Source organism: Phaseolus vulgaris, chromosome 9 (assembly GCF_000499845.2).
Source record: "Phaseolus vulgaris cultivar G19833 chromosome 9, P. vulgaris v2.0, whole genome shotgun sequence".
Lineage (NCBI taxonomy): Eukaryota > Viridiplantae > Streptophyta > Magnoliopsida > Fabales > Fabaceae > Phaseolus > Phaseolus vulgaris.
Genome location: NC_023751.2, coordinates 10777062 through 10898448, shown reverse-complemented (window position 1 = coordinate 10898448; position 121387 = coordinate 10777062). Strand labels below are relative to the sequence as shown.

Here is a 121387-nt window from a genome sequence, read left to right as displayed (position 1 = left end):
CAAATCACAAGTTTAGTTGTTAAAACTTGACTTAGTTTACGCTAATAATAAAAATTCAATCACATTGTTGAGTTTGTATCATTCATTTATTCTATTATTTGTTTAGCTATTTGATTTAAACATGGCCAGCTAATTTGATGAAGGCACCACCATTGTATTCAACGCCTATCATCTTCTACCCAAAAGTTATTGTCATACCTAAGAGGTGCATGAAATTGGTCTAGTTTTCACAACAAATGGATGAAAGAACTCTAGTTCCAATATTCATCTTCTGGTCTTTCCTTACAATAATCACTCCTACACTCATTCTTTTGTCAGAGAATTCAAAGGCAGACTTCGATTCAAATGGTAAAGACCCTTTTAAGTAACTGCTACTTCTCCTCATTTCTCAGAAGTGATAGTAAAAATTGAGTAGTTTTCTTGCAATTTTGTTGTTCTCACTCTCTTCAATGTGTATATCAAATTTACAGGAAATATAACTGAGGGAATGAAACTAGGAAGAATGATTGGGCAGACAGAGAACTATATCATAAAAACAGCACCAAAGTTGGCCAAGTTTGAAGAGGAATCAGCACCAGCCCCAGAACCATTACCAACTCTGTCACTCTCACATCATAATCATACTCTTATACACAATACAACCCATCATGGGCTTACTCTCTCTTCTCGCAGAATACACTTCAAAGTCAAACAAACAAATATCAGATAAACAACTACTCGGTGACAGTCTGGCTTCCAGGATTTGGATCTCAGATTGTTGTGTCCTCACTCCTTGTGGAAGAAGAACAATTTAAGTTGGTGAGAAACATGATTAATTCATTACATTGTAAATATCTACATATGTTCATACCATGATTCGGAATTGATATAATTTGGTTGGGGTTGGTTGTTCGCAATGAGTATATTTCTTCTATTGTTGAGGTCAAATCAAAACGCTGGTCCCAAGACTAAGTAACCCATTGGAAGATTTTATATGTTTGGAAATTCTATGTATGTAGTAATGAAATGATATTAAGTGTCAATCATATCATCACGAGCAATAGCATTTTGTACAAATACAGAGTTTAATCAACAATTCTGCACTTGCACCGATAAATTCTGATAATTTAATTAAAAAAAATTGATTATCCAGTTTTAATTCAAATGTTTGTGCTTTGATCACAATTGAGCACACCATGATACGTTTTGCTTGCCGAATTAACTGTTCCTTCCTTCCCTCGTCGAAAAAGAAATTCGGTTTTCAATACATAATTGTAAAAGTTTGTTGAACTGCAGCGTAATACTTAAGCTTGCGTGACCATCGATGACACTTTCACTTTCTGATCAAGCATCCATGCCATGATTCTTGATAATTTGAAAGAGAAAATGAGTTGTGATAAAATAATAGTCACCATAATTCATGCTTGATAGCATTTGCCTTAAAGGGACTAGAACAAGGCCCTGTCTGGTACTCTAATGACAGGTATGGTGATGTACCACATATTTCTTAAAGAAGAAATTGAGAGGCAAATAAGGGCTCTGTTAACCACATATTTTACCCATGAAAGTGGTAGCTATTATTCTTTTACCTTGTTCTTGATGAAGAAAAAGGATGGCTCTTAGAGATGTTGCACTAATTTCAGGAAATTTAATGCCTTGACTATCAAAAACAGATTCCCTGTACCCTTCATTGAAGATTTATAGGATGAATTAAATGGTGCAAGTTATTCTCTAAACTGGACTTGAGGAGCAAGTATAATCAGGTTAGAATGGCAAAGATTCATATTCATAAAACAACTTTCAGACTCATAGTGGACATTATGAATAGATAGTTTTACCATTTAGATTTATTAGGTTATTTACTTTCCAAAATGGGTTGATGAATGATATATTTATAAGGCTATTTACTTGTTACCTGGGACTTACCAAACAAATGGATTGATCATTTGTCTTCAGCTGTGTGTTATGGGACGCCGAATAGTCGATAAAACCGAATGAACTTGAACGCAAATGATAGACCACGATTAACTATAATTAAGTCAGTTTAATCATAAACCATAATTAAAGGACAAATGAACCTTCGTCTGAGCCTAAAAGAAGGTCATGACAGCTGAAGTCCAGTATAAGGCTATTAATATCAAAGAGGATCCTGTTTCAGAGGTAATTTTTCTGATATCTAACACACCTACATATTATACTCGGACTGACTTGAGCGTCGGAGCGCCTCCGCAAGTACCACACAACGCCGTTCTTGGAGAAAGACTTGCAGAACGAACAAACGTCGAACACAGGAACCGCAAGAACGAGAATACAAAATCTAGAGGAGTCATTCTTAGAGAAACTCGACCTTGTAAGAACATTGAATTATGGTACAATACCAAATTTCACACAACAACTAGAATGACGCCATTCAAGGCATTGTATATGGTTATCCTCCTTCAATGCCCAATATCACTTTGCAGGGAGATTCTGTAGTGGAAGCGGTTGATTACACCATAAAAACTAGAGAATAGATCGCTAAAATTTTGCACCGCAATTTAAAAAGCTCAAAACAAAATGAAACTATATGCGAATCGGAAACATGTATATAAGGAATTTTATGTGAGAGATTTGATCTACTAAAATATACAACCCTATAAGAAAATGACCACACCATTCCATCCATAACTTGGCTGCAAGATATTATTGACCTTTTTTAGAAAGAATTGGTACAGTAGCCTTTGAGCTCGAACTTTTTACTGGGAAAAGCATGCATGAAACCAAAACTCAATCATTCACAAGAAAATAAGTAGTTACCGTGAAGACAACATTCATGTACCAAAAACAATTTGTTTATTTTTTAAATTTTTAATATCTTTAAAAAATAAAAAATTAATTTAAAAATAACATGATTTATGTAAGTAAATATTTGTGCATGGAACTGAAAATACTTCACCAAAAGAAAAAAAAAATAGCAAGATAATCATACTAAAGAAAAAGAAGTTTATTTACATAACGGGTATAAAATATGAATTACCAGACATTGTTTGTAATATGTATAAAGCCTCCCAAAGAGTTAAAACACACATTAAAGCTGAGTAATTAAATAACAAAAAAGAATTGAATCTAGAGAACTTTTACAAGTTCTAAAGACATTAAATATTAAATAAAATCATACCTAGCTTTTTTTTATGGATATACAGTAGTGAGACTGACAAAATTTAACTATTATGAAAAGTCATTTAAGAGGGAAACATTTTTTAACAAATTAATTTAGTAAAAGATCTAAACTTATATTTGTTATTGTTCCTCTACTCAATTAGATTTCACCTTGATAATCTATGTTAATTTGTATTGCATAGATTCTTCAAATAAAGTTTCAATTCTAATAAAAAATAACACTTAAAGTACCTCTAAAAAACTGCATTAAATTATCTTAGAAGAGAAAATGTGATTATTTGTTACCGCAGAGACGAGGAGATCAATGGTTTGAGGATGGGTTCTATCTAGTGACAATATCTACGTTGCACGAAAAGTTGTCTCAGCTTATTCAAACTCTCATTTTTTATAGACCAAAGTGGGTTCTCTCAGTCACGCACTAAATTCACATGCAAGGTTCACAGGTTGGCAGGTTTCCTTTGTTAGAATTGTAAGCCTTAAACAAGAGGGAGTGAATAGTTTTCAAACGTTTTTTCAAAGTTTTGAAGATATGAAGAAAGTCAAAGAAGAATCACAAGGAATCAAAGAAAAGAAGATAGAAATCATTTTTAGTTGAATTTCATAAATTCAACCGGTTGTTTTTATCATCAGAGTATAAAAACAACTAAAAACAGATATACTAGAGTTACGCATGAACCAACAAAGTCCTTCCAATGGACCGTGGGAGAATTTTTCCACAACCATGTATGTGATTAGCGAATTAATTAATGAATGAACTAACAAAAACTATCTACAATTTGCAATTCATTGAATGCGCTTATTCACATTAGCAAGGCAATAAAAAGATTTTCATTTAGATTCCGCGAGTGAATTAAATTCAACAATATTAGTTTTTGGAAGGCAACTAACTATTTCAGTAGAGTAATACCAGTATCCTTTTGTATATCTTTCTAATTTTAATACCTATCATAAAAAAAGTGGATTATTAACAAAGTATTATAAAAGGATTTATAATTATTAAAATCCATAAAAAACATGAAATATTGCTGTTCTTTATAGGTTTATTGGAAAAGCGAAAAATAAATCATGTTTTAAAAAATACAGTTTTTGCTTTACAAGAATACATTAAAATTTATGTTTAACAGACACCACTTTCGCTTTTTATATGTTATCATGTTCCTTGTAACGCGCAAGAAATGCAATCAACTTGAAATCAACTAAGTGATATATGAAAGTTCACAAAAAATAGCTTTAAAATAAGAGATTGTGGTTAACAAAATTACTTTTGTTACAAAAAAAAGTAAAAAATTATCATAAATAAGACATTTGATTAGTTTAAACATTCCATCCTTGAGAGAATATCTGAAAATTCTCAAAAAGTTTATTCTATTTTACAGGAAAAATGATACATTTACAATCTTGCTCTAGTATATACCTTTTTTTTTTCTTTCTAAAATTTCAATTTTTTATGAAATGAGAAAAATACTTTTTTTTTTATATCCTGAATTAGAAATTGTATAGTAAAACATATTGTTATATCATCCTCATTTTGCAGGGCATATTTTATTACAAGAGAGTAATTGTTTTTCGTTATATTCAGAGAGAAATTGAAAATTTTCTTTCTCTTAATAACTATATTTTGATAATCTTACACGAGAAATTTCAGTTATCTATATTAGTTTTGTACTATTACTCTGTTACTGTTACCCAACAGAAAGAACAAAAGCAGAGGCAGAAACACAGTAGTTAGCGCATGCATATGGTAAGTATATATATTATTTTTGAGCTACTCGAGTAGTTATTAAAAAGTATGAAGATAAGACTGATGGAACATTTGACATAAAACACAATCTTCCACTCTCCTCCCTCTTTTTAGATCTGGGGATGATACATGGTAAAACATTAATCAACAGTTTTACAAAGCAAAATAGCAGCAACAAGTAGCAGAAGGCAGAGATAAAACTCCAAGCGACTTTCTTGTTTTAATTCTCAAGCGAACTGACCAAGGATTTCTTCCACGGTGGTGTACTTGACATCGGGGTACAACTCAGAAGCCTCAACCCCAAAAGAAGGCTCAATCTCAAAGTTGGTGTGGTCACCCTTCACAAACACAGAGTGGTTGATGGATAGTATCACATTGATTGGAATAGGCGCCTCTGCAACAAAAGAGAATATCAACATCAATACGATACATCAAGGATCAAATATTTTGCGCATTTATATTTTGAACACACCTTCAATGTCCTTGAGAAGCTTCTCCTCTGGCACGTAAATCTTTTCGAGGGTCTTGCCAATCTTCTTCTCCCACAAGGCCACAAGCTCGTTGAATGAGTAGGTGTTCTGAGGGGGCCTGAGGTAGAGAATCTTGTTCAACGTCCTAGGGTCATCCACGGCTCTGATAGTGTAGGTTCCAATGTCCTCTTCCTTGTTGAAAATTGCTACGAGTATTCAAGAAAATTATACACGTTAACTAACAACTAATGATATTTTTTATGTATGTGGTGGTAATAGAATGTACGTAAGTTAATTACCTTTAGGGTTTCCATCACCGAAGATAACGACTTTGTCTTTAGGTGGAGGTGGAGCGAAGACTCCTGGTTGAGCTAACGTGGGCAGAAAATAGCCTGCGAAGTAGTTGCTGGAAACGTACGTGTAGGGGATTCCTTCTTCCTCAATGCTACGCCGAATTTGGACTTTGATTGCGAACGCAGATTTTGCAGGCTCCACTGCATGCACACGATCCACATCGTTCCCGAATTCAGAAGGGAAAAACCTCTGCCAATTCAAAAATCATACACACTTGATCAAAAAAGTTAATCTATTCACCAATAATTATATCTTTGCATTAATAACGTTCTTGTACAATTTCATCCTTAGCATCTGAATCTTTGATGTTATAGTTAATAATATTAATAAGCGTACTAGAAAAATAAAAGCAGAGTGGGAAAGTTCATGCTTCTAAAAATGAAAATATTTCACTCACCAAAGGTTTTTTTGTTTGTTTAACAAAAAACATAAAGAATAAAAAGAAAGAAAGAGAAAAAGCATATAAAGAAACAGGATGTAGAGGATTGGAGTGGGGAGAGAACCTTAACGTTGCCAGCCTCCTTAATGGCAGCGATGATCTTGACCTGATCGGCAAGTTGCAAGTGACCCACAGTGGATATGACCACATCTACCTGCTTTATGGCTTTCACCAAGGTTTCATGATCGTACAGATCCCCCTGCCATTGTCATATCAAACGGTGGTTAATTAATCAAATAACATTGTCAGTGAAGTGAACAGGAGAATGAAGGATGATATCTTACATGGACCAGATTAACGCCCAGAGCCTTAAAATGGTCGATGAGTTGAGCCTTGGCGGGGTCAGAGACGGTTGATTCTCTCACCAAAGCAAAAGTTGGGTGCCCAGACTTTGCGCTTGCTTCCACAATATGTTTACCGATGTAGCCGGTGCCTCCGATGATCAAAATCTTGCTTTTCTCGGCCATTCTTCCACTTCTAACTCTCACTCTACACCTTTACTTCACTTTGCTTTGCAACATGCTTTGTGCTCAGCCTTTCTTTAATAATACCAAACCAACACCGCAAATTACGTTACTACCCTTTTCTTTGCAACTACCACTAATAATCCCAAAATCCACGTCTTTCCACTGCTTAGCTATCTGTGATAAAACTCAAGTATTTTCATAATTAAATATACACTATGATTTTTTAATTCACAAAATAACTATTTTTTCAAAAAACAAAAAACCTGGTGCCTGTAAAAATAAATTATTTTGATTTCAATCATTTAATTTCTTTTTCTCTTTCTAAAATTAAATATAATATTTTTATGACACTGGTTAAAAAACTGAAATTAGGGACAAAAAAAACTTTTCCAAACACCCCGCACATGGAGCGAACAGTAGGATGTGAATTTCGTTTTAGATTATACTGGTCTTTTATAATTTTTTTATTAAATAACAAACAAGTCAATGGAAGTTAAAATTATGCATCCTCCTCTAACTTTTAAAAAATAAATAAAGATAACAAATTAATTTAATAGAAATGTATTTAATATACTAACTTTATTTTATAAAAAAAATTAAGGTTTACATTATAATCTTCTGTCCATACGTGATCCTATAATTAAAAAAACTTAATTTTTTTTTATAATATACTCAAAATGGTTATGATACTATATTAAAAAAAATAATATAAAAAACAAAAAAGTAAAATAAAAATGAAGAGAACTAAGCATATGGTAAATATATACCAACATCCCAACTAAAAAAAAATGTAAAATAAAAAGTTAATAAAGTTATAATAAAAAAAATTGATATTAATTTTCCTGTAAAAGTTTTATATTTATATCATTTCATAGATGAAAAAATTATTATTTAATTCTGCCAAAACTAAGAAAACGATGAATTTTTTTTTTTAAAAAAAATCCTTTCAGGAGAAGAAATTACTAAAGTGAATAATTTAATATAAAAACTAAATTTCTGGATATCTAGAAGTATTGGTATATTTTTCTCCGAAAAGCTATCTTATTTTCTTTCTTTCATATTTATTTTCCTCCTCGTGGAAAGAAAGCGTTAAACTATCTGTTTCATTGAGCTAAAGGATGACTAAAGTAGTCTTCATTCTGCAGTGGGTGTCATCCACAGAATCTTCATTTCAAAGCAAAAGGAGTTGGTGGGTTTTAGTCCTCACTCGAGGTTGGTGGAATACCACTTTTCATTTCAATATTTCATAACCACACCTTTCGGCACTATATATTAATCATTTTTTCTCTGTATATACCCAACAAATACATCAACAGCATCTTCGAATCAATAATCAAACTAAAGTATAAATGTATACAAAAGAACAAAAACAATGTTAAGTTAATTGAAAATAGACGGGGTTTTTTTTTTTTTTCATAAGTGGTGTAATTTTGATACTACATCATATAAATGAATAAATTTTATAAGAATTATATAATTGGGAAAGTTGTCCTTGCAAAAATTACTTTAAAATGAAAAGTCGTACTTACTACAAGTTCAATTCAAATTATAAAAAAAAATGGTCTCATTTTTTTTTTCAATTTTTGTTATGGAGTTATACTACCAAACATGTTTTTATTAATTGTGTAATTCTTTTATGATTTATTTGAAGTAGTGTTTGGTAGTAAGTGTAATAATTTTTTGGTGTGAATTTAATTTTAAAAATTTAAAACAATATCATTAAAATATATGTTACTGAAATTATATTTAATTCACATAAATAATTTCATTAATTAATAAAGCTAACTAAATATTTAATTATTTTTTAGAAAAAAATACTTTAAATATATTTAACTACATTAATATTTTAAGTTATCCAAAATATATTCAATTAACATAAAAATAAGTAAATAATTACATCATTTAAATTTATAAAAATTGAAAAACATAAAAAAAATAAAGAATAAGAAAATTAAAAAAAAAACAAAACATTAGAAATCATGCTAAGAAGCACAACTTAAAAAAAACGTACTATCAAACATGACTTCACATAAATTTGAAAAAAAAAAAAAAAAAAACATGTTTGATACTACGACTTTAGCGAAAATCAGATTTTTTTTTTACAAAATTGCACTAGAGCTTAAGTAGGACTTGTTCATTTAAAAATATACCTATCCAATTATATAATTCTTTTAAAATTCATCCATTTATGTAATTTAGCATCAAAATTACATCATATAAAAAAGGTCAAAAATAACATGTAAATGCTACACAACAATAAAAAAGACAAGAGCTGGCGATATTTGACTATTTGCAAGAGACACAAAGATGGTTATGCCAATTCTTCATTGACTCTAAATTTTAATCTGTTATTCAAAGAAATCTAACAGAGGTAAGTAAGAGAACTCGAGAGGTTAAAAAATACAGGATAATTTGGAAACAATTCTAACTATGTTTATGTTAAACCAAAAGTTAATATATTTAATTTAAATTTTACACATTTCCTAATTCTCAACCTTCCAAATTCTTTATAAAAAAAGGTTTACTATTAGAGATATAGAAAAACCAAAAGGTTTTCATAAATAATTTAGTTTTTTAAAATGAATTATACATGTGTTCCGACCTCAAGTCATTGGGCAGCATCACTAGGATCAATCACCGCATCTGAGATATTGTCCGCTTTGGAGGTCGGTGCTTCGTCACGGTTTTGCCCTTAAAAGGCGCCTCTAAAAATGAAGGGAGGAGGAAATATATAAACTGTTATTGGCCTCAATTCCTGAGCGATGTGAGACTGTATTGGCATACGGGAACAACATGAATATAGAATTTTATAAAGATTTTAAATTGTTTGGACCAAACCGTTTTACCAAATGATTAATGTTATAAAGTTATTTGATTGAATTTATGCATGATTCTCTTGGTAATAGTTTAAAAAACTACTTCACCGTTTTTATTTTTGTGTGAATAAACCACCAATTTCATCCTAATATAATATTCTCTATCTTAAATAGAAATTAAAATAAATAAATCACATAAATAATCTATAGAACAAATTAATGAAGAACAAATTAATGGTCTATTCTCCTTACATATTGGATGATAAAGAATTAGGAATCTAAAAAATATAACAAAAATAACATTGAATTGGAATTTTAAAAGTTTAAACAGCCATATTTTGAACATATTTCATTTATAGTGGTTAACCTTCAATTCAACTTTCAATTGGTGTTTGTTTGATGGAGGGTCCCGTAACTTCTAGAAGGAAAACAGGGTTTCTTAGGTTCAATGTATGTGGACAGTTTTAGGATCAAAGGAAAATGTGTTTTTTTCTAAGGATCAGAATGTGACACAACATTGAACTGGTCATGATATATCAAATATTTTATCATCATTGTCCCTAATAAACAAATACAGAGGAAGTAAAGGATAAATCAAGGAAGAAAAACATTTAAAAGAAAGGTAAAAATGAAAAATATTTAGCTTAAGAAAAAAGGGAAGAAAATAGAGACTTATAATATTTTTTATTGTATATTTACTATTATTATTATTATTATAATATTTAAATGTAAAACAAAAAAAATTGTCATTTAATATATTATAGAAATATGTATTTTTTTTTATGTAATTAGAAAACATTATCTGTTGGATTGTAAGGAGGGTGGAAAATGAAAGAAAAAAAAGAGAAAAGGAAAATAAAAAAGGTTATTTGAATTAAAAAAAAATAGTGAAAAAAAGGGGAGAGACAACTGGAAATTGATGTAATAAAAATATATATAAATTTATATAGAAATAAATAAATATATATAATATCAAATTTTGAATTAAAAATATATATTATTTATTATTTAAATTATGTATTTTATTATAATCAAATTCTAAATAAGATTATATTAAAATATAATCGTAATCGATTATACACTTTCCTCTCCTATCTTTCTTCATTTAAGAAGAAAGTTCCTCATCAATAACGATTTTTGTTTTTCATGATTGTAATACTTTATTGTCTCATTTTTTTTAATTTTATCTCAGCACAGTATTTCTAAGTGTTTCTTGGTCTAAAAGCAAATTATTCATAAATTTATAACTACCCAGGTTGTATTTTTATATATTTTATATTTATAAATTTATCATATAACTCATACTTGTTTCTCAAAAATATTTTTGATTAAACAAATTTGTTATTAATTATTTGAATTCAGATGTTTAACTGCAGCTGTAAAGTTTTATATTATATATATATATATATAAACTTATATTATTGTTAATTATATAATAGTACATCATTCAAATATTTTCTTATATGTTTTATATACTTTCTTATTTATTTATTGTTTTTTTGAAAAATAAAGATTAACACTTTCCATGTTGACAGGAAGTTTAAATGCGATGATAAAATTGATATAATCTTTACTATTTGTAACATCCAAAATATATCTAACTATATATCTAAAGTGTTATCTATTTTTATATAAATTTAGAATTTTTTTTTCAAAACATTCATAATATATTATTAGAATTAGAAATATAAATATTTATAATTCATAGCTCAAAATAAAATTATAAAGTCTTATCGATTCTAATGGATCTTTATGATCATTTGTTTGTGTATATAATACAATCATCATACTTTAAACACAACAAGAAAAAGTAAGGGTAAGTTAGTTTATTTTATCGACAATAAAAAATGAATTAAATATGAACCACTTGAGGAGTGGTCCAATCCTTATACATAAACACAACTTTTAACTTTCCTCAATAAACATATTTCCAAATATGTCTATACAGAATACTCCTAACTGAACCCAAAGAGAATCACTTAAGACACTCAAGCCTACATCTACAAAGAATACATCATGTGACCATTCCCATACAAACCAAATGATCAATACACCAATCAGAAAATAAGCTAGTGAAAATAAATCTTATAATATACACAATTCAATCAAAAGAGCAAACCAAATTACATTGATCAATTTTTCAATTATTAAATATTCTTCAAATTCAAACATAAAACAATCACATAGATCCCACATGGATCTACATATCCAGGATATTCAACAAATAAAACAACGTCTTCCAGAAGACTCGTATTAAGTCCTACCAGATACTAACATCTGATTCAACACCTAAGACGAATTTACTCTATTTGAAAATCTGATCGGTTAAAAATGTAGTTTGACTCCTCAACTAATACAGAGACATTAATAAAATGTTTTTAGCTTGATTTGAGGTTAATAAAATTTATGATGAAATAAGAAATTTGACTTGTTCTAATTTTTCAAACAAGTTTCTCTCAATGTTTCAATGAAGAGATTGAGAAATTAAGGAAGCAAGATTACAACATTGATAAACTTACTTTATGTTCCTCGTGGATATATGAAGCCGCATTATATAAAAATATTATTGATAATTTAAAAGTGTTGTATTTATCATGATAACATCAAAATGGTTAATGGATAAATTTTTGAAACATACAAATAGGCTTCTTATGCTTATGCTTTGGAACTATTGATGAATGGTAAGAAATTCATTCATGCGATAAAATAAGCAAGTCAATTTGCTTATGAAAAACAACTCTTAAGGTTATTTGTTATGTTATTGGTGATGGATACAATGTCCAAATCAAATGTAGTTTTGAATTATACTTTGAAGTTATTGTTAGATGGAGTTTTATAAAAAAATGGAGTTCAATATGTCAAGTATTAAATTTATTAATGTGGCAAAGTCTTAAAACTTTCATAAAATATGAAATTAAATACATCCAAATGTAGTGAAAGTGAATTAGATATAAAAAAAATTTCCTTATTGGAATCTAAAAATTGAAGGTGGATGAAAATGGTGAGGACATTGTCGATATACCACAAAATCTTTTACTTGAAAATAGTGAATCACCTTTATTATCACTGGTTGAGTTTGTCTATCCTTGACTTTTGTATAATATGGTGTCTTCTAAAAAAATTGATTATGAAACAATGTTTTGTCCCACAATTAAATTTGTGGAACAAGTTAATGATGTCATTTTATCTTTAATAAGTGGTCAATTATTTTGTTGTTTAAGTTCAAATACGCTTTGCCAATCGGATGAAGATTGGAAAATTTAAGGTCCATCGAAATTCTTAAATGAAATTAAATGTTTAAGGATACCAAATCATCATCTAAAGTTGAAAGTTTGTGTACCTATCATGTTTTTAAAAAATATTAATCAAGCAAATGATATTTGTAATGAGACAAGGTTGCAAGTTAATGATTTGGACGAAAATATTATTTATGGTTACTGATATTACATAGGAAAAAAAATTATGAAAATATATTTATCCCAATAATGAATTTAGTTCTTTCTTTCAAATTTCAAATAAGACAATTTTCAATATGTACCTGTATGGATGTCAGGGGCTGAGTAATATTGATCCACGTCGATACACAATGGTTGCCGTGTCTTTAGCTTTCCAATTCTTCAACTCTCTCTTCCTTTTCGCGTGCTTCGATCGGTCGGCGAGGGTACCTGCGATTGCACTCTGACGCTCAAGTCAGCGCTAGTGCTCAATGAGATTCTTTGATAGTATGAAAACGTACCTTTCCCCCCTCTCAAAAGTTCTTTTAGTAAGTTGACTTGGGCCTTAGCTCTGTGGGCCAAGTAACCAATTGCTAAAGACATGCTTAGTGGTCTCTGGGTCGTGCCTGGTGGCTTCCTGATATCTAGGGAGTGCTCTACAAAATGTGTTTGACTTATTCAACGAAAGTTGTAACCGTTTATTTTCCACCACGTGTAACCATGTTCATTATTTAATTAAGTCATTTAATGTGCAGCCTTTGATTGTTCGGTGCAGACCGGTACACAATATCTTTGTGTTTTTCAAGAATCAAGAATTAAGGTCCATTGCTTTCCAAAGTTTGAATTTATCTTTTGCAACTAATTTTCACATGATCAACTAAATGCTATTATTTGTAGAAAATGATAACAAATACTTATTTTAATTTAAAATAAAGATAACTAACATATCTAAAAACGCGATGTATAACAAATATTTCAAATTCTTTAAAATCAAAGACATATAACATTCAATCACATATATTAGGTATATTGTAATTATAATATATTTATTTTTTATTTATTATACTTAACTTCGTAATTACTTATTCAATGAAATACAATTTGATGAATTTCACAATGATTTTGAAGTTATTCATAATTTCTTGGATACAAATAATCAAAATTTACATTTACTTTTGATCAAAGTAAATATTTGTTAACTAGACATTGTTAAGATAAAACATTTTCAATCACTACCGGCGACATTATTCTTTCTATATTATTTGTTATTATTCACATTATTAGGGAAGTTAAATTATTTATTACAACTAATGCACAATAATATTGTTAGACAGTTAATTTATTTGTTCAGTCTATTCAAAGCTCAATATATTGCATTAAGTTAAATGATTTTGGAAATAAAATTTGAATAGTAATAAATACTATTATAGATCATTTTACAGTGTATTACTTTTTTTTAATTGCTGTTGTTATCATTATTATTATGATTGAAATAAAAAATAATACACGTTATTAATTTTTTTAAGTGATATAAAAACTATTTTTATTAGTAATCATTATTTTTCATTCTAAAAAATATTGTGCGTCGCACAAATAAAAATACTTGTTTACATTTGTAAATTTGTCATATAACCTATACTTATTTATCAAAAATACTTTTATTAACAAATTTTTTACTAATTATTTATTTTGAATTAATATGGTTAAGTGCAATTATAAAGTTGTATGATCTATATTCATATATTTAAGCTTGCATTATTTTACTTATATAATAAAATATAATTGAAATATTTTCTTTTATTTATTATTGTTATTTATTGTTTTCTCAAAAACTAAAACTAAGATAAAATTTGAAAAACCAATTCAACTTAAGACAGGTAACTTAAAATTTGGGCAAAAGAAATTAAATGGGAAATTAAAAAAAAAAGATTATATTAAAATTTTATTTTTTAATGAACTTATTATTGGTTGTGCCTACTATCTTGTCAACCAGATCCAACTTGGACTAAGGTGACCCATTGTATCGGCTACATTATATTGGGCCTGTATCAAGTCCAAATCTGAAGGTTTACTGGCCCATTTATTTGATGGTTAGGGTTTGTATGAATAAAATAAGTTTTTTTTCTTCTATAAATCTATAATTTCAATTTTACTTTCATTAAAATATTTTTCTCTCTAATTTTAAAATATAATGCTTTTAAATTCTCTAATTTTTTTTATAAAAGAAACAAAATTTATTTAATTAGTATTTAAAGGACAACCTTAAAATTAAAGAAACTAAACTTTACATATTTTAAAGAGACAAAACCCATTTCATCTTATTCCATATTCGTGAGTTCTGCATGTAAAAAAAATGTTTAGTTTTAATATACTGATTTAAATTTATTTTAAGTATAAATTTTAAAGTACTTCTAAAAGTTAATGATTTTATTTAATATCATCATATTTTCCACGTATTTTGATTAAATTTGTTTATATGATTATTTTTTATTATTATAGTGAGTTATAATAATAATAGTTATTATAAAAATAATCAGTATCATTATTAAGTATAATTTATTATTATAGGAATAATATTATCAATATTATATTTTTTATGATAATTATTATAATATATTTGAAAATTTAGTATTTTAACTTATAAAAAAATACTAACAAATCAGCAAATAAATAAAATGACATTCTTTTTATAACAAGTCATTTAGGTTTATATATATCCGATAAAACAAAGAAACACAGCAATGTTTCCTTAATCACAAAGTAAACCAATATTGTTTTTTCAGACAAACCATATATATACAGTTGTTATGACAAAACAGAAAGCATTACACAAAACATTAGGAAATATTGATATCACGCCCTAATTCCACTTCTTGTATTAATTTTGGATGATCCCAAGTTAGCCACCTCAAACTGTGAAAGATACTTGTTTGAAGAAGCTTCCATCACTGGTGCTTCATTCAGAAATGCCCAGCTGCTCTTTGTCCACCTGCACTCAAACCAATCATTTTCTAACATTAAAAATAGTACTCCAATTCTGCAATTACAATGCAGTTCTTATTATTATCTATTTTATTAAACTAGTTAATGTAGCAATTTAATTTACCAGCAACTTTTGTTCATAAGCTGCTCCAAACTGCTTGTGTCAACATTCATGCCTAAGGACTCCTTAATGCTGCTGCCCAAGGACTTCTGAGAATTCTCTGAATCTTTGAATGCGTGGCTCTGTCAATTATCCATAATAAACATAAATCTCTGACACTTATTGCAGAGGTGAAAATTAATTGATGTTGTAAATTTAGAAGTAAAACCTGAGTAGTCTGGGAAAATTTGGAAATAGCTCTCAGGTGTTCTAACTCTGTCTCCTTCTTTGCTGTCCAGTAAGCATTAATTTCTTCATTTGTGAGTGATCGATTCCTCTTTATTGTTGCCGAAACAGTAAAAAATAAGAACCCTAGTTAGAAAAATCACGTGTGTAAGTGTAACATAGTATTATGATAACACTTAGTATGCGTACCCGATTCAGGATCCAAGGTTGGAGAATCCCATCCTGCCATAAGAGAACCCATTGTTGCTGAAATTCTTTCTTTGTCTGTCTTTTCCAAACGACCTAATTTCTTGATATGAAGAAAGTTGTATAAGGTATATTATATATATATATATATATAAGTGGTGGTTTAGTGTGATGACAAAGCTCCGACCTGTTTATCTTATCTCTTGGCAGGTTTTTTATTTGTGATGACAATTGCCAATGTGTCATCCAAAAGTTATAGTTGTTCAGTGATAACGATCATGAAAATCAGCTTCTACACACGCTTATAATTTCAGTGTAAATAAATAAATTCACACAGTTTCAGACAGCACACAGACTTTAGAAAACAAAGCCGCCATCATCGCCGCAGTTTTTTTCTTTTTGAAAATATACTAATTTCTGTAGTTTTAGTTCTTCCAATGTTTTTTGTCTACTCTTTCAACATGTAAAATCTCCCTACTTCACAAATCAATGAAATAATATTTTAATTAATTTACTTTTTAATTTTAAATATTATATTATTATTATAATGTGATGTCAAGAGTATTTTTTATTGTGTGGGAATGTAAAAGAATCTTTTCCCTTCCAAAACAAGTATTGAGAAAATTAAAGACAAAAAAATATTTATCATTTTAAAAAAAATATAAACTATTGCTTTTAGAGGATTTAAATAAGTTCAAGTACTACATCAATTTTTAAAAATTATTACTTTAATAACTACACAGACATAAGTGTATTTAAGTGTATATATGACTCAGACATATACATGACTAAGTGTAATTTCAATATTGTTTGATTTCAATTAAAAAATATTTTTTTCTTTAATTATAATCTAATATAAGATTCTCAATATATCAACACATTGTAAGAAAATCATGGAATATAAACCAATTTTTAGAAACAAAAAATAATTAGTTGTTATAGTGACTAAATTAGAGACTATTTTATAAACTAAAAAAAAATTGGTTTCTAAATTAGTTTCTATTATTGTTAAATAGTTTTTAAATTGATATCTAATTAGCTATACCAATTATTTAGATTTCAAATTTGGTAGCAAAAACCTTGGTTGTTAAGTAGATATCAATTTAAAAATCATCTAACAATAATAGAAACTAATTTAGAAATAATTTTTTTAGTCTATAATTTAGTCACTAGCAACTAATTATTTTTTGTTTCTAAAAATTGGGTTCTATTTTATGGTTTTCCTAATATTTTTTTTACAATTGTATTTACTTTATGTAAAAAATATTAATAGGTGATAAATGTTTATATTCAATACAAGAAAATCATTAAATAAAAATTAATTTTAGAGATAGAAAATAATTAATTGCTATAGTAATTAAATTAAAGATCATTTTAGAAACTAAAAAAATTATTGGTTTCTAAATTAGTTTCTCTTGGACCATGGAAAGCAATTCCTCTTGGAAAGGGTTTCTATGAGTTTGAGTTCTACTTCTATAGAAGACATGCGATGGGCCCTCGGGATGGGTTCCCTGAAGTTATCTCCTGGTTTATTGAGACTGTTTGCCTGGACAAAAGACTTTGTCTCAGCTACCATGAGGAGTACCAAAGCTCAGACCTGGGTTAGAATTTACCATTTGCCTTTGGAGTATTGGAAACCAAGGACAATATTTTCCATCGTCAGAGGCCTTGATACTCCTTTGTCTTTGGATGAGCATACTATGAGAAAGAATAGGGGTATGTTTGCTAGAGTGCTGGTGGATATTGATATGTTGTCCCCTCTTCCTGATCACCTCTTGGTTGAACGTCCAAACTTTGCTTTTGTAGCTGGTGTGGAATATAAATGGCTCCCTCCATTTTCCTCTTATTGTAAGATGATTGGGCACGAGCTTGCTCAGTGTCGGGTGATCCATGACCAGGGTCGTGTTCTTGGGCCTCAACATAAACCTTCTCAGAAGACACCTTCTAATGAACAGGAACAAGGGAGGACCACTATTTCGCCTACCATTGCTGGAATTAATTCTGATCATATTGAAAATCAGGTTGTTTCAAAATTTTGGGCTGACTCTAATGACATGAAGGAGGATGACAGTGATAATGGGGAGGAAACAATTCACACTAAAAGAAAACCAGGGAGACCACCTAAGGGGACTGGTAAATCCAGGAAAACTGCTAAGGCAGTTCTCTCTACAACGTCGCAATGAAGGTCTCTTCATTTTTTTGGAATGTCAAAGGATTGGGAAACCACAAAACTGTGGAGATGTTGCTTAGTTTACTTAACCTACATAAACCTCTCCTGGTTTTTCTTGTTGAACCCATGATGTCGTACACTAATGCTTTCGACGTCCTTTTCAAATCTATTAATATGCATTTGGTGGCTACGTCTCCTATTGTTAATAAAGTTGCTAAGCTTTGGTGTTTGTCGGTTCCTAATCTTGTCCAAAATTTCTTGGTTAATGATCAATTTATCTCTGTAACTTGTCTTTTGCAGGATAAAAGTTTTAGCTTTGCAGGTGTTTATGGTGCTAACACATACTTGTCTAGACGATTTTTGTGGAGGGATCTTAGTTTCTTCACAGGGCCTTGGTGTATTCTGGGAAAGAAAGTGCTAAGATGTTATGGTTCAAGGATGGAGATCGAAATACCGCTTTTTTCCATGCTGTGGTCAAAAGGAGAAATAATTCTAGTGGGATTCATCGTCTACGGATTGATAATGAGGTTACGGAGGATCCTAAAATCATTGAGGATCATATTTTGGACTTTTATAAAAATCTTTATGCTGAGTCTATTTCTAATGTTCTGGATACTGATAATATGGAAGATTTTATTGGTATTTATATTCCTACGATGGTTTCCTCTTAGGAGAATATGATGTTGATTAAATGTCCTGATTTTTCTGAAATAAAAAATGTTGTTTTTAATCTTAACGGTAATAGTGCTCCTGGTCCTGATGGTTTTGGTGGTGTTTTCTATCATTCTTGCTGGGAAATTATTGGGATAGATGTTTGTAATGTTGTTCAACAGTTCTTTAAACAAAATTGGGTTCTCCCTGGAATAAACAGTAATGTGGTATCTCTTATTCCTAAGATTCAGGGTGCTGATTCCATTAAAGATTACAGGCCAATTGCTGTTGCTAATTTCAAATTTAAAATTATTTCCAAGATACTGGCGGATAGGCTTGCTCTTGTGGTTGCTAGAATCATTTTTCCTAATCAATATGGGTTTGTGCAGGGTAGACAAATTCAGGATTGCATTGGTATTGCTTTTGAAGCTATTGACATGCTTTCTAAAAAGGTTAGAGGAGGTAATGTGGCTTACTAAGTTGATATTCATAAAACTTTTGACACTATGAGTTGGAAGTTCTTATTATTAGTTTTTAAACGCTTTGGTTGTCACCCCTCGTTTGTCAGTTGGATTAGTACAATTCTCCGTTCAGCTATGCTTTCTATCATAATAAGTGGTAGTTTGGTGGGTTTTTTTCCTTGCAGTCGAGGTGTAAGACAAGGTGATCCATTGTCTCATTTACTTTTCTATCTTGCAGAGGAAGTTCTTAGTAGAGGTATCTCTAAGCTTGTGAATGATAAGAAGATTTTAAATATGGCTAGTCCAAAAGGTTATCTCACTCCCTCTCATATTTTGTATGTTGATGACATTTTTATTTTTGTAGGGGGGATATTAAGTCTCTTCGAAATTTGAGTACTTTTCTTAAAACATATGGTGATTTTTCTGGTCAATATATTAATAACTCTAAAAGTAGTTTCTTCACCATGGATAATTCTCCAAGATTTGTTACAAAAATTCAAAATATTCTTTCTTGTAGTCATGGTTGTTTGCCTTTCAATTATTTAGGAGTGCCTATCTTTGTTGGTGCTCCAAAATGTCGATTTCTTCAACCTTTGGCTGATAAAGTCAAATTGAAGCTAGCATCTTGGAAAGGTAAATCTCTTAGCATGATGGGTCAGATCCAGCTGGTCAATACAGTGATTACTGGATTTCTAACTTATAGTTTTAATATGTATAAATGGCCTGTTTCACTTATTAAGCAAGTTAAGCAGTGGTGTCAGAATTTTATTTGGACTGGTGATATTATGAAAAAAGGTATCGCTACCGTTAATTGGGCGAAAATTTGTTCACCTCTTGAGGATGGAGGCTTGAATATTATTAATCTTCATCATGAAAATAATGCATATCTTCTTAAGCTTGCTTGGAACTTTGCTTATAGCAAAAAACCTTGGTCTTTACTCTTGAAAGCCAGAGTTCTTAAATCAAAATACGAGTTTAGAATGGTTTATAGATCCTCCTCTCTTTGGCTTGGAATTAAGCAATTTTATTCTATCATACTTGATTATACTTTTTGGATTGTTGGTACAGGTTCTTTTATTAATTTCTGGAATGATAAATGGTGTTCTACTACTTCTTTAGCAAATATTGCAGGGTTATCCGATGGGGCTAGCATTCCGGATACAGTCTCTCAATTTTGGTCAGGTTATGATTGGAATATTCCCTTATCTTTACAGCAGATGCCGCAGTTTTTTTAATCATATCATGGTTAGAGAGGAACAAGATATTCCTAATTGGACTCTAGATGAGTCTGGTCGTTTCACTCTTAAATCGGCTAGGACTTTTTTCTTGGAACCAGGAGTTCCATGTGGTTGGGGTAAGTTCATTTGGTCTTCATCTATTCCGCCTTCCAAAACTCTAGTACTTTGGAAAAATTTTCATGGGCGACTTCCTACAGATTAGCATATTTAGAATAAGGGTTTGCATATATGTTCTATGTGTACGCTTTGTGAAAAGTATGAAGAATCTATTCAACATCTATTTTTTGAATGTTCTAATGCATTACATATTTGGAGTTGGGTTCGACAAATTTTTCTTACTTCTCATTTCTTTAATAAGGATGATCTTCTTTCTTTTATTAAGAGTGATGGTAGTCCTTTGGTTAAATTGATTAAGCTTGTTGTGACAACCTTTTCTATATGGATGATATGGCGTATGAGAAATTATGCTAGATTTCAGGATAAAATTGAGGTTTCTAAGGCTATTTCGGTAATTAAACATTTAACTTGTCTAGTGGGAAATTCGTCTAAAGCTTCAATGAAGAATGATATGTTGGATTTCAACGTTATTAAGTTTTTTGGTATTAAGACTCGTAGTGGGAAAGTTCTTCGTCCTCTTCCTGTTAGATGAGAATTTCCTTCACCAGGTTGTGACAACCTTTTCTATATGGATGATATGGCGTATGAGAAATTATGCTAGATTTCAGGATAAGATTGAGGTTTCTAAGGCTATTTCGGTAATTAAACATTAACTTGTCTAGTGGGAAATTCGTCTAAAGCTTCAATGAAGAATGATATGTTGGATTTCAACGTTATTAAGTTTTTTGGTATTAAGACTCGTAGTGGGAAAGTTCTTCGTCCTCTTCCTGTTAGATGAGAATTTCCTTCACCAGGCTGGGTTAAAATTAACACGGATGGGGCTGCTAGGGGTATCCTGGTCTTGCTACTTGTGGAGGTATTTTTCGTGGGAGTATGGGAGAATTTATTGGTGCTTTTTCAGGGTTTCTTGAAGTTCAGACTGCTTTGGTTGCTGAGTTTTATGGAGTTATACATGCTATGAAGGAACATCAAAAGATGGAACTTACTAATGTTTGGCTTGAATGTGATTCTATCTTGGTTTGTGCTGCGTTTACTGCTAGGACTAATATTTCGTGGATGCTTCGTAATCAATGAAATACTTGTCTTAATTACTGTGGGACAATCAGGTTTAGGGTTACTCGTATTTTTCGTGAGGGGAATGCATGTGCTGATAAATTGGCTAATTTAGGGTTCATTCATAGAGAATCATTTCATTGGTATAATAGACTTTCATCTAGTCTGTTCTTAGAATTCTTTATGAATATATATAGTCTACCTATGTATCGTTTTTGTTAACATGTGGGTTTTGGTCTAGTCTCCCTATATTTTTGTATTTTCTTTCCTTTTCTTTTTTAATAATACATTTTTCATGTGATGACAGATGATTGTTGTTACTTGAGGTGTCAGTCTAGCTGAGATGTCAAGTTGCATAGTGATGCCTAACATGAAAGCTTTTATAAAAAAAAATTAGTTTCTATTATTGATAAATAGTTTTTAAATTAATATCTAATTAGCTACCAAGATTATTTTTGTATCAAATTTATAATTTAAATAAATAGTCTCTAATTTAGTCACTATTTAATGATTTTCTTGTATTGATTTATTGGTGTAAGTCACCTATATTTACTATTTGATCAGTCCAATTTTTTTATTAATGTATGATTATTACTTCCTTAATAGTTTGATTACTGATTAAAGTCTTTAATTAATTGCTTAGTGGTTTAATTACTGATTAAATTCCTTAATTAAAACTTACGTTGACACATAAACAATGAATATATGTATCCGAGATGATTAGCAAAGTGTTTGTATTGTCCGTAACCAGGTTCTTTGGTTTAAACAGATTAGTTATGACTATCCGAAGCATAAAGTGTTTGTAGAACTTTGACTTCGATAATCCAATTCACTTATCATTTGATTATTGCAATACGTTATTATGTAAGAATAATTATACTCGATAAAATAATTAGAAAACATAATAATTTTTCTCTCTTGCAGTGAAAACCTCATCAATTTTATTGTGAAAAGTGAATGCTTTGCATGACAAAAGAGCACTTGTTAAAGGAAACATCATTCTCTTCATTATTTATTATCAGATAAAACGTAGGCTTGTAATATTTTTGTTCGTATTTTTCAATAATTTTAAAAAATAATCTGAGTTATTATTAAATATTGTAATTAAAATTTTATAGAAATTACAAATTTAAAAATATTTTTTAATTCTTTTCTTTATTTATTCAATATAAGAGCTATTATAAAATAAATTCTATAATGTTTTAATTTAATTTTAGTGAGTTTGGAATGTGTCACATAACTTTTTTTTTTTCAAATTTTACTCTAACGCAAGAATTTCACAAGTCTACTTTCATTAATATTTTATTTGAATATTGACAAAAATATATATTTTCAAAACAGAAAACAAATTATTCTTGTAATCAAATGATATAAAAAGATATTTTCAATGCAACAATATTCAATGATTTTGGATATTTAAATCACAGTAAAATATTAATTAACTTTATTGAAATTGGAAAAAAAATCATTGAGACTTTTAATTGATATGAAATTTCAGGATAATTTTACTTTAATATAGTTTGAAAAAAATATCAAACATGTTAACATAATATTTAATAAAATTGAGAGTTGGTTTCCATATTTCAGCTAAAATTGAACACATCTTATTTGTTATTAGTTGATAATGGCGCTGAATAATTTGTACAAACAAACCTTCTAACTAAAATTTGAAATATTGAAGACTTTCATATTTTAAAAGTTTAAATTTATATTAGTCTTTTATTTATATTATTATAAATATAAATAAATAAATTTAACCTTTTTATGTTTTATTTCGCAAACATATAATAAAAGGAAATAGGGAGTGAATATATACTACAATCGATAGACATTGAAAACATTCTTAATATGGAAGAAGAAGAAGATTAAAACAAAGCAGTATTCAAGTCCAGCTAATTGAACTGAAAACTGGAAAAAAAATTGTCAGTTCAATTTGTATTAGTTTTTATGGGGAATATTAAATCAGGCTACACATATTGTTATATTGATTTTATTTAATGATATTTTGACAATAAGTAGTGCTATTATTCTAACAAACATTGTTAAATATCATGTGGTGAACAAATTGTATAGGTTACTGAAAAGACTTGTTAATGTTTAGAATAATTTTAACTAAAACATTTTGAACAAAAATGTTTTAAAATAATATACCACAATAATTATATAAATTTAGTAAATAGATTTTACATCTGTGAAACCCAAATTACAGTTCTTATGGAGAATTGTAAGTGTGACAAAATAGAAACCGTTACACATGTGTAGACACCAACTATATATACAAGATAACTGAAGCACTAATTTAATTTGCGGTTTTAAATTTGGTTGATCTGAAGTTGGCTACGTGAAACTGTGAACCATAGTTGTTGGAAGAAGCTTCAATCACTGGCGGTTCATTCAGAAATGCCCAGCTGCTCTTGGTCCACCTGCACTCACTCCACTTATTATTTTCCATATAATTAACCTAACTTATAATTCACCAATTGAGCAATTACAACATGTAACATAATGTACCAGCAATTTTTCTTCACAAACTTCTTCAAACTGTTTTCGTCAACATCCATGTCCAAGGGCTCCTTTTTGCGGTTCAAGCCCACGGTAATTGACACACCACAATTCTCTGAATCCTCCAATTTGGGGGTCTGTTCAGTATCCATAAATATATTGGTAGTTCTTCTATATTCAAATTTCTGGAGTGGTGAAATTTGTAGAGATGTTAATTTAAAAGTGAAACCTGAATAGTTTCAGATAATTTAGGAATAGCTTGGATGTGTTCTGACTCTGTCTTCTCTTTTGTTCTCCAGTAAGCATTAATTTGTTCTTTGGTAAGCGATCGATTCCTCTTAATTGAAGCTGCAATGGTAAAAAGTAAGGCTCTTTAAAAATCACAAGGGTTTTATTATTTCAACACAAAAGGTAAAGTGCATAATATTAGTATAGTAGTTATTATTGGTACCTGATTCAGGATCCAAGGTTGGAGAGTCCCATCCTGCCATAAGAGAACCCATTGTTGCTTAGTTTCTTTCTTTATCGTTATAAACACAAGCTCTATAAGCTATATATATAAGTGCTGATAATGCCTAAGCTCCAGCTTGTTTCTCTGTTTTGTTCTTATCTCTGGGCAAGTTTTTTATTTGTGATAATGGTTACAAATGCTAACGATGAGAATGATCCTACAAAGGACAAACATTACCGCTTGAAGTTCGGGTAGGGCACACACTTCAAGTTTTTAGATACCTCATTAACTGATAGGATAATGAAGACATTCAAATTTTGCCACAATTACTTTTTTTTGATAATTTCAATCTTAATTTAATCACAACAGTCTCATCAATCTGGCGAAGGAAACAAATGTAACTAAATTTTGTGTTCTAAGATTCTTCATATGGGATGTGAAATGCTCGTGCTACCACTTTTTTTATTTGTTGAAGATCCTTCTCAGCGTGGTTTCGTGATTATCAAATTCTTTGGGCATTTTTTCTCTTTTTAGTTTTTAGCGATTAGACAATATACTTTCTGCGATTTGGCTGAAAGATTTTTCAATCAAAGGATAGTCACATTCCTTATGTTTTCTTATTGGAAAGCATTTCACATCAACCCACTGAATATTTTTATCCCTTTGCTGAAGCAGTGCTTTGAAAATTAACACTAAAACAGCTTGTTAACGACTCTATGAGTGGTCATTGCAAGTTACCCCAATAAACAAATATACAATTAAAAATTAACAGCACAAATGCATGGTGTAGACACGAAATTCCAACACAAAAATCCTGGAATGGTACCACCTTTGATGTAAACAAGACTCTGTTTTTTGCTTATTCCATTGCAGTGTCCTTATCATTTGAATTGTCTCCACATCTAACCTTACAACCATGACGACGGGGTTTGTCAGGGTTATCGTGTTCAGAGTCACTCGGTTCAAGAAAAAGTCCCCTAAGACATCTTCTTCGAACCACGGGCCTGTAAGGCACCCTCTCTACCCGGTTTATGCTTACTTCAGCTTTGGGTTTTTCCAAGCACGGTTCTTTCACATCAGGTTGAGGTTGTTGAGGGAGAATAACACGAACACCAGGGTCTCTTCCATTGATAGTACCATGCGACATGATCGAATTGTTGATGCTCTGAATGTTACTGTTCACGTATGTCTTACCCGCTTCATCTTTCTCCGTGGATGTGCTCCTCTTCCCTTCGGGATTGGGCCTCGTTGAGTGAGAACCCGCCACATGCATTGTCACTCCTCTGTTGTCACCGGCCAGAGTTACCACACTCACTGTTTTGTCGTCCACCTTCAGTGTTGGGTTCAGAGCTGAAATGTCATCATCCTTGGTGGGATTTTCCTCGTTGGATAATGATATGGTTGAAACGTTCTCGTTCGTTGGATGTGCTGATGTTGAAGTTGGTGGCACGACCTTTGTGTCTTTCGCGCTGGGAGTCGACGTGGCAAACATCATCTTGCTCTCTGTTGGGTTGGCATTGGATTTAGGCTGGTGGGGTTCGGTTGGTGTTTCTAAAGGGGCGTTGAAATTCTGAGTAGGAGTACTCTCCAACTCCAATTCCTTCACATTTTGCTTTGAAGGTGTTGGAGTTGATGGTGTTGAAGAGGATTCTGAGAGAGAGGACACTGGCGAATCAATGGTCACAGAAGGTGGTGGTGAATGTGATGATGGAAGAGAATCTGACACTTGTTGAGGTTTAGTTTTTGGGGTTACCTGAGGAAGGGGAGGTTGTGGTGGGGTAGAGGCTATTCCAGGAGGACGAAACGGTGGTCGACGAGTGGAAAGAGATTTTGATTTTTGTTTTGGAGGAGAATGAGGTTGAGTGGAAGGACCTGTGATCCAAGGGATCCTAAAACCACACTGCTGTGTTTTGCGTGGCATGGATGTTGGTATGGTTAATATCTGGTGGAAAAACAGATGAGTTTTTTACAAGGTCTTCTATTCTGGCTGATCTTAAAATCCGAAGATTTTACTTCTTGTGTATATATACTGAACAAAGAAGTTATACCTTAGATGCATAGGAGGACTTTCTGGTTTGACTAACCAGTTTTGATTCCCAAACTTTTTCATACTGATTTCCTTATTTGTGCTTTGCTTGAACTTAGAGATTTACGTTTTAATCACACGTTTGCAAACCATTCTTATCTTGCACCCTACGAAAAGAAATTGCAAGCATATTCTTGGCCTCTCAAGCTTGCTGAGATAATGGTTTTAGTCATTCATATCCCACTGTTAATAAATTGTTTTCTTTGAATTTACTCTGGAATATGTAGAAGAGCTACGCTTAAACTAATGATCCGTGAGTCTATAAAGTTGGAGAAAAGAACGAGAAAAACTTGATCCAATAGGTTTGGCAATTCCACGTTTAAGCAACTACAAAGTTCCTTTCTTCATATTCTCCTTCAAGAAAAGCATTCAAAATGCAAGATGCAAGCTACTGTTGTGGTTATATGAAATACCAAAGATGAGAATACTTCGTACCTTCGCCACTTCTAAAGCAGAACCAACCAGTTTCAAGTATTGCTATCAGCAACATCAGGGTACGTAGAATCCTACTCTTGGAGAGAAAAACACACCCTCAACTTACTTAATTTCTCAGCAATGAAGAACGTCCAACATTTTTACGAAATGAAATTAGTGTTTTGAGTTAGTTCTTTATGGAATAAAATTAAACCACTAGTACTACCAATAGTTCTCTGAAACAGTTAAGCTCAGTGACGAAAGTGGGATGCATTAAAACTTTAAAGGCATATCTATACTTGTATTCTAATGGTACTTTGTAATTTTTTTTATGAATTGTAATGGTACTTTTTTGTCACTCCATACATTAGCCAGAACTAATTTTTACTTTGATTGTGCAGAAGTAGAACAAATGCTGGGAGTGTGCAGGATACTGCGACTTTGCCAAAACCCTCCAAGGGGCGCAATATTTCAACCATTCCAAGGAAATGGAATCCCTAACATGAACAAAATATGTTCAAATTTTGGATGTGTCACGTCCTCTTCACTCACGCAGCAGAAAGGATTGGAGAATGTAACAGTGACAGAGGTACTAATGACAAAAGGGAAAGAAAATATCGGTTCCTGGCTTTGGTGCAGAACTGATGATGCTGTTATTAATGCAATGAAAAACGTAAGGTAGTTCAATTTGCTCAAAAGATTCACTCTAAATGGCTCCTATCTAACATTGTATAAGGTTTCAGATGGCTGATAATAACATTGGATCATTGGTGGTACTAAAGCCAGAGGGGCAGCACATAGCAGGGATAGTCACAGAAAGAGGTACATGTGGTTCCTTCCAACACTTTTCAATACCCTTTTGTTGAGATAGAAAATCCATTACCATTTCAAACCAAAATTAAAACTTGTTGCGATTCTGACATAAACTGAACCTCTTTGTTGGATACATGCATGAACTACAAGACTGCTTGAAAAAAATAGTTGCACAAGGAAAATCACCCTTATACACACAAGTTGGTCAAATAATGACTGATGAGGTTATTTTATGCTCTCTCATTTCCAATATATTTGATATCCTGTTCTTGCATTTTCATTGTGAATGATGATGAGGTTTCTCGTGAACAGAATAACTTGATAACGGTGACCTCTGACACCAACATTCTTCAAGCAATGAAAATTATGACAGGTAAGGGTAATTCTCCTATTGGCTTTAAGTGTTCCTTCTTCTGGTATTTTTGCACAGAGTTTAAGGGATCAAAGGTCACTCTTTTCTTGCAGAGAATCACATCCGACATGTTCCAGTTATAGATGGGAAAATTGTTGGTATGATTTCCATTGTAGATGTGGTGCGAGCAGTGATGGAGCAGCAAAGTGGAGAATTGAAGCGACTCAATGACTACATCAGAGGAGAATACTATTAGCAAAACAATTCAAGCACGTGTACCAATTTGGTGATAGCAAATTCATGCATCAAATATAATGCACCTTTATATTTCACAATAAATGGAATTTGATTTTTTTTATCACTTTCTAGAGCATCACTGTACCAAATCCAGATTAACACCTGTTTATTTCCAGGTTTTAAAATAAATGGGAAAAAAATTCCAAAAAACGAAAGATAAAAATTTAAAAAAGAAGTAAAAAAAAACAAAGATCTTAGAGGCCTTAAAACTTCCATGCAAATTCAAACATAAAAAAATTATACTGAAATTTTTTAATTATTAGAAATAAATAATTATATCATAAATATTTTATCAATATTCACTACATAATAAATTATATTATATATATTTACGTCAAATATTTATAGCATTAATACTTTATTAATATTTCTGTTTTTTATAACAAAAATAATAAATGTAAAAAAAATTACTAATAATTAATAAATATTTTTTTACTCATTCTTCTTTCCTCTCTTTTATTTCTTTATTTTTATCATCTAATTTAAACAAAACATAAAATTAAATAATTATTTGAATCTACGGAAAGTCTTTTGAGAGAAAATATGAGTGAAAAACCTCACTTAATTGAAAAATAATACACAATACATCATACCAAGGTTGAAAAGGACATTAGCCAGCTCTTACTATTACACTGTGTTGGGAGAATAAGAGGGAGTGATATAAAGAAGCCTTAGACAAAGTTACCATTACTAGATAGTTTAATGCTATTTAAGATAATTTAAAGTCATCTTAATCTACTAATATCCATTTATACCAAATAATTTTTTTCTAAAATAAACAAAAAGAAATAGTTTGAAGTTAAAAAAAGAGAGAGAAAAAGACAAAAAAAAAATACTAAATATTTATTCATGTAAGTGTTATGGTTCAAAATACAAAATAGTGTTATTTATTTATTGATGTATAACTCTTCCTCATAAAAGTAACAAATGAATTTCACAGTTTTTTTATTTTTTTTATTTCTGTGTTCTTTCATTTTTCTTTTTTCTTTCAGCATTCCAGAAGAAAAGAAGTTAGAATTAAATTATATAACAGAAAGGGAAAATAAGTAAAAGGTCTGAAAAGAGATATTTACAGTGTGGTGGAGGAATATGTTTTGGGTTATTCTGTGAGAGTTTTAGAAGAGAAAGATAGATAAAGATTCTAAGACTAGAAGTGTCTAAAAGATGTAGAGTCCCTTTCAGCATGGGGCAGTATCCCCAAACTGCAGGACTTTTTCCAGATATACATCTCTCATCACTTCCCAAACGGAAACACTGGGCATCCCACACATTCTTTGCATTATCTCTCCATTCAAAATCATTTCCTCTAAATTTATTCAAACTGTTTTTACCTTTCCATTCTTAACAGAGTTTAGTTTCAGAACTATAAATATACAAAGTAATTATAATTATTTTATATACTTTTTAAATAATTATTATAAAATTCTATACCTTTACTATATACAACAATCTCCAATTAAATAGTCATAAATTTTTACACCAGCAATGCCTTGTATTAACAGCATGATAACAGGGTGTGAAATGTATTAGAAAGTAAAGTAAAGTCAAGTTTAGTATGCACCAATTGCATTTCAGAAGTCCATAATTAACTATATTTAATTTACTTTTCATGATCTGAAGGTCAGAAGTTTGAAGGTGTTTTTTTAGATGATCATTAGTAACTACAACTTTTAATTGTTTTGTTTGAAGATTACCAAAATAGGATGAGTGGAGTTCTACCAGGTTACAATACTCTCATGATTAAATCATTAAATCAGTTAGAGCATAAAAAATTTGTGTATATAATTATTGCATAGAATAAAAAATTACCTTCTATTTAAGGTTCTTCCATTTTTTGTAAGTTATTTTGATCATCCTTTTTTTTGGAATAATAATAAATTCATCCATTAACTGAAATTTAAATCAAGCACTTATAAAAAATGTTTTTTAAAAATATCTTATTTCCATTGTTTCATATAAACAATATATTGAATAAATAAAGACTCCTATAAAATAGACATATCTACATAAATAATAAAAGATATAAAATCGTATGCCCATTGAAACTCTACTGAGTTAAATTACTCTTTATCAATTAAATATCCGAGAAACATGATGAGATAGACCACATCCGGACAGTACAATAAGTACAATAGTTAAAAATAACTTTGAAAATCCTACGTAAAGGACAAAAAGAAAAAAAAATTAAGACGTTTTTAATATTCTTTTGTTTATAATGGGAAAAATGTAAATAACTGATTTTACTAAAAATGTTTTTAAAAAATATAAAATTTGAATATCTTCTTCCAACTAGGGCCATTGACTTATCCTTTATGAGCCTTCGATTTCTCACCACTCATATGGCTCCACCATTTGGCTATCATGTACCCAAACCAAACACTCTCTTTTCCAACAACAGTTTTATTCAAATAATTTTAAATAGTGGATTAAAAGAAAAAACCAAAAGAGTAAAATAACACATTTCATCAGGTTTTAAATATTTTCTCACACTTTCTTTTAAAGTTTTCTTCTAAATTAATTGGATTAATTGATCTATCATGTTTTTCATCAAACTCTCGATTATTTGTCGTTTATATGACAAAAAATATCTAACAAGGAGTGTTGGGCCAAGTGATCTTACCCGTTATACCAAGTTTTATAAATTAAAAAGTTTATCTGAGGTTTGATTTTTTTTTAGGAGGTTTAATATTAACTTAGTTTAAAATATATTTCCGTTCCCATTTTGTTCTTCCTGTATCTTTAAAAAAAGTATTTTGATTTTTTTTTCTCAAATTTGAATTATTTTTACTTTTCAAAATCTTTTTTTTTTTTTACTTTCCAATACGATTTTGATTTTTTTTATTCAAGATCTATATTTTGTTTCCACTAATAAACCTATAGATAAATTAAATTTCTTCCAATATACTTATTTTCTAAATTGAATAAGGAGATGAAGATGTGTATATCATTTTCCTTTTAAATTATTAAAACACTTTTTTAATTTATTAGGTAGCTTAAAAACTTTTTTTTATTATTTATTTTATTTTATTTGAAGAACCATTTCTTTGCTACAAAATTCTTTATTATCTCTCTCAATTGTACGATTCATTAAGATCATATTTATTGTTGTGATTTTCATTTTTGATAAAAAAAATTATTTAAATAATATTTAAAACTTAGTAAGACCAGCTCGTTCGTTGCGTTTAATAATAAATCCTATATCAAATAAGAAAAAGTAAAAGAAAATCACACAAGAACTGTACAATAATTTGTAAAAACAGCAATCTTTATGGTGTTATTTGCCATATGATGTGGTTACAGAACCAAAAAAATTTATATTGTATAAATATCTTTGCAATTTTAAAATTATGATGAACATGCGTTCATAAATACTTGTCTTCATAGATATTCTTAATATTTTGTGCCCATGCTTCGTTTGCTTTGCTCTAGGCAAGAAATAAAACTTACATAAACTTATATATTTATGTAAAAATGGTGATATAATCAATTATTCTATTAAATAAATAAATAATTTAAAATTAACAATTATAAAAACTAAAATGTTTTATCCCTTTTATTATAATAATAATAAATAATTAAAATAACAATATAAAAAGAATAAATAAAATTAATAATAATAAATTGTAGTATGTCCTTTTGTACTCATTCTTACCATCTAAACCATCTCATTTTAAGATTTCTTTGTCTTTTCTTTCTTTTTCCCATCTTGAATTTGCATTGTCAAATTCTGGCACCGAACCAATGACTATTCAACAAAATAACAAGTAACTGTGAGACAACATGTTCTGAAACTGGAAAAATATTTTGTTAAATAGAATAAATCTGTGTTATGGCTTTGGCAGAGGCAAATGCAAACCATGTTGAAAACAGAGAAGGGTTTCACCTCTCAGCCACGCAAACTCTTTACTTGGGATCTCCCAGCCTGATCAAACAAGTTGTGAAACCCAGAAAATCATCAAGTAAGTTTCAGACTCCAAATATTTTGTTTAAAAATAAAGTCATGAGAAAGTGGTGGCACTATTTTTGATGCAAGTTCTATAAAGTGGTTGATGAGGGTTTGAAGCAATGCAATGGTGATTATTCTGGAATTGAAATGTAAAATATATTAATGGGTGATGGAGAAAGTATATTACCCGTTACAAGTTGCAAAATAAGTGACAGGATTATTATTCTATATTCATGTTAGAAAGAAGCAGAATATGTTAGCCTTACATATTGTTAGCGAATATATATCTGTATTGCAGTGGGAATTGGTATCTAATCCCCACCGCCACCACCACCAGCCTGTAAAAATCTGAAGAAATGATATTAACATTACAATACTGAGTCCAACATCAAATGAAATGGAGCAGGCTTAAAGGTCACAACACAACACAGAGACTCAAATCATAGGTTTATAAGCCTGAAGGGATCAAATCCAAATGAAAGGGTACCTGACCCCGCTACACATACCCGCCAAGGGAATCATATCTTGTTGAATCCGTAAAAAGTATTCGCCAACTTGCACACCACTTCACTCTCCCCTATTTAACCACTCACATCCACAATCTTTTCTCACTACTTCTTACTTCACTCTTTCTAACATACTTAGACACCATTAATGGGTTGGACACGAGAAGAGAATAGACGTTTTGAGGATGCTCTTGCTGTTCATGGCCCTGATGACCCAAATCGGTGGCAACATGTAGCTGATGCCGTGGGTGGAAAATCCGTACAAGAGGTGAAAATGCACTATGAGATCCTCCAGGAAGACGTCATTCGAATTGAGCGAGATCAAATCCCACTACCCAGGTACAGAGGTGCCAGCATCAATGGAAGACAAATTGACAATGAGCAAAGGTAATGCCTTCTTTCTTTCACTTGTTTCCATTTCTGGACACCATCTATCTAGGACAACAAGCATAAAATCTTATGTGTGCTAGTTTCTTCTCATAACAATCAACTTATTAGAATGTGTGTTTCTTTCGTCTTGTGTGTTATCGTCTATTATTCCCCACTTGTATTAGAGGAGGAAATCACTCTTGTTGAAAACCCCGAAACTGGGTAAGAGGTTTTTGGAGATTTCATTAGATTAGGGAGAACCCTTTGCATCTGCATTGCCAATTTCATCAGTCTTTCGAATTCAAAATAGTTTTCTTCTCACTTCTCATTTTTTAGAGCTTTTGATTACAATGATCAGAATGTCCTGAGTTTGTAACAGCAACCCAAAAAACGGTGAATTGTTTTATATTATTATATTGTAAGCAGAGAGCACGTGAAATTTGATCCATCAAGTTTCATGTCACATGCACCTGAGATCTATGGGTTTGGATAATGTCCATCATGATGCTAGTATTATTCATCATTATCAACATGTCGATATGGTATTGGGTAATAATCATTGATTCCTGCATCGAAGTTTATCATTATCCTCGGGGATATTAGCCCTCTCCTCAACTCACCTGTAATCATTGGGTGTAGTTTTTTGGCACATGCAGTTGTCTACTTATTTAGGCACATCTTAAAATGCTGAATTTGTTCTTATTCTGAATATAAGCTTATTGTTTTCTTCACCAGGAGAATGAGGAATCTGACTCTCCGATGAAGCAACCACTTTAGAACTGTGGAGTTGCAAGTTTCCACGAAGACATGTGCAACTTATGTGGGTGTGCTCACTTGCTGTGTTTCTTTTCCCGTTATATTCACCCCCATTGTAGTTTGTAAGAAATATCATGTGATGTAACTTTGCCAGATATTAAAAATTATTTGTAGTGACAAGTTTGAATGGTTAAACAAGTTAATCATTTTATTTTATTCTTTTAACTACAAGTTAAAACTCAAACATAAACACAATACTAACTGGGTAGTTTTACAAACAGCAAAATCCTCAAAATTCTACAAGAACATTTGATTTAGAACGAGACATAGTAATATTGAGAATATTTTGGTGCTATACCCCATTTTGTTGGGGTGTTTTAAGGTAAGATAAATGATGAATGATAATTTTGATAGAAATGCAAAAATTGAATCTGAACATATGCTGTCTAGCTTCTGTCTTAATTTTCACTTGTACCCATGTATGTATCTTGATTTATCATCAACAATTAATGGTAAAAAGAATATTTTATACTTTGAATAGAGACCACATATAGCAATCAATAAGATTAAAAAAGCCAAATGTGCAGTAGAAGTGAAAAAGAGTTTTTCGCAAGGTGTTATATCCATCAGATCTTCCTCAAACATACTTCGTGTTCGATAGTAACTATTTGAAGTACACCAGTCAAGCTTATGTTAACTATATTTTGTTCTTATAAGGACATATTCACCAGAATTTCTGTTTATTTTTTATTCAACCTATGCACGACGATTAAGTACAATATTGCTTCATAGAATAAATTCGTAATAAATGCTAAAACAAATCATTTTAAGAACCCCAAATATATTTAATTTCGAGAATAACGTAAACAGTGGTGGAGCTTCAACCTTTTCGAGAGCCAAATAAAATTTAATACTTGAGCATTAAGGTGGAAAAAATCATGTACACAATAAGGTTACCGTAGATAGCAAAAGCAAAAGCAATAATAAAGCATAAAAAATTAGAACCATAATGGGTCCATATTAAAACAGAAGAATAAGTCAACGACATATTCAAGAATGTATAAACTCCGCCAGTAATTCTAAGTGGGAGAAAATTTATTCACAGTAACTATGATATGATAGGAATTATTCTTTGATTGTATTTAAAATTTTATCTAGGTAATATCTATCTTAATAAATATATTATTGAAATAAATGTTTAAATATGATTAGAGAACAATACTTATAATATAACATTGTATGTAATTTTTCTTTTTCTAAATATTATCCAAGTATATGAGAAAGAGCAACTATATAATAAAACATAAATTTAGTTTATGTGGTCTTACAAGTGAAAAAAAAGAACCTAAGAAAGTATGTAAATATATATGCGAAAAATATGAATCGAAAATTAGGATTAAGAAATAAAAATGGAGAGCGAGGAAAAGGCAGGACCAAGAAAACGGAAAAACAAAATTTCCAAAGATAAGTAACGAGAACGGGAGAGACGGGGAGGAAAAAAGACGTTATGTGAGGCTAAGATGGGTTGGTGCAGAGTGTATATAAAAAGCGGATTGTAATAAAACAAAGTTGCATTTCGTTGCCACCCTTGGTTCACAACTTCTCAAGGCGTTTCTGCAATCCTTGATTCCTGGGTAAAGGAATAAGGGGAAAATGGCCAAGATATCATTACTTTTGGTGTTTTCGGTGGTGTTGGCTCTGCCATTCCGTTCGATTTTGGGCCAGGAAGATGATTGGAAGAATCTGTTGGGCCAGGGAGGCCTCTCCCAAGACGCATTGGACAAGGCCCGGATGGCTATGGGTGGGGCCGCGGCCCAAGCAGCTGTCAATGATTATTTCGGCTCAGCCCTAAGTGGCGGCGCCTCCTCTGACTCTTCTGACTCTTCTCCTGCCGAGGACGAACCTTACGAAGGCGAAGGCTCATCCTTGGCTGACTTTTTAGACTCCGACAAGTAACAAATCAATATCCAAAATAATTACTCAATATATTTTTTAAATTCTGCCTAATTACGTTTTAATTTCAAACTAAAACTACTCTTATGTGAATCAGCACTGGAACCAACGACAAAGGATCAATAGCAGATTCACCGGTTGGAGCACCAAATGGTTTACCTGAAGACGAGGATGACGACGACGACGACGACGATGATGATTCTTCTCCCGCAGGCGCACCGGAGGGTTCTTTCTCACCTGCAGAAGCACCAGAAAACTCACCCGAGGAAGCACCGTCTACTGAAGCACCAACCAATGCGCCGGTGGAAGCACCATCTACTGAAGCACCAACCAACGCGCCAGTGGAAGCACCTGAATCTGCACCCGCAAATGCACCCGGATTTGATGATCTTGTGGAAGGTGAACGGGCACCAACAAATGCACCTGTGGGGGAACCAGATGAAGATGATGATGATGATGATGATGACGACGACGATGATGAAGATGAGGGTGATTCCGGGTTTTCACCCAGTATTGCTCCCACACAGGCACCTGAAGGGGAACCATTAGATGAATCATAAGAGAAGAATGTGATACTAATCCATTTTTATTGACATAAACAATTACATACATTTCCTATATTGGAGGGTGATATCTATCTTCAAACTTGAGATGTGATGTAATATAACACCTGTGCTCTTTTTCACCCTTCAATAAATTTACTCACTTCATCCCCATTACTTAATTTTTATAAGAAAAATATAAAATAATTAAGTGAATCAAAGTTTTCAAATAAATAAATTTTATATAATTTATTTTTTAAATTATATATTTTATTATTTTAGTTTAAACGATAATATCATACAAAAATTAAACTTTATTCCCTAATTAATATCCTTATAACACTAGTTATTTGGTAAGCAACCTCTAATATTTTTATGTATCTCTTATACAATTATTTAAACTTATCTCCAATTTCAATTTCAATTTTTTAACTAAATGAATATCTATTATGTTACTATTTTATTCTTTCATATATTGGGCTGAAGAAATTTAATTTGAATCTGAATTAAAAATACACTCTATAGAAAACACTAGTATTTATTTTAAACTAAGGAACAAAATATAAAAATCTTTATCGCTAATACAAATACTAAAATTATTTTGTAAATTAAGAGGTTTAGTGGATATATTTACAACTCGATTAATGGTATCAAAGAATGCTATTTTACCATCACCTCTTTGAATGTCTTTTATAAAAAAGGATGTCTTGTGTTTAATGTCTTACTCCTAGAATTTTGATTATTACAAATATAATGATGGGAATCTAATTAGTTTATTTGTTATCAATAAAATAATTCTTTATTTCAATACATAATTAAATTAATTTATCTAAAATTCATATAAAAATATATATTAATTATTTCCTTAATATTAAATAGTTTTTTAATAGTTTATATAAAATTATCCAATAAAATTTTCAAAAATATTTAACATTTCGTGAATAGTCTTTAAAATTATTTTTAATTCATTATATAGTATTTTAAACCAACACTTTAAATGTCATATTTTAAAATAAACCTTTATTAATTATTAAGAATAAATTTAATTTTCATTTAATAATAATTATTATTATTATTATTAATCATAAATATATTAAATATTAATATTTAAATAATAATCTTAAATTTAAATTAAATAATAATTACCATTAATTAAAATGACTTTTAATAGCATAATTTAATATTAATAATAGCTTCACATTACAACAAATTTATATAACAGGTTAATATTCACTATATTCTTTCTTTTTTATATTGCAAAAGTTTAACTTTTCTAATTGGAGAAAAGTTTTATCGATACTATGAACAACAGTAAATAACATATATTTGAAACTTTTTATAATAATATAATAATATTTTATTTTATTTTTTAAAAACAATATATTAATTTATTAAAATGTGAAGTATATGTTTTTACTTGAGGAAACATCCCTTCTAATTATCATATTGTTCTTAAAAACATGTTTCTAATTGGTTGTTTGTTTGAACGTGAAAAATAAATAATCATTTTGCATATTTTTTTTTCTTCCATTATCTATCTAAGTGTTATAGGTGTGGAAGAATTTTTTTTTTATAGAAAATGATTTTTAGAACCCACATTGCACTAAATATTAATATTTTTAATTTTTTTAATTTTTTTAATTTTGAAAATTATTTAAACATTTTGCATTTTTTCTATATTTTCATTAAGAACACTTTTTTTATTCTTATATATTGATTTATGGATATACACAGAAATGAAAAGATGGTGGCACAGAATGAACACTGTAATGGTGTAGATCACAGAAGAGAGATTGGCATACATGAAAGTGAACTGTTCACGTTACCCTTCTCTCCCCAAGCTTCGTCTCCTTCCTTCTGTGTTCTCTTAAAATCAGTAACATCTTTTCCAAACCGCATCTCCGCCAGAATCACCATTTCTCCTGCAAGAAGCTTCTCCTTACACCTCCCTCTTTGCAATTTTCCAGAAGTGGTTTTAGGAACACACTCACTCTTAACCAAAACCACCCTTCCAACCTCTACCTTTCCCTCCTTCCAAACACCTTCCTTAATTCCCTCACAGACCCACTTCAACACAACCACATCCACATCTTTTTCGAACCTCTGCATCTCTGCCACAACCACCACCGTTGCTGATACTTTAAACGCTGCAATGCAACCTCCTCTGAGTAACTTGGAGCAACTGTTATAAGCCGCTGTCTCTATGTAATGTGGATGAACCTTTTCACCGTTTTCGAGTTCCATGGCATCCTGACAGCGACCAGTAACAAAAAGGTATCTCTTTTCTCCTTTCACGATGCCTTTGTCCCCAGTTCGAAGAAAGCACTTACTAACCATGTTTCTCAGTCTTCCATGAAACACCTCTCTTGTTAAACTAGGGTGGCCAAGGTACCCAGAAGCATTGCTTGGTGAAGCAACCCAAATTTCTCCTTCGACACCATCCTCGGTCGGCTCCAAGGTTTCTTCGTTTACGACCATAATGTCCACGTCTTCCTGTTCCACGTTTCCGAGCCTTGCAACCGGTAACAGTTTGTTGTGAGTTGGAAAATCTGGGAAGCTGGAAGCATAAGCGCCATCATTGTCACTGTGACAGCTCCTCCAGGCAGTGGACACAAAGGTACAATTCTCTGCTAACCCGTAGGAAGGAGAGATAGAAGAAGGGCTTAACCCGAATGGCGAAAAAGTATGAACGAATTCTTCCACCGAGTCTCTATAGATAGGTTCGTTGATGATTATGAGGTTCTTCAAAGTTGATAGGTTGATGGGTAAATCTCTTTGGTGAATCCCTCCACGCTTGATAACCAGTGGCAATGTGAACGACGGAACGGGAGTGCACGTGGCCTTGAATTCGGACAAGAGTTCAAGCCAGAGTCTGGGGCGTTTGATGAACGCGTTTGGGGAGGTGAGAACACACGTGGCACCGGATACAATGGTGAGCAACAGAAACATGAGGCCACAATCATGATACTGTGGCAGCCACGAAACGATTGTGCTGTTTGGATGAAGATCGTAAGCTTTTCTGGCTGTTCTAACGTTGTGAGCAGCTGAGCCAGCAGTGACAAGCACGGGTTTAGGGATCCCAGTGGCTCCAGAAGTGTACTGAACCAAATAGACTTCATCTGCTTTGCAACCACTGTATGTTAGGGAATCACTGTTGTTTACAGTGACGGTGGCTTTACCGTGTTTGAGTTGGTCAATGGAAATCCAGTGGATAGTTTGCAGCATGTGAGCAAGCTTGGTGTTGTTGTTGTGGGGGGAAGAGAGGTAGTGTCGAATGGTGGATATGTAGTGAGAGTGAGCTATGGCAGCTTTGGGTTTGGTCTGAGAAATGGCTCTTATGAGGTGGTGATAATTTTGTTTGGAGAAAGAAGGGTGAGGAGGGACCATAGGTACGCTCAAGAGACCAGCTCTTTGGCACCCGAAAATGAGCTCGACTAGGTCAAGTCCTGGAGAGCAGAGAAGCAGAACAGTGTCTCCTCTTTGCAAAGGACCATGCAGCTGTGATGAGATGAGATGAACAGTGGCATTGAGTTGATGGTAGGTGAGGAGAGTGGTGGAGTGCAAGTCTTGAGCCCAAATGAAAGCTGGTTTGGAGTGGAAAGCTGGTAACCTTGCCCAAACTGGGAGGTATAAGTCAACAACAGGTTGGTCGGGGAAGGAGGGGTCATAATTCTCGTACTGGTATGGCATTTTAGTTTGTTTGTTGTGTTGCTTGCGAAAACTAGTAGCATGATACTTATAGTTAAGATAATAGTGTTAATCTAGTTACGTACTGAGCCACATCATATGATCCACTCTCTGATATTCCAATGGGATGATTATGAAAACTAGAAGGATAAAGGGATATGCGGTTAGAATATCTCACTGTCCCCTCAATTGAAATAGCAAAATCGTCGCTATGTAATTGTTGAGTCTGTGTATTCGCAATTACATCGCCGTCCAGTTAAAAAAAAAACGTTTCTATATTCGCAGCTGTCTGCTAGTACATGTTCATGTCTACGCCTACGTCTTCTCTCTTTATCTTCCTGAATTATTACAAATTATTAAACGCGGACTCTTTTTCAATGTTTGAATAAAGAAAAAGAAAAAACTCTTAAATTTTGACAACGCTATCCCTACGGTAGCTACTGACAAAACTAGAAAACGTTCTGAAAATTTAATAAAACATTTTTTTTAACAAAAATGTAATTAGAAATATTCAAATTTATAAAATAATTAAAATATAATTAATTCTAAAGGAAAAAATTATAGACAGGAAAAAGTTATCAATATTTTTTACACATTTTTCAACTTTTTTTTCTGTAGGCTTAAATTTATCAAAAAATTACAGATTTTCAGAACTCACTTTTAATTTAACAAGGTTCTCCTCTAATTTAAAGTTGAACATACTAAATAAGTACAAATGATGTAATATTAAAGAAATAACTAGAGAAATGAGTGCAACCCAAAATTATTAATTATCCTATGACGAGAAGTGGAGAACTTTTATTTATGTGCTACAAAGATTAAACTATTACGGAGATGTATTAAATTCAGAAGGTATTAAACGGATAAGAATTAGCCCCCTCTTTTTTTACATTAGACGAAGTATAGTATAGGTAACGCAGAGGGCTGATCCAGGAGCAGCAGGATGGAAATACATTAATTACATGAGATGGTCTAAAAGTCCAAAAAACCACATTACCATGCAGCAAAGGCAATGAACCACCGCCCTCTAATCACTCTAGTCCTACCACATGACGACTTCACAACTTGACAATAGGCCTCCAACAACTACAATTACTCATAAATAAAAACAAAATTAAGGAGTGCCCTTTATTAATCTTGCACTGGCTTTATTGAACACAAGGCAAATCATACACTAATTCTTCCATGCTCCCAATGTCCAAGTCTCAGTACTAAGATCTATCATTAAATACACTTCACGTCCTGTCTTTGCAACTTCACGTGTGAGCGACTGCTGACGAAGCCTCATACAAATTCCGTTCGATCACTGTCCCCAAGCACAGGCCGCCCTATAGCACATTCCACAGAACAGAGACAACATAAATATAGCATTAGACAACATAAAAAATTACAACAGAAACGTGTTAACATTACATCAATACTAAATTAGACAACATACACAATTACACATTTGAAGTTGGAGAGAACAGAACGAAATGAAGCCAAATGAAAGAAGCGTACTGTACCTTGAAATTTTCACCTCTCCTTAACAGTGACTGAATTTTGCATATTGTTATAAACTATACATCAATCAGATTTTAGGGAAATACTTGACAGTTGGCATCAAGAAGCACAAGCAAGTACATTACAACACGACCAAACCACGATATAACAAACGGACAAAACATAGCATCAGTAAGTTTACTCCAAAAATTATTTTAAATAAAATACACGCATTCGTAGGAAATATATCAGAACAACTAATGGAAGAAATAACTTCACGTCGTTTTTTTGTCTTGAATATGTTATGGCAATGATTCCAACGTCAACTTTAACAAACAAAATAATCTAGTGACTGACTATTATAAGTTGAGATTTAGCTTCAGAAGACGGATCACATAAGAGAAACCACAAAATAGAGACGTGAATAATCCAATATAATTACCAGACTACCAAACTAAACACTAACTATTAACATGCAGGGAAGCAATTTTCCAAAATATGATGAAAAGTGACGAAATTCCAAAAATATAACCACCTTGAAGGTCCAATATGTTATGGCAATGATTCCAACGTCAACTTTAACAAACAAAATAATCTAGTGACTGACTATTATAAGTTGAGATTTAGCTTCAGAAGACGGATCACATAAGAGAAACCACAAAATAGAGACGTGAATAATCCAATATAATTACCAGACTACCAAACTAAACACTAACTATTAACATGCAGGGAAGCAATTTTCCAAAATATGATGAAAAGTGACGAAATTCCAAAAATATAACCACCTTGAAGGTCCAATGATCACATCAGATCAATGAATAAAAATAGAGATCCTTACACTGCAATTACACCAAGCCCATCGACTACTAAAAGGCCACACCGACCTAACAAAGCAAAGTTCTCTGGACGCCCACTAATCACCCAAAGGGGGATTTAGATAATTGACAAATAGTTTTCAATTCAAATCACCATCTAGCAAGTCGCAATGAATAAACAGAACAATAGACCTTGAGCATCTCTCTTATGCCTCAACTCCTCTCAAGTTGTAACCACAAGTTATTTTCACTACCTTATCTATTTTAAAGAAAAAAATCAATTTAATGAAACAAAGGAACCACTCCTGTCTTCATGCAACTTAAAGCCTAACTAAAAAAATAACACATTAAAAAATTTAAGTTTGATTGATAAATCAAGATCCTCACATCTCTTCTTCCCGTGCAAACAATGCAATGGTAGTATATAGTTCAGCCTAGAAGCTTCCAAGCATTGACTATATTAAACTGTACATACCCATTGTCTATTATGTTTAATGGGGAGTGTTGACTTATTCCCTTCAAGATGAACAAGGCAAAAATGATCTCCTCTCAACATTTTTTTTGGTGGGAAGAAAGCTTAATTGACACAGCAATTCTTTCAATCCCAGCACCACAAATCATATAATGGCCATTCCAGTTTAGGTAATCAAATTTTACTTAATAGTATCACCACTTGAAGTTTTGGTGGTACTAGTTCAATTTTTAAATGTTATACCATACTTTTCATTATGATTCTTGGTTTCATCGCTTTTCACATCCACATACTACTAATGCAAGAAAATGCCAGCAAGTGTTTCTTCCCCTCATACAACCTATAAATACTATATACAATTTGACAGATGTCAAAATTTTCCCGTAATTCAAAAGCTATGAAAAACTATTTCATTTTTTAACTTCCCCGTCATTATCTAATCACATGATTAAAAGATACATAAAGCTGTGCATACACTGCATAACAAGCGAACCAAAAGGATTGCATAAGTTAATCGCATGCAACATATCTTGTCAACATAGATCACCAAGACACAAAAGGCACTAGTTTTCTTCCTTATTAGACAAAAAAAACTATGTTTCACATGACATCTCAACTATCAGGTATTCTACATCGCAGAAGTATGATCAGCCAAAAGCACCGACACAAAAGGGTAATTAACTTAATTGTCATTTTGGTCCCCCATGTATCACAATTATGTGATTTTACCCACTGGAGTTTTAATTGTACCAAGTGGATCCCTCTGAAATTAAAATTGTTTAGCTTTAGTTCCCTGCGTTCTAATTGTGCAAATTGTGGTTTTAGTCACCCAAATATGTCATAAGTCATCTTACATCAACTAATTCCAATTAGTGAAAGGATTAAAACCACACAATTACCATATCAAGAGGATCCAATTGACACAATTGAAACCTAGGGAAACTGAAGTCTCACATTTACTATACCTACCTGGAAACCCATAACGCAGTTGGAACTCGAGGGAGTAAAATCATACAATTGTGAATATTGGATGACCCAAAGTGCAACTAACCGAAGTTTTTAATTTAAACAATAATGTTCATCAACCATTAAGAGCCAAAGGAAAGATAAAGTGTCTTAAGGTATTGCTTTTGTTTTTCCAACAAGCTAGCAGAAAGAGAAAAAGGAGCAGCAAAAAATATCTCAAGGAGTTATAATGTTCAACGACAGTCAACTTAATGGAAATTAAACAAAGATAAAACACGCTAAAATCAAGAAATGTAACCATGAGGTATGAAGGGTTTTCCTAATATGGGAAAAGAAAGAATACAGCAGCATGTCTTCACAAGATGAAAGTGCATATCTCTAACAGAATAATCACTCCACAAGTGTAATTAAGGAAAGAAAAAGGAAGTCTGACCTAGTAAAATTTAATCACCAAGTGATTGTATAACATTTAATCACCAATATAGATAACCATTGCTCATTAGCAGCAGCATTTATTGAGAAAGTACGCCTTTGATAACACATTTTCATAAACAAAATCATTTAATTTAAAATCAAATATCAAATTAAAAAAGGAAATTAATCATCACAGGTAAAATGCATATTCCACATTTTCATTTAATATGAACGAAATATTTACTGGGGCATCAAATCAACACATAAACCACTAAATCAAGCATATGAAAAAGCTGTGGAGCCAGTAATGTCTTACCCGAGATTAAACATACTATTTATGGGGTCGAGAAGCTGCGGCTGTGGAGGATGTTGCTGCTGCTGTTGCTCATGTTGTTGATGCTGGTGGTGATGCTGCTGCTGCAAGCCGGCACCAGTGGCTACTGCCACAGCACTAGAAGGAGTTCCTTTGGCTTCAACAAATCTCCACATATACCACGAAGCAACAGAGCGATAAGGCCTCCACTTCTCACACAAGTGGTCCATCTGCGACGGCCGAGGCAAGTCCTCGAGGTTATAGAGAAGCTGAACACCTTTCCTCACACCCAAGTCATTGATGGGGAGAACATCGGGTCTATGGAGTGAAAAAATCATGAACATGTGAACAGACCACGAGCCAATTCCATTGACCATGGTTAGCATAGTGAAGAGTGACTTATCGTCCATGTTCACAATGGCCGAATCGGACAGTATCCCATTCTGGTACTTCCTCGCCAAATCGTGAAGGTAACTCGCCTTCCGTCCCGAAACCCCAATCTGGCGAAGCTGTTGGGGAGTCAAAGCGAGAACGGTTTCGGGAACAACGCCGTTTTCGCCACCGCAGAGTGCGATGAAGCGCGTGTAGATGGAGGTGCCTGCTTTATACGCGAGTTGCTGGTACAAGATGCTGCGCGTTAGGGCGAGGAAGGGAGTGTGGAAATTGTCGAAGGTTGGGGGTTGGTGAATGTCGATTAGAGGGGAGAGGAGAGGGTCCGCGTTGCGAAGGAATCGGAGCGCGATCTCCACCTCTCCTTCGCACGAGAGTGAACGCGCCACTAAGCGCGGCAGCACCGACATGCCTCGCGAAGGCGGAACGTGCTTGGTGCTCCGGCCACCGCTCTTGCCCGGTTTAGGTGGTTCGGTTTGGGATTCGGATGTGGAAGGGTCCGGTGAGACCTTCCGGATCTTGCGGGGACGGAGGGGGATTTTCGAGGCAGGGGAGTTTGCGTGAGGAAGGACATTGTTTAGTTCGGAGTCCGCCTGAGCGCCGTCGGGGGCGGCTGCGGAAGAGGAGGGAACTGGGTGGGGTTGAGGTTCGATTAGGGATTGTGCTTGACCTAGCGTGTGTTCGCCCATATGTGTGGAGTTGAATTGGAGATTGAGGAAAGTGAATGAAATTGAATGAGTTTGAAGTTGAACGAATGTAATGTGATGATGATGATGATGATGATAATGGATGTAACTCACTCTCCGTTAATCGAACTGCTTCTAATCATTTTTTTCTTCATTCTCTCTTCAGTTTCGCTGCCTTTCTTCGTCTTGGTCTTCGTCTTGGATCTTAACTTGGTGTGGGTTTTCTTGTTTCTTTCTCACACGCCATCTCGCAATGCGTGCTGCACGTGAACCTTTATATTCCTGTTGGCCCAAAAGGCAGGCCCAACACACTGAAATCAGTCCACGAGGATCCCTTCTTTTTGTGAGTTTGTGCACACCGCTCTCTTTTTTTTTTCTAAATGCGCCTCAATTTTTTGAAAATTATGTTTTTCTGACAAAATTAACCTTGTCTTTTTCATAGTAATTGAATTAATATGATACAATTTAACAAAAGTTACTATACCTACCCCTATCTTATATATCAGTTATTATCATATCATATATATAATTGAGATTATTATCTTGTATACTTGAAAAATAATTACTTTGTTGCAATAGATAATGAGCAACAGAATCACGCATCTTTAATATTTTTATTAATTATTAACAACTATTTATCTATTATTTCGTAACTTAATGAAAAAAACATAACATTTACTCATACGAAATAAAAGCATTCATAATCATTTATAGAACACTGGTAATTTATTCAGCACCTCCAGAGTTTCTTTGCTCCAACAACTTCATAATCATTACTATTGAAATTCCAAAAATACTTTTTTTTTAATTTATATTCTAAATTTTATTTGAAAATCATTTTTAATTATAAAATTTAAAATAAATCATTATAACTTTCGAATTCTAAAATTTACTTCCAAATTATATAATTATATAATTTCGAAGTTTTTTTTATAAAAATAAATTTTAAACTATAAAATTTGAAATTAATTTTTAAATTATATAATCCAAAAATTATTATATATACCAAATTATGTAATCAGAAATTATTATAAATTCTAAATTATATAATTGTAAATTCGAAAATTAACTTTATATTCCAAATTTTTAAAGCAACTTTTATTTACATAATTTTTAAAGCATCATTACTATATTACTTATAATCCAACCATCTCTTATTTTATAAAGCATACATTTAATTCAATAAATTGTTTTATTTGAATGAAGGAAATTATATTATATTGATTATATACAGTATATCACAAAATATAATTTTGTGTTACACACCCTAAATATTTTATGAGTATTTTATATAATTTTTCAAAATAAATGATGTCTAGTATTGCAACTTTATTATACTATAGTTTAGAAAATACTCATCAGAGTGACCATATTAATAAATGTAAAGATACAATCTGGATGTGCACATATTTCTCTTTCATAATATCACAGAGTAGTGTATAAAAATAATTAATTTCTTTATGAACCTAATGGCATATAATTGAGTATTTTTTTTAATTTAAATTTTTGAACTTACATAATTCAAATTAAAAATAGAACGGATTTAACTAAGAAAATAAGGATTTAATTAAGGAAGTAAGTCTTGAAAACTTATCCCTTACTAATTCTTTACAAAATACAAATTTAATTGTTAAATCAAAATATATTTATTTTTATAGATATACATAACAAGTTTCAGATAAACTAATTATTTAATATTTTTTAGTTTTTTAGATAAAGTATTTTTAGTTGATGTTTACTCACTAATAAATTATATTGTGTTAAAATAAATAAACTTAATAAAGTATCCATTAGTTTTAAAAATTTATGAAATTTTGTAATTCTGATTTTTTTATTGAGAATAATATATATATATATATATATATATATATTAAATTTAATAGTAAATAAAATAACCTTGACATACTTACTTCTTTTTAAAGGAAATCCCCTTTAATGAATAATTCTTCTAAATAGCCTTTTTAAAATGGCTCAAAATCTACTTAATATCAAATAATAAATAAAACCCAAGTCCAAAATATTCATAATTTAATAAATAAATGATAAATATATTAACACGTTAGCTTCATTAAACCCGAGTTATGAAACAATTTGTTTCCATGTATAATAGTTATATTTTTTAGATATTTTTATTATTTTAATTATCAAGTAACACTAAAAAATTATCAAATAAAAACTAATTTTAAAAAAATTATTATTATATTAATTAAATTATATATTATTTTGAAGTTTAAAAACTTTATCAATAAATTAGTTTTATTATTAATAAAATCTATAAACTAATTTTTAAATTAATATTTAATTAACTATCAAGGTTGCAACTACCAATTAATTTAGATTATGAAATTGGTAACTAAAATCTTAATTTAAAAATTATTTTATAAATTTTATTAATAATAAAAAATATTCTAGATATCAATAATTTTTTTAATTTTTAAAATAATATCTAATTTAACTAACTTTTTTTTTCTCTTTAATTACTTTATATTTAATGATTTTTTTAAATGTAAATAATATAGTTTATTTTTTAAATGGTGGGTATTGGTTGTTAACTTTGCTTTTTGCTTTTAGTAATGTAAGACTTTTCTGTGTACCATAGTATTATCTCAATTAAAGCCAAATGGTTAAATGATGTGCTAACCCTCATAATTGTCTTGAACTTTTCTTTTAGTAATAGTGTTTCGATAATGATCTTTAAGTATTGTTCACTTTTGTTTCTTATATGAACTCTCATTTTTTATGGATTAAGAAATCAGAGTTAGAGTAGGTTAAGGAGGAAATCTTTTTCTTAACTATTATTGATTTTGAATTCTAAATGTCGTGACACCTTTTTTTTTTATATGCATTAGAACACCAATCAATCAAAGATAAAAGATTAGAGGGTCTCATTAGTAGCATGTATAGTTTGTGTTATCTATCTTTACCATTTTTTCCCTTAAATTTCTCAATAATTTAGAATAAAAATGTTTATAAAATTTTGATTCTAAACAATATAGAATTTTTTTTTTAATGTACCATAATTATTATTAAAGATTGCTTGCTTTTATAAACACATAAGACCTTCAAGGTCAAAGCATGAAATATCTTATAAACATTATACCTAACTTCGGCTGATCCATAATTCAAGCTTAATTACATTTAAACATTATTGAATGTTTTCAAGTATGTACTATTCATGATGAGCATAAGTTTATTTATACTTTAAAGTTTTAATATATATTAGATTAATCTAATCGTATTTCACTAAAAAAAAATCAGTATTATTTATGGATTTTTACCCACGGATATGAGTCTATGGGTAAATTCAGCATTACCTATGAATATTATCTACGAACAACATTACTTACAGACATTACCCACAGATTCTGAATCTGTTGGTAAATTCAGCATTACCTACGAACTATTACCCACAAATCTTATTACCTATAAACTTTTACTTACGAATCTTTATTACCTACCAACTATTACTCACGAATCTCTATTACCTACGAATTATCACCAACGGATCTCTATTACCTACCACCTATTATCATAATAATTATATACATAATAATAATATTAATAATATTTAATAATATTTAATAATATTAAAAATATTTAACAATATTAATAATAATAATGATATTAAATATATGAAGAATGTTATTAATTTTTATTTTATTAATTATATTAATATTGATAATTATACTAATCATAATATGACAACAAAATTTGACTGGTGTAATGGTTAAAGCTTCAATGGACATTCTTCAAGGGGTGACTTGGTTTCGAGTCTCACCTGCTGCAATTTAGTTCTAACATTAATTATAATTGTCATATCATATATAGTAATTGGCAAAAATAATCATAAAGTTGAAAACTAAAATTTAATCATAAATAATCACATGTTTGAAAATAGAGTATTCGGGTTTTCTTAGTTTTCTTTATTTTATTCTTTTGTAATTCTTTCGTTTTGTCTCAGCATAAAATACTAAACTCTTTTTGGTTGATTCTTTTGTAATTTCACAATGAATTCTGAGATTTTGTGCAGTTAAATTTTTGTCCTTCAAAATCTTATTGTTTGAAATGTGTGGTCTTTTCTGAATTTAATTGTTATTTAGGGAATTGTTTTTAAACACATGTTGATAAATTTTATCTTTCATTAAACTCTTATTTATTTATTTTAACAATACCTTGGACGCATGATTCAAGAGGTAAAAGATTATGAGTAGACACATGGAGACGAATAAAGTACTAAATAAATTAGTGGACACATGTTTCATTAGTAAAGTTCTATTGTCTTTGGCTAACACATGTTTAATCAATTCAATTTTGTTTAGATGATTGAATGAATATATCTATCAACTAATGAAGAATTCATGCTGGAAAAGTTTGAGAATCATCCTGCATATCTTATATAAATGAAACAATAGCTATTAGCTATGCATGAATTGAATTAGGTCATTTTCCCATTAGTTATAAAGATTTAATAATTTAAAATATTTTATATTTAACTAATTATTGAAGGATTATGATATAAATGATTTTTGAACTTTCATCCAATAATGTGGACATGAATTTACCTAAGGTATTGACTTTTTATAATATTATACTTCTAAAGTTATACCATTAATGATTTCTAGTTAGTTGATTACATTTAAAATGAAAGCGAATACAAATTGTTTAGGAAAATTATAATGTCGTAAATATAGATGAAGCCAATTTTTTTTTTTTTTTTTTTTTAGAAATCACTATGAAACATGACGTCTAAGTTAGTTGATACTTCATACTCAATCAATCATATGTCATCATGTGAAATATAATATACAAGAAAAAAAAAAAGAACAAACAAACATGGAGGACTAGATCAAACTCATGCAAAGAAATACAAAGAAATCTTCTTAGAACAACCTAAGCGAAATGTTATATGGCATATTTATACCAAACATATTCAAGTAGTGTATTGTTCAATCCTAATGAAACAAACTTATGAACGTAATTCCCTCTCTAATATATATGAGAAACTTTAAATTCAATAATTTACAAAAAGATAAACAGTTATTCCATCTATTCTGGATAGACACGGGAAAGATACGTCTCAAAGAAAAAACAGAGCATACCAAGATAAAAATCACTTTTCAGTTTCAAACGTCTCTAACCAGTTGTCTCTTTAACATGTTTAATAATAATAATAGATCTCATAATTTCAATAAAAAAAAAGACGGATCCAAAAAAAGACTTGACCATTTAATAACGGCATAATTCACATTATATTAATACAATATTCAATTACTCAACTTAAAATCAATTGCCTAACTCAATTTATAGTGAAACTTAAAATCAATTGCCTAACTCAATTTATGGTGTTTGAAAATGGTTAGATTGTCACTAACAGGTGTATTATTTTTTTGCGTACATATGATCAATATACTAGCGAAAAATAAATAAAAAAATTATGCTTGTGTGATGTAGCTTTAGCTAAATATTATCTTAACTTTGTCGGAATAAATTTTAAAAATATAATATCAAACTCTATATATTAAGCGAATCTTATATATGAATAAGAAATATAACATAGTCTCTGATGAAGTAAATATATGATACTAACATTAGTTAACATAAATGGTTGAGAGTTGAATCTTGATGATATCACTTTGAATATAAAGTAAGTCATAGGTTTTATGTGATAAAAGTTTCCTCAACAATATAAATATATATATATATATATATATGAATAAATGAAATATTAACTATATTAAAAAAAAAGTAGCTTTTATGAAAACTAAATACAAAATTTAGTGTTTATGGATATTTTTTTCAAATTTATTTGAAACTTAAGAAATTATAAACCACCACTTTATTAAGAAGTTTGAGCGCTCCAAAAGTTGCTTTTGTTGATTTAGTTTTATAAGATTTCAATTTAATTCTTTTATTTTTGTTATCAATCATCGTTTTATTTTTTGTTTGTAAGATTTATAGAGACTAAAAATATCATCAAATTATAAGCTTTCAAAATATTATTACAACTTATTAGAGTTCTCATGACGCGGACTAAATCATGGAGAGAGAAAGGAATAACATAACAAAATTTGACATCCAATGAGTTTATATGTTTTACTATTGACCGGTTGGCCCCTCTTTGGGACAGTTTCATCTTTACATTTATAGAAACAGAAACACAAAGCACTGATGCTTCGCATATATATGGAATGAAATAAAAAGCAAATAAAATACTTTATAGTACTAAATTACTAATCCCACCATCCACCATATTATTGCTAAATCAACCTTCACTGCAGACTCATGCCCTTCATCCTGCATTATCATAAACACAATCACACTCAAAGCAACAAACAACAATCAAATATCACAGTAATCTTCATACTTATAATTCTCTATCATTGCATACATCTAGTCATGTATGAACAAACTAGTTTTTGTGTATGTGTATGTATGTATACAAGCTTGACACAATACTGCATTGGACCAGTATGTGAGAATTGAATACAGAAACTAAACAATGGTTGATTAAATAATAACCTGTTTTCTGCATCCATGTAACTGTAACCTCTGATGCTGCCTGCCATAGTTGCAACAGTTCGGTAATTGGGAAGGGGCACATGGCCTTCCTCAATCTGCTTCACATCTTCCACGAGCTTCTCATAATGCCTTTTGACATCTTCCACAGTTTTTCCTCCTACGGCCCTGGCAAGGTTGTGCCACCTATCTGGGGTGTCCTTGTCGAAGATGGCAAGGGCATTCTCAAATCTTTTGTTCTGCTTCGGTGTCCAACCCTGGCTTGAGGCCATTGATGGTGTACTACCGAGTAACACTTATGAGAAGCAAGTGTTGTTACAATAGAGTTTTGTGATGATTTTTGAAGGGAACTAGCGTTGGTGCCCTTTATATACTAGTGGGGGTATAGAAAGTGCGTGACTTGATGCTCATGCCAGCCGTTGCTTTCCGAACAAAACAGTGGGACACATTCTGAAATTCCTAGATACGGACGTGGTTTTCTTTAACTTTTCATTTTGAATGTCTTTTTTAAAAGCGTAATTAACCTCTGTGAAATATAAGCAAATATCTAACGCAGATTTTGCCTTAATCGAGGAAGGTGTTGTCTCCTGTGATTTTCACTCGTTCTTGTGAATTCCTTGTCACATCACATCACATGCATGCCTCACAGTTACTGAATTTTAGTGGCATTATTTGGACAGAATTTAACATATGACACCGTTTTGATTTATTGATGTGATCCTCGTGGATTTTCATGTTCACGCTATCAGTTCCCACACCCCACCCCTGTCTTGGCATGAATATAATGCCTTAAACTACGGATCTAAACTGAACTAGACTATTAGTTGAGATAGACGCAAACTGGCACCACCACATTTGGTAACACATTCTGTTAGACCACATCGACTAATAAGGAAAAAAAGTACACCTCTTAATACAATTATGCAAAGAAAAATTATCTCTACCACGTTTGCAACGCTTACTTGTTATAACATTTTGCGTTTTTTTCTATTTCTTTTACACAATAAGGACGTGATTTGTTGGTTGTAGAACGTTTATGCTCCCTACCCCACGAAAGAATAATGTCTGTAGATGATAAAAGGAGCTTCTTCAACCCAAAACCATGACAGCCAAGATTCGACTGTTACTTGATCTTGATCTTTGTAGTTTGGATATAAAGTTACAACATTTACTATATCCATTATGGAGTAGGATCCTGGTTTCTAAGTGTGGTGATTGAAAAGAAACAAAAAAGCCTTCAATACGGTGGAAAGATCTTTGGAAGAGACAGCCTTAATAAGTGGTTTGAGGTGGATAGGAAAACTAGAAAAGTTCAAACACTATATTTTGGTTGGATAGGTAATTTGGGGGGAAAACTTTAGTAAAAGGAGTTCAAAAGATTGTATCTTTTCTCTGAACAAAAACAACACCAAGAGGAGGGTATACTGTTAGATCAACTTATATAGTGTTATTCATCCAAAAACTTAGCCAAATCAGGTAGATAGTAGCTTTAGAAGTATGTGGAAGGAGAAGATTCTCCGAAGGTAACATTTTTTGCTTGAAGATTATAAGTACAGATTGCTAAACGAGTGAGAACCTGAAGAGGAGAAGGTATTGTTCAAGGAAATGAAGCTATGTGTAATGATGAGAAAGAGTGAATCCAATATTTCCTCTTGCAGAAAAGCAGCATTTGTTTAGGATCATTAATGCTGCTATAGTTGAGCAAAGATTAAAACTGCACTATCTATAAACCATAACATCATAATTGCCAACATAATATGGTGAGTTGTAAATAATTTAGTTCACAATCACATGGAGGGCTAGAAATCACATGGAGGAATTTTGACTGTGATGAAAAATGTTGCTGGTGGTATTAATCTGTGTTTCCAGCCTTGTTATACAATGGACTTTTCATCCAGGGGATTGTGTCCTCACCATGTGAATGGTGTTATTAGAAGATCAGAATAGAGAACCAAATAATGTTAGGAACTTACTGATGAACTTTTTACTCCCAGAATTCATTTTATTATAATTTTATATTTATGATTAAATTTATATTTATAATTAAATATAACTTAATTCAATATATTATTTTTATGCAAGGTGGATGTAAAAAGAATACATTAGTGTCACACCATCTTTTCCCATAACTTTAAGAAGATTCTTAAAAGGATTATGATAGTTTCACATCCATCACATTTTATTCTATGGAGCATGGTTCATTTACACTATTTCTCTCTTTTTTACACTCATCATAGAACTATATAAATTATTATTTTGTTAAGTGTTGGAGATCCCACATCGACTAGAGATGAGAGCCTTTCATAGTATATAAGTGGGTGCAAACCTCAACCCTATGAGCCGGTTTTATGGGATTGAGTTAGACTTTAAGTCCACTTCGTAATATGGTATCAGAGCCATTTCGAACCTATCCTAGCGAGTATTTGTTGGGTCTATCGTGCCGCTATCGGACCACCCATAATATATAGTCTCACGCACGAGCTTCTATCTATCACTCTCGGCGTGAGGGGGAAAGTCCACTTCTTAATATTAAGAAATAGAGTTGTAAATGATGCTGAATGATAGGCTGAGGTAATATCACAAAGAGCAAAAGTGGAGTGAAGGATAGATGATTTTTTAACAAAAAGATTTCACACATTAATTATTAAAATGAATAAAATTTTAAAAAATTATAAAATTAGGAAGTTGGGTTAAAGTGTCACAATGTTATTATGAATAAGTGGTGTGAAAAATGAATGTAACATGACTTTAATGACTTTATCGTATAATCAAAATTCAATTATAATCATAATATCTTGACATGACTATAACGTATCATCACAACAATACTTGTATGCAATTCTCAGTCTCAAGGTTGTCAAAAACATCATTTCGTATATCGATTTGGAGTTAAAGATTTAGGGAACATGCCTGTGTCTGCAAAGGATTATATTATATTTTGGTAACTTAGATGAAGCATAAGAGAAAAAAAAAAGAGTGAGAACTGTATTTGATTTTTTTTTAATGAAACATTAACAACTCTTAATATTATTATTTTAATATTTTTCATATCATTTAATTACAAATTTACTCTTTATTATATATATTTATATCTAAACCCATTATATCAAGAGTTACATAGAATTCTATGATAGCGTTTGGATTAGGGGATGCACGCGCACAGATGTGAGAGTGCATCCCTTGTTTATATCCAGAGATGAATGAGGGAGGAAGAGCGCAGAGAGGGGAAGATAAATACTTTTGGGTGTTTTGCATAATTGAAGAGAAACAACAATGAAAGAAGAGAAAGCCACATAAGCATTAATAAATTTACATTTTTACCCTTCATATATAATAAAAAATAATTTAAATTACTTAATTTTATTTAATTTTATTCTATGTAAACTGTAAATATCCAAAAAATATTTAATATATTCATAATAAAAATAAAAAATAAAAAATACTTATATACCTTAAAATATAAATATATTTATAATAAAAAATGTATTATTATAATAAGAAAAGTAATTATCATTTATTTCTGATTTTTTTATACACAAGCGTAAATTTGTAATATTACAATTTACATAATTAAAAATAATTAAAAATATTCTTACAACCATCAAATTACTCACATATTTCAATAAACTTTATTCGGACATCCACTCTAACATATTCTAATCCAAACACCCTCAACTTTCTTCTCAAATCTTCACACTTCCACTTCCCATATCCTCAACTTTCCCCACCCAATCCAAACAAAGAATAAGAGATTTTTTTTTATCAGCAATAAAAAATAAATAAATGGGAACCACTTCAGGAGTAGTACAACTCTTGTATATAAAGATCTAGTGTCTTACCAACCTTCAACCAAGGAACACATTCCATCTTAAATAACGAACAACCAAAGCAACTCAACAATAAAATATTGTCAAACTATATTTTCCTTCTTTTTTTTTATGACCCGTACGTCTTTGAAGATCTAAATTTGCACGGTATAGAGGACAGGTGGGTCCACGAAATCAGTCCATAATCAGCAGCTGTTTCCTCACTCTAATGTGTGCTTCAAAAAGCACTTCATTTTCATCTTCCACATCACTGAATTGTGTTCATGTTAGTGTATATTCAAGCTAACAATAACAACATAAAACAAACTTAACAGTCAAGTTGCAAGGGACTCCACAGCTTCTATGAAAAGTTTCTGCTTTTCTTAATTATCTTATGCCCAAAGCACCAAAGTGGCTAAATTGCTTTTCCCCTTCAAGTTTTGTAGCTGTATTGTCACACACTACTTATATTTCTTGCTCCTCGTTAGGTGTTATGGTTTATACAGTTCCAACTATGTCAGCAATAATGCACTTTCAGTATATATTAACACATCACTTATATAGTTTTTTTCATTACTTATGTTCAATGGGAGAGACTTGTGTGCAGCGTGGCTATTTTTTGGTTTATCAATTGAAGAAGGAAAAAAAAGGTGAAAAGCTTGCTAGGTGCATGTTGGCGTTATCTTAAAGTTAATCTTGTCGCAGGGAAAATGAGTAAATAATAAAGGTTAGAAATGAGAAGCGTAGGGAAAGTGAACCCGAGAGATTAGACATAGGACAACTTTCCATCTGTTTTACATTAACATAATGTAATCTCAAATCTAATCTTACAAGGTCAGCAACCGAAAGTGCATCCTAAAAAATGGTTTATTTTAATTTGAATGAAAGCGACATCACAGAAAAAAAATAGAGAATGAATATGCCTTTTTGCACTTCTCTTCATGAGGGTGGATATGCGTGGTATAAGAAAATATAGGGTGATGATATTAAAAAATATTTTTCCAAAATATAATAGGATAATTATACCTTTATAACTCATATTTTTTTATACAATTACATTACAATTTTTAATATTATTATTTTTAATATTTTTTTATATCATTTAATTTTAAATTTACCTTTTATTATATATATTTATTTTTAAACTCATCATATCAAAAATCATATACAACTCTATCGATTGTCAAAATACCATTTTTCAATATAATAACTCATATATATATATATAACTTGAATTGGTGGCTGAATTGAAATCTTTCAGTTATGATATGTCGAAAACTTTGCATCAAATTCTAGTTGAAAAGAAAAATATTTTTGTACAAAAATATGGATTCAATGTAAAGACACGAAATAATTGTATAGTGAGATGTTAAGAAGTGCGCTTTAAGCCTAACTCAACCTCATAAAACCGGCTCAATGTGGGATTTTCAACACACCCCTCACGCCGAGGCTACTAACTCGTGCGTGGAGATATATGTTATAGGTGGTCCAACGGCCCGATGACGGGTGGCCTAATAAACCCAACAAATACTCGCTATGATAGGCTCGAAATGACTCTGATACCATATAAGAAAATGATAAAAAATGGTAAGAAGAAGAGATGTTTCTTATTCTCTTATGTGTATATTACATCACTTAATGTATAGGAAATATATAGGAATTTTCTCTCCCCAAATTACAATCTAATTAGGTCATGAGATTCTATAATTATTAAATTAATTGCATATAATTGAGTACAATAGTCAAATATTACATACAATAATAACATATAATTTGATAATTATTATTTCCTTATGAGAGTCATCTATTTATAACTATAATAGTCAGTCTTGTTTTGTTTGTTTGAAGATTAATTTAAGGATGTTGTTTATTGAAATGGTATATATGATGATTGACATAGGTTGTTAAAAATATAGAAAATAGAATAGATGTGTACCACTTTATTTGATCCATAGGAAGGGATGAGGTGATGCTGATACATTAAGAATCCTTATCATCCACGCATAACCCTCACCCGAATTTATCTCTGAAGAGCTTCCCTTTCTGTTTCAGAAGCTTTATGATCACTCCACTACCCATTCAAGTTGGCATTGGGGGCCACTGCATTCATTTCTAACCAACCACAGATTGGTATCCATGCTTACATTCCAAAATCTAGATGCTTTCAAAGGTTTAGTCAAAGGTCTTCTACGTAGACAATGGATCTAATTCTGCGACACCAAAAAACAAATATCAATGTTTAGTCAAACTCACTAACTAAACTACATTAGTTTCGCCTGTTATCTGCTGCTAATAGTATTTTACAGACATAATTAACGCCAAGATAATTAATTGTCAACTAGAATCTAAAGGTTTCCATGGTACATATTACCTTCTATCTCTTGTGCTAAAACAAAGTGTGCATTATTCCACCCTCTACTTGCTCTGTCAAAACTGAGAATACACTGCTTTCAATTCATGTAAGCAGACAAGAAGAGACCATACAAAGGGAAAAAAAAAGTATTTTCACATCACCCTTTTATTATACAACTCCTTTAAATATAAATAAAATAATAATAAAAGTGGTTGTAATTTAATTGTATATTTAAAATTGAGTGATTGGTAACCTATCACTAGTCATAAAATACTCTTATTTTGTTAAAGATATCAATTTACAACTGTGATGTGTCACAACTTTGGAACACTCTGTAGGAAGAAATAATTTTTTTGTTGAAATGTGAATCCAAAATAAAAAAGATGAAACATTTTTAAATTGTAGAGGAGTATATTTTACTGTGCAGTTCTCAAATTAACATCTTTCTTTCAAAATTGTTCTATTTTGTCAATTTATCAACACTATTATTTTTTACACGAAACATTATAATTTGACATTTTTTTCCACTATTTCTTTATTGAGTCCTACTATTTTGACAACCATATTCCACTCTACAACCACAATAAATATTAATATACGTAACAAAAAGAAAACAAAAAACCCTTATAATTTGTTTGTTTTTGTCTATTCACTTTACACAAAGAAAGAAAGACATGAATTATTCTCGTTTATTTATATTGATTACCGGACATTTGTGAGCGAAGAAAGACACAAAAATAGAATTTTTCTATCTTCACTTGTGCCCAAAGATATACGAAGAAAGCCACATAGATAGGGTTAATTACCCATATTATCCTTGATGTTATAAATTTATTTAATAATATTAATAATAATAATAATTAATTATAGTAATAATAAATATAATTAGTTATAATAAAAGATAATTTATATAATAACAGTATTATGAAATATTTTTATATATATTTATAAAATTTTCATTTGATTTGATTTTATGGAAAATATTTTTATATATATTTATAAAATTTTAATTAACTAAAATTTATTAAAAAAAATTCTCATATTTTATTATTTAAATATTTTTTAAGGAAAGAGTAAATTTGTAAATTTCTATTTTACACATTTAAAAAAAATAAAACAAGCATCATATCCTCACAAACTTCAATAAACTTTCTTCACAAATCCACTCTAATATACCCTAATCCAAACAACCTCACTTTCTTTACATTTTCCTCTCAAATCACTTCAAATTCACTCTCTCAAATCTTCTCCTCAATCCAAACACAACCTTAATGAAAATACCCACACAACACATAAAAAGTTAGAATTTTTTTCAAAGTTAATAAAATTATAAATTTTTATAAATAATTAAAATATTAATATTTATTGAGTTGTAGGTGGAACGTAATTATTAAATAAACATTTTCGTTGTTCTTTATTAGAGACAAAAGCTCATAACTTACGGATGATTACTTCTTGAAAAATTAATTAACTTCTTTACGATTGGTTCATGTATAAATCTTTGCTATAATTTTTTTAAAAATTTACTGATAATTTTAATGTTTAGAAGAAAAAAGCATATTTTTCTCATCTGAAAATTGTTAGGAAGAAACTTGTACAATCCAAAATCAATTATATGAACGATTTACAACAAACTCATGGCGTTTAAGTTTTGAAATTAATCTTAACATTAAAAAGAATTAAAAGTGATTGGATAGAACTAGAATGGGGGGTATATGGTGAATTTGATAGAGAGAGGTATCTTGAAAATAATGTAATCATGGAAGAGAGTGTTGTCAGCTATCTTGAATTCACATGCTTGACATTTGAATATGGCTTTTTGCAGCAGTGATGATTTGTTGAAACAGACCCTTGAAATTGGAGTGGTAGGAGGAGGAGGAAGAAGAAGAGGATATATCCTGGGTGAATAAACCCAGAATCCTTATCAACCCATGCATGTTTATTTCCACCATGACCAAATCACTGGGGCATTCAATTGTTCTTTTTTACAACTAGTTCTGTGTTTTTTTCGTGAGGTCCCTTCTTCACAACTTGAACATGTCTATATATATTCTGGATAATATACCCTTGGTCGTCTTATTCTAGATGTTACACCCGCATTCAAACAACTTTCTATCAATTCCTTTCTCAGTCACAATGTTTTTGTAGGAATAAATTATTGATCGACAAGAGAAGCCATAAAGTGAAAAACACCAAAGAAAAATTCCACACTCACCCATTAACTCTCTCATATATCCTGTGTTTGATATATTAACGTTTGCACCAAGCTGGATTTAATTTGATTTGGTTAACTTTGCAAGGAAAATACAACACACACCTGTTTCATATCACGGGGTTCAGACTTGAGAACTAAGATAATGGAAGCGAGTAGATTAAGTAACAAAATGAGAAAATTCAACGTCCGAAACGTAAAGTAAATAGAATTGATTTAAATTTGAATAAACTTTACTTGTAGAGAATTAAAATAAAAAGTAGCCCCAAAAAAGCAATTCCAATTTTGTGACATGTAGAATGATCATTTGTATATGTACCCATGAAGACGTACGTCTGATTACATGTATCGACCTCCGTTTATGGGCCGACCTATATCGTGGTTCACCTCAATGGGTCAACCGATACTTCAGACCCAGTTACGCTTAAACAGAGTCAGTAAAACTAATCCGCAATTAAGAACTAGGTAATGCATCCTTAAACGCGGTCCAACTGCCTAATCTGATCCAATAAGGAAAGTCTACTAAAGATAATATAAATAACACATATTCCAATATTCATGTACGTCATCATATACAGTGCTCTGACAACCAAGCGCCGAACACTTTTACTGACTTGAGTGTCGGAGTGACTTCTACAGATACCATCCGAGTCTGTGTTACGAGAAGATCAAGAGGTGCGACGAGTAGAGGGAATGAAGGAGCTAGAAAGGAGGAAAGTTAAACTACAATACGACCAACCGACTAATAGAAGTAGAAGAAGAATTCTCTCAATAATTTTTTAAATCCAACACCCATTCGAGAAGAATAATTGGTAGAAGAATCTTCTCAGTAATTCTCTAGACCCCAAACCCAATTCGAAAACAGTATATAAATCAATAAATCAAATCATTGATGAAATTGGTTTTATTCGAGATGTAAATGAAGGGAAAACGGGAGGAACAACCAAATTGAATAATGTCCGACAAAAGGAAAATAAGCAGAAAAGCGTATCTTTATACCCATAGAGAATTGTGATGGTAGTGGGAAGGTTATTGGTTAATTGTGATAGAATATGCCTTGGAGCTTAAATAGTTTTCTTAATTAACTAAGTTTTTGTTTTCTTATTTCCGCAAAGACGGATCTAAGCACCTTTTTGTAAGTTAAAATGACATAAGGTATAAGGTATTAGCTTACACACATTCATGGGGTCAAATTCTGCCAGCCTGTTGTATTCTGGTATGAGATTTGTAGATAAAAGATTCAGTTATATGAGATGAGATGAGTTCTATTATTCTACCACCTATTTTATTGTTCCATGTCTTTTTTTGTTATATATTCCCTTCAAATGACAACTCTTGCCATCAAATATCATACTTTTATTAACTTCCTCTGTTGTAACATGTCACCACTACGTCTGCGTGAATTCGCCCATTCATTAGATCAAAAAAGCTTCACATCAATTTTTAAAAATCATAAATTCATTTATTTAAAATCAAGTAAATATGATTTCGCGGACATAAGTACTTGGAAAGCATAAAATGTAAGAAAGTAATTGTTTTTGTATTTACGATTTAAAAGACTTTATAAGATGGTAAAGAGTAATAACGAAATAGAGTTATTTCATAATTCTCTACTTTTCCCATTGTTCAACATAATGCAAAAATGCTTTGAAAGTTTTGATATCAGCCTTCTTACTCAAATCTTTGACGTATACAGAACCCTTTTGCTCCCTCAGCATATTCTCAACTACACAAGAGTGTATCCGTTGTTCACTTTGAGAAATATAGGATAACAGGTGTTCTCGAACGGGTTTGGGGACTCGGAGAACTATTGACTTCGGATGCTACTTGGTTGGTCTTCACGTGTTTAACACTCCTTCTCCAAGCTTCCTCGCCGAATGACTCCTTAGACGGGTGGGGTACCTGCAGATGGCATTCCAACGCTCAAGTCAGTAACGTACCTTTTTCCTCGAAATGTGTGATATTTATATTACCTTGATAGGCCCTTGTTGTTGGGCCGGATTAGGGAGTTGATTAGCGACTAGGGTTGGATTAGATCATCCCCTAACCATGGATTAGTCTTTGCTAATCGAGTCAACATTTGACTTAAGCATCTTATGTCGATCAGCCACATGTGCCACGTGGTCGACCTCGTAGCTTAGGTTGGGGTCTGGTCGTCTGGGTTGACCGGATCGTCGGTCATCCCAGTACAACCGATATTATAAACAAAACAAAAATTAAGTAATAAAATTGGAACATTAACTATGATTTATCACCATTTTAGTACTGAAATTGGAACATTTTTTTAACCTATGATTTTTTAATTAAGTCTTTCTTGAGAGAGATCATAGATGTTGGTGATGTTAGAAATTCAAAGTGACTTGAAAGGCGAGTAAAAATAATTAAGATGAATAATATACAAATAAAAAAGACTCATAAACCTTTGGATTGAAGTTGATTCTTCATTTCATCTTATAAGCCTTCAATTTTATAGTCTCTTTTGGGCCTAAATATGGAAAGAGAAAATTTAGAAAGTCTTATTTACGGAGGAAACTCCATACATTTCTTCATGTATCTCATGATTAGGAAAATATTCAAATTATTTTTTTATATCTTTCGTTGAATATTTTTTATAATTTTAGAAAATCTGAAGATTTTTTAGATTTTCGAAAGCGACAATTTATGATTTTTTTATTATAATCTTAGAATTTTATTTTAGATTATATAGTTCAAAATATAAATTTTATATTTTGAATTTCACATTTGATTATGTAAATTTTGTAATTTAGATAGTATAATTTGTAATATAAATTTTGTATTCTATCACAGTCTAAATTACAAATTTGTATTTCAAATTGTAAAATCCAAAATAATAATTTTTATTATTTTTGAAAGTGTGAGGTTGAGGAAGAAAACATGAGGTGCAGGAAGAAATTCATTTATGAGTGTGTGAGAAATATCCTTTCAAGTCACTATTGATTGCTTCTTCCTGCACCTCCATACGTTATTGTGTCATTTCCATAAATTTTTGTATTTCAAAAATACCCTTCTTTATGGATTACATAATGCAGAAACCTTTTTCTAGATTCATAATTAGCTTATGGATTAGGTAATCCGAAAGTCTTTTGTGATTAGTTTCTGGATTACATAATTCAAAAGTCTTTTCTGGATATGAGATTAACTTCCAGATTACATTATCTTGAAAGTTTTTTAGATATGAGATTAACTTCTGGATTATGTAATCTGAAAATCTTTTTTCAAATGCGTGATTAGTTTCCAAATTACATAATCCATAAGTCTTTTCTAGATATGAGATTAGCTTCCGGATTATGTAATTCAGAATATATCCAGATTACCTAATTCATAGGTTTCTCTCAAATCCACAAAAGACTTATGGATTTTATAAATCTAAATAACACTTCCAGATCCGAAAACATCTTCCAAATTATGTATGGAGATGACACAAAAAGGATAAAAATGTATTTTTAGACGTAGTATGGGGTGGCACAAGAAGCTATGGAGGTGTAGGAAGAAGTAGTGCTCACTCTCTTTTGTACTAATAGGTCACAATTGTTTCTTCCTGCATCTCCATATCTTCTTCTGCCACCTCCATATAAAACATGAAAATACATTTTTATCCTTCTCGTGCCACCCATATGGAATAGCTTCTGGATTATAAAATCCGGTAACGCATTTGAAAAAAGACTTATGGATTACATAATCCATAAGCTAAAAAAGGCTTCCAGATTATGTAATCTGGAAAGTAATCATGCATCTAAAAAAAGGCTTATGGATTATGTAATCTGCTAAAAAAGACTTCCAGATTATGTAATCTGGAAAGTAATCATGCATCTAAAAAAAGGCTTATGGATTATGTAATCTGAAAGCTAATTACAAATTTGAAAAAAGACTTCCAGATTACGCAATCCAAAATATTATAGAGGGACATTTTTGGAAATACGAAAATTTATGGAGGTGAGAAAATAAGATATGGAGGTGCAGGAAGAAACAGTCATAGGTTACACACTTGTAGTGGGTCCGTCACACTTATACCTATTGAAGTGGGTCCATTGGACTAATAACACCAATGAATTTATTTCGCAGATTTTACTCTTATATATCCATCCTGGAGATTTTTTTTCTATCATCCCATGTTAAAATATAAACTAATTGAAGATAAATACAAGATATAAGTTGATTCTAGGTTTATGTTTAAACATCTTACCATATATGAATACAAAAGTTACTCTCACTTAATATAATGTAAATGGCGATATCCACCTTAGAAAGTATAGCCCCATCAGTGTCACATTGTTATTTTTCATTAGGTAACCTAACGATGTTAATGGAAGGAAGTTTATTGAGTTATTTTAAAATAAAAGAGAGCCAAATTGAGTCCTCTACAAAGAGGGGGGCAAAATTGAAAAAACCAAAAAAAAAGCTATAATGCCAAAATTTAATCTCCATACTTAAAAAAGAAAACTTTGCTTTTATCTTTATATTTAAAAGTTATCTAATATTTCAGCTCTTTTAAATATATGCATATATATATATATATATATATATAATATACACACAAAATACAATGCAATATAAGGACTACAAAAGATAGATTTTATGTATAAAGACAAATAAAAAAATGCTCAGCTAGAAAAAATTAAATAAATATTTTTATGTATATTAAAGGATGAAACTCCACTCATAACAAAATGATGGAAACTAAAATCAGCACACAAAAAAATGGATGAAACTTTTTTTCTAGGCCCTCGGAAGAAGGGCCAAATCAGAAAAATTGATGGAACTATATCAGTGTAATGTGTAAATTGCAACTGCGTAGTGGTACTAATTACTTTTTGTTGAGTGCCCAACGAAACAATATACAACGCTGGAATGCGGAATTATTCTTCTTTATACCCCGTGCAGTAGACGTTTAAATATTATGTAGCACTTTGAATTGCTAACCAGAGCTATAATCAATGAAACAGAAGGGAGATGAGAACCGGAATATTGAACACGGGGGCATAGCAGAATTCGCTTTCCAAACTCAAACTACCCCAAATTACTCGACTTAAATGTCTGGTGTCTCGTAAGCCACAATTCCAAATTCATGCTGCATGAAATCTTCACTAGGTCTGTAATACTTGTCTGGAGAGAACAAGCCTAGGTTAGATACTTGGCTGGTATACAGGCAAGCAAATCTCTCAACCTGCATCACGCAAGTTCATCAGAAGAATCCTCATACAATGAGATCATTTTGCTTTCATGACTTACGAAGAGAAATCAAACCACCAAATAAAGTCACATTTTTTACCTGATGAGCAAAGCGAGAATTCTGATAACCAGTTTTCATAAGCTGACCCCATGGCTCGTGAAACTGCAATGATTTATTGCAAATTACCAACATTGTGTATACTGCGTAAATTGGATGTATTGCAATTGGAATTGTTCCAGACAGAGTAATAGAAAGAAATGGAACTAAAGATAATGAAAAACACTCCAAAAGAACTTCTTACCCTTTGATGTAATTTTCTCTGAGCTTCTTGATGCCTTAATCTCACTCCCTCTCTTTCAAGCTGCCAAAGAAATAGCCTCTTATCAAATATGTGAAATTAGAGTTCCACTCATGGAATTGGAATGGTTATAAGGCTCAAACCTCCAATGTATCAAGTTCTGAAGATAACTTCTGCTTGGAATCAGCATCTGGATTCTTGAATCTGAAAAATGGTGCACCACTCTTTAAGAAAATAAGCCGACAATAAGGAAAGACCTATATGAGATACCTGAGTCATACTTACTTGAGAGACCACTTCAAATGATGTATTTCATCCTCGATGCGGTCACGCTCACTCCGCAAGAATTGAAGTTCCTGCACAAAACTATTCATGTAAAAATCTTCCTAGATGCAAATGGACATGTCAGAACAGAAGTACGCAAACGCAATCCTTGTTTAAACTGCCAGAAGTCCACCACACAAATTCTTTTATACAAGACTTAAACCAATATTTTTCTCTAATTTTTTTTTTTTAAGTAAATCATTAACATAAAAAAAGAATTAATCATAGACAAAAATAATCATAAGCACCTTGCGGGTATCCCTAGATGACCAGAGGAGTTTAACTTCCTTTTTAAGCTCTGGGACTACAAGCATTGTTCTCCATCCTGCTCATTGAACACATGAAAATCAAAATCAAATTTAAGTAGCTTAAAGTAAGATCCACAAATAAAAGTGAATATCATAAGGAGGATTAAACATTGGGTATCTACAGATAAACAAACATACATCAATGTCCACTTTCTCAATTACATTACCAGTTATTATTATTTCCCCTCCTACAATCATAACCACATTTATCTCCAAAATTACAGTTAAATCAATTAAAAATGGAAAATCTTTATAACAGAATAGTTAAAAGGATTGATGGATATACCAAGAACCTTTTTGCTTCGTAATATATCTCCATAAATATGATCCCCAACGTAGAGAACCTGCATATAAACCAATCAATTTTTTACAGGAAGCTTTAGTTTAGTGACAATCATCAAGTACCTGAATCATAACTCAGCAACTACTTAAAAATAATCAACTACTTAAACCTGAAAACCATGATGCAACTTACCACCAATTGTGTATGTTAAAAAAATATTACCTGCGAACTAGATTCAATGGAAAGCAGTTTGTGAAGATGAGCAACATTGCCTCCCTACAACAGATATTTACAATCAGTACATGATACTGAAATGCTGATCGTCAAAACATTTATTGGATAAAGACGGAGTATTAAAAACAACTTTAACTTAAATTGTTTACATAAACATACAAACAAATGATTTTTTATTTTAAGTATGATAATGATTATACCTGGAAAACTGGACAAGCATGATTCTTTGCTTCTGTGAACAACCTTGCTGAGGTATTACCCACCTTTGAATAAAAAGATATAAAAGGTTTATGCATGATCTGACAAAAGAATAAAATGATGTGCGATTGTGCTAACCTGGGGCATAGGAGAGCCATTATCTGTATTGAGAAGCATTCCTGTCTCGGGCACAACCTCAAATAGGTTGGCACGATTTTCCTCATGAAAAAAACCCGGCTTTGCACTGTAGGATAGTGGACTTGAACAGGTTAGCACGGAAATCTACAAATTTCAATATATTTGATTGCTGTAAGGCACCGAAAAGTTAACTTTTCCAATTGAAAACAGTTGTAAAAGTGAAACACGGTTTAAAATTGAATATTTAGCCAGTTCATATATATTTCAGCAAAAGGGAGGAAGACATGTAGTGTCCAAATGCTATTCAATTAACAGCACCAAGACAAGAGTAAAATCAGCAAGGTCCCTGGTTCCTTCAAACATTATTTGTGAAGTATGCAAATCAAAGGACTATAATATAGGGAGAAATTCACGTCAATGCAGAATAATAAATCCAAACATATATATAACAAAGTTCATGTTATAGGAGAAGAACATGACCTGCCAGTGATTACAACATCAAAGTATTGAAGCCAGAAAAAATTGTTACTGACATCTGCCATGTTGGATCCACAGAGGAAATTCATGACAATGTTTGTATAGTCCCATAAACTGCAAATCACGTCTTAAAATCTTAGTTAAAACTTCCATAGAGAAGGAAACCAACTAGTGTTTTTTAAAAAACCCTTTTAAAGTATTTTCTATCAAATCCATTCACTATATTTTAAAACACTTTTCCACTTGCAGCGCATACCAATTGGTATCGTTGCACATGACTTTCCCACTTGGCACCATGCGTTAGTTTACAGAAAAAACAATGCTATAATGCCTTTAAACATAAATTAATCGTTACATCAATCATTAATAAACATGGAATAGTTTGAGTATTTACTGATAAGACAACTGTTAAAAATGTCTAGGTGAAATCGTGACTACCTGTTTGTCACTAAAAATGTTGCACGACCAGAGTCTCTGAGCATTTCAAGCATGGGCACTATTGAGGAGTCTTCATTAATATACCTGATGGATAAAATTCAACAGAAAAATGAAAAAGTCAATAATTTCATTAACAATTCATTCGCAGTACATGAATTTAAGAACACAACTTCAGAAAGAAAAAGTTAGTATAGCAAAAGTTTAGTATCTCATTGCTAGCATAATAATTGTTTGTCTATTTCTCGCTTTGATTGGTTATCATACCTTTTTGGTTCTTTAGCAACCATTTGCTTCAATGTTCCATCACGGTGACACAAATCAACTGCAGCTCGAACATCTTTGTACATGCGAGCATAACTGGAAGAACAACATATAAATGATATATGTATCATGATGTGTATCATGATGTATACAAGTAGCTATTTACTGGCTGGCTGATGGTTTCTAAACAAATAGATAGAATGCTCATCCATTACTCTGTTAAACCCAATTATAAATTTCCAATAAAAAAAGTACTCAAATTTAAGAAAGCTCCTCGCTTTGCAAAAATATGGGAGAGACTTACTCTGGCGCAGCTTGACACTATCGCCAATCGGTCACCAAGATACAACTTTATCGTTGCACCACGGATCAACCTCAATTATGAATTTCCAATATTTGTAGGGGAAAAAAGAGAAGTTAATAGCCTTATACCAATTATAGCACTACTCCTTTATTTCACCTGCCTGCTTGGTAACAGTAAGGTGAGATTATTGTTCAATTGGCAGCAGGCTACTTTAACCTTCTATGCCTCAGTAGGACTCAACTGAAGTCAAATGTAGAGATTTTGTTTTCTAAGTATGTCCATACACATAAAGAAGCCTAGTAAAGTATCGATCATAAATGATAACATACTAAGTTCCTTACAAAAAAAATTATCAGATATTACCTCATGTTTGAATGTACAAAAATTGGCTCAAGTACTTGTATTTTGTTGGTATAAAAAAAGCATTTAAAAATCTCAAAAATAAAATTTATGCAAGCAATAATAAGACTCACTCTACACCCTCTTGAATCTTGCCAGGATTGCTATCCTTGAAATCAACTAGTTGAGCAAACAAGTAGGCCTCCGCAAGTGAAAAGAGAGTATCAATTAGAGCATAATCCGGCTCATCAAAGGAATCACGTAATAAAGTATTTCCATAAGTTCCAACTTTATCTTCTTTTGACAACTCTCTAAATCCATGATAGGCTACTTTCACATACTTGTGCCGATCCATCTGAATACATTCACCCAACAATCAAACAAAAATAGAAAAGAAAAAGAGTTAAAGCAAGCTGCCAATATACTATTTAAATGGTGGAATTGGTGATGAGAAAACATTTATCCAGTCTATACCTTCAATATGTTGCCTCTTTTTTTGTCAAGAACCAAGCCTCTGACCATGTACTTCCAGTTAAAAGACCAATTTAGCAACTGCAAAAATAAAAAGACTTTTAGCCAAATATAACAAAATGTAAGCGTCATCATACCCGCAAAGATTGTGCAAATAAAAAAACTCTTTAACAAAAGTCAACCGGGATGAAGTTAGTAAACTAAGTAAAAAAATACCTATCACAACAACCTTTGCATCATGATTTTTTTTATCAGCAAAGACCCTTATACCATGGTTAATGCATGAAAAGCAAAACAAATTACCTCAAGAGGGTATCCCAAATCATAAACCAGCTTTTTAATTGTGCCTTGATAAGCAAGAGATTCAAAAGTTTCAGGCTTGTACTGTGCCAGAGTATAATCCATGTCAAATCCCACAGCAACGATGTTCTTCATATTCAGTGATCGATTACAGAATATCTGCTTGCCTATTTCAGTTTTAAATCCATGTTCAGGAGATGACCATACACGTGGCTGTTTGCCGCCATCAGCACCAGGCAAACCCTCCAATCGTGAATCACGTCCACCAATTTCATGGTTTCCGTCCATTGAATATTGAGCGTGCAACGGATTAACTCCTGATAAATTTAAGCCTGCGCAGAGAATAATAGAATGAAAATGATCAGGAAACACTGTTCGTAAGCTTAAAAAACCACGCAATTAATAATGAAAATATAGCTTTGCCTATTTTCAGAAGAATTAGCTTGGCAGAACGAGTTCCATAACTTTCTAAATGCATCTGTTTAAAAACTAATTAAATGAAGCGTGCAAAAAAGAACTATAATCCCTTCCCTGAAAAATAACTCAGACATCATACCTTGAATGTGATTTGTGAAAGAATTATAGCGTAGGTACAATGCACGAGGCTATGTTCCAACTCTAGGAATTCCCCAAGCTAGGCTCCGAGAAACACCTATAAATTTAACCTCCGAATTAAGAAGAGTAATCCTCTAAGATGCTAGTAGTATCGAATATTCCCCTCCAATCCGTATTTCACATCTAATGGTGTAGCTACTACCTCTATGATCCACAACAAACGAAGTGTTTAACCATGTACGCAAGTCAACAGCACAGGAGAATAGGAAAGGACAATTAAAACTATAGTTTCATGTCGTTAATCAAGGTTTACAATAAATGTTAACAAATAGCATGTCCAATTCAATTCAATCAGGGGACAATTGAAAAGCAGTTGTATCTAAGTGTTGTTGAATTAAAAAAGCTTAGAGCACAAGAAATCGTATTGAGCAGAAAGAAAAACAAAAACAGAGGATAAGGAAGCAACGGACCTGGTGAAGAGGCGTTGGCGACGGAGTGAGGGCGTTTGGCGCAGATTAGAGAAGCGAAGCGAAGGCGAGGAGACAAAAGAGGTGCGAGCTGGGGAGAGAAATTGGAGAGAGAAAAGGTGAGGTGCCTCTTGGGAATTCGCATCGTGCAGCGATTAAATAGGCGTGGGCATGGTGGAGAGAGCGAATGGGAGGGAATCGGATGCTGCGGGCTCTGAAGAGTTAGCGTCTGAGGCGCAAACGCGAATGCAACAAGAAGTTCGAAATGGGAATGGAAATGCAGTTCCACCAGCATTTACCGCTTTTGCCATATTAGCATGTCTCTCCTAAACGTATTATTATTCCCACCCTGAAATTTGGATTAGATAATAGTAATAATCAATTGATGTTGGGGAAAGAACCAATTCCCCTATCCTAGTGCTACCTATTTTATTACCATCTATCTATCTATCTATCTCCTTTTTTCTTTGAGGAATAATAGCAACAGAAGCCATAAACGAAAGGAAATTTGGGTTCTGAAATGCGAGATGTGTAATGGCATGTTAGTGGAAGTAAAATAAACGAGGGAGAGAGAAAATTGAGAAGATGGATGGCGTGCCACGTGGAGGAAAAACGAGGGAACGTGCTGGTGCTGAGAGTTGTTTGTTTTTGTAAATCTCTGCTCATTTCTGGCTCTGGCGTGGATAAGTAGCGCCAGGCCACAATTTTTTTTGGTTTCGTTTCCATTTCCCATACTCACTCAATAGTTAGTCAATACTCAGAAAAGGATCGGAATCAAATGATGATGATGATGTGATCTTTTTTTTTTTTTTTCTTAACCCTTCTTTTCTTTTTCTCCATTTTCCTCCTCTCGTTAACTTAACACCACAAGCTTTATCCCCACGTGAATGCCACGGAATCTATCAATTTCATTCAAAAATAAAATTATCGAGAGTTACGTATCAATACATTTCTTATCATTTTTCATGTATTCTCCAATCATTACTAATAAAAAATTCTTAATTCTTTAACTAACTAAAGCTACTAATTAGTGAGAATTTTTTTAATTAAATAATCTATATTTATATATAAAAAAGATTTTTTTTTATAATCATTTTGTTTTTTATTTTACTCTTATAACAACCTTTCATTATATTAAATAATTCTACATTTTGTAATTTTATTGATAATCGTTTTCAAATTGATTTAAAGAGATTTGTTATTTCTCTTTATTTAGTTCCTATTGAATCTCAATATATTCATTATGTATAAACCTACCTATCCATCCTACTTCATACTACTTCCCACTTTTTGTTTTTATCTTACTTTCTATTTTCTTTTTTTTACCTTACTTTACATTTTCTTTTTTTTATCCTACTTCTCATTTTCTTTTCTTTTTCCTTTCCTCTTTCATGTAAAATCATATCGAACACTGACTTAAATATATTCTCATTTTATCATGTTTTACGAAAAAGATACTTTCAATCTGATTTTCTGATTTTTTTTGTCATCACCATTTAACCATTTATTTTTCTGTTATTCTTCTATATTTTCTTCTTTTAAGTTTTGCTTTTCGATAGTACAATCATCTTGACTTTTTATAAATTTTAGATTTGAAAAGACCACCTTCAAATTAGAAATCGTGGGTTTGGTCACCAATAGCATTACGTAAAGAAGGTATCTTATTGTGTTGTACAAATGTTTGTTTTGTTTGTTTTTTATTTGTTAATTTTAGATGGTTAAATTTCATAGCAGAATAGAGTAAGAAGATAAGGAAAAACTTCAGGAGCAATAACAAGAATTTGTTTGGGTTCGTCTTCTCCACATTTTTTTTCTTAGTTTATTATTACTTATTCATAATCTTCGAACATGAAGAAACTTCCCTTAGAAAAACGTAGAAAGAGGAAGCCACTGAACCCAAGACACTATTTTCCGTGCGTGTTCCTATCATTGTCGTGCTTACCCCAAGTGCAAGGTTTCAATGCGAAGGAACATTGTTAAGGGCCGTGTGTAATCTGAAAGAAAAACATTTATATTACACATTACCACATTCTTTGCAAGAAAAATTTGGAACTCATTATCACATCACATTCACATCCAGGAACTCTAACTTCCACAAAACACAAAGTTAACCTAACATGCACGGAAAACATGATCAAATCACATCATTAGGATTTTTAAGTAACAAAGGTAATCCCAAGACCACAAACACCAAATGGAAACACATTTACCAAGATAGCATGAAAAATGCAGAACTAATTCTAAAGAAAATTAAACTGAAAGAAACTTATGAACAAAGATATGATTGAATAACTTTACCCTAATCCCTATCAAGATTTAAAAAATAATATTGTATCGGTATGGGTGAGACCGATCCTTGGTCTCCCTAACCGAGACCCACCTGGCTGCCCGAGACCTGGTCTACTTGGCCAAGACCTTAGAGACTTGGCCGAGACGACTGAGACCATGGAAACCTGGCTGAGACCTGAGAGACTTGGCCGAGACGACCGAAACCTGGCCTACCTGGCCGAGACCCTAGAGACTTAGCCGAGACGACCGAGACTAGGGAAACCTGGCTGAGACCTGAGAGACTTGGCCGAGACGACCGAAACCTGGCCTACCTTGTCGAGACCCTAGAGACTTGGCCGAGGCGACCGAGACCAGGGAAACCTGGCCGACGACCGACCCATATTACCGCTAATGGTCAAACCAAGGTCAGTGAAGTTAATCTGTCATTAAGAATTAGGTAATACAACCCTAAGGAGGGTCCACTCCGATAAACGGGCCCAACAAGGTAGGTCCATTAGAATAATATAAATAACACACATCCAAAGAGTAAGGTATGTCATTTATTAATGTTCACCTACCAGAACACCATCACCCACTTTACTAACTTGAGCGTTGGAGTGCCTTTGCAGGTACCCACCATCCGGTGTTCACCGAGACCGAGTGCTGAAGGAAAAGCAGGAGGACGAGAAGAATCTCAGTTCATCACCCAGCAACCTGACCGACCAAAGCAAGGAGAAGAAGACTTCAACAGTTCTTTAGGTTCTATCTCCCTAGTAGGAACAAATATAATTGTCAAATGAATCAAATTGTCGAATAAACAAAAGAGAAAAAAAAATCAAAATTAACGACTAATTTTTTTCTTTATGTATCAACTTTTTATTTCAATAATAAAATATATAAGTATCATTCTAATTATATTACTTTATTTTAAAAGTATATTTTAGGTCTAATTATATTTTAGGTCCTTACTAAAATAGTTATAGTAATAATTTTTTCTTTTATAGGTCTTCCAGTAATAATTTTTTCTTTTATAAAATTGTCTATAAAAGTTGTATATAATTTTATTTTATAATAACATATTTATGATTTCAAGTAAAGAATGATTAATAACAAAACATGTTCAATATATCATATATCATGAACAAATTACATTATAAGTGTTGGTTTTGAACTGTTAAGGATGAAAAAATAAAAGAGTGATGGTTATAACTAAAGGTGGGAAAAATCCAAATTACAAAATCCAATCCATAATTTTTCAAATTCATATTAGTTTTGATCCATTTAAATGGATTTATTTCAAATCCAATCCATTTAATTGGATATGGATTTTTAGAGATGGATTGGATACATTTTTGGATTATCCAATTTGTATTTTGGGTTGGATTTTGACTTGGCCCGATCCAGGTTGAGCCAAGACAATTTAGACGCAGGTTGAGCAAAGTTGACCCAAGTCCACGTCGAGCTGAATGGGCCCGGACCGATGTCAAGCCGAGCGGGCCCGGACTGATGTCGAGCCAAGAGGGTCCAAGCCGATGTCGAGCCGAGGGGGCCAGGGCCGATATCTAGTCATTCGAGCTTGGGCCAATGTTGAGTCGTCCGAGTCCGAGCCGATGTCTAGTCGTGCGGGTTCGGGCCGATTTTGAGTCATTTAGGCCCAGGCCGATGTCGTGCCGAGCGAATCCAAATCGATGTCGAAGTGAGCGGGTTTGGTCGATGTCGAGACGATCGGGACCGGACCGATGTCGAGGCGAGCGGGCCCGGACCGATTTCGAGGCGAGCGGGCCCGGGCCGATGTCAAGCAAACTGGGCCCGAACAGATGTCGAGTCGAGCGGCCTCGGGCCGATGTCGAGTCAAGCGGGCCCGGGTCGATGTCAAGTCGACCGGGCCCAGGCCAAAGTCGAGTCGAGCGGGCCCGGGCCGATGTCGACTCGAGCAGGCCCAGCCCGATTGAGGCGAGCGAGACTGAGCCGATTTCGAGGCGAGTGAGCCCGGGCAGATGTCGAGACGACTGGGCCTGGGCCGATGTCGAGGCGACCGGGTTCGGGCCGATGTCGACCCGACCGGGCCCGGGCCGATGTCAAGCAAGCTGGGCTCGGTCAGATGTCGAGTGGGCCGGGCCAGTGTCAAGTCGTCCGGGCCCGGACCGATGTCGAGTCGTCTAGGTCGGGGTCAATGTAGAGCCGAGTTGGTCTGTGTTCAAGTTGAGTCGGCTTAGGCCCAGTTCGAGCCAAGTTAGTCTTTATCCATATCAAAATGAATTTAATGTAATTGACAAAGTGGATTTAATATAATTAACAAAATGGATTTAATCTGGATTCAATCCACTTTAAATGGATTTAAAAAAAATCCAAATATATTTGATCTAGTTAAAGTGGATATGGATTTTAAATCCAATCCACTTTGGATTGTATCTGGATTAGATTTTTAGTTATAACATAATTTTTAATATATTATAATCAATAACTCTAAAATCATAAACCATATTTAATAATAAAAAATAATGTTTGAAGAAAAATTTGTTGTTTGTGAGATATTAACAAATAAATTATATTACATATGTTTAAAGTTATAATATACAAATAATTTATAGAAAATAAATTATAAGAGTCTAAGTAAATTGTAATTTTTTAATAAAGTATAATATTAAAATTAAATTATTAAATAAAAAAGTAAAAATAATATATATAGTTATCTTATTTATGTTAAATGATAAAAATATTATTTAATTAAACTATATACTTAGAAATAATCTATTTTTCTTAATTTAAGATATTTTGTATTACTTTGATTATCTTAATTAATATTTTTTTAATATTAAATTACCTATAACTAAAAAGTGCTGGAAAATATCAAATATTTAAAGATAAAGAATTATTCTGCAAAATTTAAAATCAAGCACAAAAAAAGAGTAAAATTCATTAAACTAAAAAAATCATCAAAATGGTTAGAAAATGAAATGGTAACACTTTCCCTCGAGATATATGTTTATTATATCCCTAAGAAAACGATATTAACTTCCCCTTATATATTGGTATGGAAATTATGTAGAGAACGAAAGAAGAAACAATTGGACCCGGAAGAATCGCGCAAAGGTAACGTAGTGAGCAAAAGCAAGCATTTGCGATGCCGTTGCCAACGGTCGTTTCCACCATTTCTTCTTTTTCAGCCATATTTCTGTCCACCGATACGGCGCGCTCTTCACTCCCTGCAAAACGCACCGTTTCCTCTTCCCCTTACTCAGTTCTCTCTCGCAGAGACATCGCTCTGCTCTCCTTCCTCGCGCTCTCTCCACCTGCCTCCGCCATTGACATTGGCATCTGTAGGCACCACTCTTCTTCTACTTCCCCAGCTACATTCGCTGCTTCTCGTCGCATTCGAGAAAACCCTAATTATTGAAATTGTTGCGCAGCAGGACCAAAGAATTGGCTGAAAGAGCAGAAACGGAAGGCCTCCAAGTTCCTATTGGACCCCGTGGATGCCTCCCGCCAAATCCTTCGCTCTGCCTATCTCACTCTCAGTACGTTTTTTCCCCTTTACTCGCCTGCAATGCTTCGTAGCTTGACCAGTTTTCGATTCGGTTCCATTTGCAGCGAAAACCGACGCTACTTATACGGATGAGGATTTAGAGAAGATTCGGCAGCTATTTATATCTGCTGCTAGGGATTGCGTACCTCAGGACCGGAGTTCTTTCGTCAGTTTCCAAGCCAAGAGTGGAGTAGAGGTTTGTGTTCGCCCTCTAATGCCTTGCATAATTCCAACGTCTCGCATGTTTCACTGATTAGGGTTTGGATGACATAATAGAAAAATAGTAATCAACTACGGTAATTGAGTCAATTATCAAAATGTTTTCATATTCCAAAAACCGATCACTCGAATTTTTAAATAAAATAGTTTACTGGAAAATGTGATTTTAACTTTTATACATGTCAGAGTTAAAATAATCTACACTGTTTATAGTACCAAATGTTATAAAATACTTTTTACAACCAAATTTTATCATTTAAAGAGTTTCATAGGCATGCATTATTATGCACCAATAAAAAATCCTATTTAATATTATTTTTAAAGTATTATCTAAAAGTAAATAAACTTACCACACATGTTAATCAGTTATATTATAGTATTAAAAAAATTTAAGCTATCAGTTAAAATACTGTTTTTTTTCCTATTTTAAGACCATATCTAAAATAATATTTTATTGACTGGCGGTGTAAATATCTTCAAATTATTAGTAATAAGTTTCTTGTGCAAAACGGGACATTTCTTTTAGCATTATTTAAGGCTGTTAAAAGGAGACTTTTATATTTTGTTTGGTGAAGGAGAGAAATAGATAGGATGAATATATGTTGGTAGAGTAGAAATAGACAACTAAAAGGTGTTTGGTTGAAGAAAAATAAAGAGTAGATAAGGAGAGAGGGTTGAAGAGAAATAGAGAATAGATAAGGAAAGAGATGAATAGAAATATGTTAAAAAGCGGGTCTCACCATTTTCTAAAAATTATTTCTTCTCTTTCTTCTCTCACCAAAGCCAGAAATATTATTTCCATCCCCATTCTTTCCCTCTGGGGATCTTATTTTGCTGTTGTCCCTGTCCCCAAAAAAGCATGCTACTACTCAAGTGCAAGAATCATTTGGATAGAGACATAATTAGCCTCCACTGTCATTTTATGCGCAGGTGTGCACATTTCGGTTGATTGTGAAGAATGCGGCTTCGTTGCTTGGAAATAAGGATCCTGTAAAGTTGAAAGCCGAAGCTTTGCTAGATAATCTTACAAGGTATCCAATTTCTAGCATTGTTGTGCTGTAGCTTACTGCACCAACTTGTGGCTCTCAAATTCTCTTTTAATTTGTTATTATTTAATATTTTATGTCTAATGCACATATACAAGCAAATGGTGTAATTGAACTTGAATTGTTTTTAAATCTCAAGAAACTGACTGATCCCAAGCAGAAATATTTTGGCCCCGCATAGCAAAATTATTAATGCATTTCTTGTTTAGTCTAAGTGTCCAGGCTGCTTAATGATATTTCTTTGTAGTTTACAACAAAGTGAGCAGTTTGAAGTGCAATGCAGTGGCAAAATCATTTAATTTCTATGCATGATTATCTGGAAGATTTTGTTTCCAGCGTTTCACATTTTATTTCATTATATGTCGCAATTTTCTTTAACCAATATGAAGCAGGACAAAGGTAGGCCTAGTATAACTAAATATTTTGGTTTTAATGGTTGAGATGGAGTTTTGGCGTAATTAATTAGGTTCAGAGCATCTATGTAGTTATTTTGGATAAATTTATGGCAATTCTGATACAATTATGTTCCTATAAGGATATTATTTGGATTGCAAAATTTCTAGGGGGATTATTACTGACTATTCTAGTTTATCATGCTTATAAAAGGGACTGCTGTGCAGAAATGGAGATAGATTTCTACTTTCAGTTATGAATATTATTAAGAGGTTTTCTTGTGTCGTGATAACTGATAGAAATGTAACAAATACAACGAACCTTAACCCGTTGAAGTTTTAGGAGAATAATTTTTTCGTATGATATCAGAGCTAAGTCCCAAGTGTTTCAATAGTTTGATCCTTGCCTCTCCAATTTGTTTTGATAAAACTGAAACTTAACACTTGAAGTTGGCCTTCTCATTTATGTATTCCCTTGGAGCCCAGGTGGCTCTTCCATGATGGGGTATATGATAATGTAACGAAGTTATTCCTGGGTTTTCAGGAGAGTTAGTTCTTGACAGCTGATATCAAATTCCTAAATTTCTGTTATTTCTTTCTCCTGAACCGTGGTTTTCCATATTTCTTAGCAAAATACATGCTGTTCATTTAATTTGATTGCATCTAAAGATGAATGTTTGTTTACCACATCGCTTCTTAAAATGCAGATCTTTCAGCACTATCAGTGGGATGGCAAGTGAAACCAACATTCAACTTGCATCGCATAGGTATTTTTGCTGTCGTAGTTGCTTCCAGGAATATCTTTTAGAAAGACTATTTTTTATTCAAGAAAATTCTCTATGTTATTTGTGAAAGAAGTGAACCTAGTTCATTGACCCCCAAATCTTAGTATTGACTATTAATGAATAATATTCACTTCATTTTTTTGTTACAATTTATTTCATGTTATGCCTAACTGCACTTAATATCAATTACTTGATGAATGAGAGCAGTACCTGAGGTTTTGTGACTTGGAATGAACTTGTAATTTTTTATTGGCTTGATGTACAAAAAATGAGGAGAACTGGGAATTTTGTTTGAGAAGTTCTTAGTTTCTGAAAAGTAGTAGTTAAGCTGGTTGAATGTTCCGAAACATAGGTTGGATTTATTTTGAAACTTTCTTAAGATTTATTCTTCTGTTTTTAACAATTAAAATAAGATGTTCTTGCATTTGATTCAAAGGGGGCTTCATCCAAAAGACTTGATTTTATTGCCTCTCTTTAATTGTTTGTTTATTAATGTTTTGGAGGATTTATCTATTTGGATTAAATCATAAAATCTCTTTAATTGTTTGTTTTTTAATGCTTGGAAGGATTTATCTATTATGGATTAAATTATAAAAGTGTTGGTTTATATGATTTTTTTCCTCATGATTTGCTGCCTGTCTTGGTTTCCTGTTTTTTTTTCTACCCTCTTCAAGTATTAAGGAGACCAAGTTTTATCTTTCAAAGTTATTGTTGCTTGTTTTAATTTTATTTATTATTCGGGTGCTTATTACCTGATTATTGTATCAATGGGTTGTCCCTAAAATCCTTCTTTTTTTTCCCAGAGAAAAGATAGCGGATGCTGTATCAGATACCATATCTGATCTCGACAAATTTGAGCAGGGAATCAGGGATTGCCTTGAAAGTTGAAACCTAACTGTAAAGAATAGCCTCTCCTACTTTTTGATGTGGAAAGTTGATCCTTAAAAAATCGCGCAAGTATGTGCTTCTGTCTATATCCTATGAATTCAGCACTTCGTTTTTCCAAGTGCCTACTTTCCTTTGATTTTTTAAAATTTTTCTAGTTACTATCTACCATAATGAAAAAGGTGGGCCGTATCTATAGTCTTATACTTCAATAACAGATTGCACTTTCAAAACAGACAAACAGACAAATGTTAGTGTATAATTTCATCAACAAATAGACCTGAATATTGTTTTGACTCTAAACTGTCTGAACAAGGCTTTGGGTTTATGCCTTTGCTAATACGTTCTCTTGTTCCTCAGGGAGCTTATTGGTGTAAATAACCAATTATCTGTTATCACCGGTTTGCTGACTGCCGAGAATACCAAAATATGCTCTTGCCGTACTTTAAAATACTTATTTGTTCTCTCAATCTAAAATCTGTAAGCACTCTGTCAATACACATCTGATATTCTTTTTCAATGCATTCAATCCTCTGAATCGTTTCGGAGAGGAAACACTCATGCTCTTAATAGCTTTATCCTTTTGATATTACGGGATGTGTTCATAATTTGATATACTGAATATGTTATAAACTTTGGTAATTTCTAAGTAAAGGTAAATGCTAGGATGTTCTGAAATGATTTCTTAAAATCAGCCAAAAAATATGAGCGTTTTAAATCTTAAACTAAGGCTGTTTCCCTTTTTGTTTGGAACTGTGTGGGGAATGTCCTGCTTTCAACAAAAGGGATCAAATAAATGCATGCGATACGGGATCCGTTATTACTCTAATTTAGATTCTAAATTTGTCACGATATCTTAAATGATGTAGTGTGATTTAGCTGGAAGTATTTTTTGTTGATCGATGCTATCTTTTTGTACTGGTACCTAATTTAGATGGGACATTTTTGTTGATGCTATATGCACTCTGTCAAGTTATTTATTTTTCTTTTTGATGTTTACTGCCCAGTTGTCATCAGTTTATAGATACTCCTCCAATCCAAGGTACAAAGATACGTATATGCCTTGTTGAAAGAGACTGCTATTTCAATGAGGGGGGAGTTATGTTATGGTTGCTGAAGATTTTTGTGTACTTTCAAACTTGGGAGAAAAGTAATAAATGTATTTTTTAAATGGGACAACCCCCATCTTGGAAACTGCCAAATCAAGACAAGAGCTACTTCACATACCTCATTAGGTGAGAATTTCGTTCAGAGTTTAGTTTTTTATTTATAATCAGGTAATATCACAACATATTTAATAAACATTAATTTTTTATAATACTAAAATTCACACATAGAAATGTGTTGAATAAGATATAACAATTGATCACAAAATTAAAATGATTGTCAGCTCTTTATTTTTTAAAAAAATTGCTCTGAACATTCAATATTTGTTGCTTCAATTTTATAGAGTGAAAGATTTGACATTAGCCAGGTTTTGTTAGTTATGACTGGGTGTATTTGTAAGACATAACTGCATTATTTATTTACTAGCATTATTTTCATCATTTTACGCACAGAAGAGACTTGAATTCTTCCATTAAGAACTGGAAAGAGAAAAGAAAGGCTGAGGTCCTTAGGTTATTTATATAGTTTACCCCACGGCACTTCGCCGACGGTGTAGAATATAAATTATACGAGCGACATGATATATTGGCCAACAATTGTTGGACGAATTTGCAAATTAAAATGTGATACCTACTTCCCATGTGCTAGTTGTACAATACAATTAACGAGGATGCATCTAGACAAGATTACGATTAGACATGAATTGGAGACAAGGTGGTTATACATATCAAGCCTGAGTGGTTGGCCCATTATGTGAAACATTTTGATCAGGTGAACCAGAAGCTTCCACCAAGTACAATCGGCAGCATGGCTTCCCATCGTCTGGATTTGTTTGTAGCGATCTGGGCAAACTGCGGAGCTTGTTGAAGAGGTTTAATGGATCATTTAAGAGACCAAAATGGGCATCTGGGTCTCCAATTTGTGAAAGTTTTACATTAGTGAACCCTATGGATGGCAATAGATGGTCTGGCCAATCGCTGTAAAATTGGAAGGCTGAATTGGATAGAGTGGTTGATGACTTATTCATGAAGTCTGCTAAGAGGACTGTGTGGGTTAAGGAGCATTTGTTAGCTAAAATTCTCAGCACTTGCATGGCTTGGGATTGGGTGAGATAGTAGATTATACCTTCTAGAATCCAAACAGTGCTCTTTTGAGGCATGTATCCTGCAATCTCAAGCTTTTCCATCCAGTCATTTTCTCTTATGTCGGCTGCTACTCTGGTTAAGGATTTCGCTTTGGACATAATATGCTGCGAGTCGTATGCGGAGTCCTCGGCTGCTTGTAAAATAGTGGTCTTTACTTCTAACACTCCCGAAAAGTCCACCTCATACACATCACTGTCCTTCAAGCAACTCAAACGATATGCTCTCGTGTCCATTCCTACATTAAAACTTCCACAACTTCATCAATATATAGTTTGTGTACGGGAAAATTACGAGTATATGGAATTAGCAGGGTAAATATAATGCTTTAGGCATGGATTGTTAACAACCTAATTTCTGAGGAATTTGTGCTGCAAAAAAATTATCTGGAATGGCGTGAGTAAAAATATGGACAGATGCACTAGATGGTGATGTCATTGATTATGTTTAGCTCATGGTTAGATAGACTGTGGTCCAAAAAATGGCTAGTGATGATAAACGAATCGGTTTGTCAAAATCAATGAGGTGGCCTTTAAATAGCTTGTAACGTGATCTTGAAGGCGTTAGTAATTTCACCCAAATGTCCCCAATGTTTTAGCCTAACGCTATTATTGTGTTTGAGAGGCTACAAAATCGCACAGCCACATTTGGCCAACATAATAATTACTTATTCTGAGTAACTTAATAGATTCGCACCTCAAAATAACGGTTGGTTAACTGATCAGTTACTGTTACCAATATTAATTAAAAAAAAAAAAGACGAAAGCTGTTTATACAAAATTAAATTAATGGCTGAGTGTGGACAAACCTGCGCCAAGGAGAACAACCTGAGCTGCTCTGCCACTAGGGGAATTAAGGGCATCTTCTAGCCTAGAATCAAACCAGAGGGTTCGTACAGCAAGAATGACTCCAGAAATTTCACGAGCATTGTTGAGACGGTCTTTCTTGATCTTTTCATGGAGGTTTTTCAAGTAAGTTTCCCCTGCCAGTAAATCAGCGAGTGGATCATGGATGGCATGCTTCCACAGAGCCCTTCCCGCAGCAGTTTGGCAAGCTGACCTTTGAAGGAAATCCCATTCTTTTTCAATAGTTGCATGGATTTCTCTAACAGCATCAGTGTTCAGCAAGTCTGGGAGCTTCAGCTCTTGCCATGCTTTGTCCTCAGGCAACCCATTTAGTTTATCTGACATGGTTGTGTGTTACACAAAATAAGGGATTAAGAGGGGCTTCTGAAGAAGATAATGCATGTTATTTATATATAGAGGAGTTTAAAGATTTGGGGTAGGGATAAGGAAAAGAGAACCACACACAATCAAGGATGCCTAAATTATATCCAGCTTCTTGCCTTAGTGAAAGGCAAGGTAACAATGCAGTCCACGACTACCACAACTGCATAGCCCGACCCTTTCCTGCCTCGCCTGTCATTTTTCAACCGCAAAAGTGACATTCTGTGGTTCCCACTACAAATGGTGGGTGCCTCAATTTGGATAACAACAAAACAACTATTCAACCCACTCTATATACATCTCATAAGCGCCTTTGCCATGTAAGCAAACATAATTTATTAAACTCATTTGTTACTATTTCTTATAGATACAGAGACATAGATACGTATAATATCTAAAATGTGGAGACGGAAACACGGATCTATACATTATATAATTATGAATTATATAAATTGACAATAAAGATTTATGTTCATAAGACGGAAACACGGATCTATATATTATATAATTATGAATTATATAAATTGACAATAAAGATTTATGTTCATAAGGATGTTTCATTTTTTTTAGCACAAAGATGTTTCTCGTGACTGGTTCAAAAGGATTTGTTTCCTATTTTTATAATCATATTAAAATTTATACAATAAGTTTGAGTTTTTAAAAAATTGACTCATTTTTATAATTGTGTTAGAACTTTGCTAGAATTTTTAAAAATTCAACAAATATTTTTGAATTATATACTTCATCGATATGTGTGTTTTACGAGTATCAGTGTCTGATACGTGTGTCCAACCTCATTCTTACCTAATCATTTGCATTTTTTTTATTTGTTTATCTGTCTCAATTCAATTGGACTAAATGGCTTAATTATCACCACTTTGATCTTCCGTTAATTCTCTTAAAACGCAAATCACAAATACTAGAATCAATGATTCCTTTTTATATAGATGGTGAGAATAAGGTTTATTGTATTGTTTTGTTGTTAAGTTTTACCTTCTCTTTTTATATATAAACGCTTTGTTGTTTTTGACATGGTATAGTTTTTTTACTTTCACTAATACAGTTTTATGAAAAGTAGATTTTCCCTTTGCATACGGCTATTTCTTTTCTCTCATTGTAATGTGAATCTCTTTATTTTGTCCAGGTTAATTTTTTATTTTAGTCTTGTTTTCAATATGAATCACTGTTTTAATGTTCTTGGTATCAGAGCATTCTCTTATTTTTCAATCTCTTAGCAAGTTTTTCAACCTGCTCTGCTTGTGTTCCGCTTTTTTTTGTTAGTTTTCTTGTTTTGTCTTCTTGTTTGGTTTCTTGCTCGTTCTTCTTCATTTTTTTCGTCTTTATTGATTCTTCAACCATCGAGAACATCTTTGTCATGGATCTTTATATGAATCCCTCCTGTGCATACTACCTACATCCCCCATGAAAATCGTGGAGCCGTTCTTTTCACTCCTCAACTCAAGGAACATAATTATCATTCTGGAAGAGGAATATGACAGTCATTTTGATATGAACGATCGTGTGTAGAAGCGTCTAGGTCTTCTCGTAAGAGATTTCGAAGAACGATTAGACTTTGGACAAAGGGAACCTTTAGGTGACTTCCAATTATACCAAGAACAAGAAATGATAGAGAATTGAGAAACGAAAACAAAGTGCATATATTATTAATATTTCCAATAATAGTTCAATACTCTATTTATAGAGTACTAAAGATAACAAATGATAAAGATAAATGACAAAAAGATAAATGATAAAATCCTAACTAATTAAATCTCAACTAAAGATAAATGATAAATGATAGAACTACTAATTAAATCCTAACTAATTAAATCCCAACTAAAGATAAATGATAAAACTACTAATTAAATCCTAACTAATTAAATCCTAAAACTTTAGAATATAACACATTTTATCCCAGAAAACTAAAATTTGTGGATGGCAGTATCAACGTGCCTGAGCGCGTGATGATCCTAATTTCGAAACATAGGAGATGAACAATGTCATAGTGTTATAATATATTAACTGCACATTATCTGCTTAAATAACTGAAACCGTGGTGTTTAAGATAAGATGCATTTTTTTCTTTCAATAAAATACTTTTATGAAGAGTGGATTTCCCCTTTGCATGTAACTATTTCTTTTTTCTTGTGTAAACTATAATGTCAATCTCTTAACTTTGTCTGGCTTAATTTTTAGTGTCACTTTTTTTTTCAATATGAATTACTGTTTGAATGCATTTGGAAAGAAATACCATTTGTTTTAAGATTTGAATATATATTACGTGTTAACCATCAAATAAGCATAGAGATTTAATTATTATTTAATACACATTCAAAAACTAATTTCTTGATATACTAAAATTTATTTAAAAAAATATCTCTTTTTAGTCACTCACATAAACTTAAAACATACTCTTAACAGCATGCAAATCCTTTTTTTTTCTTCATAAAATATCTAAATCCTAAACGACACTTACCATTATTTTGCTTGCTTGATTGTTTATTTGGGTTGTTTTTTTATGTGAGTTTTATTTTTAAAATGTGTGATTTTTTTTAAAAATAATTAAAAATAATCCATAGTTATATACAAATATACTGTAAAAATTGGATCAAAATATATAAGTTTATTTATTTAAAATTTATACATTAGTAATCAATAGTAGTTGTCATCAAGTTCGAGTTGTAAGTGTGATACTTCGTTACAAAAAAAAATCATTAAAAATATAATTATAAGTAACCCAAACCAATCATAAAACAAAACTATGATTAGCAAAATTTAATTAGAATGAACTTATAATTTGAAGTTTTTTTTATTATATTCTCTGATCACACTAATATTAAAACTATTTTTAGGATTCGTTTACACGTGTTACTAAAATTAAATTCCTGAATCCATCTACAGAAAAACCAAGTAGGAAAATTTTAATTTGGTTAAAAGGACAAATGAATGGAGAAAACAGATAAGCAAAACCGTCTTTCCATCTCCTTCAAATATTTTAATGCTAGAACAGTGACGCAGAAGCCAAGAAATGCGTATCCAACCGAACAACTTTGCAGGAATATTATCCCAGGTTATACAGTATAAACTTCCATACCTGTAAAATGTTCCTAACAAATAAAAATATTAAGTATTGTAATTTTCTTATTTTGCTTAATTACAGATTCGTGTGATTATTAAAAAAAAAATCAAACTATTTGCTTACTCTTCACGGTTGTTTTTATTTCCAATTTTAGTATTTTAGGAAGTAATTATAGGTCCTAATTTTTACATAATTTTCTGTAATAATTAACACTATCAGATTTTTTTTTTTGAAATAATTATACTCACTTAAAAAATCTTCTCTGGGGTTAGCGTGAAGTATGAACTTTTATCTAGCAGAATATAAAATTCATTTTTCAGGATAAAAAAATATTTAATGACAATACAAATTTTTTATACTATTATATTATCTAATTATAAATTAACTTAAAAATTGTTATGCATTGAATACGACAACCCCATTCACTACCTTTTGAAAGAGTATTGATTTGAATTGATAATAAATTGCATGTGCTTTTAAATATCCTGATACCTATGTCCATACAGTAGGCAAAATGAGATTGTGTTAGAGGTTTTCCAAGTTTGAATGATTTTAAAACAATAATATGCTAAATGATAATATAAAATTATTAATAAAGTATACGAAATCAATTTTATAATAAAAATTAATAAGCCTTTAATGTATTTTATTAGTTATATTTCTCTCTTTCTTTTTATAACTTTCAAATTTTTAATATTTAAAATTCAAGATAACAATGCCGTTAAACACAATTATCGAACAAATTGAAGTCAATGAGACCACATTAATATTTATTATATTATTATAAAGAGGTTACGTTAGTTAGTATCTGTGGTGCAAGAAAATGTTTTCCCAAAACTAATTACCAATAAAGAAACTATGTGGTTTGTTTTGTGAGTGGAGCGATGTGTGAGAAGAGGAAGTAAAAGCAGGAGAAAAGTGACACGAGTCAGACTTTGAATTGGGAAAACCAGTCAACATGCACTGTAACAATAAAGAAAGAATGGAATTAGGTATTTTCATCATTATTACTATTTATTATTCTCTTTATGCCCACACACACACTTTATTGTGATGTAAGAAACACAACAACTCCCAAAACCGCAAACCACTGAAGGAAAAAGCTGATCACATCAGCATCGCCTAACCTCTTACCTTAAAATAAGAGAACAAAAACAACCTTAGCCGTGCAGTGCTTTCTTCGTAGTGTCTGAGTGTCTTCAGAGAGAGATGGCGGCGGAGATACCGTGTTGCGGCACAAAGTTCTCATTGTACGTGTTGGTGATCGTAGGATTAGTCTGCTTCGCGGGCCTAATGGCTGGTCTCACTCTCGGACTCATGTCTCTTGGACTCGTCGACCTCGAAGTTCTCATGAAATCTGGCCGTCCTCAGGATCGAATTCACGCTTGTTCGTACTATCCCCTTTTCCTCCTTCCAACAATTCTAATTTAGTATCACTCCTTCTTCCTACTCATCCATTTTTTCTTTCTCTCTTTCTTTCTTTCTTTCTTTGCAGCTAAAATTTATCCAGTGGTCAAGAACCAGCATCTTCTGCTTTGCACGCTTCTAATTGGAAACTCCTTAGCCATGGAGGTATTGTCAATTAACCTATTTAACCTTTCATTGTAATAATAATAATTATTATTATTATGAATTTTAATGTTTCTATTTGTAGGCTCTCCCCATTTTTCTTGATTCGCTGGTGCATCCTGCTGCTGCAATCTTGATTTCGGTCACTCTTATCCTCGTGTTTGGGGAGGTAATTATTGATTTGTGTCATATGAGTAATCTTACTTGGACTGTTTTGTTGAGTGAGGTTACCTGTTCTTGATCGGTGCAGATATTGCCGCAAGCAATTTGCACAAGATATGGATTAACAGTTGGAGCAACGCTGGCTCCATTTGTTCGTGTTCTTCTTCTTGTTTTCTACCCCGTTTCTTATCCAATCAGCAAGGTATGCTTTTATAGATTGCAAGTCACTGCAAGCTGTTAGTGAGGAGTTGAATGAGATGTTTGGATGTGAGAAGTTGAAAACAGGGAATCACAGTTGAGAAGCGAAAGCAGTGTTTTTTAGTTTACGTCTGAAATGGGAAACCAATCACGCTATTTCACACTAGAGCTAAGGTTTAAAATTTGAATCATTTTAGGAGAGGTGTGAATATTTACTACGTGGATAGAATATCTCTGAAAGGGGATATGTATGGGCGTGATGTGATAAAAAAACTGTATGATTACTATATTAAAAGAAAATTCTGATGGAGATTATTATATTTTCAGGTTCTTGATTGGATGTTGGGTAAAGGACATGCTGCCCTTTTGAAGAGGGCAGAGCTCAAGACTTTTGTGAATTTTCATGGAAATGAGGTGTGTGTCTATAATATATATATAATTGAAAATTTGGAGATCCAAGTTTTAGAGGATTTATAAAACTAATGCCTTTATATTCATTTGAATGCTTTAAGACGTGCTTCTGTATTATTATTATGAGCGTGGGTTTCAAATTTATAATAATTATGCTCTAGTTATTTCAGAATAATACTGTTGTGTGCTCTCATGAACATGGATACGTGATTGTGTTCTTTTGTAGGCCGGTAAAGGAGGAGATTTAACTCATGACGAAACGACCATCATTACTGGGGCACTTGAGTTGACAGAAAAGACTGCAAAAGATGCCATGACTCCCATTTCAAAGGCATTTTCCCTTGATCTGGATGCAACTCTAAATTTGTGGGTTTGTGAATTCTTTATGTTCTCTCAACTATTCTTAGGTCTTATTTTGTTCTAACTATGTCCTTTTTGTCTGCACTGAAGGGAGACACTGAATTCCATAATGACAATTGGTCATAGTAGAGTTCCAGTTTATGCAGGAGAAAAAACTAATATCATTGGACTTGTTCTGGTAATTTTTCTAATTTTCTTCCGTTTCAGATTTTGTAAATAAACGCACAGGATTATAGATGGCTAGTTTCAGATAATGTCCATAATTAATGTCTATGTTATAACTCTTGTAATCATATTGTTGTGGTGAACATTATTAAGTCAAGTTTCAAATTATTTGTTCGGTTTTGTAAGTTGGTGCATTTTGGCTACATCAAATGGTAACAATATCATACTATTATACTATTGTTTTTTTTTTACTGTTATAATGGTTGTTCGGATGAAATGCATGAAAATTTTTATAAGGATTGATGTCAAGCCTGAGTGAGGTCTTCTAGCAGACCTGATTGTGATTATTGTTTATGATATACGTAGGAGTAATAGATTGTGGATCTGGTATTGTGAGAAGGGTATAACTGATATATAATAAAACATTACTGTCAAATCACTCTGAAATAAAATATTGCGTGAGAAATAGTAAAAAAGAGAAACTCCAGCATTAGCCTTAGCCTACCAGGTCTGCACGATTATGCCATTCATTCTTTGTTAGTTAATGTTCTGTTCACTTGTATGCCCAGGTGAAAAATCTCTTTATGGTTGATTCAAAGGCTGCAGTTCCTCTAAGAAAAATGGTCATCAGAAAAATTCCTCGGTAATCCTTTTTCACACATGAGATGGGATACATTGTGCTTACATACGAACTAGATCGCATATGTGTATGGTTTATATGCTTGCCATTGCCGTTACAAGGTAGTCATTATTTATTCATCCTGCAGTGTTTCAGAGAACATGCCTCTGTATGATATACTGAACGAATTTCAGAAGGGTCACAGTCATATTGCAGTAGTGTATAAGGATCTAAACGGTAAAAACGAGGCCCCAAAAAAGGTCAAAGATGGGGAACAACATGACAGGGACAACTATAAGAATAAGGGAGAGAATGCACCCTTGGATAAAGGTAGAGATTTAAATAAAAGTAGAATAAATTTCAGTTTTTTTGTTGAGTACGTGCTTTCGAAATATTATGTGTGGTTTGCAATTTGTTGAACTCATAAAGCAGGATATGGTAAATTGTACTTTAGTTCCCTTGAGTGTCATCAGTCCTCCTGTCTGCTGACCTTCCTGATTATTTTAGGAAGCTTTTGTACCCAGATATTGTCATTTGTATTCAAAATTTGGGTTTCCTTCTTTGAAGGTCATTTTCAGAACCGTGTGGTTTTACTTCACACTTTTGTGGTTTTCTTCCTGCATGTTTATATATATGCTCTATTGTATTATTTAGTATTAAGATCCTTTGTGGTTGACTCAGTGAAACTCTTGGTGACTATCTTTTTATACCTCACCGTGGCTGCATATATAGGTTCTAGATTGGAGTCAGGTGATACTTTGACTACTGTTACTAAGATTGATGGTGCTCAAGCAAAGAAAAGTCCACCAACAACTCCTGCTTTTAAAAAGCGACATAGAGGTTGTTCATACTGCATCCTGGACCTTGATAATGCGCCCCTGCCAGTATTTCCACTTAATGAAGTGGTTGTTGGTGTTATTACAATGGAGGATGTCATCGAAGAGCTTCTTCAGGTTAGAAGCTATAGTGCATTTATAGTTAGTAGTTTGTGCTCCAAATTATCTAGCCCTGTGTATCTGTTTTCGCTTTTTCATCCCTATTATATTCACCATTTGTTATCTTCTGCCGATGCACAATTCGCCATCCAATGTTCCTTCCCTGTTTTCACTCAGTATGGATGATTAAGTGCTATTTCTGTGGTTAGTTATTGAAGAAGGAACTACCTGATTTGAATTCTGCAGGACTACTTCCCTGTTACATGTAGATAAGGGGAAAAAAATCCAAATTACAAAATACAATCCATAATTATCCTCATATTAGTTTTAATCCATTCAAATAGATTTATTTTAAATTTAAATCCATATTTTTGAATTTTAAATCCAATCCATTTAATTGGAAATGGATTAGATATATATTGGATACATTTTTGGATTATCCAAATTGTGTTTTGGGATGGATTTTGACTTGGCCCGATCCAAGTTAAGCCAAGAAAATCCAGCCGATGTCGAACCGAGTGGGTCTGGGCCGTTGTCTAACCGAGCAGTCCCGAGCCGATTTCGAGCCAAGCGCACCCGGGTCGTTCTTGAGCAGAGCATTCCCGAGTCGATGTCGAGCCGAGTTGGCCCGGACCGATGTCAAGGCAAGCTGGCCCGGGCCGATATCGAGTCAAGCAAGCCCGGGCTGATGTCGAGTCGTCAGGCCCACATCGATGTCGAACCGAACGGGTCAGGCCAATGTCAAGTTGAGCAAGCCTGGGCCAATGTCGAGCCTCCCAGGCTCGAGCCGATGTCGAGTGGAGCGGGTCTGGGTTGATGTCGAGTCGATTAGGCCCAAGCCAATGTCGAGTCGATTAGGCCCAAGCCAATGTCGAGTCTCCCGGGCCCGGGCCGATGTCAAGCCGAACGAGCCCAGGCCAATGTCGAGCTGAGCAAGCCCGGGATGATGTCTAGCCGAACGGGCCCAGGTCAATGTCAAGTCTCCCGAGCCCGGGACAATGTAGAGGCGATTGGGCCCAGGCCAATGTCGAGTCTCCTGGGCTCGAGCCAATGTCAAGCCGAATGGGCCGGGGTCGATATCGAGCCAAACGGGCCCGAACCGATGTTGAGTCTCCCAAGACCGAGCCGATGTTGAGTCGATTGGGCCCAGGCCAATGTCGAGCCGAGATGGCCTGAGCCAATGTTGAGTCTCTCGGGCCCCGGCTGATGTCAAGCCGAACGGGCTCGGGCCATTATCGAGTGAAGCGCGCCTGGGTCTATGTAGAGTCGATTGGGCCCTAACCAATGTCGAGCTAAGCGGGCCCAGGCTGATATCAAAACGAGCAGCCCCGGCCCGATGTCAAGCCGAGCAGGCCCAGCACGATGGCAAGCCGAGCGGGTTCGGGTCGTTGTCGAGTCGAACGGGCTCGGGCCGATGTCGAATCATCCAGGTCCGGGCCATTGTTGAATCGTCTGGGCCGATGTCGATTCGTTTGGGTGCGGGCCCATGTTGAATCTTTCGGGCCCGGGCTGATGTCGAGTGGAGCGGGCCTGGGTCTATGTCGAGTCGATTGGGCCTTGGCCAATGTCAAGCCGAGCGGGACCGAGCCGATATCGAGTCGTCCGAGTCTGGACCGATGTTGAGCCAAACGGGCCTGAACCGATGTCGAGTCTCCCGGGCCCAGACCGATGTTGAGTCGATTGGGCCCGGGCCAATGTCGAGTCGAGCTGGCCCGAGCCAATGGCGAGCGCGCCTGTGTTTATGTCAAGTCGATTGGGCTCTGACCAATGTCGAACCGAGCGGGCCCGGGCCGATGTCGGGTCATCCGGGCTCGAGTCGATGTCGATTGGAGCGGGCTCGGGTCGATGTCAAGTCGATTGGGACCTGGCTAATGTCGAGCCAAGCGGGCCCAGACCGATGTCGAGTCGAATGGGCTTGGGCTCGGGCCGATGTCGAATCATCCAGGTCCGGGCCATTGTCGAATCGTCTGGGCCGATGTCGAGTCGTTTGGGCCCTGGCCGATGTTGAATCGCCCGGGCCCGGGCTGATGTCGAGTCGATTGGGCTCGGGCCGATGTCAAGTCGAGCCGTCTCGAGCCAATGTCGAGTGGAGCGAGCCTGAGTCTATGTCGAGTCGATTAGGCCCTGGCCAATGTCGAACCAAGCGGGCCCGAGCTGATGTCGAGTCGTCAGGACCCAGGCCATTGTCGAGTCGTCCGACCCTGGATCGATGTCGAGTCGTCCGGGTTCAGGCCAATGTCGAGTGGAGCAGGCCCGGGTCGATATCGAGTCGATTGGACCCTGACTAATGTGGAGTTGAGTGGGCCCGAGCCGATGTCAAGTCGAGCGGACCCGGGCCGATGTTGAGTCGAATGGGCTCGGACCATTGTCGAGTCGTCCGGGCCCGAGCCGATGTCGAACCGAGTTGGTTCTCTTTCAGGTTTAGTCGGCTTAAACCCGGTTCAAGACAAGTTAATTTGTGTCCATATCAAAATAAATTTAATGTAATTGACAAAATAAATTTAATCTAATTAACAAAATGGATTAAATCTATATTTAATCCATTTAAATGGATTTAAAAAATTTTATTTAAATTTGATCATTTAAATTTGATCGTATTAAAATGGATATGAATTTCAATCCATTTATTTGGACTTGGGTTGCATGTGGTCCAGTCCAATCCATGACCACCTAGATGTAGATGTTTGAAACTGCTAGATTGGGTTGTTTTGCTGGCAGAGTCCTAAGAGCTTCATGTTTATTATTCTTGTTATGAACGCATATACAAGTTGCAGTTTTGCTTCTATTGCCTTTTAATTTAGCTTTATGGGTTGATTCATCTTCATTAAATGTTTGTGTATTTCAGGAGGAGATATTAGATGAAACTGATGAATATGTCAATATCCATAACAAGTAAGCTCCTAACTGATTAATCTCATTCGCCATCTGATGCAGTCCAGTTTAGTTTGGTCACTTTGTTACAAGCTGGCATTATGTCTTCTTCGCATTTGGTTTATTGTGTAACAATGGATCATTGTTAGCTTATTGTAAGAAGCATATTAAACTGAGTTATTGCAAATGCAGGATAAAAGTTAACATGAATGCTTCAAAGGAGAAGGCTTCTGATGCAAATCTGTTTCAACCTTCTCAAGCGGTTCAAGGACATACACCAACTAATTCAATCTCTACAGCTACTTCTGCAACAGGCTCACCTACCACAATCGATCTAATCTCTGAAAGTGAGTCACTAAGGAATCAATAGTTCATAAAGAATAAGAGAATGACATAGGTTTGAGCTTGTGTTGAAAAGGCAAAGCAGTATATAGTTTCTTGTAAAATTTCCTTGTATTATATTATGTTAATAATTTAATATAGAGAAAGGAGCACTATGGTAGCGTGTGGCTCGCCAGACAAAACAGAATGGAGCTTTTTTTTCACTTTTGATGAAAGTGGAGTGCAAATCTATCACTCTCTAATATTACACCCAATTCTGTTTATTTTTGAAATGTACTAAACATAAAACAGAGCTTTCATGTTATATTCTATCTCAGTTTCGCTAGTTTATTGACTGCTACCTTTGTCTAAGATATTTTAATGTTGGATTATTCCTGTTGCATGATATCCTAATGTGCTTGTGTATAGTGTATTTGTATTGTAGTGCGAATTTAGAGAGACAAATGAGCAGTGATTGAGAATGTCGTGACTGATGCAACTAAGTGAGATGAGATTTGTTAAATAAAAAATTAGATTTATTTTTAAATTTTAATAATATTTAACTAAAATAAAAGGTATTAAAATGAGTTTATTAGAGTGCTCTGTTTGTATTTTTTTTTAGCATTTAAATAAAGGGTGGATTGAATTTAATTAAATAAAAAAATACATAAGCCTAAATTAATTCAATTAAAATATTTTTATTTGGTGATAAGTTTATCCAGTTTTTACTAATTTACGCTCTAATTATCTTTGAAAGTAAATTTAGTTATATAAAAAAAATGAATAAAAAACAACTATATAAAATTATATGTATGGGACCAATAAAAGTAAATACGTTGTGCTTCAAATCACACAATTAAAAAAATGTTAATGAGCATTAGGTTGAAAAAATCACACTAATTTACCCTAAACTAAGACTATCATAATTATCACTAACTTTTATATAATATGTAATTTGAGTTTTTTTTTTACGTATTAAAATTAACTATTAGGTAATTAACCTAAAAGAAACATTAAACACATAAGAAATAAAACTTCAATTAAGCTAATGCAATCAATTGATATAAAGATGAGAACAAAATTATTTTTTATCTAACATGAAACTCAATTACAAATTATGTAAAAGAATAAAAAAAAGATGATGATGAATGATTAAAGAAAAAAATTATAAGTGCAAAATAATTATATACTATTATCTCATCATTAATTACGGTCAGCTTATCAATTTTTATTATGATCATTGTTCTAGTCAATTGAAGTCACTCGGAATCTGGGTGAGCTTCTTGTGATCGTCGTTTAAGCACCTTTTGGGAACAAGGGACTCCTCCTGTGATGACACTTCGTTGCTCAAGTGAGTAAAAACATAAATTATAATGAGTATATAATATAAAATATGAAATAAGAGTACTCTCTCTGTTGTTTTATTTGATATTCCTTTATGTATAAAGTAATCTGGTATATATAAACCGAATTGTAACCTCTTCATCTCATGATTGATTATGTCTTAATGTGCTTCCTTGATTGAGATCCTTTAATTTGTGCTCCCTCATAATGTTAGATTCATAGGTCGGGAAACTATCATAAATGACCAACTATTCAAGTACATGACTAACAATCATATTAAAAAATCTATTTAAATAAATATTATGTTATGTTATATTATATTATATTCAATCAAATATAATTTATTAAATCTTGTTATTCACACATAATTATTAAAGACTATAAAAAATAAGAGTGCCCGGCAATTTACACTCGAAAAATATACCCATCTTAAAATCATATTAAATGTGGTTTTCAAAACTAAAACCCATTAAATAAACTCTGAGTTTATTAATGAAAGGAATGAGTCATGATCACCTTTTATTTTGTTTGTTACATAGATTAACAACATTACTAACTTAACCATTTTTCTTTACAAAATACTTTATTATTTTTTATAGCAGTTTTTTTTAGGAAATAGTTACATTTTTTTAGATACATATTTTGTTTTCAATTTTATAACGTTTATTGTGAAAATTAATTTTATTTTTCCTTCTCTTTATAAAAAATATTTGAAGATAATTTCCCTCTTATTGCAATTTTGTCTGTGAAAATAATGATAAATTTTATTCCAATTTTGTAATCTCCATTATAAAAATAATTACATGTTCCCTTCTTTCTTTATAAAATATTGGATTTTTATTTTTTTTGTAATATGCTTATCTTTTGCACAAAATAATTGCATATTGCAAAGGTTTCAAATGATTATATTTTACAAACAAATGCCTTTATCAACCTTTTATTTATTGGTTTGATTATAATTCTCTGAGGATAAAAGTTTATCTCGTATTAATATTTAATGATAGATATTTATATAAATCCACGTAAGAGTGTAGATTAGTCCAGGAAAAAACAAATTGAAATCCAGTTTCATCAACGATCAGCCAAAATTTTCTTTAACACCAAAAATATTATCAAACCTTTTGACAAATTTAAGAACATGATTAGTTTTTTAATTATAATTTTAAAAAATGTATTTGAACAATGTGTAAGTGTGTTTAAGAACATTAACCGGAAATTATAAAAAAATATATTAATTTTATATGTATAAACATTTCTAGTTTATGAGTATTTTCAAAAGTTTCTTTTCTCAAACATGTTATCTTCACTTACATTCAAAATTTCTTACCTACTGTAATGTATACAAGTTGTTTTCCTTATTCAAATAGTTAGTTATCTTAATTTTTTTAATCTAAATAAAAATGAATTCTAATAATGGCAACAATCAATTACACATATAATTGATTTGGTAAAATAATCAAATTTTCGTAGTTATTTCAAACACCTTAAATTAAAAAAAGAAGAAGCCATATCTACATATAAGATTTAAACATTCAAGTCAATTTACAACCAAAATAACCATTAGCCAAGAAAAAATAACATACCCATAAAAGATAGGTGAAAGGATATAATAACAATTTAAGACTGAAATCATTACTAATTAAATAAACATTTCATAATCTCTTATATAGTCTAACTAGTTGGTGGTAATATGTATCTGTTCTCATAACTCTAATTCATTCTTAGCTTATAAATCTTAAGATTATGTTTGTGAATCTCATAACTCTACTTCATTCTTAAATCTTAAGATTATGTTTGTGAATATTTTTTTTCTTATATGTTACTCAATTTTTTTATGGAGATTTTCAACTCATATATATATTACTAATTGAAAGAGAATCAACATCTTTCGATTATTTTAAAACACATACAACAAAATAAAATTTTGATGTGAAAGTTCTATGTTTTTAACTATTGGAGATCCCACATCGACTAAAGATTAGGACATTTCATTGTATATAAGTGGGTGCAAACCTCAATTCTATGAACCGGTTTTATGGTGTTGAATTAGGCTTAAAGTCCACTTTCTAATATCAACAACATTATGTATTTAGTTTTATCAGTATCAAAGAATTATAAAGTTATGTTGGCCTGTCTAATTTGGAAATTTTTTATTTATTGATAAAATTTATTCCAACTACTTTTATATTTTCCGATTAGTTATATTTGAAAATGGTTATATATTTTTGAACTAGTTGTAATTTTTTTTTATTAATGACATATTTGGTATCCCCACCCTATCATATCCTTAGTCTTTATAATAACTTTTAAATAATTTAAACTTGTATTTATTATGTTAAATGGATAAAGAAATGAGTAAAATAGAAAATTCAACAATTATTACTAAAATTAGGAAAATTGCTATATTTCTCAACTTTTACAGAATAATTTGAAAAGGCGTCTAAAAAGTAAATATTGAGATAAAAGAAAAAAAAAATTGTTTATAAAGAAAGGTGTTTAAATATGACAAAAAGATACGAAGGGGAGAAAACATTATAGAAAAAGGGTGTAAATCTATTCACCTCCCTTATTATATTTATCTGATCTGGCATAATAGCTCGCTGTACACATAAAAACCTATGACAAAAAGTGTGCAACAGCTAAGAATTGTAGGGAGGAGAAAAACAAAGAATGAACCAATATCTTCACTATTAAGAGACAACATATTCAGTAACAAGCATTCAAGAGATTATAATATATTGCTATCACAGTTAAAAGCAAGTTCTGGGAATGAAACATTGTATTCAACCATAAACAATCCTAATAGCCCAGTGATTAGATAAACCTTAGAACCTGAAGAAAAAGTTCTTTGGATGCTTGCCTTTTCCATTTCAATCATTCGAAAAACATGACAAGCTCAATAACCCAATCCAATAAGTGGTTAGTTCTTTTCTTTCTCCTTATCTATTCCGATTGCCCAAGAATCTCTTTCTTTTGCTTCGTTCTGGAGAACAAAAAGGGTCGGAAATTATAAAAGAAGGTAATGATTTTCAAGTGCTTTTTCTGGGTTTGCTTTTGCGTCTGGACCTGCTTCTTGAGGGTTCTCCTTTTGGGAGTTGAATCTCTTCCAACACACCCTCTTCCTTTGTAACTATCACCGTGCATGTTGCCGATGCTGATATTAACTCCTCTTGTGGCTTCCCATGTTGTTGTTGTTCTTCTTTCATGGTTGCTGCAGAAGCTTCTGGTTCCACTTTTTCCCCCTCGCTTTCCGTTTCCACAACAACAACCTTACGAGGTCTCCCTCTCTTTCGAGGAGGCTGAGGTTGTTGTTGAAGATGATGCTCCGTGTCACCTCCTTTGGATGAAGCCTCAGCAATCGCTACCGAAAGTTCCTTTGTTCTTTGTCGTTTCTTTTTCCCCATAAATACTTCTCTATCAAATAATAATAACCACCCCCACCCCAACCACTCTGTCTTTAATAATATCTGACAATTTCCTAGATCATGTTTTTCATAGATCATTAAACCTAGTCGAACACAACATATACAATACAACCACTACCAGTAAAATCTTCTGATTCCTGATTCTGCTTTTTTCTAATGCAAAGCAAAACCAACCATATCTCTATACGTCAAAAAGCAAGTAGACTGATACATCTTTGACCAGAATCCAGATTTTAAACATTATTATTAAAACAACCAAACACCCTTCTGAACTTACACAGTGGAATATAAAAGCTAATAACCAAATCAGAAAAACTCAACCCGTTTAATTCTTCTTCTCTCTTTTTGTTTGTCCAATCTTGTGCTGTTCCCATAACACACCTATAATTATTTTCTGCAGTTAATAATAAAGATTTAACGTGCAGGTACCTAGAAGAGAGACAGTGAATAGAGGAGGGTTAAAAAAAGGTGGTGATGATGTTTGACTGAGTGAGTTCATAAACTAACCCGTGGAATGGAACTGTAAGTAACCATGGTTAAAGGCGTGGACCAAAGGGTTAGGGTTAGGGTGGTGTGAAAATGGGAAGTGGTAAGGTTTGGTGTATTGTACTACTCAGACTCAGTGTTGCAGTCTGACCACTTGTGTCTCTTCCCGGGTTTCGCTTCCTCACCTTTTAATTCCTGGGTTGGATTGTGTTCCAGTGTACCCGTTTCTTGTTGTTTCTGCTTTCACTCTCATTTTAGACCGTTCTTTTCTTCCAAGACATGAATCTTGATGAGTTTGAAACATCTACCCTTGTCTTTCATACTAGTTTTTCAAAATTTATTTATCTTTTAATTGAGTTGTTGTTATATTCTAACTAGAATTTCATTCTTTAAAATTTATTGTGATATTCAAGTATATTTTATTATATTAGTTTGTAAAAATTCCTTAGTTATTTATTTAATGACATAGACATGGCTTAATATTAGAAAAAAAATTAATTGCAACACTGCTTTTTTTATTTATTTTTCTTGTGTGCATAATTTACTGTATGTATAATACTGGAGAAAATAGATAAAAAAAGATAATGCTATATAAATTATTAGAAATATAGTATTTCATTTATTTATGATATATATTGTGTAATAAAAAGAGTCTTCTAAACTTGCAATGTCACAATTCAACACATGTTACCTAAAATTAAACTCTCTTTTTTTATCAGCAACTTTATTCTTAATAGAGTGACAAGAACCAAATTCTATTAAGATTTTTTTGGTGAAGTTTTGGTCATAAACAGTTATCTCAATAGATTAGTTTGAGAATTAAAGACCCATAAATGATTTTATGCTACAGGAAGTAGAAGTATTTCTTGAATTCTGTTTGTGTTACTTGTAATTGTATGAAAATGTTGTCTCTTGAGACTTTGACTTTTGCAGGAACTATTATTAATAATAATTTCCTTATTCCTCTTTGTGTTTTGGTTCATAGTTACTTGATTATAGAAACTTCAACTGACAACATGAAGATGATTATAGTATGGCATGTATTTCCATGTTTAAAAAAATGAGCATAGCAGAGAAATACTTTACCCTAAGATCGAAGCAAATTCTTACAGAGGTTCAAAGCTAACAATCTTTTTTATAAAACTTTTAGTTCTTATTTATTACTGAGTGAAGAAAGACAAATTTTTATTGTGCACCAAAATAATAAATTATAAATAACATAAAAAAAACCAGAACACATATATATTCAAAACTTTCTTCGCCTTTTAATAATAAAGAGTTGTGAAAAAAATTGTATATTTATATATTTACATAATTAATTTTTATTTTTTTTAAATTCAAATTATTTTTATTTTTATTTAAAATAGAATTACAATTAAAATATAAAAATTATAACCAAAATTATAAAAAATATTTATTATAAAATAACATAATTAATCATATTATATATATAATAAATTATAAATAACAAATATATTTTTTAATAATAAATAAATAAATTTATATAATAATTATATTAATTATAAAAAAGTAAAGATAAAAATAATAATGTTATTTAATATAATTTTTTTATCAAATATTTAAATAATATTTTAATTAAAAATAAGTATAAATTATAAATAAATAAATATTTATTTTTTAATAAATTTTAAATATAATATACTTTTATACTTTTATCAATTAAAAAAAATATAATTTCAATCACACTTCATATCACTCACAAATTTTCATAAACTTTTTACTCTATTTACTTAATCCAAACAAATTCACTTTCTTCCCACTTTCCCTTCAAATTATTTCTTACAAATTCATTTCTTAATTAAAAAAAAACATAGAAATTGAAAATAATTTTAAATTATACTCTTACTTTTAGCTTAACTTTTAATTAATTTACAATTTTATCAGTCAAAATAAATAAAGAAATTTATTTAGTGTAGTGTATAAGTGAAAAAAAGGATAAAAACAATCATTTTATAAAAAAATGATAATTTTATATAATGAAGATATATATATATATATATATATATATATATATATATACTATTATAAAGAGAGATAAGGATTTGATTTTTTTTTTTATATTTTTCAATTAAATACTAGTATTAAAAATAATTAAATATATTTTCTTAAAAAGTTATATATATTTTTAATTAATTTAATTAATTATTCATGAAATAATAAAATTAAAATTTTTTAGATATTTATTTGTATCAAATAATAATTGAAGTGTTACAATTAGATGAATTGGCATTTTGTTTTGAATATTTTTACATTCTTTTTATGTATTTTCATATGTTAACCCACTAACTATCCTCAAAATATGGGCACACCTTGGGTGATCAACTTGTTCTACCTTTGCTCATTAAAAAATTAAATAAAGCGAGTTGACTTATTCGTGATATTTTTTATTACAACTATCATTAATTTACATTCTCAAATAATAATGGTATATTTAAATACATCAATTTATCACTTTAATTCGCTTAATATGATTTTAATTTTTTTTTATTTTAATAAAAAAATATTTTTCTTTTCAATTATAAGATTCAATATCCGAGAAACATTGGTTTATATAATCTTAAATTTTTTGTTATGAATTATTATGAAAGTAAAATTTGTTACACTGAGATAACTCTTTTACATTATGGATTAACTAACTATTTTATAAAAGAATTATATAAATAACTTTTCTCTTTAGTTTTGTTCCTTCAACCTGCAACATTTGGCACCTGTCATGTGAAAGAAATAAGTTAAGAAAGTTCCGACTTACATCAAACGCACACAGCTAGTCTCCAATTCATTCATTCACTGGCAGAGTCACATTCTCCCTCTTCGCGCTCATGTCATCCTTCTTTCTCATCTCCGAAACTCAGCCATGGAAGGACCTGAAGGTAACTGAACAAAATTGAATCGATCAACTTCACTGTTGTTGTTATTTCTCACAGTCAATTCGAAATTATCATTAATTGTGTTTCAATTTTGAGCAGGCGCATGTGGAGGACATCAAGAAAACGCATCTTCGCGATCTGTTGACCGATGATAAGCGGTGCCAGTCCATGCTCATGTAATCAAACAATATATTATTCACACTCAGTTCCTAAGTCCAAAACAGGGAAATTCTGAATTCCACTTCCTATTTTCCATGCGCTGGAAATTTATTTTTATGATTTTGTATGTTATGTAGTGAGTTCGACGATATTCTGTTAGACTATTCAAGGCAACAAGCCACTCCCGAAACTATTCAAAGGTTACTTAAATTGGCGGAGGTTTGGAGTTTCTATTGAATCTTTTATCATTCGGTAAACACATGAAAAAGGACTTTCAAAATCCTGATTATTGATTCTGTTGTTGATTTTTTGTAGGCTGCATCGCTCAAAGAAAATATTAACCGCATGTACAGCGGGGAACATGTGAGTCATTGTCATTTCAAATTTAACAAAATTTTGCAGTCCACAAACATAAACACACTCATGCCATTATTTGCTTCTGTTAATTTTGACTTTAATATATTATCTATGTATGGCAAGTGTAAAAAACTATACACTATCGACCGATCAAAGACTATCGGTGGTAAGACCGTGATTGTAGAAAATAACAAACTTATCATATACAATATATGGGTTTGTGATTTGATTTTTACACTTTTAGTCCACAGAATATCTACTTTATTTTTTCTTGATTTTATTTTTCATTTTTGGATAATGTTGGATTCACTTTCAGATAAACAGCACGGAAAACAGGTCAGTGCTTCACGTCGCCCTTCGTGCTTCAAGGGATGCTGTCATACAAAGTGATGGGAAAAATGTTGTACCAGAAGTTTGGAAAGTTCTTGACAAGATCCAGGAGTTCTCTGAGCGGGTTCGCAATGGTTCTTGGGTAATGTGCTGCTCCAATATTCTACAGGGATGTTTTCTGGCCATTGGATTCATTTGAACTAAAGGGTATTAACTACTAACTCTTTTTTTAAAGGTTGGTGCTACAGGGAAGGCTTTGAAGGACGTTGTTGCAATTGGTATTGGGGGAAGCTTCTTGGGTCCGCTGTTTGTACACACTGCACTTCAAACAGGTTGCTTGATTACTGCTAGTCTCTTTAATAACAATTCTACCATTATTGGCCTTTTATTTGTGTTGACATATATTAAAGTGTGTGTGTTTGAACAGTGTCCCTAGTTGACTAAAAGTAAACTTGTTGAATATATATTTATATCATATTGCAGACCCTGAAGCTATTGAATCTGCAAGGGGTCGTCAGCTGCGCTTGTAAGTATCTGTGTGATTGCAAGCATTAGTTGACTGCGACTGTATAATATTTGCTTACACATTAGAAGCTGGCTGTACTCTTTTCATAAAACCAATCTCATCTTCTGTTTGAATCTCTGCAGTCTTGCAAATGTTGATCCTATTGACGTTGCTAGAAATATTACAGGATTAAATCCTGAAACAACACTTGGTAAACGATTGTGTAACTGATGAATATATATATATATATATATATATATATATATAATTAAATAGATATGGAGGCTTATCTTGTATGTCTTATTGTTATTTGTAACAATTGCAGTTGTGGTTGTTTCAAAGACTTTTACAACAGCTGAAACCATGCTGAATGCTCGAACTCTTAGAGAATGGATTTCATCTGCACTTGGGTAAGTGCCGCATTAAGAGAAGTTGTTCAACGATATTAGTATAAGCATTGGTTGGGCGTTCAGTAGTTTCCTTCGTTTTCTATGAGGAAATGTGCAGAACTAGATTTGGAACTTATAGTTTATAACTTATTGTAACATACACCCCACTCCCATGTCCCCCACTTCCAAATATGTTCACCGATTTTTCAAATGATAGAGAGTGAACAATATTCAGAATGGACTTTGATAATAAATTGAAGACCGTCTCTCATTACTTCCAGGCCCTCTGCAGTTGCAAAGCATATGGTGGCTGTTAGCACAAATCTCACGGTATATTTTTCTTTTTTAGCACTATCTGATTAAGTATTCTTGTTTTTATTCATGAATCATGTCTGCTTTTGTTTGATCACCACCGTTTGCTTTGATACATATATCAGCCTTGCTTTCTTAAATCCTTAACTATGTGCATTATTTGTCAGCACATGTTGTGTTAAAACATTATCCTTACTTATACAAAAAGGGAAATAACATAATAATTGAATAATAAAGCTGTAATAAGAACATATTACAGAAGGGTGAAGTCCTAATTTCTTTGGTATTATTTTTAAAAAACTTTGCATTTTTTTTCTTTAATAAGAGAAAAAATCATGAAGAGCGCATTTTCTATTTGTAATTATGGCTGTATATGTAACTATTTTTCTTTCATTTATGATGCAGCTTGTGGAAAAGTTTGGTATTGATCCTAACAATGCTTTTGCGTTTTGGGATTGGGTCGGTGGTCGATATAGTGGTGAGTAATGTTTCATCTATCTCCCCCTCTTCTTAGCCTGTTAAAGAATATTTGAAGTTTACAACAGATTTGATTATAATGCTCTGAAATGTGACTTGCAGTTTGCAGTGCTGTTGGAGTTTTGCCATTGTCTCTACAATACGGTTTCTCTGTAATAGAGAAGTATGTCTTTCACTGCTAGTATACTTCTAATCTATAGGCACCTCTTCTAGAAGAGAATGTTCCTAGAAATAGTATAACTTCTTGTGGCTTTATTGTGCTTCACCTTCTTCCTTAAAGGAAATAATCAACTTCACAGATTACAAGAATGATGTAGATAAGAATGCTTTTGATGATCATGACCTTTTAGAATGAGATATAGTGTAGTTTGGTCTCCATTAGTATCTATTTAGATTTCAATTATGTTCTGCATAATATTAGCACTGGTAGTAAAATACAACTTAGTTTTGAAAATTCTTTCGGTAGGAAACTAAGAAACATATACTTGAATGTTTTCTTATGATGGTATTTTTCTCCCTTAAAGGTTCTTAAATGGGGCTTCAAGCATTGATCAACATTTCTATTCACAGCCCTTTGAAAGCAATATACCTGTAAGTGCCCCTTTTCTAATCTTTTATGCTTTTGAGATTTATTGTACATGTGGATCTCTGTTCAACCATATATTCTTTTAATTATGGTGATACTCCATCCATACAGGCTATCCCTCCAGTATGGTTAATTTTATAATCTATAATTGTAAACTAAATATTCTGTGTCACATGAAGCTCCTTTCAGCATTTATTTCCTCTCTTTTCCTCCCTTTGTTTCTTTCACTCTTAGGAGCATTACTACCAGTTACCAATTCCACAGCTTTGGATTTTTTTTTCTCTTAATATATTCCTTTTTCTTTTCGAAGAAGAGGTGAAACTGTGGGAATGGTTAGGAATTTGGTTCATTGTAATTTTTCAGATCCCTTGTTTCTTGGACCTTAGGTTTTCTTGTATTTAAGATGTTTTGTATATTTGGCAAGTACATAATGAGATGCTCAATTACGTTTTATGAGAGTACTCCAGGTGCTTCTGGGTTTGTTGAGCATATGGAATGTTTCATTTCTTGGATATCCAGCCAGAGTGAGTTCTTATTTGGCCTGTTCCCTTCAGAAATATTAAATAGGTTTTGTTGTTCTTAAGTGGCCTCATTCAAAACATTAAACTTTTGGTATTCTTATAGGCCATCTTACCCTATAGTCAAGCTTTGGAGAAGTTGGCCCCCCACATTCAACAGGCAAGTTTGTCGCAGCATTGTGCTTGAATATTATTTTAATTCTATTTTACTTTTATTCTTATATAATTACTATTTTTTTGCTTTAGGTTAGCATGGAGAGTAATGGCAAGGGTGTTTCAATTGATGGTGTTCCTCTACCATTTGAGGCCGGTGAAATTGATTTTGGTGAACCAGGAACTAATGGGCAGCATAGCTTTTATCAGCTCATACATCAGGTGATTTACCAAGTACCATATAATTGGGTGTTTGAACTTAGAAGAATTAATAAACTTTTGTGAAAAATTATACTTGAAAACACTACTTGTCTAAAGGGCTTAATAATGGTAAAGTTAATCACGTCAAAAAGCCCACATTACTAGTGTGCTGAATGTTAATTTTGATGTAAAAGACATTCTAATGAAATAATGTCTACAATTGCATGTTGTGGTTGATATTTCGATTCCACTTTTTACTTGTTTAGAATGCTAATCCTTTGGTCAAATTAGAGATTTTGACATGGGCATAATAAAATCAGGAAGAAATTGCGTGTGTATTTTCATCCTTCCTTTATCTTTCAAATCAATACAAGCAGAAATGTGATCTGATATAATGGTTATCTTCAATTAGTGTTTCTCTAGGTTACTGAAAGTCCAAGGGCACATTTCTTCTACATTAATGCAAATGAGGCATTTCTATATGCAGCTTTCCTTAATTTCTCTTAGCTGACCTGAATTTTGCTTTTGTTTACCAGCCTATTTAAAACAGTAGTTACTTTGCTTCTTTTGATTTAATGTTTTATAACCATATGAAAAATGTGAATATTTAGGGTCTATGCTATTTGTTGAGAAATTTTGCACTTGTTACTTTTAGGGGCGTGTAATTCCTTGTGATTTTATTGGAGTTGTGAAAAGTCAGCAACCTGTCTTTCTGAAGGGTAAGGAGTACAAATTAACATTATCAAGTTTCATCATGATAATTTACTTCTATAAAGTCAGTGATCCTCTGGTAATATTTTAGCAATGCAACTTATAACCAGGTGAAGTAGTGAGTAACCATGATGAGCTCATGTCCAACTTTTTTGCACAGCCTGATGCCCTTGCATATGGGAAGGTACATTTGTTCTTAATCTGTTCTTCTAAATTATATATCAAATGGAAATAAATAAGGATGTAAATAATAAAGTCTGTGTCAATGCTCCCAACTCGAAGGTAACTGTTATGCAGGTTTCGACAGCACTGCACTTGTAGAAATAGCTTCTTTTTTTTAATTCTGTGTAGATTTTCAGCTCTGCTCATTTATCATGAGAAATATGACCATTAATCAAAATCTTGTAGACAGCAGACCAACTGCAAAAGGAAAATGTTTCCCCACACCTTATTCCTCACAAGGTGATATTCCTTGTTCTTCAATGCAACTTGCACATTTAGTAGTTGAATCCTTAGTCACTAGCATGCTCAATTTTTTCTAAACCAAACTACAGACATTCAGCGGCAACCGACCTTCTCTCAGCCTACTGCTTCCATCATTGAAAGCTTACAATATCGGGCAGGTATGTAGTCCACAAGGTTGTGATTAGTAATTAGAGGAAAATGGTTCATTCCTTTTTGTGGAGGTTTTTTTGTCAGTTACTTATTTTATTGAGCATGTTCCTGAGGAAAATTAGGTAATTATGACTGATGAGAGTTATGCACAAATAATATATTAAATATCCATATTTTTGCAATATGGACATGCATTTAGTTTAGTTTTGCTCTCTTGAAAAGCTATTTGTCATATTCCAAGCTAGGCTTTCACACTGGAGATTTAACATGAGAAATAAGCATATTCACTTTGGAAGGTTTGTAAAGAGTATTTTAGTTTTTATTCTTTAGTGCCTATTCCTTCATTGATGTGTACATAATATCTTGACAGTTTAGCCCCGTATCAGAATAACTACTGCAAAAGCTATATCTGTTTGGCAAATAGTTTCCATTCATTTTTCCTTCTGTCCATATTGTTTTCTTCAATCCTTCAGTTTTTGTTTATAGTTCTTGATAGAATATAAAGGTACCATGTGTGCGTCTTTCATTCCATGGTTGAGTTGTATATTCTAAATTAGTTGGTCCCTTACCTTTCTCATGATATGAGGAATAATTTGTCAACTTTTGATTTTCCTGCTGAGATCACTCTTCAAATTTGTTTTCTTGCATGAGGATCTATGCAAATTACTTTATTGGTCATAATTTCTTGGTGCTCTATGTTCCTCAGTTGTTGGCAATCTATGAACACAGAATTGCTGTAGAGGGTTTCATTTGGGGAATCAATTCTTTTGATCAGTGGGGAGTAGAGCTGGGGAAGGTATGGTTTCGAGAAGTAATGATTCGTTGTGTTTCTATCTGAGAAATACATATAATTTCAATTGCAGTTTTCTTCCCACTTTATTTCCTGGTCCATTCTCATTATAGTTAATGATAATGCAGTCACTGGCTACTCAAGTCAGAAAGCAACTTAATGCATCTCGAACTAAAGGAGAACCAGTTCAGGGCTTTAATTTCAGTACAACAACAATGTTGAATAGATATCTTCAGGTATGAAGTCCCTTTATCCTACTTGAAAAGGAAAGAAAAAGGAAGTATAATTTTTTTTGTAATGAAAAATTTAGTGTTTTTCTATTGTGTGTTTGTGAACACTTGATAAGAGGTGGGAAAACGAGTTGGCCCTGGGCCTGCTCCATTAGACCCATTGGACTAGGGCTCTAAATTTTAGGTCTAAATCAATTCCAGGTATGTTTGTCCAACGGCGAATTCTTCCTGCATCTCCATAATTTTCCCATATTTTCAAAATTACCGAAATTGTTCATTCTGAATTTTACAATTTGGAATACATAGAGTTCAAAAGGTATTTTCAAATCCCGAAAGTACATCCCAAACTCTATAATTTGGAAAGGGTAAATTAAACTTTTCAAAAAAAAAGTATGGAGGTGCAGCAGGAAGAAAACGCCTCCTCCAACCCATTTAGGCTTCTATTTGTTTAGGCTAGTCCCACCTATTTTAAATGTAAAATGTAGGTTGAGGCTTGGCCAGGCTTGGAATTCTATTTTATGGCCTGAATGAAAGGCATGTTTCTAGCCCAAGACCCAGCCCTAAGCCCAAATCACGTTAGTTCAACTAGGTAGACTGACTAATCTAGCCCCTCTAGATAAGAAGTCTAAATGGAAATTCTTTCTTTAAAAAAAATTAAGTATTATATGTCGAAAACACATGAGCTCATTTAGTTTTTTAAAACAATTTAAAGCATTTAATGGAATGTATTTAATGTTTTCTTGTCATGTTATGGTAGCCACACATTTGAAAACCCCATATTTAAAATTTGTATTCCTGATACTGCATACTTAGTAATATGTCAGTCATACATATGATTGACTGAAAGAACCCACTGCCACGTTTTCTTTCTACATGTTATATGAATCTTTTTAGCTTATAATAATACAAACCATTAAGAGAATGATATCATATCTTTATGCTTAATGGTAGCAGATTACTAAAATCACTTTGTCTAGTTTAATCTTATATCGATTGGCAGTACAATTAATGGCAAAAGTTTAATTTTCTTGTGGCAGGCAAGTTCAGATATCCCAGCGGATCTGCCAACGGCTTTACCGAAGATCTAATTACCTTTTTGCCAATAATATGAAAATAATCTACTGGATGTTATATATGGGATAGCTCATGACTCCTTCTCACCTTACTCCTCCAACAAAATATTAATATTTATAATAAATAAAAAATTAAAAAAAAAATATATTTTTAGTAAAAATATAAATAAAATGTAAAATGTTAAAATAATTTTTAAAATTAAAAAAATTATAAATAATTAAAATTTTAATATTTATTGGAGTGTAGGATGAAATATTGGAGTAAAAAAACATTTTTCTATGCCATATATACAGCATGCGTACGGACATGTTTTTGATTTCGGCATCGATTTTTTTTAACTGGTTTAGCACGATACTTGGTTATTCTTCTATCTTGCTGTTGAGTTTGGAGATTGCCAACTGACATGTTTTGATATCCCACTGATTTTCTTAACTTGTCTAGACGATACTTTGATCATCCTTTACTGCGGCGTTGTGTTATAATGGAGAGTGAAAAATGTTTTTGGTTCTAATTTTTCTTTTGAACCTTATGTACTGTGTTGTTGACTTATTTTGAACTTAAGAGTCAAGATGAGCCTGCTTTATATCATTCTTTTCTACATGCTATATGTACAAGGGATGTCTTAAATGTAGCTTTTAGGCCTACATATTGTTCATAATTTCGAGCCTTTAACTTCGGAAAGGCTACCTAGAATTCTATGACCTGATGGCCCTATCTTCATGTTCTGTCTGGTGTGCTCAATGGAATTTCTACGTGGCTTCTACTCGGAGTTTGGACCTCGAAGGTTGCAGAACCTATTTTTTAAGTTTCTGCTGATTGGAATTTCTATTAGGTTTCCTAGTCTTGGTTTGGACGTTTTAAGGTTGAAGAACCTGTTATTTTTAATCAAGAATTGTAAAACGGTTCATTTACCCTTTTTACCATCTCTCCCTTCTTCAGCCGGAGCCTTTTTTTCTTTTTAAGCAGGATTTAATGTCATCTGCCAAAATTCAATCTCATTCTATATCCCCAACTTTCAACCACTTTTTCCGTTCATAGTCATTGACCTAAACTAGCGCGCAAGCACCACAACATCTAATATTGCGACCCTTTTGCATTTGGCACAAATAGCAACCATTTTTTTCATTGTGCACTTCCATTGTACGACTTGCTATCAACACTTTTGGGCAGACATTGATTTGCTATTGCCGACAACATCTTTGTGCAGACTGGGGTTTGACCACTTTTGTTGTGGCTTTGGTAAAGGACATGGATATTTCGGGTCTTGATTAGTGAAAAAAATGTGGATGTGGTGATGCGGTAGGTGTTAACTAGGGAACGGTGGTTTCGAGGAGACAAGAGTGGTAGCATTGTAAATTGGTTTTGTGAGTCATGGATCATACGTGATGGGACATAGTGGAAGAGAATGCTACTACAATTAAATAGTTGTTGATGGAGAGTTGTTAAAATAACGGGATTGGTAATGGAATTTAGACTTATGTTTTGTTTGGATTAAAGGGTGTGAGGAGTGAAAAGTTGAGAGTGTTGGGAGTGGAAGTATGAAGAAAATGTAAAGAAAGTTGAGGTTGTTTGGATTGAGGTATGTTAGAGTGGATGTTTGAAGAAAGTTTATTGAAATTGGTAAATGATATGATGGTTGTAAGAATATTTTAATTATTTTTAATTGTATAAATTGTAAGATTACAAATTTATCTGTGTATAAAAAAAATAATTTTGTGTACATTTTTGTTAATTAAAATAATGTAAAATTTAAATTATAAATAAAATAATAAAATAATATAAAATTAAAATTATTATTATTTAATACATTTATTTAATTTATTTTTGTTGTCATTATTTTAAAATTTTATTTTAATTAACATTATTATTTTATAAATTAATTTTACATATTATTTTTATTTTAATATTTAAACATTTATATTATTAATATTAATAAAAAAATTACTGTTATAAATATATAAATATTTATAATATTATTATTATTTATTTTATTATTATATTATATTATTATAAAGCCTAAAATTTCAAATCATGTATTTTATTAATTCTGATTAATAAGGAAAAAATAGATAAAAAATAGATGTACAGTGTATGATTAATTCATAGAAAATTTTATAAAAGAAATGAGGGCACATACGTCATTACCACATTCTTAGGTGGCTTTCTTTCTTCTCCCTCTTCTTTCTCTGCACTTGTGAGAAGAAACCTTCACCTTCCAACCATCTACTCCTCTACCCCCGCGCACTCTCATTAATCAGCTGATCCAAACAAGGAGGCGATTGGGACATCCGTCGTCAACTATAGTCTACCTCCAAAAGCAAACACTACCTTAGGCTGCGTTTGTTTTCAAGTAAAGAAAGACAAAGAATTGCTGTTGGTAATGAAAAGTGAAGAAAATCACCTAATAAAAAAAATTCCACGCAAAACTTTTTTCCCAACGGGAAGAAAGTTATATATATATATATATATATATATATATATATATATTAATTTTAATTTACTTTTTTACTCTTTTTATTTTAAACTTAAATTATTATTATTTATTTAAAATATAATTATCATTTAAATATAAACATTATAAAAAAACATAATTATTATAAAAACATAATTAATCATATTATATATAATAAATTATAAATATAAATAATAATTAAAAAATATTTTTTAATAATTAAAAAATAAATTTATATGATAATTATATTAATTAAAAAAAGTAAAGATAAAAATAATAACTTTATTTAATATAAAAAAATTATCAAATATTTATAATTATAAATATTTTAATAATATTTTAATTAAAAATCATTATAATTTATAAATAAATATATCAAATTAATTTTTAACCATTTTTAAATATAAGGATAAATTTGTAAACTTACATTTTTATCAATTTAAAAATATATAATTTCAATCACACCTATCACATCATTCACAAACTTTTATAAATTTTACCCACACTTTCCACTCTATTTACCTTAATCCAAACACCCTAACTTCTTTACACTTTCTCTTTAAATTATCACAAATCTACTCACTTCTTTTCACTCCCTAATCCAAACAAAACCTTAATATGCGACCTATATGCTGTCTCTTTATATAATTTTTTAATAAAATAAACATGTCATAACCCTTAACAGTGTGAAAAAAATAAAAAAAAAATAAAGTAAAGAAATAACAAAATCAATACTATATTTAAACTGATAATTTTTTATAGATTTTTTTTTTCAAAACCAAGCACATTTTGGTTTTGTTTACCGCTTGGATCGAACCAAAATAAATTATTTTAAGGCTATATTATATTACTTATTTCACTCATATAGATAAACATTTGAGATATTTATGCAAGATAAAAACCTAATATACATAAGTTAGTTCATGCTTGTAAAATTGTGTCAAAAAAGTAACATGTTTAACATATATGAATGAACTAAGAGTTGTTTTGGTGAGGTGAATGCTACATTATTAGTCTTGGAAAGAAATGTGTTAAAAACAAAACAAACAAATATTATTGAAAGGAAACCATATAGAGAGATTCATTATGATGTTTGTGTTTTGAATTTAATGCAATACACATGTGTAAAATAAATAAATTTGTTAGACATATGAAAGTAAATATTAGAAGTTACATACTATATATTCCTAAATGTATAAATAAAACATAATCACCTTTTTTGTTTTTCCTTCATAATAAAAGTGTAAACATTCCTTATACTTTATATTTCATTCTATTTTCTTTTTTACTAAAAAGTAAAATAACTGTTAATATGTATAAACAAAATGTATTAATGTTGAAAAAAAAATTAATGTGAAATAGATAATCAATGATGTAAAAAAGATCGAATATATATATATATACTAAATAAAGAAATATAAAATAAAAAAGAAAAGTCAAGTGCAAAAGTTATTGTGGTTTAGTTAAATTTTTTATGTTGAAAATGAACTAAACATGACTTATATATCTAGTTCAGATATATTTTTAATTAAAAAACGAACCAAATTATACAACAAAAATACTCTAATCAGCCATGATAATAACATTACATTTCAATTTTTTTATGAATTTTAGGCGAGATTCACAAAGCAGACATAAATTCAAGTAATTTTATTATAGTATAAGATAAATAACTTCAAATATCTTTACAAAATTAAAAATATATTAGGAACAAAAGATGGGGTTAATTTAATTAAAGAACGAAATAAAGATTGCAAATTAAAGGAATCAATTTAATAAAAATAACTAAGCCACTTTTTGAATTTACTATTTACTAGTTGGATCTGTGAACATTTTTCAAAAAATAATTTATAATAATCTTTATTTTTTTGGTTGACCTTTAAAATAATCGCATTGTCAATACAATCAATACTATAAATAAAAATTTTATTAGTATATAAAATAAAATGTATTGTTTTTGTTATACAGAGATCAAGACATAAAATTTGAGTAAGTGCTTAAAACATACTACTAGTGTATAAAGTTAAGTCCTTAAATATTGGTAAATTATTATTCTATGTGACTCAGGGTGTGTTTGAATTAGAGGGTGTGGGGAGTGGAAAGTTGAAGGTGAATGGGAGTGAAAGTGTGAAGAAAATGTGAAAAAAGTTGAGGTTGTTTGGATTGGGGTATGTTAGAATGAATGTGTGAGAAAAGTTTATTGAAATTGGTGAGTGATGTGATAATTGTAATAATATTATAAATTATTTTGAATAGTAAAGTTTGTAAGATTACAATTTTACCCTTGTATATAAAAAAATAATAAATAATGATTAATCCTATTTCATATTTTAGTTAATTATAATTTAAAATTAAAGTATAATTTTATTATTTAACATTTTATTAATTAAAAATTATTTTTTATTTAAGTTAATTTATTTACATAATTTTAATATTATATATGATTTTTTAAATTATGTTATGTTATATATATACAAATATATATATAATTAATTTTAATAATAATTTTCATTATTATGAATAGCAAAATGAATATATTTTAAAAAGAAAATAGAAATTTAGAATATAACATGAATATTAAGTAGGTGTCAAAATATATAATATAAAGTCATTACATGAAGAAGATAATAATGTTAATTAGAAAAAGAAAAGACATTCTCAGTAATAACATTTTAATCCTTGGAGACCTTCAAACGGTTTTCTATAAGACATATTTTATTCCGTTGTATGATAATAATTTCATCTTTTTCATCGGCAACGTCTTCAATGCACCATTTGAAAAAATTACAGCCTAAAACCATGTCACTTCTAATCTGTTTTGAAGAAAAAAATAAAATTGAACAATGAATAAGTTTAAAATAACATTCTTAAGTTTGTTTCAAACCTAATTGAATAAATTTTACCTTGTAGTTGGGACAACCCCAAAAAAAATTTCCAACATTTTTTTGTGTTGTCGCTATTCTCAAAACAACAAATTGTCCACAATCACAAATAGGATCAACGAAGACACTTGTGCTCCCAGTAGCATGGGTAAAAGTACCACGTTTTTGCACACTACAACCAGTACAACTAGATGACGACGTGTTGTGATATGCAGACATTGAATGACACTTAACCAATGTTGTCAAAGTAATAAGATGGTAAAAAAGTTGCATTAAAAACAATATGATTATGTAAATAAGTAGCATAAAACCTTAACAATAACAATGTCAACTTCAAAAATAACAATAACAATTCATTAATGTTCAACATTGAAAATTAGAAATAAAAATAACAATGACAATAACATAATGATAACACACTCAATGGCCTTGATGACGTCGAATGTCACTCAGAGTATCCTCAATTCTGTTCATCCTTTGATCAACCCTGTCAATTCAGGTATTCATGTTTTGTATGTCGGACAAAATTTGAGTTAACAATTCCGTTTGAGTGGGGTTTGCCTCCTCAGGTTGACCACCTTCAACATCTTGTGCTGGCAATTCATCCTCTTCATCATCTTCTTCGTGTGCATGGTGAGGTCTACCAAGTTGCCATACGCCATTAACCTGGAATATATTTAATTTTGTCATACTTTTTTTGCCAAAGTAATGATTCCAACCTAGCATTATTGCTTGTTCATTCGACAAGTCGAAGCCATACACCTGCAAGATCCTCGTTATCAAATTTGCATATGGGAGAGGTTTCTTGTTATCCCGACATTTGATGATGTGTTGCATGATGTAATGAGGCAAATTAATGCATACATTATTTGATGATGTGTTGCATGATGTAATGAGGCAAATTAATGCATACATTATTTTTTATTAACCACAACATAAAAATATCTTCATTTAGTAGTTGTGCATAGTTGCTTCCTTGAGGGCACAAGATATGCACCCATGTGTAATGCAACAGTCGGTCATTCATTTTCAGACTACCGACATTTTTTAGATTTTCATCTTCAACGTCTTCACGAATCATGGACGATAATGCTAGTGCTCGATCAAAATTCAGTTTCTCAGGGATTGTCCCAGGGGTTAACTTAAGACCGTCATACTGTAGATGAGCAATGGTCATCCAATCCATTTCTTTAATGTGTATCATTCTTCCGCAAATCTCAATGGCAAGGTGACCAACAGGTGTGATTTTTGCATTTGTATAAAATACTTTTACCAAATCCTCATAATACGGAAGATTAATTCCAAAGAAAGGTCGTAAACCTTGCCAATTCAGAAGATTTTGGAATTCAAATCCTGGACCAACAAAAAATGAAGTATGCATCACTTTTGGTGGTAATACTGCTCTTGCGTGAAAGTTCTTTTCAAACACCACCATTTGACGCCTGGTACTGAAGTATCTTGAATAATCAAGAACTTGTTGAATCCTCGTTGCTGGAGGAGGAACGTTGATGACTTTTTACGGCAAGTGCACTGCGTTTGTCAAAAGTAATAATTGTCCCTAAGGACGGATATCGATCCCACAAGGAACAGTGAATTATCGAGTACAATAATCGCTAAATATAAAAATAGAACAATTAAAAGAGTTTTGAATTAATTGTGTTGGCACTGATCAATAAGAAAACAAACAAAGAATTAGTTGTTTCAATTGGAAAAATAAGGATTAGTTTCATCTCTCTCACTCTCAAGTATTTTATTAGCATGTCAATATTAAGTTCTTTTGATTGAAATTGATGCCCGTATAAAAATCATTTATATTGATTCCTCGCATATAAAATCCTTAAGAATGTCCCCTAACTATCGATCCCTCGCATAATTATAAGAACAACTTAGAACGAAGCTCAGACGTTTAATAGCAATTAACATTTTAAGTCTATTCCCTAACACTCAAATACGTTAAGTATTGTTGTTTAGGTCCGAACCCTAAAAATACCTCCCGGTCAGATTTAAGATTCTCAATTTGTCACGGAAAATTAAAAGTAAAACAACAATACCAATAATCAATCAAGAACTGAATATTAATATATAAAATATCACCTCAATACATAAGAGTTTGAGCAGATTACTCCCAATCCCAAATGGTAGAATTAGCCACGCATACTTCTATCACCTTCCATTCTCCCAATTGGGTTACAATTCACTTTATGGTGTTTTCCTCTCAATCTGGCACACTAAGGTTGAGCCTCTAGCCCTCTATTTATCCTAGTTTTCTAGGGTTAGGTTGTTTCCTATGTCGCGCTAACGGGCTAAATGATAAAACATAAAAAAGACCCAATCTTTCTTTGCATCTTTTTCCATTCTGGGACCTTCTATCTTTATCTTTTTAGCTCAAATCATTCATCTTTAATCCAAATCTTCAATCTTCCTTAGAAATCTGCAATTAACACCAAATTTGAGAATAAAATACTCTTATTCAAATAAAGATTATAAAAAATGTAAAAAGGTATAAATTCATAAATTAGGAATTATTTTATATGTAAATTAGCAATAAATCCTCATAAGTGCCTATATTTTAATATGAAATATTACTGAAATTAGACACTTATCACTCTCCCCAACTTAGAATCTTGCTTGTCCTCAAGCAAAGTAAATGAATATATTTGAATTTAAATATCAAACAACTTAATTCACTAAACAACAGATCAAATTAGAAACTTATGATGCTTCCAAATTCAAATATAGATAATTATAGACACAATCAATTTCCAGGATCAAATCAAAACAAATAAATGACAATTCATCAAGGAATATCTTCTCATATGCTCACGGGTAAGTGTTTGTTTCTCTCTATTTTCACTGAATCATAACAAATCACAGTTGCTTTTCCTTTCATCTTCAAATCACAAACATATTAGAAACATGAATCTTGAGGTCTTTTCCAGGGTTGTAATGAGGTTGGGCTTCCAAAAAATATTGGTTTTTCTTAGATAACAAAATGCACATATTAAAGAAGAAGAACATATATACAATTCAATTATAGAGAACATATATGTTATCTAATTACCACTTTCTTTCGATGTCACCTTTTCCCTCATTTTCTTTTTGACTTTTCATGATTTTCATGAAATTTTTCTATCTTTCTTTTCTATTTATTTTTCTTCTTCTGTTCCTTTTTTTTCTTTTCAATAATAGGAAAAGATTCTTTCTATTTTCAACTTTTTGACTTTCACAATCAGAACCAACATTCCCTTTTCTATAAGTATTGCATTTATGTTCTCCTTCCTTAAACATGCTAAAGGGTAGGAAATTATATCAATAAAGGTTAAGGTGCAATATTAACAAAAAAATTCTTGGCCCAAAGGGGATAAAAAAAATGGAATTCTAATATAAAGGTTGGCTTTTTGGCCCTGGCTCCTAATTAACACAAACAAATGCCTCAAACATCTTCATGCTCTTTTATGATGCAACAAAAATAAAAATTAAGCAACCACAACTGTCAATTCATCAGTAAAACTCTCAAACTGTTTAAGGTTCACACACTCACTTGGTTTAATTGGTCTAATTCCTTTTTGTCTTGTCATTATCTGTCCTAATCAATCATCCTGTTAAATTTATGTATCATACTTTTAACTACATTTGAATAAGGATTCAATCTAATTTTCTTTTCTAACCTGTGTCTAATTCATCTCACTATTTAATATTTAAACACAAATTCTTTTTTCCACAATTCAAAATTAATATTCTAGTTCTTTTTTATTTGAGAAAAATAAACTAGAAAGCAAACAAATTAAAACTGGAAATTTATTCAAGAAAGAAAATTCAAAACCTAAAACTAACAAACTATAAAAAAACAACAAATTTATTCAAAATACAAAATAAGCAATTAAAACAAACTAAAAAAAAGCAAATAAACAAAAAACAAAATAACCGAAAAATAAAATAAAATAAATAAAAACTAAACAGAAAATAAAATTTAAATAATTGAAAAGAAAAGAGAATTAGATAGATAGAACCATATTTTTGCTCAATCCTCTCTTCTTAAGAAGTCATCCAGCTTTTTGTTAAAATCTTTATCTATAATCTTGCTTCATTTGCTGGATCTGCCCCCTTGACTAATAGAACCTATCCTCAGGTCAAAATACATAACCTGCAAAATGATTAGGAGGCATACAAGATTTTTTATATTTTTTTTTTTTTGAAAAATAAAATAAACAAAGATAACAACATAAAACTAAAATGTGGACTGGGTTGCCTCCCAGTAAGCGCTCGTTTAACGTCATCTAGCTTGACGCCTGTTTATTTCAAGATGGACAACTCTCTTTGTTGCATCATTCTGTACACATTCTTCTCCTGCATTAAAATTTTTATGACCATAAAAAAGATTTAAAGTTACCTCCTCATCTTGAGTTCTAACTTGAAGTTCTCCTTTGTCGACATCAACTATGATTCTAGCAGTCTTCATAAAGGGTCTTCCAAGTATCAAGGGAACCTCCTCATCTTCTTTCATGTCCATCACAACAAAATCCACAGGGAATGTGAATTTATCCACTTTGACGAGAACATCTTCAACCACACCATATGGATACTTGGTTACTTGATCAGCTAGCTTTAAAGTCATCTTGGTGGGTTTAATCTCCAAATCCCCTATTTTCTTCAGCATTGCCAAAGGAATTATATTTACGCTTGCTCCCAAATCCAATAAAGCATTGGCTACTAATAAAGCACCTATAGACACGGGAAGGTTAAAACTCCCTGGGTCCTTGAATTTTTTAGGCAGGCCTTTTTGAATAATGACATTGTATCCATCCTCAAGCTCTATATTTCTTTCTTCAATATAGCTCCTATTCTTTCGAAATCTTTCAAATGTTGAATCTTGCTTCAAATTTCCTGCAAAATAATTTTTAGGGAGAAATTTATCAAAGAATTTTCTTTCCTTCTCTTTTTTTGAAGGAGAATGAGGATATGATAAATCTTTTTCAAGAACTCCTCTCTCCTTATTTTCACTTTTCCTCTTTATTTTTTCCTCCTCACTTCTCTCTTTCTCATCTCTCTTCCCCTTTGTCTCATCTTTTTCTTCTTGTTCAGCAACTACATTATCACAATGCTCTTTTGAATTGGTTTGGCTATTGATTGAAAACTGGCCATTTTGTTCCTCTGGAATTTGTGAAATTTGTTTGGTCAGTTGTCCCATCTGGATCTTTATGCTCCTAATCATGGCCATGCTATTGTCCTGCGCTTTCACAATATTGTCCTGCGCGCTCACAATCTTTGTCAGAGCGTCTTCAACTTTATTCATTCTTTCAAGCATGGATGGATCCTCAACTTCAGGTGAATTGTTCTGATAAAAACAGTGACCATTAGGATGAACATCTCCACAAAAATCACACCTGATTGACTGACTTTGGCTTTGAGATGAATGAACAACATATAATTGTTGGGGCAATTTAGCCATTTGTGCAGTTAGTTGCTCAATCTGCTGTGTCAGAATCTTATTTTTAGCCAAGAGTGCATCTTCTAACAACCCTTTATTATGAAGATCTTGTCCATCATGTTGGGCTTTATAATCAGTTGATGCCAATGCATCAATAATTATTGTCGCTTGTTCTACATCAAGGGCCATCATTGTGCCACCAGCTGCAACATCTAGGAGCATCTTTATGTCAGATCTGAGACCATTCACGCTCAGTTGAG

The 121387-nt window shown here is 31.9% G+C and overlaps 16 protein-coding genes and 1 long non-coding RNA gene across 21 annotated transcripts in view; 6 read left to right on the top strand and 11 right to left on the bottom strand.

Moving 5' to 3' along the window:
• Window positions 1-4863: 4863 nt before the first annotated feature.
• On the bottom strand, window positions 4864-6787 carry LOC137822714 (phenylcoumaran benzylic ether reductase Betv6). The gene is made up of 5 exons (XM_068627661.1): window positions 6427-6787; window positions 6207-6341; window positions 5649-5892; window positions 5352-5555; window positions 4864-5273 (listed from the first exon to the last, which is right to left on the bottom strand). The coding sequence occupies exons 1-5, from the start codon at window positions 6607-6609 to the stop codon at window positions 5107-5109; spliced, it is 933 nt and encodes a 310-aa protein (XP_068483762.1). The 5' UTR covers window positions 6610-6787; the 3' UTR covers window positions 4864-5106.
• Window positions 6788-15307: 8520 nt separating this feature from the next.
• LOC137822784 (uncharacterized) lies at window positions 15308-16310 on the bottom strand. Its single transcript, XM_068627781.1, has 4 exons — window positions 16162-16310; window positions 15952-16074; window positions 15747-15865; window positions 15308-15629 (listed from the first exon to the last, which is right to left on the bottom strand). Exons 1-4 carry the CDS (start codon window positions 16207-16209, stop codon window positions 15494-15496), a joined length of 426 nt encoding a protein of 141 aa, XP_068483882.1. The 5' UTR covers window positions 16210-16310; the 3' UTR covers window positions 15308-15493.
• Window positions 16311-23979: 7669 nt separating this feature from the next.
• Window positions 23980-24952, bottom strand: LOC137822040 (uncharacterized). The gene is made up of 4 exons (XM_068626928.1): window positions 24798-24952; window positions 24576-24694; window positions 24356-24483; window positions 23980-24267 (listed from the first exon to the last, which is right to left on the bottom strand). The coding sequence occupies exons 1-4, from the start codon at window positions 24847-24849 to the stop codon at window positions 24144-24146; spliced, it is 423 nt and encodes a 140-aa protein (XP_068483029.1). The 5' UTR covers window positions 24850-24952; the 3' UTR covers window positions 23980-24143.
• Window positions 24953-25369: 417 nt separating this feature from the next.
• On the bottom strand, window positions 25370-26718 carry LOC137822038 (pollen-specific leucine-rich repeat extensin-like protein 2). The gene has a single exon (XM_068626925.1). It carries the CDS (start codon window positions 26716-26718, stop codon window positions 25657-25659), a length of 1062 nt encoding a protein of 353 aa, XP_068483026.1. The 3' UTR covers window positions 25370-25656.
• Window positions 26630-28823, top strand: LOC137822039 (CBS domain-containing protein CBSX3, mitochondrial). 2 transcript variants are annotated; one of them, XM_068626926.1, is made up of 7 exons: window positions 26630-26770; window positions 27111-27377; window positions 27699-27970; window positions 28041-28119; window positions 28261-28334; window positions 28423-28483; window positions 28576-28823. In XM_068626926.1, exons 2-7 carry the CDS (start codon window positions 27302-27304, stop codon window positions 28716-28718), a joined length of 705 nt encoding a protein of 234 aa, XP_068483027.1. In that variant the 5' UTR covers window positions 26630-26770; window positions 27111-27301; the 3' UTR covers window positions 28719-28823. The 2 variants fall into 2 exon arrangements, with proteins under 2 accessions (XP_068483027.1, XP_068483028.1); XM_068626927.1 differs by lacking the exon at window positions 26630-26770 and having other exon boundaries at window positions 27317-27609.
• Window positions 28824-32284: 3461 nt separating this feature from the next.
• Window positions 32285-36588, bottom strand: LOC137821431 (uncharacterized). Its single transcript, XR_011082797.1, has 3 exons — window positions 36449-36588; window positions 32643-32681; window positions 32285-32504 (listed from the first exon to the last, which is right to left on the bottom strand). It is a non-coding gene; the product is annotated as an uncharacterized lncRNA (long non-coding RNA).
• LOC137821430 (protein RADIALIS-like 1) lies at window positions 32605-34516 on the top strand. The gene is made up of 3 exons (XM_068626021.1): window positions 32605-32718; window positions 33351-33598; window positions 34316-34516. Exons 2-3 carry the CDS (start codon window positions 33360-33362, stop codon window positions 34341-34343), a joined length of 267 nt encoding a protein of 88 aa, XP_068482122.1. The 5' UTR covers window positions 32605-32718; window positions 33351-33359; the 3' UTR covers window positions 34344-34516.
• LOC137821429 (uncharacterized) lies at window positions 35850-37008 on the top strand. Its single transcript, XM_068626020.1, has 2 exons — window positions 35850-36288; window positions 36387-37008. The coding sequence occupies exons 1-2, from the start codon at window positions 35990-35992 to the stop codon at window positions 36847-36849; spliced, it is 762 nt and encodes a 253-aa protein (XP_068482121.1). The 5' UTR covers window positions 35850-35989; the 3' UTR covers window positions 36850-37008.
• Window positions 37009-38610: 1602 nt separating this feature from the next.
• LOC137822209 (uncharacterized) lies at window positions 38611-40712 on the bottom strand. Its single transcript, XM_068627107.1, has one exon. It carries the CDS (start codon window positions 40519-40521, stop codon window positions 38611-38613), a length of 1911 nt encoding a protein of 636 aa, XP_068483208.1. The 5' UTR covers window positions 40522-40712.
• Window positions 40713-41443: 731 nt separating this feature from the next.
• Window positions 41444-46311, bottom strand: LOC137820316 (DNA-3-methyladenine glycosylase 1). The gene is made up of 2 exons (XM_068624343.1): window positions 44984-46311; window positions 41444-41846 (listed from the first exon to the last, which is right to left on the bottom strand). The coding sequence occupies exons 1-2, from the start codon at window positions 46057-46059 to the stop codon at window positions 41822-41824; spliced, it is 1101 nt and encodes a 366-aa protein (XP_068480444.1). The 5' UTR covers window positions 46060-46311; the 3' UTR covers window positions 41444-41821.
• Window positions 46312-52123: 5812 nt separating this feature from the next.
• On the bottom strand, window positions 52124-52909 carry LOC137821064 (protein RADIALIS-like 3). The gene is made up of 2 exons (XM_068625482.1): window positions 52576-52909; window positions 52124-52350 (listed from the first exon to the last, which is right to left on the bottom strand). The coding sequence occupies exons 1-2, from the start codon at window positions 52842-52844 to the stop codon at window positions 52326-52328; spliced, it is 294 nt and encodes a 97-aa protein (XP_068481583.1). The 5' UTR covers window positions 52845-52909; the 3' UTR covers window positions 52124-52325.
• Window positions 52910-65663: 12754 nt separating this feature from the next.
• Window positions 65664-72284, bottom strand: LOC137822978 (uncharacterized). 2 transcript variants are annotated; one of them, XM_068628042.1, is made up of 18 exons: window positions 71533-71617; window positions 71064-71159; window positions 70511-70839; window positions 70211-70288; window positions 69871-70091; window positions 69097-69189; window positions 68833-68916; window positions 68398-68508; window positions 67918-68023; window positions 67782-67844; window positions 67570-67623; window positions 67351-67408; window positions 67005-67081; window positions 66718-66788; window positions 66576-66636; window positions 66436-66495; window positions 66234-66296; window positions 65664-66128 (listed from the first exon to the last, which is right to left on the bottom strand). In XM_068628042.1, exons 3-18 carry the CDS (start codon window positions 70793-70795, stop codon window positions 65991-65993), a joined length of 1623 nt encoding a protein of 540 aa, XP_068484143.1. In that variant the 5' UTR covers window positions 70796-70839; window positions 71064-71159; window positions 71533-71617; the 3' UTR covers window positions 65664-65990. The 2 variants fall into 2 exon arrangements, with proteins under 2 accessions (XP_068484143.1, XP_068484142.1); XM_068628041.1 differs by lacking the exon at window positions 71064-71159 and having other exon boundaries at window positions 71533-72284.
• Window positions 72285-76836: 4552 nt separating this feature from the next.
• Window positions 76837-83022, top strand: LOC137822977 (uncharacterized). 2 transcript variants are annotated; one of them, XM_068628040.1, is made up of 8 exons: window positions 76837-77117; window positions 77208-77315; window positions 77389-77519; window positions 78473-78573; window positions 79688-79747; window positions 80569-80722; window positions 81011-81130; window positions 81658-83022. In XM_068628040.1, the coding sequence occupies exons 1-6, from the start codon at window positions 76922-76924 to the stop codon at window positions 80651-80653; spliced, it is 681 nt and encodes a 226-aa protein (XP_068484141.1). In that variant the 5' UTR covers window positions 76837-76921; the 3' UTR covers window positions 80654-80722; window positions 81011-81130; window positions 81658-83022. The 2 variants fall into 2 exon arrangements, with proteins under 2 accessions (XP_068484141.1, XP_068484140.1); XM_068628039.1 differs by lacking the exon at window positions 81658-83022 and having other exon boundaries at window positions 81011-81207.
• On the bottom strand, window positions 82244-84299 carry LOC137822976 (uncharacterized). Of its 2 annotated transcripts, XM_068628038.1 has the most exons (3): window positions 83708-84299; window positions 82883-83137; window positions 82244-82801 (listed from the first exon to the last, which is right to left on the bottom strand). In XM_068628038.1, the coding sequence occupies exons 1-3, from the start codon at window positions 84087-84089 to the stop codon at window positions 82485-82487; spliced, it is 954 nt and encodes a 317-aa protein (XP_068484139.1). In that variant the 5' UTR covers window positions 84090-84299; the 3' UTR covers window positions 82244-82484. The 2 variants fall into 2 exon arrangements, with proteins under 2 accessions (XP_068484139.1, XP_068484138.1); XM_068628037.1 differs by having other exon boundaries at window positions 82244-83137.
• A 3905-nt stretch (window positions 84300-88204) lies between these two features.
• On the top strand, window positions 88205-95176 carry LOC137820778 (DUF21 domain-containing protein At1g47330). The gene is made up of 12 exons (XM_068625019.1): window positions 88205-88591; window positions 88700-88776; window positions 88859-88942; window positions 89024-89137; window positions 89461-89547; window positions 89771-89910; window positions 89995-90082; window positions 90639-90712; window positions 90837-91018; window positions 91421-91641; window positions 94469-94515; window positions 94687-95176. The coding sequence occupies exons 1-12, from the start codon at window positions 88414-88416 to the stop codon at window positions 94862-94864; spliced, it is 1470 nt and encodes a 489-aa protein (XP_068481120.1). The 5' UTR covers window positions 88205-88413; the 3' UTR covers window positions 94865-95176.
• Window positions 95177-102773: 7597 nt separating this feature from the next.
• LOC137820685 (glucose-6-phosphate isomerase, cytosolic) lies at window positions 102774-110508 on the top strand. The gene is made up of 23 exons (XM_068624868.1): window positions 102774-102961; window positions 103058-103134; window positions 103255-103336; window positions 103433-103480; window positions 103791-103946; window positions 104040-104136; window positions 104288-104330; window positions 104453-104520; window positions 104635-104719; window positions 104980-105028; window positions 105416-105488; window positions 105590-105650; window positions 106012-106078; window positions 106541-106597; window positions 106698-106751; window positions 106838-106966; window positions 107601-107664; window positions 107767-107840; window positions 108065-108118; window positions 108211-108279; window positions 108978-109067; window positions 109190-109297; window positions 110329-110508. Exons 1-23 carry the CDS (start codon window positions 102911-102913, stop codon window positions 110377-110379), a joined length of 1707 nt encoding a protein of 568 aa, XP_068480969.1. The 5' UTR covers window positions 102774-102910; the 3' UTR covers window positions 110380-110508.
• Window positions 110509-119992: 9484 nt separating this feature from the next.
• The window catches only part of LOC137822208 (uncharacterized), a 1903-nt gene continuing 508 nt past the window's right edge, over window positions 119993-121387 (bottom strand). The window contains exons 1-2 of the mRNA XM_068627106.1: window positions 120090-121387; window positions 119993-120046 (exon numbers count right to left, since the gene is read on the bottom strand). The exon at window positions 120090-121387 is cut by the window's right edge and continues 508 nt beyond it. Coding sequence (XP_068483207.1) covers window positions 119993-120046; window positions 120090-121387 — 1352 coding nt within the window. The remainder of the gene's footprint in view (window positions 120047-120089) is intronic.

Coding starts and splice junctions, on each gene's coding strand:
- LOC137822714 (XM_068627661.1), bottom strand. CDS start 6,609: ATGGCCGAGAAAAGCAAGATTTTGATCATCGGAGGCACCGGCTACATC. Junction 6,342..6,426: donor TGGGCGTTAATCTGGTCCAT/GTAAGATATCAT, acceptor TGACAATGGCAG/GGGGATCTGTACGATCATGA. Junction 5,893..6,206: donor AGGAGGCTGGCAACGTTAAG/GTTCTCTCCCCA, acceptor TTGAATTGGCAG/AGGTTTTTCCCTTCTGAATT.
- LOC137822784 (XM_068627781.1), bottom strand. CDS start 16,209: ATGGGTTCTCTTATGGCAGGATGGGATTCTCCAACCTTGGATCCTGAA. Junction 15,866..15,951: donor AATTTTCCCAGACTACTCAG/GTTTTACTTCTA, acceptor GATAATTGACAG/AGCCACGCATTCAAAGATTC. Junction 15,630..15,746: donor CTTATGAACAAAAGTTGCTG/GTAAATTAAATT, acceptor GTTTGAGTGCAG/GTGGACAAAGAGCAGCTGGG.
- LOC137822040 (XM_068626928.1), bottom strand. CDS start 24,849: ATGGGTTCTCTTATGGCAGGATGGGACTCTCCAACCTTGGATCCTGAA. Junction 24,695..24,797: donor AACCTTGGATCCTGAATCAG/GTACCAATAATA, acceptor TTACCATTGCAG/CTTCAATTAAGAGGAATCGA. Junction 24,268..24,355: donor TTTGTGAAGAAAAATTGCTG/GTACATTATGTT, acceptor GAGTGAGTGCAG/GTGGACCAAGAGCAGCTGGG.
- LOC137822038 (XM_068626925.1), bottom strand. CDS start 26,718: ATGCCACGCAAAACACAGCAGTGTGGTTTTAGGATCCCTTGGATCACA.
- LOC137822039 (XM_068626926.1), top strand. CDS start 27,302: ATGAGAATACTTCGTACCTTCGCCACTTCTAAAGCAGAACCAACCAGT. Junction 27,378..27,698: donor TTGCTATCAGCAACATCAGG/GTACGTAGAATC, acceptor TTGATTGTGCAG/AAGTAGAACAAATGCTGGGA. Junction 28,335..28,422: donor GTCAAATAATGACTGATGAG/GTTATTTTATGC, acceptor TCTCGTGAACAG/AATAACTTGATAACGGTGAC.
- LOC137821430 (XM_068626021.1), top strand. CDS start 33,360: ATGGGTTGGACACGAGAAGAGAATAGACGTTTTGAGGATGCTCTTGCT. Junction 33,599..34,315: donor CAAATTGACAATGAGCAAAG/GTAATGCCTTCT, acceptor TTTCTTCACCAG/GAGAATGAGGAATCTGACTC.
- LOC137821429 (XM_068626020.1), top strand. CDS start 35,990: ATGGCCAAGATATCATTACTTTTGGTGTTTTCGGTGGTGTTGGCTCTG. Junction 36,289..36,386: donor GACTTTTTAGACTCCGACAA/GTAACAAATCAA, acceptor TATGTGAATCAG/CACTGGAACCAACGACAAAG.
- LOC137822209 (XM_068627107.1), bottom strand. CDS start 40,521: ATGCCATACCAGTACGAGAATTATGACCCCTCCTTCCCCGACCAACCT.
- LOC137820316 (XM_068624343.1), bottom strand. CDS start 46,059: ATGGGCGAACACACGCTAGGTCAAGCACAATCCCTAATCGAACCTCAA. Junction 41,847..44,983: donor AATAGTATGTTTAATCTCGG/GTAAGACATTAC, acceptor AATGTGCTATAG/GGCGGCCTGTGCTTGGGGAC.
- LOC137821064 (XM_068625482.1), bottom strand. CDS start 52,844: ATGGCCTCAAGCCAGGGTTGGACACCGAAGCAGAACAAAAGATTTGAG. Junction 52,351..52,575: donor TACATGGATGCAGAAAACAG/GTTATTATTTAA, acceptor ATGATAATGCAG/GATGAAGGGCATGAGTCTGC.
- LOC137822978 (XM_068628041.1), bottom strand. CDS start 71,824: ATGCTGGTGGAACTGCATTTCCATTCCCATTTCGAACTTCTTGTTGCA. Junction 68,024..68,397: donor GATGTTGTAATCACTGGCAG/GTCATGTTCTTC, acceptor ACTATCCTACAG/TGCAAAGCCGGGTTTTTTTC. Junction 66,297..66,435: donor AGAGAAAATTACATCAAAGG/GTAAGAAGTTCT, acceptor AAATCATTGCAG/TTTCACGAGCCATGGGGTCA.
- LOC137822977 (XM_068628040.1), top strand. CDS start 76,922: ATGCCGTTGCCAACGGTCGTTTCCACCATTTCTTCTTTTTCAGCCATA. Junction 77,520..78,472: donor AAGCCAAGAGTGGAGTAGAG/GTTTGTGTTCGC, acceptor TTTTATGCGCAG/GTGTGCACATTTCGGTTGAT. Junction 79,748..80,568: donor ATTCAACTTGCATCGCATAG/GTATTTTTGCTG, acceptor TTTTTTTCCCAG/AGAAAAGATAGCGGATGCTG.
- LOC137822976 (XM_068628037.1), bottom strand. CDS start 84,089: ATGTCAGATAAACTAAATGGGTTGCCTGAGGACAAAGCATGGCAAGAG. Junction 83,138..83,707: donor GGTTGTTCTCCTTGGCGCAG/GTTTGTCCACAC, acceptor GTTTTAATGTAG/GAATGGACACGAGAGCATAT.
- LOC137820778 (XM_068625019.1), top strand. CDS start 88,414: ATGGCGGCGGAGATACCGTGTTGCGGCACAAAGTTCTCATTGTACGTG. Junction 88,592..88,699: donor TCAGGATCGAATTCACGCTT/GTTCGTACTATC, acceptor CTTTCTTTGCAG/CTAAAATTTATCCAGTGGTC. Junction 89,548..89,770: donor TGAATTTTCATGGAAATGAG/GTGTGTGTCTAT, acceptor GTTCTTTTGTAG/GCCGGTAAAGGAGGAGATTT.
- LOC137820685 (XM_068624868.1), top strand. CDS start 102,911: ATGTCATCCTTCTTTCTCATCTCCGAAACTCAGCCATGGAAGGACCTG. Junction 103,947..104,039: donor GGGTTCGCAATGGTTCTTGG/GTAATGTGCTGC, acceptor CTTTTTTTAAAG/GTTGGTGCTACAGGGAAGGC. Junction 109,298..110,328: donor TGTTGAATAGATATCTTCAG/GTATGAAGTCCC, acceptor TTCTTGTGGCAG/GCAAGTTCAGATATCCCAGC.